The sequence below is a fragment of the Mustela lutreola genome, chromosome 5 (assembly GCF_030435805.1).
Source record: "Mustela lutreola isolate mMusLut2 chromosome 5, mMusLut2.pri, whole genome shotgun sequence".
In the NCBI taxonomy this organism is placed as follows: Eukaryota; Metazoa; Chordata; class Mammalia; order Carnivora; family Mustelidae; genus Mustela; species Mustela lutreola.
Genome location: NC_081294.1, coordinates 69,858,013 through 69,979,908, shown reverse-complemented (window position 1 = coordinate 69,979,908; position 121,896 = coordinate 69,858,013). Strand labels below are relative to the sequence as shown.

The following is a 121,896-nucleotide window of genomic DNA, read 5'->3' as shown; positions in this document are numbered from 1 at the left end:
CTATTTTATCAGTTGTGGAAAGAACTTCACCTTAACCCAATTACCTCAGTCTTCGGCCATGAAATGACAAATGTTATGATAATTTTTTGAAATATTAATATTTTTCCCATTGATTTTTCTACTTCAGAACCAACCTTACTTGGCCCATCTCCTAATACAGCCAAACCTACGGCCCAACGCACAAGGCTCCACACAGTGAGGAGTTTCTAACTGGATGTACTTGGTGAGTATATCCATATTCTTTGTCCTAAGCCAGGGATTCTCAGCTGTGGCACTATGACATTTGGGGCTAGGTAAGTCTTTGTTTGGGGAGGGAAGGGTGCTGTTCTCTGCACCACAGATGGTTAGCAACCCCACCTGCCTCAAGCTGGGACAACCCAAACTGCCTCTAGACACTGGAAGTTTTTCCCGAGGAGCAAACTGTCAGCTACCTCCAAACTTGCTGTCATGTTGGAAATGGTCCATACCTGCCCAATATGGTAGCTACCAGCTTTTAAAAAGGGATGGTTTTGCAGGACATTAATCTTAACTGAAACTATAAGAATGCCAAAAATACCCTCTGAGTGAATTCTAGTTGGCCTGAACTAAGAAAGGAAAAACCAAACCAGGATGGAAAGAAAACATTTATTGAATCAAAATCAATAATTTCTTTTAATATCTACAAGCCAACACTGAATGAACACAATGTACAAAAAACGTATGCTTATATTATAAAAATATGTCAATTTTATCTTCTGGGTGCTGAGCAGAAGTCATTTTAAAACAAAATCAAGGCAAACTTACTTGCTCTCTATAATGAAACTGCTATAATTTAATAACAAAAGTGAAAGCTAATATATACTCACAAAATATCTTTAAAGGCGATAATGCTGCATTGGAAATGCTGAACCCAGTCACCATAGTGAACATTTCTTATTGGCACCAACTTCTGCCTACATCATGGGAAAGCACCTCTTGTAGCAAATGCAGATCACTGACAGAATCCATGGCATTGGTTAAACCTTCATTCAGTTTCCTGTGCACTGAATGTTAGCATGTATTTCAGCAAAGTACTAACAGTCAATCCTATTGCTTTAGATTCAATTTTAAAATGAGACACATGGCCCAAGATTTACAATCCCACTGATGATGTGGGGAACTTGCCACCCTTCACTATCTTCAAGCCTCCCTAAAAAATCTGTGTTTAAGATTACTGTGTTAAAATTTTTTGTCATTTCTTCTTGAATTTATTGGCACCTTCCCTCAGCATATGGTCTTGCACACGGGGTGGCTACTGCAGGTCAGTTACACACTCAAGAGCATACACTTGGGGTCACCACAGAGATATGCTCCAGAACTCAGTGAAGTACTTGGTCCACACAGAAGATCTTGATTAGAAAAAAGAGAAGTAAAACAAAAAACAACAACAACAAAAAAAGCGGGGGGGGGGGGGGGATAAAACAAATCAGGAGTTCAAGACCTAGGAGCAGGGCTCCCTGTACTAGGAATCCTGGAGTTATAGGACATATATAAAAGTTCTACTAATTTTTAAAGTCAAAATAGACTAAAGAGCATCACTATGGACAAGGCCCAGAAAATCCAAGGTCTTCTAAGACCATGGACAAAGCACTATCCATGGCAGGACACAGACTCTGGCTGAGAAGAACGACATGGGTCCTCAGCAAATGCCAGAATGCAGTATACACACCGTAAATTAAACTGCAAATGGCCTTGTTTTATTAGTAAGCATAAATGTTTCCTTGACAGATTCTCTCTGGGACTGACACCTTTGAAGCCTCCAACTGTTGAAATACAAGCACTGAGGAATCCAGCGCCTCACTGCACTGGTCAGTTCTATTCAGAAGCACCGCTTTCCTGGTTTGCCTTATATAAGCTATTTATCCAGTTACCTGGTTCATAAGAACCTGGGGCTAAGATGCAAAGAAAATAATTACTTACCTAATTTCTTAGCTGTCTACATTTTCACCTAAGTCCCATTTGCTGCATAAAATATTAATCCTACTAAATGTAGTTAGTCAGGACTACACTGGACATAGGATTTAAACAACAAGAATACATACACCATACCCTCACAGAGAAGGGGAAGTACTTACAGAAATACCTGAAATACACATCATTTATGAAGAATAAAGATTCTGGAGCCTGAGCAATGGTTTCTCACCAATCTCCTAACAAATCACCATACAGATTTCTTCACTGGCAACAATTCGGCCAAGTCACTCTATTGCTCTGGGTTAACTTCCACTGCCCCAAAACAGGTTTGAATATGGAAAGGCCACTGACACTGCAGTTAGTAGTACCGGCCAGAAGTTAATAGTGGAAACACATAGATCATCATATTAAAATAAGTCAAAACAGAGTGAGTACACATGAGCCTGGATGAGGGCCTCACCACAGCACTCTGACACACAACCACACTCGTTCGCAAATCACAGGTCCTCACTCTCAGAATAAATACATCGAACATTTACAACTGAATGAACACCTTATGAATGCCAGGTTTTAATTATAGAGTAAGCTACAGGTTACCTTTGTGTGTGTGAAACTGATATGACTTGGTGCCACAGCTAACCTCTCTCTAACAGCAGCAGTTACCCTCAGCCCACAGCAGCAAAGAAACACTCATTTCTGGGCTCCCAGACAAAGCAACTTCATAAAGCATGCGGTATCTATTCTGCTCAAGTTTCAAATGAATAAAAATGATCATTGTGCTTATGGATGTCATACCTTCCAAAATATACAGAAACAGTGACTAACAATAGCAGGTCCTACCTTACCAACAAACTCATAAGACAGAGGGCTGGAGATGGAAATAGAAACGTTTAAAATGGGGGGGGGGGATGCAAAATAGTGCTAGCATTCACAAAAAAAGATCATGCTAAGATCAGATCCATAATTGATAAAAATGAAGCCACGATCCAAAGTCCGTGAGTCCAAAGGCATGCATGCCAGCCGAAGGAAATGCAAGGTTCATCTGACAACAGCTTCTTCAGAGCAGAACAAGAACGTCTCACTGGAGAAATCACAACAGGGTGAATAAGATGCCATCACACTTCTTTTTTGTATTTGAAAAGGAATCACAACAACAAATTAAAGAGGAGTGAAAAGAGAAAACACAAATTCACAATGACCTATAAAACCAAAAGAAAAATCCAAATTATTTTTACACTTTAATGTTTAATTTGTAAAGTTTATCATCAAAGATTTCTCAACCATGCAGTCTAAAACATCAAGGTACTTCACTACACAGGACATTCCCCAAAGTATCAATACTCAAAATAGTAATTTCATTCATGTTTAAAGGATACTATCTGTCAAAGGCTCCTCCCCACCTGGCTGTTGGGTCATGAGGGAAAAAACAAGTGAAAACTACTACTCAAAGTGCCTACAACCAGCCCGTGAAACCCTTAGCAGGGTAAAATATTTTGGCCTTTTCCAGCATATGACGCAGATACTCACAGGAGACAGGACTTGGGGCTATCCAGCCTTCGTATCCACAAGCTGCATCTGCACACTGGCAGACATCCCACCCCCGTAGCCCCCCTTCGACTGCATCTGGTTCTGAATGGAGCTAACCTAAAATAAGACAAAAACAGAACCAAATCAAGAACTAGGGACAATGCAACTGATCCTGGTCTCAACGTTTTAGCTAAGCAGTTTTGAGAAGGATCCTTTCTACAGAAAAAAATCTGTTTTTATAGACTTAAATTTCTGATTGCCCTTAGGGAAATGGTGAGGCTACTAAAAACACATTTCAGGCTTCAACTCCCTCTCCCCACTTAGCAGTGATAAAATAACTGTGTTGTGATTCACAATGTACTTGGTAACATTTCAAAAACAGAAGTATATAGAGCAACTCCAGTTCTTAATTTAGACACCTCGTTCACATAGGTGATCATCTCAATTACTGAGAATCGAATAAAAATAAATACAAAGGAAATTAGACCAAAGATAAATTTTCAAAGGTCCCATGTGGTAAAACTTACATAACCGATACAGCCTTAAAGAATCCAAATTTATTCATCTATAGTCATTGTAACCTGGGTTAAGTATCTCTAAAGATCTGTGAAATAGTTAACATGATAATTTCTCCTCCCCACCAAACTGATGGACTGTAGGATACTGAACTGCTGGGTTCTTCTTTTACTTGGTGGAAGCAAAGGCAAATGAACTTAGGCAAGCTGAGAAGTGCCCTTAGTGGACCAAAATTACTCCAATCTTACTTAGTTCATACCAACTCGCAACAAATGGTAAGTACAGAAGAGAATCAGGCTAGATTACCAGAAAAAGGAGCAGTGAGAAGGTGCTGGAGCTACTGACTGAACAGTGCTGAGGCCGAGCAGGGGTGATCTGCTCGAAGGGTCCCTCACCTGTCCATGGTTCCCTTGGGGGACAGCAGAAGGGAACAACATCCATTAATTAATCTACTTATCAAATACTTACTGTGCACATGATAGAAAATATGCTGTGTGAGGTATTTTCAACGTCGATCCTGAGTCCATATATTTAAGCAAAGGAAGTAAGATCTGCCTCCTTTCTGAGCAAGGCAGGTTTAAATTTATTCTAGTAGAAAAGCAAAATATAAAATATATACCTTCTTTAGATCCAGAAGGGTTTCACTGAGAAAAATCTTGGGTGGAACATCTTACTCTAATTATGGCCTTATCTATATTCACATTACTCAAATGACCACTTCAGTTAGAAGTATTAAAAAAAAAAACCAAAAAAACATAAAAAACCCTGAAATCTATAGGCCTATTTATTTTCAGTAACCTTGCTCAGTCTGAGAAGGCTACCAGCATAAGCTATCTGTTCGAAGTCATTTCCTGTTCCTTTCAGGTAACCAATTTTGTGGCATGAACATGTTTCTATACAGGTACCAAAAATTCCCCCACCTAACATGTTACCTTTTCTAGGCATTTCTGGGCTATTTAGAAAAAGTAACATTTTTGTGTTTTTCCATAGTGCATTCATAATGTCATGCTGCTTCTAGGCAAGAAAAAACCTGGTTTTTCTCCAAAAGTCAGTTGTTCAATTTCAAACAATACAATTTGGATTTTCTAATGGATTATTTTTGACTGTGTATATATTGTATTTTAACACAATAACACTCTCTTATTAAAGGAGTCATGGGATCTATTTCTAGTATGAAAGGTAGTCTTGGGAAGAAGAGTGTGTTTAGAGGAAAAGAGACACTCCCCCAAGTGATCTGCCCCTTCAGGAATCCAGTGCCAGGGCTTTCCATTTGCACCGAGCCAAGTACCTCATCCATGCTGCCCAGTTCTTAGTTTGCCTTAAGTTAGTCTATCCTATTTCTGCAGATAAACCACATTTATGGTTTTGTCTCACTCTGTGCAATAATAGTATTGCACAGAAGAAAAGACTTCTCTCACCAAATCAGGTTCATATCAGTGACATCTCTCCACTGATGTCACCTGCAGGAACTCGGGGATTCCATAACATTGACTCTAACACACCCGCTCAAGCAGTAGCCCGGAACCGCGTGTGCGCATCATCACACAGACAGAAAACCTCTTGGAGACACAGTGGGTTCTAACAAGCTCAGACACACTTCATTAAAACATCTAGTCCGTAAGCAGAGCAGGCTGCCTGGACTCCGCAGGTAGGCTAACAGCAGAGGGCTGTCTGGAACCAGCTCTCAGCCGAAGCCGCAGACCCGGATGCCCTACAGGAAGGAGACTGTCCTTAAGCTCTAGCTACGCTGCTGGCAACGAGGGTCCCCCACATCCATGACAGGCTCCTAGTGCAGACAAAACGTCAAAGAGGAATTTTTAAAGAAATCCTGAAATGTGTATAAACAGTATTTAAAAAGTTAAATACCATGAACTAAAAATATCATTCTGGAGTTTTTTAAAAACGTGAGATGGGGAAGAACATTTGTTAAAAAAATAAAATTCATGTATAATAAATTTGAAGCCATTTGCTCGACTTGTATGGGTAATAACCCTATTAACAAAAGCTATAGGTTCTCATTTCATCTTTGCATTTCATGCTGATCCAGGAAACAAAGCTACTGAATTGTATTGTGACAGTAACCTGACACCTCTTACATTTCCACAAAAGCAGTTGAACAAAACAAAGTACTTTTCCTACAGATTTAAAACAAACAAGATATTTCCTTTCAGGAAGCTACACATGTTATCCCTTTGCTCACCTAGTAACTGATGTGACAAACTTCTTTGCTGTATCCAGGATATATGATCTACCTGTTTTAAAAGTCTCTGAGCTCTTATTAAGTCTTTTGTTAATTCTGTCCAGTAAATAAGTATACAATGGATAATTCTATATTTATACAAGCCTTAATGACTTTCTGGTTCTAAACACTTTAGAGGTCATTTAGACATATCAGTTTACTTTACAACTGCGGGTAAGATACTTTGTAGCTTATTACTTTAAGACAAAAAGGACACCCTGACTTGGCAGCGCTTCTCTTACAGAGCACTGTTTTGTTGGCTGAACATTAAGGAGTACACATGTTCAAGTGAGTAAATCTAAAGTATGTTTTGAAATTCACTGAAATCTCTATAAAAGATAGCAAATATATACAAGTATTTACATTAATTATGAATAAATCACAAACATTCTAATATCAAGAAAAGGCTAGTCTTTTATAAGATAAATACAATAAATATGTTTGCAAAAGGCAACTTAATTGAAGAAAGAAGAAATTAAATATTACTAAAAGGAGGGCATTCACATTCCTTTGCAAGGAGTCAGGAGAGCCAAAAGGCTATAACTATCATTGTAAACTCAACTCCTTTTAAGTATTTTTTCAGGAGAAAGGTAGAAATAAAGGCATAGGTTAGCAAGTTAGAGGAGAGATTAATTTCCCACTGCTTATTTTCTTCTTTGCTCATATTACGTACTTATATTCAATATCTACAAATTCAGTGAGTGCTGTATAATCTTAAAGAATGTATGTAGCTGTCATACAGGTGACCTAAGTCTGTGCCCCAACACCCATCTGCATCTTCCACCAATACACTTACTGAATTCATTCCACTGAATAGGTCTCCCGATCCTACATGAGCCGTGTGCACAAAATTTGTTGGCTCTCCAATCATACTTCGGTCAATCCGCCGGCGCCTTTTCTAAAATACAGGAAAGAATGTGTTGAGAAATGCTTTTATTAGCAACATGCTTATTCTGTTGGATCTATTTACTGCGGATGAATGATTTTAATGTCCACAGTACAATTTCCCCAGGACATCAGGATCCCAACATCTTGGGACTATCAGGATTACCTCAAGAGATATATGCGCACGCACACACACAAAATGACTGGTAAAGCAAAACAACAGGTTATCATTTAGAACTTAAAATACATTATTTTGCCTAGCTTTGGCCACTGACTTATTTGTATAATAACTATTTGGGTTTTATTGTTTCAAAAGAGGTAACTGTAAAATTATCACCAGTGACCCTTATGCTTAGCAAAGAATACAGTGTGATTTGAAGAGAACATTGATTTTAACATCACTTTCTAGCTTTCATTAATAAACTGACATTATTTTGATTATTTTTACTTAGATTATACCCCCACAACCATTCCACACTAGAATGAATCAGCTGCTTTGTTTGGAGGAGATGAACAGTCTGTTCACTCTCCTCTGGTCTGAGATGGCTGGGAATGAAACCCTATCCAAACTCAGTCTACTAGGCTGGGGCTTAATGACCCCTCCTAATTTCTGCCAACCACCTCTTACAGGGTACAGAATGCTGCTGTCACAGTAACTTCTGCTACTATCTGTAATCCTTGCCCCACCAATATGCCCATTCTCATTACAGGAAGTTCCTTATCCTACTGTTTCACTGATCATGAGATCTTTCCAGAGACAAAGGTTATCTTAAATCTGTCCCATGTTTTCCATGACCCCTTAGATACTGTGATCTGAGAGGGGACTGCACAGATGGCTCAGTGTCCCAACACCAATGCTGCTACTTCCCTTTGAACAATATACTCCAGAAATTACACTGAGTCTACCTCAACTGAAATGCTGGTAAATCCTAAACACTTACCAAGACAGACCCAAGTAACACCACCTCAGGATTAAAATACAATCTTCTACAAAGCTACAAAAATGGGGAGCTCATATATTAGTTTCAGAAGCCAACACACATTGTTTGGCCACCTTCTAGCTTTACAGATGCCATTTAGAATCCCTTAAGAAGCCCAAGTTTTTCCTCAGAAATACTTACGTTCATGGAGAGAGTGGGCTCTCTCCAAGTTCGCTAGTTTCTCCATCCGGTGCTTCCCATGGCAGGTGGTGTCCCTGTCTATCTGAACACAGGCATTCCTACATATTGGAAAAGTTTTTTTCTATTATGTTTTTATAACATTCCTTGTGTTCATTTGTGCAATTTGTTTCACTCTTAGGTGAACAACAGATTATGTGTGAGAATGTGTGTGTGTGTGTTTGTATAATCTTCCAATTTTCTGTTATTTTTATCTAATGTTTTTATTTCTCTTTATAGTTTTGCTGTACTGAAAACTAACTTTAGTTGATCTTCTTCAGAAATCCACAAATTTTTCTTGCAGACCACAACGTAGAGAGGCCATTCCATGTATTGGAGCTGCAACTGCACTGTGGTCCTTGCAGCATGAAAGCCACTACACACAGTGCACAAACAAAGCAAGGATAGCTCCATTTTAGTGAACATTCACTCACTCATGGGAACGAGGAGCAGATCCCAGCTCTAGAAAAAAAATTTTTTTAAGCAGGAGCTACATCAGACTATTTTTTAATTACAGTTATTTTTTCAGAAGCTCTGCTATGAAATTACATCACTGCAGTACTTTTTCATCTGAGAATTTGTATTACGGGTTTCCATTTTCCCTCTCAAAATGCTTGACTGTATAAATTATAGTCTGTAACAGTAGGAGCAAAATATTCTCAAATACTTCAAGCCCCCTTTTCAAGGGTTGATAAATTCAGTCTTTTGAGGCCCTCCTCCCTCGGATTCTAGAAAAATTTCAGGTTAAGAAGGTGTCAGAAAACCAAGAGAGGATCCAGAACTTTTGTCTATGTTCTTCAATTGTTCTATTTGTCAGCACAAGGCATGGATTTCTTGCTATCTCTATCTTACTCACTGCTACTTCAGGTGCCCTAAATGTATCTCAGACTCCATGCCCCTCAGCACAGACCTGACACCCACAGCATCCTTTGTCTAGGAACACCCATACCAGCAGTGTGCTGGTTCCCCCGGACTCTCAGTTTATCTGTTTCTACCCAGTCCATTCAGTGTACTTCCCCTTCACACTATTCTAAGATAACACTATTCTAAGATATGGCTCATAAATGAGCCATAAGAAGCAAAGCTACCTTCTCTTTTTTAGGAGTAAGGTAAGGAAAGAAGATGCTAATAGCTTTGTGCCTATTTTCTTCTTGGCTATACTGTTACCATCCACTGAATCTGCTTTGTTAAAAAGTTGTATATCCAGGCACATAAATGTATCTTCACCATCAAAAATATAAGAATTGTCTCAATCCCTGGGCCAGACAAATTGTTGGGGTTTCTTGCCCAGTAAGGCCCTTGACTGACAGAAGGACTTCTAGCTTCTTGGCACTCTCCACACAGGAGGAAAGGGTGGATGGCTCCAGTTGAAGAAAAAGGACAGCAGTCAAGTTCCAGGGGCTAATGGCATCTATGGGCCTGCAGACTTTTCCTCCTAAGGCCTTGTGCAACTCACTCACAGGTCAGACAGCTCCACACGGCTCAGCCGGAGGGCCCTCTCATGCAGGTTAAGGGATGGGAACATTTCAGAGAGTAAGATCTACTGGGAGTCTTGACCATCCCTTGACCTATGAACACAGAGGAGAAACTTCTCGGGTTCTAACTTCATAATTTCCTCTGGAATGGTGTGTTCAGGGCTTAGCAAAAGGCTACGCTTAGCTCACATCTCCACACTAAATGATTTATTCTAACAACTGAACTACTAAAGGAAGATGGTGGGAGAGAAATCATCACCAGGCACTTAGGCCACCACCCAACTCCCCAAAAATGTCTCCTCAAAGTAATGAATGGATCAGGTGGTTAATCAAAATCAAAGACTATAACAAACATTCTGAATACTAAGGAAGGACGTTCAACAGAGACTACTCTCATACTAAAAATGAAAGGACAGGTAATTAATTTGTAAATCTGAAAACAGTGAATACATTTTAACTTCAACTTCACTGAGTTAAGAGGTTTTCCCCTTTGATTTTAGAAGATTTCTTTGGGCTATTAATCTGACATCAATTTAAAGTACAGAGGTTAAAGGTTTTGTTGTTGTTTTTAAGATTTATTGGGGGGGGGGCAGTGAGAGAAAACGAACAGGGGAGGGGCAGAGGGAGAAGGAAAAGCAGAAGTCAGATGCTTAACAGACTGAGCCACCCACATGCTCCAGGACAAGTTGGTTTTTAAAGTCCAGTCTACAATATACAGCTGGCAGGAAGGCTGGAGGAGCCAAAGAAGTCATTACAGTAATGTTGGTGGAAAGAGATTATTTGGATTCAATTACAGCAGCTGAGGTGGAAAGAACTAGGTAGATTTAAGAGGCACTCAGTGGGTAAAATCAATAGCATTTAGTTGTTGACTGGATTTGAGAAGTAAGGAGCAGCGTAAGTTAAGAAAGATGCACAGATTTCCCATCTGAGAAGAATGTACACAATTCACAGGGGCAGGTAACACTGGAGAAGGGCCAGGCTTTAGTAAGATGATGAAAGTGCTTAAGATGCACGGACTTTGAGTTATGTCTGAGACATCCAAGTAAAGTTATCAAGAGGGCAAGCTGGATACGTGGATATAGGATTCTGACAAAAGAAATCAAGTCTCACCAGCACAATAAAGAAGGAAAGGGCACCCCACCATCAAGTGGAGAAAAATTAGTGATCAAAGGAGGCTTTAAAAAAAAAAAAAAAAAGCCTGAAAGGGAGGAGGAAAATCTGGTGTGTGTTCTCTTCAAGGTGTCATGGAGGGTTCAGGCAAACACAACTAAAAGCAGGTGAGAGGTCAGATAAAGACTGAAAAGAATGCCTATGGAGGGGTAAGAGTGAAGGACTTCTGAAGAGCCGTACGAGTGTGCAAGAGGCAGGAAATGGAACATCGAACACAACTGAACACAGTCTGGCCATCTATCTGGATAAGGACAAGAAAGAATGGGCTGAGCTGAAAAGAGGACTTAATCTTTCCTTTTAAGATGAGAAAGACTTGGGGCGCCTGGGTGGCTCAGTGGGTTAAAGCCGCTGCCTTCGGCTCAGGTCATGATCCCAGAGTCCTGGGATCGAGTCCCGCATCGGGCTCTCTGCTCAGCGGGGAGCCTGCTTCCTCCTCTCTCTCTGCCTGCCTCTCTGCCTACTTGTGATTTCTCTGTCAAATAAATAAATAAAATCTTAAAAAAAAAAAGATGAGAAAGACTTGATCTGAAGGTTAATTTCTGGTAATATCCAGTGAAAGAGTCTGAAAGTAAAATGACCATCAACATGGTAAATTCCAGGGAGGGTACAAAGGACAGATCTAGACACAGGTTAAGATGTTCTTTGGGTTTGTATTGTTTATTAACCTAGATGCTAAGTATAATTACATATTTCAAAATACAAAAATGTACTATTTTTCAGTCACTACGGACACTTAAATAATAGGACACTTCTGTGGTATGTTGTATTAAGAATACAAGACAGAGAAGATTGAAATCATGGGCAAACAAGGGGAATTCCAGAGTTGGGCCTCTGCAAAGAAAAACAGGAAATGGTGCACTCACTCTGATGCGTATTAACTGTTGTCAGTAGCAGAGTCATCGTTTTTCCTGGAAACACTCTGCTCTTTATAAGGTACTCTATTATAGACTGTCAACCTTCTGAATAATTCTTGCCATCCTTGAAATACTATTATTCTACATAAGATCAAGGATTTTAGTTGGGTTAGGGATAAGATTAGGGAAAATGTCTCTTCATATTTACTCAATGTCAATGATCCCTCAGTAAAGTGGTTTAATCTTACAGATACATCATGAAAATTTCTTTTAAGCTATCATTTTTAAGTAATCTTTATACCCAACAGGGGGCTTGAACTCATGACCCAGAAAGCAAGAGTCGCATGCTCTACCAACAGAGCCTGCCAGGTGCCTCATACTGAAGTATTTTGGGATGAAATGTGATGTCCAGAATTTGCTTAACATTCTCCAACTAGAGGAAGGGTTTGACAGTATAAGAGGATGCCCTCCACTGACAACTCTGAAGCCGTGTCTACGTACATGGGGGGGAGGGGGTCTCTTCCCTCTATTTCTGTGTATATTTGGTAATTTTCTAACAAGTTTTTCAAAATAAGTTTTTTAAGAAGATGTGAGTTCTCTCCTACTTACACCTTTACACAAAAACCTAACAAGTACTGCTTAAAAGTAAAAACTGTGTAATATGAGAATGAATCATCAACACTTCATCTCTTTTCTGATTTCCACCAGAACTGAGTTTTGTCCTCATTCTTTCTGATACAATTCTAACATCATTCCCTACTTCCTGTCTTCCTCCCAAAAGTATTAGAAGATCTATTTTAAGTTTTTGAAAACTACACTGCAGAGCTACCATATAGTATTTGGCTAACAGCTACAATATCAATTTAGTTTGTGCCATTCATTTGCATCACTCATGCACTCCCATCGCATGTTTTTTCTCTGGAAAAAAAAAAAAAATTACAACTGAAAAAAACAGCTTAAGCAGTAAGGCCCAGTGGCAAGGTGTTTGGTGTACTCAGAGCTTCCACAAGGTTTCTCTGCAGTGTTCTCAGCTCTGCCCTCCTGTCAGTTTCAGCCTCAGGCTAGTAGCCAACAGAGTTGCAGCAATCTAAGGCCTTCCATCTGTGTTTACAGACACAGAGAAAAATAGTGCTTTATAAAAAACAAGGCAAATTTCCCCTGAGGTCTCCACAAAACTTCCCCTGGCATCTGAGTTCTAAGCCCTGTCTTGAAACAACCCCTCTCATCCAGAGAATGTCTTCCCTGAGCCAAACTCTTGAACCCAACCAATCACTGCTGAAGGATGGCAGTCTCTGAGGAGCAGCACAGACCTCGTCACGGGTCCCCAAGAGCAAGGGGTCAGCAGCTTCAACTATGGCTCATGTATCACAGAGGAGGGGGAGAACTGATGCTGGGCTTGTAATGATACTATATCCATCTAGGCATCTAGTATGAAACCTAAAAATTACTAGTCAAATATTTATTTAAAAAAACAGGGGCGCCTGGGTGGCTCAGTGGGTTAAGACTCTGCCTTCGGCTCAGGTCATGACCCCAGAGTCCTGGGATCAAGCCCCGCATCAGGCTCTCTGCTCAGCAGGGAGCCTGCTTCCTCCTCTCTCTCTGTGATCTCTGTCAAATAAATAAATTTTAAAAATCTTAAAAACACACATACACACACACACACAAAACGGAAAGGGCACCTGACTGGCTCAGTCTATTAAACGTCAGACTCTTGATTTCAGCTTCAGTCATGAGACCGAGCCCCACAGCAGGCTCGGCGAGCTCAGGGGGGCATGTACTTGAGATTCTTTCCTTCTGTCCTTCCCCACGTGCACACATGCATACACTCTCTAAACTAAATAAATCCTAAAAAAACAAAAAACAAAACAAGAAAACACCCTGGAACATACCATTTGGAGAAAGAATTACTCCGAAATTCTCCTTCCAACAGATTCCTCTTCTTGGGTTTCTCACTTCTTTCTCCTCCTACTTCCATTTCTGTGCTACTGTTTATTTTGTGTGAACCAACATTCCTCTTCGCTCCTGCACATCTTATTAAGGCTAAGCTGATGACTATTAGCCTCTTTTCTACTTTTCTGGGCTTGAGACTATACATTCAACTGCTTATGACAAATCCAGAGGACATGCACGCTTCCTGAGTCCAACACTGAATACATAACCTTCGTGAAGCCCACGCCCTTCTCCAGTCCCTGTTTGGTAAACAACGTTTCTGCCAGTATTTCCAGTCAGGTTGGAGGGCTATCCTTCACTCACTGCGTCTTCTCCCTCACACATGGTCACATCCAATTAGCAAAACATCCTGTGGAGTCAGCCCACTTCCTCTCTCGGTCCCCACATTAGTGTCACAGCCTTATTTCAGGCCCCTGAGCCTCTCCCCTGCCTCCCTACAGGAGCCCCTCACTAACTTGCTTCCAACCTCCTTTCCCCTCCCAAAATGCTTCACCTAAATCTGGACATTCTCAACTACAAAACTCCAGAGCCTATGGGGACCCTGTCTTTCTTGCCAACTTCATCTTTAACTACATTCCTTCAAGCATTCTAAGCTTTCATCTGCTATTTCAGGTTTCCTACATACACTGTGCCCTTCCAGTACTCCTCCTGGAAGAATCTTTCCGACTGCCTTTAATTTCACTAACCCAGTGAAATTAGTCCTGCCTCCCTTACACCCTTGAGTCTGGGGTTATGGCCCCTCAGTATTCCGGGACCACATGTTTACCTACCAAAGTAAACTGGCATCTCACACTCAATTTAAACTGTCCCCTGGATGGGAGATGTGTTCCTATATAGGTTGCCACGTAAAATGTGAATCTACAAGGCCCAGTACATACTGTACAGCAATTCATCAAAAGAACTTTTTATGAATGAATAAATTTATGAAGTAATAGTAATAACAGTGTGGAGCCCAACACAGGGCTTGAACTCATGACCCTGAGATCAAGACTGGAGTTGATATAAAGAGTTGGGACACTCATCTGACTGAGCCACCCACATGCCTCAACAATTCATGTTTTTAAGTCATAATTTTTCAAATGCATTTCTGCAATAATATAAACACTCCCCCCAAAAATAAAATAAATTCACTAACTCCCCCAGATTTCTTGAATATTAACTAAATAGAGCTTCTAGAAAAACAGTGATTACTTTATCACTTAAGTGATCACTTAAAAGTTCAAACTTCCTCTAGGACTTCTGTCTGGGCAATTTAGTGCACAAACACATGCCACTGAGGAGCAATTCAGGGCCAGGGTCCACAGGGTAACAGGAGGCTTTAGGTAAGAGCACAGGTAGGTACTTCTAGAAACGGACACAGTGAATAGAAAATGAATATGCCAGGGTGCCTGGTTGGCTCAAAGAGCATGTGACTTGATCTCGGGGTCTTGAGTTTTAAGCCACATGTTCAGTGTCAAGATCACACACAAAAAAATAAACTTACAAGAAAAATTAATGTGCCTGCCATTTGGGGCAGTGAAAAAAGCTGGTACCTTTAGGCTGTAAGACAGGAATCACACCAGGGCAGCCTAAGTAAATGAACAACTGAAAAAGAAAGATATGCTACTGACTTAACTTGGTGACCTAGACAAAGTATATCCCAGCCTATGTATCTTATCAAATATACCCATGATCCCCAGCAAATATCCACGAGCCCCACACAGTATATTCAATTTGAGGGAAACACAATGATACTCAACTTATGTATGATACTGTGTGAACTAGTAAAGCAAGATAATTCAAAATTTCAATATCATGAAAGAACTTCAGCTACCAACACTGGGACTCCAATGAGTACTTTTTAATTGATTAAGTTTTTCTTTCCAGTTTATCTCTTAACTCAAGCAAAAGACCCTGCAGAATGGAAACTACTCCCTTAAGCAGTAAGGACTGCCCTGAACAGGCAAGACCCTCCTAACAGACTTTAAGACAATGGTCAACTTGACCTTTACTGCCCACCCGGTGCATGAACTCAACCACCTCTGTCTCACATTTTCCTTATGTAAACCTGGAGACATTTTCGGGACTCTGGACAGTCTTTGAGATATTAGTCCACTGTCTTCCCAGTGCTGGGACTCATTGAAATAAATTCCTTTTTACCACCACTCTTCTAGCAGTCTGTGGATTTTGTCAGCAGCAAATGGCCAGACCTGGTCTGCTTGGTACTGCTAGAGCTAGGTGCTCCAGCAGCCCTCCACTCCAGCTACAATGACAGCACCCACTCTTTTTAACGGCACATGTCTGCAAAGCGGTGCTTTCTAGAGTGCTGTGATAAGAACCCAAGTACTGTACAAAAGATAACATGGAACTAGAAGAGAGGGTAGTGGTCTTCATTCTGATTCCATGGTTTGAGGAGTTATGTAATACCTAACACCCACATCCTGTAAGCCACCCTGATTGTATCAGAAGGAAAAAAAGAAATTCATTTTTCTTTTGTTGTATTTTTAAAGTCGACCAAAATGTTAGGACATAGTGTTTATTACGTTGTCTGCACAAAACTAGTTACCAAATCTGTAAAGAATTTCTCTTGGCCTAGAGGTGCCATGAAAAACGTTACTCAAGTGTTAAGGGCACCAAAAACAAACTCTGAGAGCCTCTGAAGGAGGTTTATTTTTTTTGAAATATTGACAGTATGACTAGGCAACAGGCATTTCTAAAGCAAATAGTTACTTTTTTCTATGAGACTACTGACAGTGATTCCCTGGATACATGAGGTGACTTTGAGAGGCCTCCAACTGTCCAATGAGTTCATACAACGGAAAAAAACAGAATAACAAAAGCTATAAAAATGGATTTAACATTCCTTGTAGAAAAGGAAAAGTCGGTCTTCACTCACAAAAAACAGAAACGACTTTTATAGTAGTAATGTACCAACGCTCTCACCCCAAACCTACTCCACTTAGCAACTGGCTATCATTCCTTAAGACCCAGCTCAAACTCAGTCTCATAAGTTGTGGTCACTGATTAATCCATGATCTGAGCATTCAGAGAACAAGGCTCATATTTCGATGACAGCACTTAAAACACCAAAATAGTTTACTTGTAGTTTGATTTTCCTACCATAGTACACATTCTTCTAGGACCATAACATGCCTGACAAAAAATAGAAAATAAATGGCTGCTGTATGATAAATGGCTTATAAAGAAACAATTTCAGCTCAGTTTTCTAAAACCTACTAGTCTTATCCAGTATCCAGACCAAATGTTTTTCAAGGACCTACTTTATATGGAACACGTTTAAAGGGGGAGACGGGTAATGCAAATTCTAGTGGAGTTTAATTTCTGCGCAAAAAATCGCTCATCTGATGGCTTTTTTTCCCCTCTGCCTCACAGTAATGCTGTATTTAGAGCTCAACTGGCATCACTATTTTGGTTTTAGTTGGGTAGAACCTCAATAGCAGTTGTTCTCAAACTTTGTGCACATCAGAATTCTTGGAGAGTTTGTTAAAATGCAGGCTGGAGAGCTCACTTGCAGAATTTTAAATCCAGCAGTGTTGGTTGGGGAAAGGCCAGGAATCTGCTTGTCTAACAACAGTCCAAGTGATGCTGATGGCTCCATGGTTTAGAAACAGTGGCTTTAAAGACTTACAGCTGCATATTTTAAAATGAATAATGGCTAATACTTAAGAGCCATACCACATGTCACACCTATTTCTAAGCACTTTAAACACAAGAACTCAATTGCTAATACCTTGAATAGCAGAGTGTGACATTTTAATATTGCCTTCAAATCTCAGGGCCTCTGGCCAACTCTCACTTAGTGTATCTTGACCTTTGCTCAAGTCTATGAATTATACTCTCACTTGTTCACCTGTTATACTCCCTGAATAAAATATTACAATCTTTGTTTTTTTAATTACTTAGAAAGCCATTAGGTTGAATAAACAACTTGGGGTGCCTGGGTGGCTCAGTGGGTTAAGCCTCTGCCTTTGGCTCAGGTCATGGTTTCAGAGTCCTGGAATTGAGCCCCGCATTGGGCACTTGGCTCAGCAGGGAGCCTGCTTCTCCCCCTCTGTCTCTGCCTGCCTCTCTGTCAAATAAACAAACAAAATCTTTAAAAATAAATAAATAAATAAAAACCACCTGAAACCATAAAACTCCTAGAGAAAAACATAGGGGATAAACTCTTGGAAACTGTGGTCTTAGCAGTAATTTTTTGCATTTGACACCAAAAGGAAAAACAATAAAAAATAAGTGGGACTGCATGAAACCAAAAAGCCTTTGCCCAGCAAAGGAAACTGTCAACAAATTAAATGGCAACCTACGGAATGAAACAAATTATTTGCAAATTATATATAAGGGGCTAATACACAAAATACATAAAGAACTCATACAACAGCCAAAAAACAAACAACCTAGCTAAAAATTGTGTGGAGAATCTCAACAGATACTTCTCTAAACAAGACATACAGATGACCAACAGGTAAATGGGAAGGTACTCAACATTAGGAATTATCAGGGAAATGCAATTCAAACCACAGTAAGGTATTACCTCATGCCTGTTAGAATGTCTACCATCAAAAAGATAAGAAATAGGGTTCCTGGGTAGCTCAGTGGGTTAAAACCTCTGCCTTTGGCTCCAGTCATGATCTCAGGGTCCTGGGATCGAGCCCCACATCAAGCCCCGCATCAGGCTCTCTGCTTAGCAGGGAGCCTGCTTTCTCCTCTCTCTCTGCCTGTGATCTCTGTCAAATAAATAAATAAAATCTTTAAAAAAAAAAAAAAAAAGACAAGAAATAGCACATGTTTGCAGGAATGGAAATAAAAGGAAACCCTAGCACACTGCTGGTGAGAATGTTAACTAGGGTTAGCTCCTATAGAAAACAGTTCAGAGGTTTCTAAAAAATTAAAACTACCATATGATCCCCCAATTCTACTACTGGGTATATATTTGTTGGAAACAATATGACTAGCTCCAAAAGGTATGTGCCTTCATGTTCACTGCAATATATTTATAATAGCCAAAAGGCATGGAAACAACCTAAGCATCCACTGATGATAGAGGGACAGAACACAAAGATGTATTATGCATACACATGAATATTACTCTGCCATTAAAAAGGAAGGAAATCCTACCATTCACAACAACATAGGTGAACCTGGAAGGAAGGCATGCTAAATGAAGTTAAGTTAGAGAAAAACAATTACCTTATGATCTCATATAAGCAATCTTTAAAAAAAAAAAAAAAAAAAACCAAACTTACAGAACCAGAGAACATACCAGTTTTTCAGAGGCAGTCAGATTAGGGCGGGGTAGGGGAAATGGGTAAAAGTGGTCAAAAGATACAAACTGCCAGTTTCTGGAGATGTACTACAGAGCAGCATGGTGGATGACCCAGTGTACAGCACAGTTAATGATCCTGTATTGTGTATTTGATTGTTGCTGAAACAGTAGATGTTAAAAATTCTCATCTCAGGAAACAAACATCTGTGGCTAATATGAGGTGATGGCTATTAGCTGGACTTACCATGGTAATCACTTTGCAATACAGCAGACCCTTGATTAACAGGAGGTTTGAACTGTGCAGGTCCACTTATATGTGGAGATTGTCCGATACATGTAGTATGGTACTATCAATGTATTTTCTCTTCCTAAAGATCTTCTTAATAATATTTTCTTTTTTCCTTATTATAAAGGTACAATATATAATAGAGATAACATACAAAGTATATGTTAATTATTTATGTTATCAGTAAGGCTTCTGATCAACAGTAGACCATTAGCAGTTAAGTCTTAAAGGAGTCAAAAGTCATACATGGATATTCGATTATGTGGGGGATCTGTCTCTACCTCTGCACTGTTAGAGGGTCAACTGCATATATGTACATCAAATCCTTTACACTGTATACCTTAAACAAATATAATGTTATATATCAGTTACATCTCAAAATTGTAGGGGAAGAGAAGAGCCTATCCCTATCTCACAGAGGGAAACAGCTCCAGTGTTCTCTCCTACGAATTACCCCTAACCATTTTAATTCCCTACCTGTGGATCCTAACCAAGTTTTCTACAACACACTTCCAGCATGAGTCATGGTTTTATTTGAATAATGATTTGATAAATCATAAGCATACCAGGATGATTATATAGAGGTCATAAAAACCTATTTACAGGTATCGCTGATGATTTGACCTACCCAATCTACTATCTCCCATCTGTGTCCATGAGCCCTTTCACTGATGAGTCAAACGAACTTTGAAGATAGTATGTAAATATAGTATGTTATACTCTATATTTTTTCTTTTTTTTTTTTTAAGATTTTATTTATTTATTCATGAAAGACAGAGACAGAGAGAGAGAGAGAGAGGCAGAGGGAGAAGCAGGCTCCCCAATAAGCAGGGAGCCCGATGCAGGACGTGATCCCAGGACCCCAAGATTATGACCTGAGCTGAAGACAGATGCTTAACCATCTGAGCCACTCAGGTGCCTATACTCTATTAATAGTAAGGAAAACAAAACAGAGCAAAGTTTTTCCACTAATCAGACATAAAAAAGCAACTCTGGAAAAATAAGCACTGTTATTGTCACTTAAAATATACAAAAATATATGATTCCTCACAAGATTTTATTACCCATTAATCCATCAACATGTATCTAATGAGTTTCAATACACTGCTCAAAATGACACAACACTTAGAAATTTAAGGGAAAGGGGGTGAAAACCATATGAATAAACTGTGTAAGATAACATTGGAAGCCTCGATCTGTTATTATCTTTCATACCAAAATTTATTAAATATGGCACAAAAGTCAAAAGAGCTTACCAGACCTTAGCTTTGCTAAAACCACCAAAGCTATATAACTAGCATTAGATCTTTAGTCTTCTTTTACTTCTTCACTTCAGTTATTCTGTCAATGTAAAATAGTCTCCAAGTTTATTTCAGTATTTAGTAAACAGATACAAGTTTCTGACTGTAAAGCTACAATTTACCAAAAGATAAAGAGTTGTGTTTACAATTTCATACCCTTAGCTCCTACTCTACTGATTGGGTAACTTCTTTTTTTCATATAGTAGCTTAGGGTATTCCAGACTTACAATAATAATTTTTTTATTGTTCTTAAATGATTTAAGGCAATTTTTAACATGTTTACCAGAAATAATAGTAGATATCCAAAGTGACCAAGTGTGATTTATTCTTGTGCATAAATAAATACAAATCTTTATAGTGGACACATGCCATTTCTTTCTGCATATTTTTTGTTCTGGAAACACCAGTCTCCTTCCTTTCCTTTCAGGAAGTCATCTCTTCCCAAACCCAACCATACATTTTGATAGGCTGCCAATGACAACAGTCCACAACCCTGATTCCAAGGGTGTGCATACGACACAAACTGTGCCAGAATTCTTCACTGGGAAGGACTAATGCAAGCAAAAGCCCTTTGCTCCTAATGGTTGTTAAACTGAGATGATGAACCTGAACCTGAGGACAACCATGTTTCCTATGAAGAAAAACACCCACCTCCTGTCAGAAAGTAAGAAGAAGCCAATGTGCCAAGAATCAAGAAAGCGACAGAGGTGGGTCAGAACAGTGCCCCAGGCCCAAGATACAGAAGTTTAAGAAGCCAGATCCAGTTTTCCCATGACTAGTAATATAGCTGATAGAACAACTTATGGAAGTCTGATGAAAATTTTTTTTTTTAAGATTTTATTTATTTATTTGGCAGACAGAGATCAGAAGTAGGCAGAGAGGCAGGCAGAGAGAGAGGAGGAAGCAGGCTCCCCACTGAGCAGAGACCCCGATGTGGGGCTCGATCCCAGGACCCTGGGATCATGACCTGAGCCGAAGGCAGAGGCTTTAACCCACTGAGCCATCCAGGCACCCTGGAAGTCTGATAAAATTATAACCCAAAACCACCCCATTAATAGGTTAAGGTGCAAAGTGAAGAGAAACAAAAAGTGAGACACTGCAGAGACCTTAAAATTAAAAAAAAAAAAAAAAAAAAAAATCTGCCCTGGGCGCCTGGGTGGCTCAGTGGGTTAAAGCCTCTGCCTTAAGCTCAGGTCATGATCCCAGGGTCCTGGGATTGAGCCCCACATCGGGGGGTCTCTGCTCAGTGGGGAGCCTGCTTCCTCCTCTCTCTCTGCCTGCCTCTCTGCCTGTGATCTCTCTCTGTCAAATAAATAAATAAAATCTTTTAAAAAGAAAAAAAAATCTGCCCTCAATAACTAGTAGCCTACTTTAAATTCCATATTCTTATAGTTAGGTCAAAACTTTCAAAAATAGTAAGACTTTTCAGTATACAAGTTATACTATACCTTCTACTCTGGGGCAATAAGTGATAATTCTGTTCCTCTGGTTTCTAGATCTTGGTACACTCACTGGAATGCCAGCAGTAGCCCTCAGGTCAAAGGGCTTATATTAAGGAGACATTTCAATAAAAGATGAGAGCCACACTACCTATCACCCAGCTAGAGTTACAAGCAAGGGATTCTCTCAAAGTACCAAAAGGCAGGATATTTCATGCTAGAAATATTTACCAATGGTGGGTTACTGAAAATGAACTCAAAATCCAATCCTAAGTAGAGACCTCTTTATTTTGCCCTTTAGAGTTTAATAGATAACTAACCTTCCCCCCTTTTCACTATAAATTTTGCAGTTGGTAACAGATGAGAGGTTTGAAGGAGACCTCCAATTTTTTTTTAAAGATTTTATTTATTTGACAGAGATCACAAGTAGGCAGAGAGGCAGGCAGAGAGAGAGAAGGGGGAAGCAGGATCCCTGGTGAGCAGCGAGCCCAATGTGGGGCTTGATCCCAGATCCCGGGATCATGATCCGAGCCAAAGGCAGAGGCTTTAACCCCCTGAGCCACCCAGGCACCCCCCCACCAATTTTTTTTAAAAGACTGTATCTATTCATTTGACAGAGAGAGGCAGTGAGAGAGGGAGCACAAGCAGGAGGAGTGGAAGAGGGAGAAGCAAGCTCCCTGCTGAGCAGGGAGCCCCATGTGGGGCTTGATCCCAGAACCTTGGGATCATGACCTGAGCCAAAGGCAGATGTTTAACGACTGAGCCACCCAGGTGTCCCCCAAAATTTTTTAAAAGCAATCTCTAAGCAAGTTTATAGTGACCTTCCAAGGGTGAAATGGCTAAAAGCAAAACTGACAGAACTAGCTGTTATCTCTCAGTGAGAAACCTGAAGAGAACATGGGAAGTTCTTTTTCTCCTATTTAAAGTTAGTATCTGGATTAAAGTGACACATTGCAAGTATGAAAAACTGAAGCACAAAACAGGTTTAAAAAATAATCTGAAATCTGTTTTCTAAGTACTAATGACAGATTTTTCAGAGCTTTTGAGTATAAAAGCCTTTACAACCCGAGAGATTTCTGCCGCCGCCCCCCAACCACCAATCCACCTGAGACTATTTCTGTACAAGGTACACGCAAGCATGTGTGTAGGCATGCATAGCATAGCTAACTTCAGACTGGCAGAACACCTTGTATATCTTGCACAAAAAACATGATTTAATAAGATGGCCTCCACTGATTTCAGTACAGTGAGACCTGTATTGGACTTCCGACCTCTAAGTATACATAATAAATTCGTGTCGCTTTCACCTACTAAATGTGATAGACAATCTGCTACTGCAGCAGCAGGAAACTCATGTTCCTAGGGAGGTCGTCTTACTCCACGAGGTTCCACAGCTCCTACTAAAGTACATCTGGGAATCTTTGTGTCCTCAAGTCTTTCCTTCTCTACCGTACTGACAGTTGCTCTAAAATAAACATCTTAGTTTCAAAGAAAGTCCTATAATTCCCCCCACACACTATGTGAAACAGAGAAAGATCAACTGTTTATCTTAACTTTTTATAAATATTCTAAATATTGTTCACAAGTGAGCCAAGCAGAGTTCTATAATTAATTTTCTTGTACTATGTATATTGAATTGCTTCTTTTTCTTTGTTTCAATACTGTCCATAAATATCTTATAGTAACAACTGGTTAAACAGCTAAACAGCTAGCCCACACAGTCTGAAATGTTGTTATTTCAGTTCAGGCACATGTTCTTGTATTGTTACTTTGGTAATTTATTCTTGAAGGAATTCTAAAGAGCAGGGCGTGAGGCTGCTTCTTGTGGGTATCCCCTCTGTAGGTAACTAGTTGTGGCTGTGGCTCAGCCAATTCCTACTCTATCAACCACTTTTTATTATCTCTCTTCCATGGTAATTACCTCTTTAACCTTTTTGTCTTTGTGAATTTTATCTTTTCATACCTTTTTGTTTTTTAAATTCCTTTAATGTGGTATAAAGTGGGTTTCAGGAGAAAAGAAATGGAGGAAGTGTGTGTGAGGAAGTCCAACATTCTCATCTTAAGTTAGGCAACTGGATCTCTCTTCCTTGTAACTGCAAACCAAGCCAAAATACTTGGGGCAAGAGACCAACTCTTCAGACTTGAAAGATCCTGTTCATTTCAAATACAATGTACTTAGAAATAATCAATGGAGATAAAAACAAGAAAAGGCAGAAAGAAATATTTTTAAATGAGAGGAACCCACAATTTATCAACTCAACATTCATTATTATAAGAGCACTCTGTAAGCCAGGCACTACACTAAGCACTTTACATAAATTATCTTATTTGACATACTTAACCTATTATCTACTTTAATATATTCAATCCTAGGAGTTGGGATTATTACCCCTATTTTTCCTATCATTATTCCTATTTGCAAATGTTTAATCTCCTCAAGGTCAAAGATTAAGTAAGTACTGGCACTAGAATTCAAACCCTTATCTGAACAACTCTAACCCCCCCAGAAATCCAATATCATAAGAAAAGGAAGGGGGGGAATTTGTTTTTTCATAACTACCCTTAACTTTGGGGTTCCTAAAAATGAGATCAATTTCCCATAGCTGACTACTACTGAAAGCAAATTTCTCTTACGTTCCTTACTAATTTTACCTATTCTTTTTTTTTTAAAGATTTTATTTATTTATTTGACAGACAGAGATCACAAGTAGGCAGAGAGGCAGGCAGAGAGAGAGAGGAGGAAGCAGGCTCCCTGCTGAGCAGAGAGCCCGATAGGGGACTCGATCCCAGGACCCTGAGATCATGACCTGAGCCGAAGGCAGCAGCTTAACACACTGAGCCACCCAGGCACCCTAATTTTACCTATTCTTAAAGTAGTCAAGAATATGGTACCTAGTAATAGCTTTTCTGTGTTAAATGAAAATAAAGTTCTGTTTACTTAATCTATATGCAGAACTCACACAGCTAATACTTTTTCCAGTATTTTAATGCCTTTTGAATATAATATATTCATATATGAGTACATGCAGAAGTACTTATGTATGTTAAGATCCCAGTGAGGAAATTACCCAGGTAGACACTGTAGTAACAAATAAAGCCAAATTCAAAACCATACAAAGAGGGGCAGAAGGAAAAATGCAAAGAAGTAATGAAAATGACAGATATGTATATCATTAAGTTAATATATATGAAAGTATGTGAACTAAGAAGGTCTATAAAAATGGTAGATAATAATTAACATTTGATGGTAAGGAGAGCCTTTTAAAATGTTGAAACTGCTGGCTTCATCTTAACTTATTAAAACTACTGATGTGCATTTGCATACCTTCATAATTCAATTTCATATCCAATACATTATTCATTTCCATTTGGATATAAGTTGGAAACACACACCAAAAAGTAAACCAATCTTAAAATGCAAAGGCTCTACCATTAACTCATTAGTCTTAACTTAGTTTACTAGTTAAGCCAAATCTGCATGTCAGCACAAAAAAGCATTTGACTAGATGTCTATACAAAAATTACTTTCAGTTCACAAATAAAAACAGAAAAATCACAAATAAAACAACACCTTACCTCTAAAACAGAGGAATTTAAGCACAAAATTAGCTTTTCGATGAACTAAAAGAAAGTTCATTGTACAAAAGCAAATGGAGTATTAAGTACCAGAAATGTCTTATCTAAAAAATCAGAAGAATTTTTACTATGTACAAAGGTGCTAAGGGACCTTAGTACCTTTCAGTGTACTCGGGACTTAAAGGAGATAACAGCTGAGATCTTACAATCTGCTGCTAATAAAACTTATCTGTAATATTTTCTACCCACTACAAACAAGTTTTTGTTTAAAGATTTTTGTTTATTTACATGAGAGAAAGTGAGTGAAAGAGAGAAAGAGAGAATGAGAGTTCAGAGAGTCAGAGAAAGAAGCAGCCTTGCCACTGAGCAGAAAACCCAATGCAGGGCTCAATCCAGGACCCCAGGATCATGACCTGAGCTGAAGGCAGACAATTAACTGACTGAGTCACCCAGGAGCCTACAAATAAGTTTAAAGTAGAGAAGGATAAGAAACAATGGTTTTTTTCTATGTGTTTACATCAGTGAGAAACATATTCTTAAGAAGTGCCTCTAAAAATGTTCAATAGGGGCACCGGGGTGGCTCAGTGGGTTAAAGCCTCTGCCTCTGGCTCCGGGTCATGATCCCAGGGTCTTGGGGTAGAGCCCCGCATCGGGCTCTCTGCTCAGCAGGGAGCCTGCTTCCTCCTCTCTCTCTCTCTGCCTGCCTCTCAGTCTACCTGTGATCTCTATCTGTCAAATAAATAAATCTTTAAAAAAATAAAAATAAAAATGTTCAATATACTATAAACCTAAGTATCTATCCCAGATAATTATTACATTACCACTATAGCATGAGGCTCCAGAAAATATTTAAATTCTAATTTCTCCTTAATCATAGAGTACATAAGATTTGTATAAACACTTCATTTTTCTACAATAGTGAATAGTTTGTTACCTGCCTGGTATACTCACTTTTTAAAATTTTTTAAAATAATAAAATTTATGATCCTTAACAGTATTATTTCCTTTCCTGTTTGTATATAATACCAAGACAATGTGAGAATCAGAACCCAATCCACACTAACTCTAGACATATAAAGACTTATTCTTCTTCATTCTTGCTGTTTTCTGGGTTTAAAAAACCCTAAGATTCAGTAAAAGAAAACAAAACTTATGCTGCTATTTTAGAAGGGCCTTTATTTTAGCCATTTTAAAAACTTACCACCTTGGGGCATCTGGGTGACTCAGTCAATTTAGCATCTCCCTTTGGCTCAGGTCATGATCTAGGATGAAGTCCCAAGTCAGGCTTCCTGCTCTGCAGGGAGTCTGTTTCTCCCTCTCCCTCAGCACCTTCCTCCCGCTTATGAGCACACACTCAAGCTCTCTCTTAAATAAATGAAATGATACAGACTTTCACAATACTTACACAAATGACACAAGTTATAACTGAAGACATATTTTCTAAATAAACCTAACAATATCCCAGATGTGGTCAGCTGAGTAGCAAACAACAGACCTTTTAAGAAATGTTTCAGTATTCCTATAAGTAGCTAGTTAATATAAGCTCACATTACTTAACATGACCTCCAAGATAAGGAAGACTTTCTTTATGAACATAAGGATATGGATTTTCTAGCCAGCATAAAGAAAAATAAAAAGGATTATTTGTCATATACATACATACTTTTTAATTATTTGACCACAATGGGCTTTTTCCCCTCCTGGTTCGTACAAAAAATTCTTCCTGACTTTCTTTTCCTTTTAGTAGTATTTTAAAGAGTTATCTAAAAGTATCTTTTTTTTTTTAATATTTTATTCATTTGAGATAGAGTGTGAGAGCATGTAAGTCAGAGAGAGAGCACAAGTGGGGTTGGGGGCACAGATTCTCTTCTGAGCAGGGAGCCTGCTGCAGAGCTGGATCCCAGAATCCTGGGATCATGACCTGAGCCAAAGGCAGATGCTTAACCAACTGAACCATCCAGACACCCCTATCTAAATGTGTCTTTTCTGTACACTTAGAGAAGTGATCTTATCCTAGAATAAAAGTAGAATGTGCTGATGAACAAAAGTGTCAAGAGCTGAATTGGGGAATTCTACTTTAAGAAATCTCTGATCTGTGTATAATTCTGAGGCTCCCAACTGAAGAGTTGAAAAAAGTCAGGTTACTTTTCACTCCCTTACATTAAAATCCAAGAAAACACACCACAGTTAAAACTTCAAAGAGATGCCATTACTTTTCTTCCAGACTGATAAAAACGTAAAAGTCTGTCAATACCATATATTCATGAGGACATGGAACAATGGGACACTCAAAATACTGGTGGAAATGTAAACTGACCACAACAAATTAAAACAATTTGGTCTGGCATGGTAAAAATGACTGCCCTTAGACTTCAAAGCCACTGATTCCTCTCCTACATATATACCCTAAACAAACTCAAATACGTATTCACCAGATAACACACTCACAGAAAGGCACAAGAAGGTTACTGCTAACAACTCAGATTTTCAAAAGGCTGATAGTGGATAAATATATTATGGTATAGTCATATAAGAAAATTTGCAAGAAAAATGAAATTTAGTTACCTGGATGAACATGGACCCATCTCAGAAAGTTAATATTGAATTAAAGAAGAAAACATAAAATTACATCCAGAAGAACCCCATTCATTTCAAATTAGAACAAGTAAACTAAATTACACTGTTTAGGGATACATACATAGATGGTAAAATAATAAAACAGATGTAAGTGATTACTCTAAGACCCAAGGTAGTGTTGCCTCCAACTGTTGGAGTAGGGGTGTATTTGGAAAGCACAATAGGAAGCTTCTAGGATGTAATGCCCCATTTCTTAATTTAGGTAATATTTTCTTCCTAATATTTTTGTTTCATAATTATTATACTGTATGTTTAGATGTAAAATAAACTTTTAAATTATTAATTTTCTGGTGTAAAAGTGTGGTTATGTTAAATAACAGTCATTTACAGGAATAAATACTGACATACTTATGGATAGAATTATATAATACTTGGTAGTGGTGTTCAAAATAATAAAGGCAAAAGTGGATGAAGTAAGATAAACAAAATCACTAAAGAAATGAAATTGTTGGGCGCCTGGGTGGCTCAGTGGGTTACGTTGCTGCCTTCGGCTCAGGTCATGATCTCAGGGTCCTGGGATCGAGTCCCGCATGGGGCTCTCTGCTCAGCAGGGAGCCTGCTTTTCTCTCTCTCTTTCTCTCTCTCTCTGCCTCTCCATCTACTTGTGATCTCTGTCAAAAAAATAAAATCTTAAAAAAAAAAATGAAATTGTTGAAGCTGAAAGATGAGTGCATGGAATTCATAACCTACTGTCTATATTTAATACTTATTACCTTTGCTGTTGTTCTCCCTCTTTTTAAAGATGTATTTAATTAGAGAGAGAGAGCACACAGCAGGGGGAGGGCCAGAGGGAGGAGAGCTCCATGGGACTCAATCCCAGGACCCTGAAATCATGACCTGAACCAAAATCAAGAGTCAGAAGCTTAACCAAATGAGCCACCCCTGCACGTCCCACTGTTACCCCTTTTTAAGTAACAAAAGATGGCAGCAATCATCAATGGCTTGCTAAGAAATAGCTTGCTGACTCTGAGGAATAGAGTAAAAAACTCCAATCTAAACAAAGATCAATTTAAGAAAAGCAATAAGCAAAAATACCTAACATTTACAAACTTATAAAAGCACTGTAACCTCTGAAAAGAATGGCTTTCTACTATCTTCCCCCACTCATCTCCAAACTTGAACTCACATGAATTGCTAGGGGCACTAACTACCAGAGTGTCCTGATTGGTTAAGGGCAAAAACCTTACACTCTATCCTCATGTCAAGAGCCTTTCTAATTTGTCTTTAAGCACATATACACAAATTCAGCTTTCTCCTCAGGATATTAAGTACACAGGGAATACAAACCACCACACCCCAAAGCAGCTGACTCTGAGGAAACACGGTGGTCACTCCTGAGACAGGGCATAAAATAGTCTCAGGAAACAATTTTTTTTTTTTAAAGATTTTATTTATTTATTTGAGAGAGAGAGACAGTGAGAGAGAGCATGAGCGAGGAGGTCAGAGGGAGAAGCAGACTCCCCATGGAGCTGGGAGCCCGATGCGGGACTCGATCCCCGGACTCCGGGATCATGACCTGAGCCTAAGGCAGTAGGTCCAACCAACTGAGCCACCCAGGCGTCCTAGGGAACAATTTTTTTTAAATTTTTATTTATTTCAGAGAGAGAGCATGAGAGGGGAGGTCAGAGGGAGAAGCAGACTCCCCGCCTAGCAGGGAGACCGATGCAGGACTTGATTCCAGGACTCCAGGATCATGACCTGACCTGAAGGCAGTCACCCAACCAACTGAGCCACCCAGGCGCCCCATCAGGAAACATTTTAATCAGTCCTCTGCAATACCTTTCTAAAAAGTAGGGATATTTTTCATGTCTCAACAGATAAGGATAATTGCCTTTTTATTAAGTAATTCATCTATTAAGTGTTTTGAGATTCCTGTGATTATATAACATGATTTTAAATGTACTTAAATCAGAAGCATGTACATTTTTGTTTTCAGAAAAAGGAATGAAGATAACACTTTTACCATACTCACACTGCATATGTGGCATACAGAATGTGCTTCATAAAAAGAGGAACTTCGTTCTAAATGAACATACCACCTGAGGTCACAGAATAAAGCACCTCTGAAGAAGCACCACACTTGAGTAAGTGCTCCTCGACTTTACATAAAGCACCTGAAATCGTACAGCACCCTTAGCTAGTTTCCTCTAGAGCCTTCCACAGAATTGTTAGTTCTCCTCTCAGGCTGCAGTCACGGCTTTGATGCTTGTCAGGATGTCTACAGTCTTCTTTCAATTCCTAAACATCTAGTGACACATGCCATCCTCCTCCCAATTCCTCAACCATTTCCCTTGAAGAAACCTCAAGCACTTGAGAACATCGAACACAATGTTCTTAGTTTTGTTGTGGCCTGTTCAGCATCATCACACACATACAAACATATAACTGTAGGTTAAAACTGTATCAGAACAACAACAACAACAAAAATGGCAGAAAGAAAAGCTACGGAGGGAATAAACAACCTTATTGCAGAACACTCTATAGGCTGATCAAGAATTGCCGGCTGAGTGTGCAGTAAGGGAGTAACTCACCAGCCCTGAGTGTGACAGTATAGTCAGTAAGGGCTCACTCTCAGTCTGGGCTTACAGAAACATTCAAACCACTAGAAAAAGACTATGTTCTGGGGCGCCTGGATGGCTCAGTGGGTTAAAGCCTCTGACTTTGGCTCAGGTAGTGATCTCAGGGTCCTGGGATCGAGCCCACCATCGGGCTCTCTGCTCAGCAGGGAGCCTGCTTCCCCCTCTCTCTCTGCCTACTTACGATCTCTTTGTCAAGTAAATAAATAAAATCTTAAAAAAAAAAAAAAGAGTATGTTCTATTTGATATTTTTGCTCAAAACCATTCAATGATTTCCCATTTCATAAAGAACGGATGCCATAAAATCTTTTCATGGCCTGAAAGACCACACGTGAATAGGCCCTTAGCAACTTCTGTGAACTCATCTCCAAGCACCATCCCCCGTGCTTACAGCCACTTGGCCTTCTCTGATGCTATACACATACACACACTGCTCTCTCTAGTCTGACTAGAATTCATGTGCCTTATTCCCTTACATCCTTGCTTAAATAACACTTCACCAGAGAGGTCTTCACTGTACAACCTTAATACCCCTATTTCTCCTTCTTGATCTTCATTCCCTGCTTTCCTTTTCCAAAGAGCATTTATCATCACTTGACATCACATACACTTATTCATTCACTAAGTTTCTCCTTCACTAGAATGAGAGCCATGATGGCAGAAACAATGTCTGCTTTACTCATTGTTATTTCATCAGTACCCAGCACTGCAGAAATCCTGGAGCATTCGTATATGCACAAACTTAGGATGACTGTGTGTGTATGTCTAAGTAAACTAACACATTTCAGAGACAAACAGCATTACAAAATATCATAAAATAAAATGAAAAGTGGGGGAAGGTTGTAATTAATATTCATTGTTTTTGAGGATACCTTAGAAGTTTATTACCTTGATTGTGGTGATGGTAACACAAGTGTGTACATATGTCCAAATTCATTATATTGTATACATGAATTATTTGCAGTTTTTGGTATACCAATTATGCTTTAATAAAAGTCCATCAGTACTCCAACACGCAACAATAAGTAAAAAGGTAAAAAATCAAAAGGTATCAGAAAGGTAAATCAAAAGGTTATCAGAAAGGTAAAGAATCAAAAAGGTAAATAATCACTACAAACCTATAAAGAGCTGCCTATCTTTTCATTTTTTAAAAAAAGTAAATCGCAAGGCAGCAACCACCCACTTTTAAATTTCTAACTTTAGCTATAATTAGCAACAGCAACTACAGCATTTATAAAATACAGTTAACTTGAGAAGTTTGGATTGCCAAGACTCAAAAAAACTGGGACTCTATTATATTCTGTACTCTGCTGTGCTAAACTGAACGAGTAGGAAGAAAAAGTATGATTCTTATGTCACTTCACAGAAAAATGCATTCTGTTTTCTTCCCATATTGGGTTGTTTCTTTTTCACACATGGAATGCGCAAGAGTAGGGGGTGGCAAAGAACGAGTAGGAGAGCTGGCATTCAACACTTCATTTCGGAAAATACTTTAGAAACCTTTAGAGATGACCAAGCAGCTTTCAAAAAAGGCACTCTTGATAGTGTCTTATAGAACTGCAAGGATATGTTTTTGTAAACTATAAACATATGTAAAATTATTAGTGCATCCTTTAAATGTTTTTCTGATGCCAATAAGCTATGATTCTTGTACTATAATAACCACATGGCCTTTTTGAGTTTTGTGTGATTTTTCTCAGCAGGCCAAAAAGAATAAAAAATCACATGCCCATGGAACATTTATGGAGTATTTCACACAAATATATATTATTCAACAATAACACAGTACTGACACATTATATGTATGCAAAAAACTGAAACTATAAATCCTTCGTGTAGCAGAAAATGTATTTCTAAAGTCTCGTATTTGTAATTCCAAGGCCTTCTGTTCCTGGTGTTTGCACTCCTAATCTATATTTTCCTATTTTAGCTACTAGTGACTATACCTACATCACATACTGCAACAGGACTCACTTTATTATACACATTACAAATACTAGTCCTGAAAAAAATCAATCTTTTCGTTTTGAGTTAACATTTTAATTATAACCCCAGTGGAAAGTTTGACAGTAGAATGTGAGCTCTGAAAATTATTATTACATTGTCTTGAGGAATTAATGACGATAAAATGTCAGTTTTGAGTGATAACAGTAAATTATAAAGAAAAACTTATGGAACTCCTTTTTATTTCCTGATGTACCATGAGTATTCATCATAATTTACTTGATTAAAAATACCCAAACAATGGGGCGCCTGAGTGGCTCAGTTGTTAAGCAGCTGCCTTAGGCTCAGGTCATGATCCCAGGGTCCCGGGATTGAGCCCCACGTCAGGCTCCCTGCTTGGCAGAAAGCCTGCTTCTCCTTCTCCCACTCCTTCTGCTTGTGTTCCCCTCTCACTGTGTCTCTGTCAAATAAATAAATAATCTTTAAAAAAAATAAGAATACCCAAACAGTGGAAAAACACAAAGTAAAAAAAATCAATCTTAAAAAAATAAAGCAATACTGGGGCGCCTGGGTGGCTCAGTTGGTTGAACATCCAACTCTTAGTTTTGGCTCAGGTCATGATCTCAGGATTGTGAGATCCAGACCTGCACTTGGCTCCGTGCTCATGCAGAGTCTGCTTGGGGTTCTCGCTTTCCCTCTTGTCCCCCTGCTCTCCCCTTGCTCTCACGCTCTGTAAAATACATAATACATAAATAAATCTTAAAAAGAAAAAAATTTAAAAATCTTAAAAAAAATACAAAATACTGGTTTCTGGTGTGGCACAAAAAGAGTTTTGTGAGGTTTCACTCCCACCCACACACACAAAAAATGTTGAACGGACTAAAAACCACCAACTCTTCTCAGATCCATTAGAGAACCTAGATCACGGAGAGAATCACTGCTTCCAAAACCAGACACACACAGAAAACCACAATTTATGGGAGCAGAAACTTAAGAAACTTCCAGGTATCCAGGACCAGTGCAGGAAAATGTAAACTGTATCTGATGAATCAGTGGAAGAGGAATGTATATGAATTTAAGGGTTAAAAGCCACGGGGGGAGGGGGGCAGTCTTAGGTTTACCTCCAGGAATTCCACCCTATTCTCAAGAGAAGATGAGAGAAACAGCTCCTTGTGCTTCAGCCAAGAAAAAGGAAATACAGACATTTCTCAGTAAGGCAGGCCATTCTGTTCTTAACAAAGCCAACCCCTGGTACACCTGGGTGGCTCAGTCAGTTAAGCATCTGCCTTCAGCTCAGGTCTTGATCCCAGGGTCCTGGAATCTAGTTCCAGATCAGATTCCCTGCCGGAGGGGCACCTACTTCCCCCTCTTCCACTCCCCTTGCTTATGCACGAGGGCAGGTGCTCTCTCTTTGACAAGTAAATAAAATCTTTAAAAAACAAAACAAAACAAAAGCCAACTCCTCGAGACACACACTTTTAACCAGAGCTAATGGGCTGGGGTTTTACCATGAACTAACCAACTCCTGGGAAGGGAATTATCCAATCCCAGACCCCCACCCCACCCCAGCAGTTTAGCCTTCCATACAGAGAAAGAGAAATATCTAATTCCAGCCCCTTCTAAGGTTTTCAAAACAAAACACTAAAAAGCACTTCCCTGAGTTAACAGCCCAGGGGCACAGACTCACTAAAAAAACCGAAACCCAACCACAACAGCACAAAATGCTTCCCCTTCCCCCACGCCTTATCAACACATCAATAAGGCTTCACATAAAAGGAAGGAATTGAAAGGAGACATCTCAGACCTTTTTTAAGAAGTCTCCAAGCAAAAAAAAAAAGAAGTCTCCAAGCAAACCCAAAGAAAACAAGGCACAAAAACAAGGACACCAGTGGAAATTTTATCCTGACACCTATAGCTTCAGTCATCACAGCCCAGCACTACTACAGATAAACATAAAACCTCATGTTTACCTTAGTTCCTTTACTCAGTGTTACCCTATGTCTGACTTTCAACAAAATTTTACAAGGCATACTGAAACAATATGGCAACAGATTTTTAAAACTCCTTAATTTAAAAACTGTTGAAAATTAAATCCTTGATAGTATCATGGATAACAAATTATACACAATAACTTAAATGTACAGGTAAACATATATTCGCTATATATACCCATATTATGCTTTATTTAGAATCTGTCCCATTTCCTTTCTCCCCTTCCCCCACATCACTGAAAATACTCAATATTAAGCTGGAGACCTCAACCAATGCAATAAGACACCAGGATAAGACATTCACTCATGAGGAAAAAGACTTAAAAAAAAAAAAAAAAGAAGAACCTGTCACCATACAAAGGTATTTTGAAAATATAAACTATTCAGTAAGATGCATGGTTAAGAAAATTAGTGGATAAATATTTTCATTTCCTATATACTATTAAAATTCTCTTAGGAAATGTAATTAAAGAACAGAATTTGATTTACAACAGTAAGAAAAAACCCCAAAACACTTAGAACAAATCTAGTAAGCAATGTGCATAATTTAATGATAAAATTTTTAAGCTTTACTGAAAGAATAGAAAGGGACTATATAAAACATATATATATATATATATATATATATATATGCTTTTTTTTGCTTTGTTTTTAAATATTTTATTTATTTATTAGACAGACAGAGATCACAAGTAGGCAGAGAGACAGGCAGAGAGAGAGGAAGGGAAGCAGGCTCCCCACTGAGCAGAGAGCCTAAAACTAGATCCCAGGACGTGGGGATTGTGACCTGAGCCAAGGCAGAGGCTTTAACCCACTGAGCCACCCAGGTACTCAAAACATTTGCCATGTTTCTCAAAGGGATGGTTCAGAATTTTGAAGACATCAAATCTCACTCATTTGCATCTACATATAACACAATTGTAAAGTAAGCACCTACAGGATTAAAAATACACATTACAAAATACTTCGTATAGAGAGAAAAGATAGAGAAAGACCTGATAAGGAACCACAGAACAACAAGCCAGCTCACAAGACATTACCAATACTGTTGGAAAAGATCCATGAAAGAGATTTCCTTTATGATACAGCAAAAATTTACTTAGTAACTACAGCAGTTAAAACAGTATGGTAGTGGCACAGGTGTAAACACACGTACCAAAAAAATAAAAGACTTCAGGAATGGACCCTTCAAATATATGAAAACATGGTTTTTAGCAAAAGTGACATTCGAAAAAACTCCTAAAAAGATTATTTAATAAACTGTCTTTAGGTAGCTGATTAGCATGAACTAATAGACCCCTGCCTCTCACCACAAAGAACAATCTTCCCTATTCCATGGGCCAAAGAGCCAAATGTGAAAAACAAAATTATAAAAGTTGTAAAAGGGCAAATGGCAGAGTAAGTAGCACAAGGATTCTGCAACAAATGCATTGGCAAGATCTATCTGATACAACTATTTTAGAACTCTGGAGTCTGTTCAAGGCTTGCAGCCTCCAAGGTAAGACCTGGAAAATAAACTACATTTAATTTCAGTCAATTTCAGCTCTAAGTACAGTAGCAGCTACACATCTCCACCCACTCCTAGCTGTTTCCTAGAGCGGCTTAACACACATCTTGTGGAACCAGGATGGGCAAAAATGAACCTCTCCTTCAATTACCTGTGCTTTTCATCATGAAGGAGCAAAGAAGGGCACCTTTGCGCTTCCCCTCTAGTTAATCACTTGCAGGGGATTTAAAAGCCAGCACCCTTTCTCCTCTCCCTCCAACCCCCGACATTTTTCACTTTTTCTCCCTTTGGGAGCCAGACATGAAAGACTAAGACATTCAAAAAACACTGCATACATGAGGAAAATTAGAAAGTGACTGCATATGCCCAGGAACAGGCTCTAAAAATATTTGAGGAGACATCAAGATTACACCTCATTCTTCCATTTATGTTCTTACAAATGTAAATGAGACAATATAAATTCACTTATTCAGCCAGCCAGCCAGCTAACCAACTGGCATGTAAAGCTACATGCTCCAAGATAATAGATTTGCTCCTGAAAATACAAAGTCAATATGGTCAGGACCCCCAAAGAACTAAAAATGTGGTGGTAAAACGGTAGAACAGTTATTTACCATAAAGAAATTCTAGGCTATAATAGAAAAATAAAGTAAGGAGCCAGTGGGAATACATGAGGTAATGGCTAAGTCAGGAAAAAGCTGAAGATCTGACAGAGGTGACATTTGATCTAGGCATCTTAAAAGATGAACAGAAAATTAGAGTTGGAGGGCAAGATTTGGCAACAACAATATGAGTGCACAGGTTAGAAGGCACAAAAGCAGGACATGCACCAAAAATTCACCTAAGACCCATTACTAGCTACAGAACTTTGAGCAAAAACTGTATCTATTCTAGTTGAATAAGGGTAATGGTATCTTCCTCGGATGGTAGCTGAGAGGAAAAAGAAGTGGTAGGTCAAGAATGATGTGAACAATCTGGCTTCCACAACTTTTACCCAATGACTTTCAAGGCTGACTCCACTGTTTTACTTCAAGCTGGGGTTTCAACCTCTCACTGTTCCTCTAGAAGCCGTCTACTTGGTAGAGGAGACAATCTCCTCAGTCATGTATAATGTTTAGCACAGTTCTTGACACACAGTATTTACTCAAAAGTTTTTTCTCTCCCCTTTTTTAACCAGATGTTCAGAGTTCCATGAACTACTTTCTGACACTTCTTAGATCTGCCCTGCAATTACCACCAGGGACCTGACTCCCAGCTTGAGAACCAGTGGTACATTTAATAAGCACCCCACCCAATCTGTACACATATTACTTCATACTTACAGGCTGAGGCTGTTCTGCAATACAGCAGTTGAAACACAACCAGAATTCACTCATGCTTATAGTCCACAGTATAAATGAGCACCAATGAAGTTTTCAAATCTTGGCTCAGGAAACTTCACAAAGCAAGCTCCTTGATATGCTGAATGTCCAATGATGCCCAAAAAATAATTTTATTACTTCTCTGTGTTCTTGTTCCTGGAAGTCAAGTATCTTATACAGTCAATTTAATGAAGAAAGTCAATCTGTTTTCCTTTCTTTCCTTCTTGTTCTACAGAGACTCACTTCTCAACCACCAGGAAGGTACAAAAATTGTTGTCCTGATGCAGGGCGTCTAACAGGTAGTCTAAAAAGAAGGAAAAATAGAAGAAAATAAGTACTTTACTTATCCTTAGATGCTTTTTTTTTTAACTCTGTGACAAAATTAAAAATATTTCCCCAAAAAGTAAGCATTGAAAAAAAAATTTTTAATAAACTGATATCCAATAAAATTTTCTGAATACTCTTGAGTGTCAGGTATTAGGAATACAGCAGTGAAATAAGAAATCCTTGACTTCATAGGGCATCCTATTTTATGACTATAAAATTCTGAATTATTTTAATAACTTTATTTTTTTTAATCACTAACTAGAACACCATGATAGACATACAAAAGTCTGAAATTCCAAGAGAATTTTCATTTTCATACAGGTTTCTTCACCTGAACTTCTGTTCTCAAAGATAACCCAGAAAGTAACTGGTAGAGCAATCTACTCCTCTTAGATAATTAAGTAGCTGTTTAACTCATCAATAACCATAAACAAAAGTAGCAGCCTCTCCAATGACGTTGAAATTGAACATGAAAGATGGACAGGGTCTAATTTTGGCTTCATTTTGTGAATTAAGACATTAGATTCCTGCCACCACCATCACCAGAATCAGTGTCAGTAAAAACAGTTTATATCCCACTGGTAGCCAACCAAGATGAGTCATTCAGAATCATGTCAGGCAATTTTCTATGTGGAGCTGGGCAAAGAGTGAACCTATGCTTTCTTCGTGACGCCAAAGCTGTTGACTTTAAGAAAGACCTTAGCCCAGTAAATTCCAAACTTCATGTAGATGATTGTTCTGAGATAATAATGCTGACAAGCACAGACAAGAGAGGAGAGCAAGTCTAGAAGACATGAACCTCTACTTCTACTCATCCCGAAGACCAGTTTGATCTATGAGCCTGAGCTTTTGTTTTGTGAAGCTGTTTCTCTCTCTTGACCCTGAAGTTACACTGAAATGGATTTCTATCACTGAAGCCTAGTACAATCATCTGGTAAAGATGTCCACTAGACCCCTGGATGTACAGTTCTGAAGCCAATGAAATTCCGCTGGAATTACCAGCAGATCATAAATTAAGACATGAATCCTAAATTCTTTTCCTTTGTAAGACTTAAGCCTATGTTCAAGAAGGAAGAAAATTTATATTCTTGCCATAGTTAAAATTGAGAACCTGGAAGATTTATTTTTAAGCAGGGATGAATATTCCTCATCTCACCCAAACTTCCAAAACAAAGAAATGGCAATGTTGTAACTGACTTTGTCCAATGAACTAGGTAAATACTGTGAAGGTTCAGAAGCTCAAGAGAACATTAGGTTTCATTTACTTCCTTCTTAGGAAGAATCTAAGAAGGAAAGGGTAAAATTCACAATAACAGGAACATTATTTTAGTGTTGCATTGAAGAAGCTTAATTCCTGATCAAAGACCTCAAGCATTAACAAGTCATTGTGCCAACTGTAAAATAAGTCATGAAGATGAAAGAAGTACAACATAGGGAATACAGTCAATAATACGGCAATAACAATGGTGGTGAAACATTGTAACTACATTCCTCTCTTGATGAGCATTTCATAATGTATATAATTGCCAAATTACTATGCTGCAAGCCAGAAACTACTATGTCAACTACACTGTATTATATAAAAAAACTTTTTTTTAATGAAAAAAGATGACATTGTGAAATGGAATTTTTTTTTTTAAGATTTTATTTATTTGACAGAGATCACAAGTAGGCAGAGAGGCAGGCAGAGCGGGGGTGGGGGATGGGGGGTGGGGAGGTGGGGAGGTGGGGGGCTGTGGTGCAGGCTCCCTGCTGAGCAGAGTCTGATGCGGGGGCTCTATCCCAAGACCCTGATACCATGACCTGAACCGAAGGCAGAGGCTTAACCCACTGAACCACATCAAATGAAATCTCTCTTAACCAAGTCTATCTATAAAAACAAACCTTTGTTTGAAACTGAAAAGTCTTTATGTTCATCATTGTTGCAACACACACATGGAAAAACTTCGCATCTTTTGGATTTAAAATCTGGTGTTTAAAAATCTATGTTTTAATTTACTCTAGTTTCTTATCTACATATAAAGGCAGGCAAATTTGCTTTTTACTTGCAAATTATGTTTTCCAGAAAGCATCTTCAAATATTAATTTTGGACGGGGAGGTGTAGATTCTTCTCTTTAAAAATTTTATTTGAGGGCGCCTGGGTGGCTCAGTGGGTTGGGCCGCTGCCTTCGGCTCAGGTCATGATCTCAGGGTCCTGGGATCGAGTCCCGCGTCGGGCTCTCTGCTCGGCAGGGAGCCTGCTTCCTTCCCTTCCTCTCTCTCTGCCTACTTGTGATCTCTCGCTGTCAAATAAATAAATAAAAAAAATCTAAAAAAAAAAAAAAAAAAAAAAAAAAAAAAAAATTTTATTTGAGAGAGAGAGAGAGAGAGTACAGAGGTAGAGGGAAAGTGAGAGTGAGAAGCAGACTCCCCCTGAGAAGAGCCCTATGTTGGACTCAATCTCATGACCTGAGCCGAAGGCAGACGCTTGACCAACTGAGCCACCCAGGCATCAACTTCTTCTCTTTTTAACTAACTGTTCTTTCTGCTTAATACTAAAATAAATAGCTTCCTAATATACAATCTGTAATACTTTATCACTTAACACCCTGCATTTTTCCAAATTCAAACCTCCTTCCCATTTAGAACAAAGTTCTTCATTAACTTGTGAATTTTAAAATATACAATTTCCCACTCACAGGTATCTGGGAAAATGACATTCACAAGACCTCCTCTTCTCTCATATTCAGTTGAAGAATGATTTTTTAAAGTGCAATAATTTGGGGCGCCTGGGTGGCTCAATGGATTAAAGCCTCTGCCTTCGGCTCAGGTCATGATCCCAGGGTCCTGGAATCAAGACCCGAATCGGGCTCTCTGCTTAGCAGGGAGCCTACTTCCCTTCCTCTCTCTCTGCCTGCTTCTCTGCCTACTTCTGATCTCTCAAATAAATAAATAAGATCTTTTAACTAATAAATAAATAAATAAATAAATGTGCAATAATTTGTGCCTCATTTTGGGAAATAAGAGAGACATGATATACAGCTTAAGTTATTTCCACCTAGATAATCAATCTGGTGAAATGTACTTTCAAACCAAGCAGATGTTTGCAACTCCACAGCTCTGTATTTGCTAAGTAAATATATAAATCTAAAAATGTCTCAAATAGGGCGCCTGGGTGGCTCAGTGGGTTAAGCCGCTGCCTTTGGCTCAAGTCATGATCTCAAGGTCCTGGGATCGAGTCCCACATCAGGCTCTCTGCTTAGCAGAGGAGCCTGCTTCCCTCTCTCTCTCTCTGCCTGCCTCTCCGTCTACTTGTGGTTTCTCTCTGTCAAATAAATAAATAAAATCTTAAAAAAAAAAATGTCTCAAATATGCCTTGGAATGTCAAGTCAATACATTTCCATCTTCCTGCTTTTCTAAATGAACTTCCTTGTCAGAATTATTTTTCAAACGTATATAGACTTGAAACATTTATATATGAATAATACTTGAGAGAAGTATTAAATTTATCACAATATCCCTAGTAATATATAAACTTCAATTACTTTCATTTCTTAAGCTGACAGGTGCTTAAAAATCTCCATTCTGAAAACCTTATACTTTTAAAATCTTAAGACAATGAAAGGAGCGTCACTTTGCAATATCAACATCTAAACTTGGCTTAAAACACAGTTAAGCACATCCCACACATATATAAGGGGTCAGACTGCTCTATAGCGCCAGAGGGTTATTTCACAAATGCATAGATTCACAAGACATACAATTTTAGAACAGCTTAAATTAAATTACCTAGCCATTTAGTGATTGGCAGAGATCCCTTGAATTAAAAGCTCAGTCTCCCCACTTTTAAAGAGACTGGCATGAATCCAAAAAAACAAAAACCCACAACCCTGTAGTAGTACTCTCCACCATCAGCTTTCCTCTCCTCATTCTGCACTTTTATCAGTTTTCATCTCTCCAGAGTAAACATTTAGTAATAGAAATGCTGGATCTTATGCTAATTTAATTTTAATTTTGTAAGAAACTGTTCACCCGTTTTCCAAATCCATTGTACCATTCTGCACTTGTGCCAGCAATCTATGAGCATTCCCATTGTTTCACAATTGTCAGTCTTTTCATTATTGGTCATTCAAGTGGTATGAAGTAGTATCTTGCTGCAGTTTTAATTTGCACTTTGATGGTAACTAATGATAGTCTTAAGCTTATTGGCAATTTATCTATCTTCTTTGGTTACATATGTTGAGATCTTCTGCTCATTTTTACTTTAGTTATCTTACTCAGTTGTGTTCTTTATATATTCTAGATAAAGTCCATTGTCCAAAATATGCACTGTGAATATCTTTTCCTGGGCTTTCTTTTTTTAAACATCTTTCGGGGTGCCTGGGTGGCAGTGGTTAAGTGAGAGGTCATGATCTCAGAGTCCTGGGACCTAGCCCCAAAGCCTGCTTCGCCTTCTGCCCTTCCCCCTGCCTGTGTGTTCTCTCTCCTCTCATTCTTTCTCAGATAAAGAAATACAATCTTGGAAAAGAAAAATCTTTCAAAGTGGTGTTTTTTTGTTTTGTTTTGTTTTTAAAGATTTTACTATTTTATTTGACAGATCCCAAGCAGGCAGAGAGGCAGGCAGAAAGAGACGGAAGGAGGCGGCTCCCTGCTGAGTAGAGCCCAATGCGGGGCTCAATCCCACAGATGCTGGTATCATGGACCTGAGCCAAAGGCAGAGGCTTTAACCCACTGAGCCACCCAGGTGCCCCTCAAAGTTTTTTTTTTTAATTTGATAGTCTGGTTTATCAAAATTTTATCTTTTGTAACTTGTGCTTTTTGTGGACTGTCTAGGTTCTCTGCATTTTCATATACATTTAGATTCACTTTGTGTCGATTTCTACAAAAAAGCTTCCTTCACTTCTGATTGGGACTGCATTTATACTAACAACTACATAATGGATAGTTACATTTTAACAATATTGAGTATTCAAATTCATCAACATGACATACCCAATAATTTGTAGTTTTCAGTGTACACACTTTACATGTGTTTTTCATCAGTTTTGGGGGTTTTCCCCCCCCCAAGATTTTATTTGAGAGAGAGAGCAAGAGACAGCGGGTGAACAAGTACAAGCAGGGGGAGGAGCACAGGGAAAGTGACAAGCAGACTCCCTGCTTAGCAAGGAGCTTGATGCTACGAGACTCAACCCCAAGCCCCAGGGATCATGACCTAGGCCGAAAGCAGATGCTTAACCAACTGAGCCACCCAGAACATTAATCACTGATACTGTGTTCATTAGGTAACTTATTCACAGTCTACTCAGGCTTTTTATCCCCTCACATCTTCCTCTACCCCTCTTAATTAAAACTTAAGTATTTAACACTAAACATATACATTATGTTTAGGGGTATCTTTGGCTCAAATGTGCAAGAGTTTGCAATATGAACACAGACGAAAGTACCATTCATGAACACCACTCTCTCATGCCCTACACTCCACATTTCTTCTCCCTCTTGTATGAGAATGAGCCATGTTTTCCTTCCTCTCCTTAACAATGCTTCTCCTTTTCCTTTCCTGTTACTTTTCTTCTTTTCTGCTTTTCATTCTCTCTCTCCCTTTTTCTTTTTCCCATTTCCATTGTATTATTCCCTTTCCTTAAACACTTCTTTAGCATCCTAGATTAGAAGTAACAATTATGTAATAGACTCTCAGTGTATTAGGTGATGGACTGAAATCCTATAGAAATCTCTATTATCATTCTAAACTTTTCTCCTGAGTCCAGGGACACATTTATATACACCTAGGAAAGAACATCTCATTTAGTCTCCTATTTACCTTAAACCTGGTATTTGAAAAACAGAATTCATTGCCCTTTCCTCTATATCTGGTTTTATGTTACCTTTCTTGGTCAGTGGTACCACCACAAACTCTTTACCAAGGAACACACATTTGAGTTCTATCCTACTACTGGCAGTTCTCTGAATAAAACCATACTTGTCCAAAACTTTCTTATGTTTAAACAAATCCTTACCATTATTCAAAAAAATACAAGCACATAGATTTTTAAAATTCAACTAATAAAAAGCCACCAAAAATGGCAAATCTCAAAGAAAGAAGAAAGACAAATCTCTAATCTATCCCTTTTCATCTGTTGGTTGTAGTCATTTTTAACTTATCAACATGTTTCCCTCTGGTACTTATAAATAAGATACTTACTGCTACTTCTTAAATTATTGATTTTTAAATAACTTAAATTTTCTGTTAAAACAGATTATGACAGGTCTTTTTTTTTTTAATCACACCTCCTACCCTCAAACTCCTTGTCACCGTCACCACTAGATTATAATTTTTCAGCGAATCAATATTCAGTGTTTCTGCTATTTTAATTGCCACTGCTAAAACACGTAATATATTAGAATCAGCTATCCCTTCTTGAATCATCTTTTGTTTTCCCTGAGGTTAATAAGTCCTAAGCTTTTTTATTTGCTTAGTTTCTCTGTGTACCTGTATCAGAACTGTAAAATATTTTAATTAGAGCTATAAAAGACCTGTAATTTCCAAATACCTAACCACACATGTAGACATATTGATTAAAAAAAATTTTTTTTTGTTTCTTCACAAAATCTGGCCTCCTGCTTCAAGTCTGACTAGCTGCTCCTTTAAAAAGTTCCCTCAGTTCCTTTCCTATTTCTAGTTATTATGTATTCCTTTTTTCATCCTCCTCGGCTTATTTTGTAAAATCACATATTCCAATAGCTTTTTGTGTGTGAAAATAGTTTATTTACTATACCTTCTAAGTCCAGTAGCTTCTTAAGAAAGAGTACATAAGAAGGAAAATGTTTAAATCCCTGCATTTGACATCTGATTGAGTACACAGTATCAGGTGAAAGATCTTTTCCTCAGGATTTTAGAGGAACTGTTTCATGATCCTCTACCTTCCAGAGTTGCTGCTAGTAAGTCTGGTGACATTTTAATTTGGTTTCTAGGTGAAAAAATTTTCCTTCTCTCAAAGGTTTAACAATTTTCTCTTTACTCAGAATTCTCAAATTTCACATAATTTGGTTTTGTCCTTTTTCACTCAGTGTGTCAAGGACTGAAAGAGTTCCTTCAAAAAGGAGAATGGTGTCCTTGACTTCAGAAAAATGTTAAGTACCTATATCATAGGGTTGCTATGTAAATTAGACAAAACACTTACACTTGGCACATGGAAGTACAGAATGGTGATGATAATCAATGGTTATAGATATTTACTAATTTCTTTGATAACCAATGTTTCTTTTCAACCCTTCCTTTAAAGATGAACTTCCATCTTCATGAAGTACATACTTCAAGAGTTTTTTTTTTCCATAATACATGCTGTTAATAATTATCGACAAGTGGTAACCTTCCACTTCTCTAAAACAGTGAGGGTTTAAATTTCAATTCTAAAACAATTTACTTACAAAGGAATTGCTAAAACAGAAATCTCCCATCTAACCTTTATTCAGAAACATTATTAACACAAATTTCTCTATTGTGCCCTTACTCTTTCATGAGAGCTTAACAGCTAAGAATGAAATTCTTGGTTGACAGTGCTTTTCCTTCAGTCCTTAGCAGTTATTATTCTGACCTCCACTGTTGCTGATGAGAAGAGTTCACTGTTAATCAAACTTGTGGTCCTTTGAACATAAACTTTGGGTTTTTTCCACCTATGGATACTTTAAAAATTGTCTTTCCATTAGACTCCAATTTCATAGACTCTCTAGCTTCAGATACATTTCTATTTATGATTCTTTCACCTGTTTCTCAACTGCTATTTCATTTTCACCATTAATATTTTCTCCCAACTATTGACTTTTAATTCAATAATCAAATTTTTATCTTTTTCCCCCCAAGATTTATTTGACAAAGAGAGACAGAGTGAGAAAGGGAGTACAAGCAGGGGGTGTGCCGAGCAGGGAGCCTGATGTGGGGCTTGATCAAAAGACCCTGGGATCAAGACTTGAGCCGAAGGCAGACGCTCAATGACTCAGGCACCCCTAAGGATACATTCTTATAATAAGCTCTATTTATTCAGGGTTTCTCTCTCTCGTATAAAAGGCCTTGGTATCAGAGATTTAAACTTTCAGAAAGGAATGCTTGTCCATACCTAGTTACTGCCTGAACTCACTGCCAAATCTATTTTGCAAAAGCAAGGTTGAAGGAAGGCAATTAAAAGGCTTGAAGAATGAAAAGTATGTGTAATTCAGGCTTCTTACTCAGCGATGGACTCTCCTATCAATCCCCTGAGAAGGTGAAAGTCAAATGAGCACAAACTGCAGTCATTTTTCTGGGTGTAGAACTAGGTAAGGCAGAGACCAGGGTTTGATACTGTGTTCCAAATTCATCCCAGAGAGAAAAGATCACTGTGATTTATATTTGATCCTTACCTGCTTTGTGATAATTGCCTGAAATTTTTTTGCTAACTTGGTCTTTTCCCTAAATAAACGAGGTATTCTCAGCTGTCAATGATTCTTTGGCTGGGACAAACTTTTACATGATTAATTTGCTAAGACAAGAGAACTCTGGTACTCCTGTGGCACCTGGGTGGCTCAGGGGTTAAGCCTCTGTCTTCCGCTCGGGTCATGATCTCAGGGTCCTGGGATCAAGCCCCACTTCGGGCTCTCTACTCAGTGGGGAGGCTGATTCCCCCTCTCTCTGCCTGCCTCTCTGCCTGCTTGTGATCTCTCTCTCTGTTAAATAAATTAAAAAATCTTAAAGAGAGAGAGAGAGAGAGAACTCTGTCACTCCTTAAAGAGCTCTCTTAGCTGTTTTAAATTCCTCCACCTCAACACCACCATAAATTAACAAAGTGATTAACATTCTACCTTGCACAAAGTAAAAGCTGACTTATGTTATTAGGTTATCAGTTTCCTCTCAAGTCAAACATCAAACAATATCAACAGAAGGTCAAGCATCAGACATAGTACATCATATAAGTTTAAAATGGTTCAAAGATTTTCTTGTTAAAGAAACCAATAATATCTACAGAAAAAAAACTTTCTAAGAATTACGTATGTACATACTATCTTTTAAGTTCCAGAAGGAAGATATGAGCTCAAAAAAAAGCTGTACACATCCCGTTTTACATAAATATTTCACATAATTAGTAAGTTAAAGATCAACAATGACAACACCTGCAAAAAAAGAATTGCCCCCTGCTAGACTTACCAGACTACAATTTATTTACAGCGCTAAACTAATAATTCATTATTATTTTTTCAATAGTTGCTTAGGTTTGTATGTGGTTGTCACTAAGGCTGAATAGGTTCTCATCTTCTTAGGGTAGACAGGGAGGAGAAAAGGAAACTACTGTAGAAAAATATGCTCTATATGTAGTTATACAGAGCTGGACTAGGAAGCCAGGAAAATGTGAATCAAAAAATAAACCATTAGCTTTATTACAAAGAAAAAATAATAAAAATATACCAAATTTAGTAAAAATAAAAGCGACAGGAATCCTTACCAAAAAATAAATAATGTGTAATTGAACTACTGCTTCTGGTACCAAAAAAATAAAATTCATACAAAAAAGCTGGTCTTTCTCACCCTTACCAAAGAGATTTTTTTTTAATTTTTTTTTTAATTTTTTATTTTTTATAAACATATATTTTTTATAAACATATATTTTTATCCCCAGGTCTGTGAATCACCAGGTTTACACACTTCACAGCACTCACCAAATCACATACCCTCCCCAATGTCCATAATCCCACCCCCTTCTCCCCAACCCCCTCCCCCCGGCAACCCTCAGTTTGTTTTGTGAGATTAAGAGTCACTTATGGTTTGTCTCCCTCCCAATCCCATCTTGTTTCATTTATTCTTCTACCCACTTAAGCCTCCATGTTGCATCACCACGTCCTCATATCAGGGAGATCATATGATAGTTGTCTTTCTCTGCTTGACTTATTTCGCTAAGCATGATATGCTCTAGTTCCATCCACGTTGTTGCAAATGGCAAGATTTCATTTCTTTTGATGGCTGCATAGTATTCCATTGTGTATATATACCACATCTTCTTGATCCATTCATCTGTTGATGGACATCTAGGTTCTTTCCATAGTTTGGCTATTGTGGACATTGCTGCTATAAACATTCGGGTGCATGTGTCCCTTTGGATCACTACATTTGTATCTTTAGGGTAAATACCCAATAGTGCAATTGCTGGGTCATAGGGCAGTTCTATTTTCAACATTTTGAGGAACCTCCATGCTGTTTTCCAGAGTGGCTGCACCAGCTTGCATTCCCACCAACAGTGTAGGAGGGTTCCCCTTTCTCCGAATCCTCGCCAGCATCTGTCATTTCCTGACTTGTTGATTTTAGCCATTCTGACTGGTGTGAGGTGATATCTCATTGTGGTTTTGATTTGTATTTCCCTGATGCCGAGTGATATGGAGCACTTTTTCATGTGTCTGTTCGCCATCTGGATGTCTTCTTTGCAGAAATGTCTGTTCATGTCTTCTGCCCATTTCTTGATTGGATTATTTGTTCTTTGGGTGTTGAGTTTGCTAAGTTCTTTATAGATTCTGGACACTAGTCCTTTATCTGATATGTCGTTTGCAAATATCTTCTCCCATTCTGTCAGTTGTCTTTTGATTTTGTTAACTGTTTCCTTTGCTGTGCAAAAGCTTTTGATCTTGATGAAATCCCAGTAGTTCATTTTTTCCCTTGCTTCCCTTGCCTTTTGCGTTACTCCTAGGAAGATGTTGCTGCGGCAGAGGTCGAAGAGGTTGCTGCCCGTGTTCTCCTCAAGGATTTTGATGGATTCCTTTCGTACATTGAGGTCCTTCATCCATTTTGAGTCTATTTTTGTGTGTGGTGTAAGGAAATGGTCCAATTTCATTTTTCTGCATGTGGCTGTCCAATTTTCCCAGCACCATTTATTGAAAAGGCTGTCTTTTTTCCATTGGACATTCTTTCCTGCTTTGTCGAAGATTAGTTGACCATAGAGTTGAGGGTCTATTTCTGGGCTCTCTATTCTGTTCCATTGATCTATGTGTCTGTTTTTGTGCCAGTACCATGCTGTCTTGATGATGACAGCTTTGTAATAGAGCTTGAAGTCCGGAATTGTGATGCCACCAACGTTGGCTTTCTTTTTCAATATCCCTTTGGCTATTCGAGGTCTTTTCTGGTTCCATATAAATTTTAGAATTATTTGTTCCATTTCTTTGAAAAAGATGGATGGTACTTTGATAGGAATTGCATTAAATGTGTAGATTGCTTTAGGTAGCATAGACATTTTCACAATATTTATTCTTCCAATCCAGGAGCATGGAACATTTTTCCATTTCTTTGTGTCTTCCTCAATTTCTTTCATGAGTACTTTATAGTTTTCTGAGTATAGATTCTGTGTCTCTTTGGTTAGGTTTATTCCTAGGTATCTTATGGTTTTGGATGCAATTGTAAATGGGATTGACTCCTTAATATCTCTTTCTTCTGTCTTGCTGTTGGTGTAGAGAAATGCAACTGATTTCTGTGCATTGATTTTATATCCTGACACTTTACTGAATTCCTGTATAAGTTCTAGCAGTTTTGGAGTGGAGTCTTTTGGGTTTTCCACATATAGTATCATATCATCTGCGAAGAGTGATAATTTGACTTCTTCTTTGCCGATTTGGATGCCTTTAATTTCCTTTTGTTGTCTGATTGCTGAGGTTAGGACCTCTAGTACGATGTTGAATAGCAGTGGTGATAATGGACATCCCTGCCGTGTTCCTGACCTTAGCGGAAAAGCTTTCAGTTTTTCTCCATTGAGAATGATATTTGCGGTGGGTTTTTCATAGATGGCTTTGATGATATTGAGGTATGTGCCCTCTATCCCTACACTTTGAAGAGTTTTGATCAGGAAGGGATGTTGTACTTTGTCAAATGCTTTTTCAGCATCTATTGAGAGTATCATATGGTTCTTGTTCTTACTTTTATTGATGTGTTGTATCACATTGACTGATTTGCGGATGTTGAACCAACCTTGCAGCCCTGGAATAAATCCCACTTGGTCGTGGTGAATAATCTTTTTAATGTACTGTTGAATCCGATTGGCTAGTATTTTGTTGAGTATTTTTGCATCTGTGTTCATCAAGGATGCTCGTTCCCTTTGCCATATTGGGGAAATTCTCCCCAATAATTCTCTCCAGTATACCTTCTGCTCCCCTTTCACTTTCTTCTTCTTCTGGAATCCCAATTATTCTAATGTTGTTTCGTCTTATGGTGTCACTTATTTCTCGAATTCTCCCCTCGTGGTCCAGTAGCTGTTTGTCCCTCTTTTGATCAGCTTCTTTATTCTCTGTCATTTGGTCTTCTATATCACTAATTCTTTCTTCTGCTTCATTTATCCTAGCAGTGAGAGCCTCCATTTTTGATTGCACCTCATTAATAGCTTTTTTGATTTCAACTTGGTTAGATTTTAGTTCTTTTATTTCTCCAGAAAGGGCTTTTATATCTCTCGAGAGGGTTTCTCTAATATCTTCCATGCCTTTTTCGAGCCCGGCTAGAACCTTGAGAATTGTCATTCTGAACTCTAGATCTGACATATTACCGATGTCTGTATTGATTAGGTCCCTAGCCTTCGGTACTGCCTCTTGTTCTTTTTTTTGTGGTGAATTTTTACGTCTTGTCATTTTGTCCAGATAAGAGTAAATGAAGGGGCAAGTAAAATACTAAAAGGGTGGCAACAACCCCAGGAAAATATGCTTTAGCCAAATTAGAAGAGATCCAAAATCGTGAGTGGGGAGAAAGGGGATAAAAAGAGGTTCAAAAAGGAAGAAAGAAAAAAGAAAAAAAAAAAAAAAAAAAAGAAATAAAAGAAAAGAAAAGAATTTTTTTAAAAAAAGAAAACACCTAAGAAAAATGTAAAAAATATATATATATATATTAGATAAACTAGTAAAAAATCGTTAAAAAAGAAAAAGGTAACTGTTAAAAAAAAAAAATTTTACCCGAAGGCGAGAAAAAAAAAAAAAAAAAGAAAAAGAAAAAATTAAATTAACTGCAAGACTAAAAAAAATCACAGGAAAAAAGCCATGAGTTCCGTGCTTGGCTTTCTCCTCCTCTGGAATTCTGCTGCTCTCCTTGGTATTGAAACCGCACTCCTTGGTAGGTGAACTTGGTCTCGGCTGGATTTCTTGTTGATCTTCTGGGGGAGGGGCCTGTTGTAGTGATTCTCAAGTGTCTTTGCCCCAGGCGGAATTACACCGCCCTTACCCGGGGCCGGGGTGAGTAATCCGCTCGGGTTTGCTTTCAGGAGCTTTTGTTCCCTGAGCGCTTTCCGGAGAGTTCCAGAGGACGGGAATACAAATGGCGGCCTCCTGGTCTCCGGCCCGGAGGAGCCGAGAGCCCAGGGCCCCACTCCTCAGTGCGCCCTCAGAGAACAGCGCCCAGTTACTCCCGTCTGCCTGACCTCCGGCTGCGCTCCGAGCTCACCGAGCCTGCGACCAGTTCAAGGTAACACCGAGCTGCGAGCTTACTGTCGGCTCTGTCTCTGTAGCCGGCTTTCCCGTTCCAATACCCACAAGCTCTGCGACACTCAGACACCCCCGATCCTTCTGTGACCCTGCGGGACCTGAGGCCACGCTGACCCCGCGTGGGCTTTGCCCCGGTTTAGCCTCTGGAGCGATGTCCCTCAGCGGAACAGACTTTTAAAAGTCCTGATTTTGTGCGCGGTTGCTCCGCCGCTTGCCGGGAGCCGGCCCCTCCCCCCGGGGTCTATCTTCCCGTCGCTTTGGATTCACTTCTCCGCCGGTCCTACCTTTCAGAAAGTGGTTGTTTTTCTGTTTCCAGAATTGCTGTTCTTCTTCTCTTCGATCTGCCGATGGATTTTCAGGTGTTTGCAATCTTTAGATCACCAAAGAGATTTTTTAATCTATAGATCTACAGAACTGTTTCCACAGGCCTTAAAAAAATTCTAGAAAATATCATACTGAAATCCTTTGCTAATTTTACAGAAGCCATGAGAAAAAACAAATTAAATCAATGCCATCAACTGCAAATCAGAACATGGTATCTCGACCCATATTCTCACGAACAGAGAAGCAGTACAATATGCTGCCTGTAGTAATGAGTTTGTATTTTCCCAAAAGAAAAATCACTGAACTCTTTAGTAAAATATATTATAGGCAGACTAAAGATTAGGTTCATTAAAACTTAATGTGTCTGGCATAGTAAAATAATAGAAAAATTTAAGTTGTCAAAGGAGAAAACCTACTGTTATCTTTTAAAAAGCTCTTCTTATGGGGGCACCTGGGTGGTTCACTGGGTTAGGCCACTGCCTTCGGCTCGGGTCATGATCTCGGGGTCCTGGAATCGAGTCCCACATCGGGCTCTCTGCTCAGCTGGGAGCCTGCTTCCCTCTCTCTCTCTCTGCCTGCCTCTCTGTCTACCTGTGATCTCTGTCAAATAAATAAATAAAATCTTAAAAAAAAAAAATTAAAAATAAATAAATAAATAAAGCTCTTATGAACATCCTCGATGCATTTATGTAATAAAACTTTTTGGGACGCCTGGGTGGCTCAGTTGGTTGAGCGGCTGCCTTCGGCTCAGGTCATGATCCCAGCGTCCTGGGATCGAGTCCCACATCGGGCTCCTTGCTTGGCGGGGAGCCTACTTCTCCCTCTCCCTCTGCCTGCCACTCTGTCTGCCTGTGCTTGCTCTCGCTTCTCTCTCTATGACAAATAAATAAATAAAATCTTAAAAAAAAAAAAAAAACTTTAAAAACACGATGAAATAAAAACTCCCAAAAGTTACAGGACATTCCCCCAAATTAATGTACTATTCTCGTTCCTTGCCCACACATGAACTTTACAGGAGTAAGATTATGTTTCACTAAAATCAAGAAAAATTAAGTTAGAATTCACATGAAATGATAAAAAATGTATCTATGTGAGATTCTAGTTAGTGGTTAAAAGCTATTGTCCTTTTGGTTGCTTAGAGAAAAACTAAGGAAAAACACTTCTCTATAACCTTTTATCTTCTAGCCCCAGAATGAATTTTATTTCTAGGAGTGTGTGGGTGGTTCAGCTGGTTAAGCGTCTGTCTTCAGCTCAGGTCATAATCCCAGGGTCCTGGGATCTGGCCTCACATCAGGCTCTCTGCTTGTCGGGAAGCCTGTTTCTCCCTCTCCTACTGCTTGTGTTCTCTCTCTTGCTATGTCTCTGTCAAATCAATAAAATCTTAAAAAAAAAAAAATCTTTCTATAAATAGTGTTGACACTTTACATGTAAAATTATAAAAAAAATTTAGAATAGATTATCTCATAGTATGATAATCTCAAAGATAACAAACAAGTTCAATCTGAGTATAAGACAAAGAATACTTAAACACAAAGTATAAAATACCTGTAATATCATATTACTAATGAAGTATTCCACTGCTTTATTTAAGTGCAGTGTATCAGTGAGAAAATTAAAAAGTACACTCACATTTAGCATCTTTTAAAGTATTTTACTCCAATCGCGTAATCAATAACTCTCTAATACCACCTTTTAACTGGATAACAGAAACAAACTCCAGAAGGTGGGATCAAGAAAGTGTAATATGAAGATCCTGAGCCCACCTTCTCTCAGGGAAACACCAAAATCCATAAAAACATATTTAACAACTATCTTTGACAATTAACTCAAGACTAGCAGAATGGACCATACACACTGATATATTTAAAAAAAAAAAAAAAAAAAAAAAGCCACAGTGAGAGGGTAGAAGAGCCAGACAAGCAGTTTAGTCAGGATCCACACCACAGGCACAATGACCCACAGCAGGAATATCACAACTGGAGAAGCTATCCCTGATAAACGAGGGTCCAAGCCCCACATGATACACCACAGTCCTGGACTCCTGCATTGGAAAGACAGGCACCTACAATGTCTGCCTTTGAACACCAATGGGGCTTACATCCAAGAAAGCCAGAGGGCAGCAGGAAAACAAGATTCTGCTCTTAAAGGGCATGCTTCATCTCAATGGCACAGAGGCAGCTGTGCCTGGGTTACATGTGAAGGAAATCCACTAACGAATTTTAGTAAAAGAGGGGCAGCAATCTGATGGCAAGTGTTCTGGGGAGCAAACTGCTTGTGGGTGTCCCTTTTCTTACCCTCCTCTACTTAGCTGGCCTGTGAGAACAATTTCTGATATTTTCCATTTACTTTGGTAGCACCACTAACCCTGATCCAACACTGTCCTGTGTATTCACCTCACCCAACCCACCCACACAACTTGGGAGTCCTTCCCAAACAGTACCCCTCTGACCCCCACCACAACTGGCCAGTGGCCTTGGCTGGCCCTGAGCCCCTCCTAAACACCCTGCCCTGGGGGACCAGTCCCAAATACTGAAACTCCCATAACCAACACAGCCATACCTCATACAAGTTGTCCAAAAGACCAGTATACCCCAGCTGCTGCAGCATGGCCTTATAGTCAGCCACACTGTGGGCCAACTACATATATCAGTGCACCTACAGCAGTCATGATTTGACCTCTCAGCCAGATAAGACATAGGACCTCCTTGTTTACCATCATGCATGCAGCAGTTAGTGGCTAGACCTCAAGAGACAGACAGACCAGGGGAAAGTCCTGCACACCAGCAAGTCCGCATCAATCATGACCCATCAACAACAAGAGGGGAAATGCAAACCACACTGAGAACATTCCTGGAGCACATGACTCAGGTGACCAGGGGAATTCGTACTACAGGGGCCCACAAAACATCTTTTACATGAAGACATTCCTTACTGACCAGGAGACAGAAATGATCTACTTAATTAACAGAAATAAGCAGAGACTAAAGCAAATGAGGAGGCAGGGGGAGTACGCTCCAAATGAAAGAACAAGACAAAACCTCAGAAAATGACTAGAAAATGAAACAGAGATAAGCAATCTACCAGATAAAGAGCTGAACGTAATTAACCAAAGATGCTAACCAAACTCAAAAAAAGAATGAACACAGTTTAAAAACGTAGAGTCATGGAAAATACTTGGGGGGGAAAAAATCAAAGTGGAAGAATACAATAACTAAAATGTAAAATACACTAGAGGAATCAACAGCAGACTGAATGACGCAGAGGAGCAGATCAGCAGATCAGCAATCTGCTGATGAAAACAGCAAAAAGAGGGGCACCTGGATGGTTAAGCATCTGTCTTTGGCTCAGGTCATGATTCCAGGGTCCTGGGACAGAGCCCCATATCAGGCTGCTTGCTCAGTGGGGAGTCAGCTTCTCCTTCAGCCTTTGACTCTCCTCCCACTCTGGCTCTCTCTCTCAAATAAATAATTTTTTAAAAACCTTTAAAAAATAAACAGCAAAAAAAGAGAAAAAAGGAATCCAAAAAATGAAAATACTTTTTAGGTCAATACTAGGACATCAAGTATACTAATGTTCACATTATAGGGGTTTCTGACCACCACCACAAAGCAAAGAAAAAAATGGAAAAAAACACATGGAGGCTAAACAACATTCTACTACACAACCAACAGGTCAAGAAAAAAAATCAAAGAGGAAATCAAAAAGATGAAGACAAATGAATACTAACACAATGATCCAAAATCTTTGGGACACAGTGAAAACAGCTCTAACAGAGAAATTTATAGCCATACAGGTCTACCTCAAGAAACAATCTCAATCAAACTTTATACCTAAAGCAAATTAAAAAAGAACAAAACCCAAGGTTAGCAGGAGGAAGGAAATTATAAAGATTAGAGCAAAAATACATGAAACTGATACTAAAAATAGGCAAAAATCAATGAAACTAAGAGCTGGTTCTTTGAAAAGATAAACAAAAGTGATAATTCTGTAGACAGACTCATCAAGAAAAGCATACAGAGCTCAAATAAATAAAATCTCAAGAAGGAGAAATGACAACCTATACCACACATAGATTACTATGCGCACAAATGAACCACCAAGAGAAAAAATGGATGAATTCTTAGAAACATACAATCGGCCAAGACTGAGTCAAGGAGTGGCACCTACGTGGTTCAGTCGGTTAGGTGCCTGACTCTTGATTTCAATATGGATCATAATCTTAGGGTCCTGAGATTGAGCCTTGCATCAGGCTCCACACTCAGGAGGCAGTCTGCTTGAGGATTCTCTCCCTCTCTCCCTCTGCCCTCTCCACACTGATGCTTGTGCATGAGCATGCTGTGCTCTCTCTCTCTCTCAAATAAAGGTTTTAAAAAAAAATTTTAAAAAGTCTTCCTCAAGGACAAAATCTAAGCAGACCCATTACTATTAAGAAGACTTAATGAGTAATTAGAGTAATTAATAACTCCCAAGAAACAGAGGTCCGGAACCAGAGAACTTCATAGCTGAATTATAGGAAACATTTTAAAAAGAGTTAATACCTATCCTTCTCAAACTATTCCAAAAAACTGAAAAAGGAACACACTCCAAAACACATTCTATCAGGCCAGAAATAACCTGATACCAAAATGAGACAAAAAACACCACAAAACAAAATTCCTGATGAGCATTGATGTAAAAATCCTCAACAGAACATCAATGAACTGAATTTTCTGATACAAGGATGGTTCAATATCCTCAACTCCATCAACACGTTAAACCACATAAACAAAAAAGGATAAGAATCGTATTATTATCTCTACAGATACAGAAAAAAAATTTTTGACAAAATTCAACCACCATTTATGATTAAAAACTCTCAACAAAGTGGATACAGAAGGAACATACCTGAACTTAATAAAGGCCATATATGACAAACCCACAATTAACATCATACTCAAGGGTAAAAAGCTGAAAGGTCTTCCTCTAAAATTAGAAACAAGACAAAAGTGCCCACTCTCACTACTTTTATTTAACACAGTAATGCAAATTCCTAGCCATAGCAATCAGATGAGAAAAACCAATCAATCAGTGGCATCCAACTAAAAAACTAAGTAAAACTGTCACTACTAGCACATGACATATTATATACAGAAAACCCTAAAGATTCTACCAAAAAAAACCCTACTACGAATACTAAATTTAGCAAAGTTGCAGGTTACAAAATTAATGTACACAAATCTGTTGCATTTCTATGCCCTAATAATGAACTATAAGAGAAATTAAGAAAACAATCCCATTTACAATCACATCAAAAAGAATATGCAGGAGTAAATTTAACCAAGGAGGTAAAAAGACCTGTGCTCTGAAAACTGTAAGACAAAGACAAAAGAAACTGAAGAAGACATTAATGGAAAGCTATTCTGTTCTCATGGATAGCATAAATCAAAACTGTTAAAATGTCCATCTACCCAAAGAAATATATAGATTCAATGCAATCTGTAGCAAAATACCAATGGCATCTTTCACAGAACTAGAAGAAAGAATCTTCAAATTTGTATGGAACAACAAAAGAACCCAAACAGCCAAAGCAGTGTGAAGAAAGAACAAAGCTGGATATATCATGATCCCTGACTTCAAATTATCCTACAGAGCTACAGAAATTAAAACAGTATGGTACTAACACAAAAGGACACGCAGATCAATGGAAGATAATAGAGTCCTGCAGTAAACACACACAGATACATACAGTAAATTAATTTTCAACAAGGGAGGCAAGAATGTAAAATGGGAAAAAGAGTCTCTTAAATAAATGGTATTGAGGAAATGGACAATTACAAAGAATGAAAGTGAACCAGCTTTCCTTTTCCTTTTTAATATTTTTTCTTTCCTTCCTTTCTTTCTTTCCTAAGTAATCTCCAGGGCTCAAACACAACCCTGAGATCGAGAGTCACATGCTACATTAACTGAACCAGAGCCACCCCAGAAAGTGGACCACTTTCTTACACTATATACAAAAATAATCTCAAAATGGATTAACAACTTAAAGGTAAGACTGGAAACCATTAAATTCCTGGAAGAAAACACAGGCAGTAAGCTCTTGGACATCAGTCTGAACAGTATTTTTCTGGATCATCTCACCAAGCAAGGGCAACTAAAGCAAAAATAAACAGGTCTACCTGAAACTAAAGGCTTTGGATGGCAAATGAAACCATAACATAACAAAAGGCAACCTACTCAATAAGAGAAGATACTTGCAAAAGATCTACCCAAAAAGGGGTTAATATTATAAATACAGAAAAAACTCACACAACTCAGTATCCAAAAAAAATCTATTAAAATTCGGCAGATGATCTGAATAGGTATTTCTCCAAAGATATGTAGAGAGCCAACAGGCACATAAACATATGTTCAACATTACTAACCATCAGCAAACTGTAAATCAAAACACAATGAGATCTCACCTCACACCTCATAGAATGGCTAGTATCAAAAACACAAGAAATAAGTTCTGGCCAAGATGTGAAAGAAAGAGAACCCTCATGTGCTGTTTGGTGGGGATACAAAATGGTGCAGCCATTATGATAAAACAGCATAAAGATTCCTCAAAAAATTGGAAATACAAATACCATATAATCCATCAATTCTACGTCACAGTATTCATACCAAGAAAAGGAAAATACTAATTGAGACTAATATATGCCACTATGTTCACTGCAGCATGATTTACAATATCCAAGATATGGAAGCAATCTAAATGTCCACCAAATATGGAAGGATAAAGATAATGTACTCTATATACACACTAGAATATTAGCCATAAAAAAGCATGAAATCTTTACATTTGCAGCAACACAGATGGACTTAGAGAAAAATCCTTAGTAAAGAGTAAGTCAAACTGTTAAGGAAAATACCCTATGACTTCACTTTTATGTAGAATCTAAAAAAAAATCAAATGTATGAATACATGTAACAAAATAGAAACCAGACTCAGATACAGACAACAATCTGGTGTTTGCTAGAGGGATGAGGAATAGGAAATACTTAAAATAAGGGGAAGGGATTAGAAGGCCAAACTATAGGTATACAATGTACAGCGCAGGAAATATAGTTACTAATATTTAGCAACTCTGTATGGGACAGATGGTAGCTAAATTTATCTCTGTGATCACTTCCAAATGTATACAAAATGCTGAATCATGATGTTGTACATAAGAAACTATTACAATATTATGTTAACTACACTTCAATTAAAAAAAAATAAGCATATACTTTTGAATGTACAATTTCACTATAAAGATATGTACATATGTACGTATTCATGCATTTATTTTGACAGATTTTTTATTTTGCATACTTTAATTTCAGAACAAAATAATTTAAAAAATCCACAATATGCATCCAAACCCCTTGGCAGATATTGTTTAGCAATAACCATGTATGAAGCCTAGTAACATAGCAATTATCAACAGAGTAATTAAAAGAGATTTGAACACTTCAAAAAATGTATTACTAACTAGGTTACCTATAATATATATAGTATGCCTAAGCCTAGAGGGTCACCCTCTATTTCATCTGTCTACGGATGATACAATTGACTTTGGGGTTCCATTTAGTTAAGTTCCCCCACCACACCACCAAAACCCTACAGATCTGGTGGTTAAATAAAATCTAAAAGAAATTAACTCTTAGTGTATTATTTCTTATTTCTATTAAATAATAAGTATTTCTTATCTCCAGAAAGTATTACTACTTATTTTTAAGAGTTTAAAAAATAAACCCTGAACAGAAATTGCCTGATGCAGTAGCAACCAACAGGAAAACTTAAGAGCAATTTGGTGCTGCTGGGTGGCTATTTGTACTGAGACTCAAGCCCTCTCCCACTCCTTAAAATTACCTGAACTGACACAAACTAAGATGTGGCTGTTAGTCATTCCCACTACATACTATTAGATTCAGCAAATAATAGTCCCCTAACCCCCCCCCCCAGGGGACAATTACCTTACTAACCACAGTAAAGACACATCTGGATCAAAACACTACTGCAAAATAAAGATGAACACTAAACAACTTACACCATTTGAAGAAGAGTGCCTGACGTGGACAACCCAGAAATGTACACGCAGTAACTATAAAACCAAAGGAAGGAAAGCTCATTAAAACTGGAGCCGGGGCGGGGGGGGGCGGGGGGGTGAGGGGGGGTGGGCAGGGTGCCTGGGTGGCTCAGTGGGTTAAAGCCTCTGCCTTCAGCTCAGGTCATGATCTCAGGGTCCTGGGATCTAGCCCCACATCCGGCTCTCTGCTCATTGGGGAGACTGCTTCCCCCTCTCTCTCTGCCTACTTGTGATCTTTCTCTCTGTGTCAAATAAATAAATAAAATATTTTTTTAAAAAATGATGAGAATAAACCTTTCCAGAACTAAAAGTCAAGATTTAAAAGCTCAAATAAGTTATTAAGGAAAAAACTAATTCCTAGAAAAATTAAGATGATGTAAACTGGCAGTATGTTTAGAAAATACCTAAAGTTTTTACAGGTATTGAGTTAGTGTCAGTTCTGAAAATCCAGAAGTTACTAAAATTAATCCAAAAAAAAAAAAAAAAGGCAAAATCTTTATATGCACAAAAAATGTTTTCTTGCAATACTTCTTATGACAGCAGGGAAAATCCCAGACACAATCTAAATATTGATAATAATTAAATTACCACTTCATAACAGATTTTATACCACTGTCAGAGCATTAAGAGAGAAGACTACGTTTACAAATTTTATCATTTGAGGGCACCTCAAGAGCCCCAAAACCACAAATTTACATTAAAACTACTGTGAGCATTTATTTCTTAAATTACTAAAACTTAAAAAACCTTATTTTTAAAAATCTGACAAACTTGGTACATTGTGTTCTCAATACTTTACCAAATGGGCCGGCAACAATTACTTTTTAGATATACTGCACAGAAATATTAGCTTCCCAGAGTCTGTAGGGTGTTTTTATACTAAAGGACAATATAATGCAGCTACTTTTATTGAGTAAGCAGCTTATGACAGCTTTCTGACTTACTAAATAATAAAATATAGTATGGAAAATTTCAACATCCACTATTGCAAAGAAAGAAATGGTCTTACTTCTACTAAGTGCTTTATATTTTTATCAGTTTTCATTAGCTCAGCTCCACATGAGACCATTGTCTGCCTTGATTTCTGGAATTTTGCCCCAATTCTTCTCTCCTAGTCTGTGTTGCCAGGGTTGCAGCTGCACAACCAATTCTTATTAAAATGTAAGTCTTTGAAATGCATGTCTATGGAAAGGGATATAAAGGATTTCATTATTTTTCTCAAAACCGAGAGTGAGGATTAAACCCCCACCCTTCCCAAGCCATACTATCACTTAGCAGCCTTCTTTACCAACTCACACACCAAATATCATAAATCCAACTGCTCAGTTTAAATGTTTAAATGAAAAATCATAAACTGCACAGTAGTGAAACTTAAAGTCTAGCAAAAATTATTTTCAAATGACTTCTAATACTTACAGTGTAATTTTAGGTTATAGATAGATACTCACACAATGATGCAATACTTTTAAATACCACTACTAAATACTTCTAAAGAATAAATACTAGCAAGATAGAATAGGCGATTCTGTGAGAGTAATGCCAAAAAAATAATTTCAGAAACTTCAAGTCAGGAAAAGAAAACTGCAATTAATTTACTTAAAATAGAAAATATTTTACCAGGCATTAATTTTGTTTTGAGTTCCACATTGGGCTCCCTGCTCTGCAGGGAGTCTGTTCTTCCCTTTCCCTATCCCGACTTGTAATCTCTCTCTCTCTCAAATAAATAATGCCCCTAAAATTTTCCTGGAGAAGGAAAAAAAAAAAAAAACTGGAAGACAATTTATACCCCTTTTCCATTTTTCACTGGGATTTCATGTACTTTTGTTCTCTGGATAAAATCCTCCAAGACTGTTTGACCTTCCTCTTAAAAGACAACTTATGACTGAATTCATCTTGTGAGAAGAGTTAACACAAAACTTTCACTATGAAGGTAAAACTTTTCAATTAAAAGTAAATAGGGGGGGGGGGCACCTGGGTGGCTCAGTGGGTTAAGCCTCTGCATTCAGCTCAGGTAATGATCTCAGAGTCCTAGAATAGAGCCCCACATCAGGCTCTCTGCCCAGCAGGGACCCTGCTTCCCCCTCTCTCTCTGCCTGCCTCTCTATCTACTGTGATTTCTCTCTGTGTCAAATAAATAAATAAAAGCTTTAAAATAGAAATAATAATAATAATAAAAACAAAAGTAAACAAGAGCATCTGATGGCTCAGTCGGTTAAGAGTCTGCCTTCAGGGGCGCGCCTGTGTGGCTCAGTTCGTTAAGCGACTGCCTTCGGCTCAGGTCATGATCCTGGAGTCCTGGGATCGAGTCCCACATTGCGCTCCCTGCTGGGCAGGGAGTCTGCTTCTCCCGCTGATCTCCTCTCGTGCTCGCTCTCTCCCTCCCTCTCAAATAAATAAATAAAATCTTTAAAAAAAAAAAAAAAGAAAGAAAGAAAGAAAAGAAAAGAGTCTGCCTTTAGCTCCGGTCATGATCCTAGGGTCCTGGGATCAAGTCCCACATTGGGCTCCCTGTTCAGCAGGTAGCCACTCTTCCCTCTCCCTCTGCCCCTCTCCCAGCTTGTGCTCTCTCTCAAATACATAAATAAATAAAACTTTTTTAAAAACTGAAATAAACAGAGGTCAAATACTATGTTACAAAGTGAAAATGACAAGTGTTTTTATTAAATCATAGTGTTTATAATGCTGGTACACAGTAGGAATTCTCGTAACACATAGAACCTTCGAATTTCAACTACTGGCAAAATTCTTTGGGAATAAATATAGCCTAGTCTGTTCCTGGGTCATTCAATCATGGTTAAATAGAAGGAAAAAACAGGGGAGGCACTGTAAAGGGTACTAACCCTTTAAAATCTGATTTCACAACACACACCTCAAGTTACAACAACAAAGCATACTGAGAAAAAGTTCTAAAAAGTGGCTACTTGTTGCATTTTAGGTAATCAAACTGAAATCATTAGGTTAAATATACTTGATAAACTTTTTTACGTATACAATAAATATATGATTATAATGCTTGTTAAAAGCATGTATTGAGATCATCCCATATCCATTATGAAGGCTAGTAACCAAAATAAAGAAAGAAAGAAAAAGAAAAAACAGACAATTAGTACTGGTGAGAACATGAATAAATTGGAACTCTTCTGTGTTGTTTGTAAAACCATAAAATGGTGCAACTCCTATGGTAAACAATAGACAATTCCTGAAAAATCTGAAAAATAATACCACCAAATGATCCAGCAATCTCACTTCTGGTTATCTATTTAAAAGAACTGAAGGCAGAGTCACCAAGAATATCTACACGCTTATGTTCAAGGCACTACTATTTATAATAACCGAAAGGTGGAAGGAAGCCAAATGTTCATCAACAAATAAATATATAAGCAAAATGTGATACACACATATAATGCAATACTATTCAGTCTTAAAAAGGCAGGAAATCCTGTCCCATGCTACATGAATGAACTTGAAACACATTATGCTAACTGAAATAAGCCAGCCACAAAAAGACAAATACCATATTCCACTTATATGAGTAATTCCACTTTTATCTGAAGTACTCAAATTCACAGAAACAAAGTATAATGAGAGTACCAGGGGCTGGGAAGAGGAAGTAAACAGAAGTTTTTGTTTAATGGGTTTCAGAGTTCACTTTACAAGATGAAGATCTGTTTACAACAATGTGAGTATATTACTAAACTATACTTTTAAAAATGGTTAAGAAAGTAATTTTTATATGTTTTATATCACAATAAAAAAAAACTTCCTAATGTAACTGGAAGTGAGTCTCACCCTTAGAGATTCTTAGAGATTATGATGAATTGATAAAGATTAAAATTTGGATAAATATGTTTTGTTCCTCAGTACTAAATATTAGTGAGTGTGTGTGTGTGTGTGTCTTTTTGGTAAGCAATATGCCAATATATCACCACGGTATAAAACTCAAAAGATGCAAGAGTAAATTATGAATAATAAATCTCACCATTATCCCTAGCCATCCAATTTTCTTCCAGACAAAGCCACAAGTATTAGCTTCTTGTGTAATCTTTCACAGATGCTCTGCACACATAGAAGAATGCACATATATATTTTTTCCTTTTTAAAATATTTTCATGTGATTGCACACATCATTAGGCACCTTGCTTTTTCACTTAACACTTTATCTTAGAAATCAGGCAGTATCAGGGGCGCCTGGGTGGCTCAGTGGGTTAAGCCTCTGCCTTCAGCTCACATCAGGCTTCACCCCACATTGGGCTCTCTGCTCAGCAGGGAGCCTGCTTCCCCATCTCTCTCTGCCTGCCTCTCTGCCTACTTGTGATCTTTCTGTCTGTCAAATAAATAAATAAAATCTTAAAAAAAAAAAGAAATCAGGCAGTATCAGTAACTTTTAAAAAATTGTCTCCCTCTATTTATAAAGGATGTATTTTATCATGAGTATAATTAGTCTCCAACAGATGTAAAGTTGAGTTATTTCTAATCTTTTATGTCTATAAACATGATGCACAGAATAATACTGTATATTCACACATGTATAGTATGATGGTTTACAGATTTAAATTTTGGTAGGCATTTTAGATTTTCACAAATATTTTCCAAATTTCCTCCTAACAGAATATACCAAACTGCACACCCACTAACAATGTATTAGAGTGTCTGTATTTCCAATCTTTGAAAAAAATTCCTAACTCCAATAAATAAAGAAAAAATGTGTTTCTTCCTCTGAAGGATCTATTTTTTTAATTTTGTACTACTACTTTGCTATAATACAATTTTTTTAAAAAATCCGTTTCTCTGCTGATCTGAAATGCATTTTTTTAAAGATTTTTTTTTAAAGATTTTATTTATTTATTTGACAGAGAGAGATCACAAGTAGGCAGAGAGGCAGGCAGAGAGAGAGGAGGAAGCAGGCTTCCCGCTGAGCAGAGAGCCCGATGCGGGGCTCGATCCCAGGACCCTGAGATCATGACCTGAGCCGAAGGCAGCAGCTTAACCCACTGAGCCACCCCGGCGCCCCTTTTTTAAAGATTTTATTTATTTATTTGACAGACAGAGAGCAACAAGTAGGCAGAGAGGCAGGCAGAGAGAGGAGGAAGCAGGCTCCTTGCTGAGCCAGAGAGCCCCATGCGGGGCTCAATCCCAGGACCCTGGGATCATGGCCTGAGCTGAAGGCAGAGGCTTTAATCCACTGAGACACCCAGGTGCCCCTGAAATGCACTTTTATTGTATTCTGAATTTCCCTATGAATCTGGAACAACTTCTATTCTATACTACTGACCTAGCTCATATACAGAATCACAATGTTTCCACGATTTTATTTTTTTCATCATTATAATTCTATGGGTTTTCTTTTAAAGATTTACTTATTTTAGATAGAGAGTGAGTGAGTAAGAGGACGAGAAGAGGGAGAGAGAATCTCAAGCAGACTCCACACTGCACCTGGAGCTCAACACTAAGCTTGATCCCATGATCAAGAGAACATGACCTGAGCCGAAACCAAGATCCAATAACCAACTGAGCCACCCAGGTGCCTCCATCATTATTGTTTTAGAATACATTTTTTTTTAAAGACTTATTTATTTATTTGACAGAGAGAGAGAGAGATCACAAATAGGCAGAAAGGCAGGCAGAGAGAGAGGAGGAAGCAGGCTCCCCGTTGAGCAGAGAGAGCCTGATGCGGGGCTTGATCTCAGGACCCTGAGATCATCACCTGAGCCAAAGGCAGAGGCTTAACCCACTAAGCCAGCCAGGTGCCCCTGAATACATTTTTAATATATGAAAGAACTACTTCCTTTTCTTTCATAACTTTTCTGGGTATTTTTTGTCTTTTAAATTTTACATTCATCTAGCCTAATTCTTTAAAACCTTTCTGCTATTTTTATTGGCATCATGCTGTATTATAAATTAGAACAGTATTTTTCAGATGCTGAATTCTAATAATGAGTCTCTATCTACGTCTCTTTGAGTCTAAGGTGATTCTACTACAGGTAATCTACTTTTTGAGAAATAAACTATGTGTCCAACTGAAAAACTGTACTGGTTAAGGGACAAGGGGAGCCATTACACAGTGTGGTTGTATCTAGAAGGCTGACTACAGCCTCTATGTTTCATCTCAATACAGATTTGTCATTGTTCATGAAACAAAAGACGTTCCTTCCAGAGGCAGAAACTGTTCTCCAAATCACTTTCTGTGGCTCTAGTGTAGAGAACTATAGTTGAAATAAGTGGTTTAGAATTCTATTCTGTATAAAGAACTTTAAATGAGTAGTTTACTACACGCTTAGAACACCAGGATGAAGTGGGACCCTGAATCTGAGGGAGAAAAATAATTAACAGTGGGAGCCAGAAGGATGTTTGTCCCAATCCCTACTCCCCACTCATTTATAAGACCAGAATTTCACCTGAGTACAAAGAACTGCATAAAACTAGAAACCTATGTGTTCAAGTATATAGATGAAAGGAATGGCTCCCAAGGTCCTATTAAGTGACAGGTAGAACTTCACCCTAAGAAAAACACCCATCCTAACCATAGCCAGCTCAGCTTTGGCAGGCACATCTAGGTCCCAAGGCTCTCTATCAGCCTCAAGTTTCTTTGCCCAGAAATCCATTTGAAATCTATAGTTTTTCACCCTAATAGCACACAGTCATGATTTTTTTTTTTTTTTAAGATTTTACTTATCTATTTGAGAGAGAGACAATGAGAGAGAACATGAGCGAGGAGAAGGTCAGAGAGAGAAGCAGACTCCCCGTGGAGCTGGGAGCCCTATGCGGGACTCGATCCCGGGACTCCGGGATCATGACCTGAGCCGAAGGCAGTTGTCCAACCAACTGAGCCACCCAGGCGTCCCCACAGTCACGATTTTTAACCATATTACTTCGACCGTCCTTGACGGTAATTGTTTCCCTTTGGGTGGATAATATTCTAACTCTGGTAACATATAGAAATTGATACAGAAATGATCAAGTCAAGCAAAACCTACACTATTAATATTTTAGTGCTCTTATGTATCTATAATAATTTATTATGATATTTTATATTCTATTTATTAAGATATTTAAAAGATAAGAAAATCTGATATGCTAAATTTGCAAGTTTAATTTACTGAACATTTAAAAATTATTTAAGTTCTGGGGCACCTGGGTGGCTGAGTTGGTTAAGCGTCCAACTCTTGGTTTCAGCTCAAGTCACTATCTCAGGAGTCCAGGAATCCCAAGTCACGCTTGGCACTCATCATGGAGTTTTTTATGTCCCTCTCCCTCTGCTCCTCCCCCTGTTCTCTCTCTTTTCTCTCTCAAATTAATAAACAAAATCTTTAAAAAAAAAAAAAAAGAAAAGAAAAGAAAAGAAAAAGAAAAAGATTAAAAAGTTTTAGGAAGATTTGTTTACTGGTAAATCTGCCCTGTAAACTGCTTGAAATATATGAGGGAACCAAAGAAATGTAACTCTACCTTAGAATATTTAGGGATGTAATTAGGGATGAAAGTGTTAGCCAACATTTAAAGAGTAAAATTTATTCTTCCCTCTTGGCCATTAAAACCCAATGACAAGGGGTGCCTGGATGGCTTAGTTGGTTGAGCATCAGACTCTTGGTTTTGGCTCAGGTCATAATCTCATGTGTCATGGGGAATAAGCCCTACGTGGGTCTCTGTGCTTAGTGGTGAGCCTTCTTGAAGATTCTCTCCCTCTTCCCCTGCCCCCCACTCACGTGCACTCCTGCTCTCTCTCTCTCTAAAATAAATAAATATTAAAAAACAAACAAAAAATAGTAAGACCACAGCAATCAGACAACAGAAAGAAATAAAAGGCATCCAAATTGGTGAAGAAGTAAAACTTTCACTATTTGCAATTAACATGATACTATATATAGAAAACCTTAAAGGGAGGCCTGGGTGGCTCAGTCAGTTAAGCCTCCGACTCTTGATTTTAGCTCAGGTCCTGATCTCAGGGTTGTGAGATTGAGCCCCCTGTCAGGCTCCTCACTCAGTGGAGTCTGGTTGGGGTTTTCTTTCTCCCTCAGCTCCTCCCCACTCATTTCCCCATGCACATGCACACACTCTCTCACTCTAAAGTGAAATCTTAAAGAAAAGAAAGAAAGAAAGCCCTAAAGACTGCACCAAAAAACAACTAGAACTGATAAATGAATTCAGTAAAGCCACAGGATACAAAACCAATGTACAGAAATCCACAGCATTTCTATACAGTAGTAATGAAGCAGCAGAAAGAGAAATTAAGAAAACAATTCCAGGGAGCCTGCGTAGCTCAGTGGGTTAAAGCCTCTGCCTTCGGCTCAGGTCATAATCCCAGTGTCCTGGAATCGAGCCCCGCGTCAGGCTCTCTGTTCAGTAGGGAGCCTGCTTCCCTTCCTCTCTCTCTCTCTCTCTCTGCTTGCCTCTCTGCCTACTTGTGATCTCTGTCAAAAAAATAAATAAAAATCTTTAATTAAAAAAAAAAGAATACAATCCCAATAACTGCATTGAGAATAAAAAAATAACTAGGAATAAACTTAATCAAAGGTGAAAGACCTGTTCTCTGAAAACTACAGAACACCAATGAAAGAAATTGAAGACAACACAAATAAATGAAAAGACATTCCATGCTTATGGACTGGAAGAAAAAATGCTGTTAAAATGTCTATATTACCTAAAGAAACCTACATATTAATACAATCCCAATCAAGAGAGCAACAGCATTTTTCACAGAACTAGAAGAAAAAAATCCTAAAATTTATATGGAAGCACCAAAGATCCTAAATAGCCAAAGCAATCTTGAAAAATAAAACTGGATGTATCACAATTTCAGACTTCAAGTTATGTTACAAAGCTGAAGAAATTCAAACACTATGGTACTTGTATAAAAACAGACACATAGATCAGTGGAACAGAGTAGAAAGTCCAGAAAGAAATCCATAATTATATGGTCAAATAATCTTCAATAAAGGAGGCAAGAATAAGCAATGGGAAAAAGTCTCTTCGACAAATAGTGCTAGGAAAACTGGACTGCTACAGGCAAAAGAATGAAACTGTACCACTTTCTTATACCATACACAAAAATAAACTCAAAATGGTTTGAGAACCTAAATGAGAAATCCAAAACCATAAAAATCCTACAAGAGAGTACAGGCAGTAATTTCTCCTGACATCAGCCATAAAAACATTGTTTTAGATATGTCCTAAGGAAAAAGAAATAAAAGCAAAAATACACTATTAGGACTACATCAAAATAAAAAGCTTCTGCACAGCAAAGGAAAAAAATCAACAAAATAAAACAAAACCTGCTAAATGGGAGAAGGTGTCTGCAAATGACCTACCCAATAAAGAGTATGTATCCAGAGGCACCTGGGCGGCTCAGTGGGTTAAAGCCTCTGCCTTCGGCTCAGGTCATGATCCCAGGGTCCTGGGATCAAGCCCCGCATCGGGCTCTCTGCTCAGTGGGGAGCCTGCTTCTCTCTCTCTATCTCTCTGCCTACTTGTGATCTCTATTAAATGAATAAATAAAATCTTTAAAAAAAAAAAAATCAGAGAGCATGGGTGGCTCAGTCATTAAGCAACTGCCTTAAGCTTTGGTCATGATCCCAGGGTCCAGGGATCAGCCCCACATCAGGCTCCTTGCTCAGTGGAGTCTCTCTGTCAAACAAATAAATAAAATCTTGGGACTCCTGGGTGGCTCAGTTGGTTAAGCAGCTGCCTTTGGCTCAGGTCATGATCCCAGCGTCCTGGGATCGAGTCCCACATTGGGCTCCTTGCTCCACAGGGAGCCTGCTTCTCCCTCTGACTCTGCCTGCCACTCTGTCTGCCTGTGCTCGCTCTCTCTGACAAATAAATAAATAAAATCTTTAAAAAAAAAAATCAGTATCCAAAATACATAAAGAACTTATACAACTCAACACAAAAATAAATAAAATAATTCAATTTAAAAATGGGCAGAAGACATGAAGAAAGAATTTGACAAAGACGACATACAAATGGCCAACAGACAACATGAAAAGATGTTCAACATCATTCACCATAAGGGAAATGCAAATCAAAACTACAATGAGATTTTACCTTACACCTGTCAGAATGGCTAAAATAAAAAAGACAAGAAATAGTAAGTGTAGACCAGAATGTGGAGAAAAAGGAACCTTCGTGCACTGTTAGCTGGACTGCAAACTGGTACAGCCACTATGAAAGACAACAAGGAGATTCTTCAGAAAATTAAAAATAGGGGCGCCTGGGTGGCTCAGTGGGTTAAGCCGCTGCCTTCGGCTCAGGTCATGATCTCAGGGTCCTGGGATCGAGTCCCGCATCGGGCTCTCTGCTCAGCGGGGAGCCTGCTTCCTCCTCTCTCTCTCTGCCTGCCTCTCTGCCTACTTGTGATCTCCCTCTGTCAAATAAATAAATAAAATCTTTAAAAACAAAAAACAAAAAAAAGAAAAGAAAATTAAAAATAGGAGTACCCTATGATCCAGTAATCACACTATTGGTTATTTAGTCAAAATATACAATACCACTAATTCAAAGGAAAATATACACCCCTATTTTACTGCAGCATTATTTACAACAGCTAAACTATGGAAGCAGCCCAAGTGTCCAACAATAGGTGAATGGATAAAGAGGTAGTGTGTGTGTATATACAATGGAGTATTACTCAGCCATAAAAGAGTAAAATTTTTCCATTTTTAATGCCATGGATGGAGCTAGAGAGTATAATACTAAACAAAATAAGCCAGTCAGAGAAAAACAAATACCTTACGATCTCACTCATGTGTGTAATTTAAGAAACAAATGAGCAAAGGGAAAAAAAAAGAGAGAGAGAAACAAACCAATAAATAATACACTATGAACTAGAGATGACAAACAGGGTTACCAGGGGGAGGTTGGGGGTGAAATAAGTAAAGAGGATTAAGAATACACTTATCTTAATGAGCACTGAGTGATGTATGGAAGTGCTGATCACTATACTGTACACCTGAAACTAAAACAACAATGTATGTTAACTACATTGTAATTAAAATAAATTAAAATACCCAATGACAATACACATAGCACTCAACTTGTGGTCAGTTCTATGGGTCAAACCATTTTTAAAGAAAACTACAGAAAAAGATGACCATGGGAATATGGTCTTGAGTGGAAAATGTCTATATCCATCCTAAGATCAACACATTTCCTTTAATTAGTAACGTTTCCTCTATGTATTTTTCAGCGAACATGTACATTAAAACCATTTACAAATATCACATGCTAACAATAAATGAAAATAGGTTTCTTGCATGTGACTACTTTCCAAAGAAGAAATGGCTTCCTTTATAAAAGTGTGTGTGTCTTATATCCACATAGCCCAAAACATGCAGAGCATTTTCTGATGCTGGTCAGAAAAACACTTGGTAATCAAAACCACAAAAGGCCTGCCTTTATGATTTCTTCATGGAAATCATAGCCTTTACAGTGAGAACATAGAGCAACAGCTACAATAAATTCCAGCTGCTGTGGTAAGGATGATTATACTATGGTTAGCTGCTGAATGGGCCCAACACTGAGCCCCAATTCTATTTACTTAAGCAAAGCACAGCCCCCTCAAAATAACATTATTTCCAGATACTTAAACCCTGGATCATTCGCCAAAGTAACTAGGAATTTAACATCAGTTTCATTCCCTTAAATTGTAACACTATTATCAAATGTTTCAAAAGTATTTTCTAGCTACAGATAGAGACAGATATTTTGGATCATACTGACAAAACTAAAGAGCTAATATTCCACTCCCTAAAAAACTCCAAAAGTACTTCACAGATAATTACTAGTTTAACAGGAGAAACTCTGAACCATTCAGGAGCAATATCCAAATGGGGGAACCCCATTCTACCTCCTTTTTCTTTATATGCACATTTCCTCACGCTCTCACATTTGGTAAATGAATTATTCCTCACGTGTGTGTACATGTGTTTGTGTGTGTGACAGAGAATAGAGAGAGAGAAATACCTAAACCCACCAGAGAGCTTCTAAAGACTGGCACCCAGAGCAAGATGCTATCAAGTCAGCAAAACTGGCAAATTTGAAATCAGCCACACGACCATGAAAACAAGAAACTACAACAATAATAAATATGTACTTTCTGGGGTTTTTCCATCTCTAAAATTGATATAATATTTTCCTATCATTAGCCAAAACACAGGCTTATAAAGATGCCTCACTAATCAGATAATTAAATCAGATAATTAAGCCAGATAATAAAAAGGTAAAAACTAACTTATTCAACATATTCACTACATGTTATATACATGTAAAATATTCACTACATACTATCCCCCCACAAAACTTTTTTAAATACATAGACAAATATAACTCAGCAAATTATACAGAATAAAAAACAGATTTTTAAATGTATAAAAATGATTATACCAAAGATTTAAAAGATGTATGTACAGACTATGAGAGATTAAAAATGAAGTGCAGTATGGGGTGCCTGAGTGGCTCAGTTGGTTAAGTTTCTGCCTTCGGCTGAGGTCATGATCTCAGGGTCCAGGGATTCAGCCCCACATCAAGCTCTCAGCTCAGCGAGGAGTCTCCTTCTCCCTCTTCATCTGCGCCCCCCCCCAACTCATGCACGTGCGCACTGTCTCTCTCTCTCTCTCTCATAAATTAAATCTTGAAAAAGAAAAATGAAGTGTAGTATAAGCAGGTACAGGTAACAGCAAATTTTAGTTTATAGCAATTCTGATACAGCAACAATTAAGACTTTAAAATCTGGCTTACAAACATGTCCAAATAGGATTTTTAATAGCTTTTTTTTTTTAAGATTTTATTTATTTATTTGAGATCATGACCTGAGCTGAAGGCAGACCCTTCACTGACTGAGCCACCCTGGCACTCCAGATTTTTAAAAACTATTAAGATAACAGAAGTACTTCAATCCCTTTCATATTTTATTTATAAAGAATACTAACATCTGGCTTCATGCTCAGGGGTGAAATAGTATCAACGTTCCAATTAATGGTTAAGCATTTAGTGAAATGATAGGTGCATTAAATTAACCAGACAACAAGCTCACTGTAATCACAATGTCCCACAAGTTCTAGCCATTGTAACTAGTAAGTGAACTAATATGATATAATATTTGAAAAGGATAAGCAAAATTTAAAATTACGTTTAGTTACAAACAGACTATATTCCCAGAAAAGCTAAGTGAATCAATTCCAGGACTATTAAAAATACTAAGTATATTTGTTAGGCTGGCTGAATAAACTTAACAAAGAATAATCATCTTACTCATGTTAACAATAAACAGATGAATTTAAGCAGTACAGCACCATGAAGAAGCAGGGCAACACAGGTTAAGCACATGCATATCAGAAACAAACTGATGCAGAGTATAATCTCAACTCTATTACTTCATAGCTACATAAACCTCCATGAAATCACCTAACGCCTCTAAGTTTTCTCAAGTACAAAAATGAGTGCTTGTCAATGTTGGCCGTGGAGGTTGACACCATGGGCACAGGGTAGAGGGGCAAGTTAGCCACTCTAGCCCACCGCTACAGGTGGTGGGAGCGCTAGTTTAGGGAAAGGGGTATACATGGGGAGAGAGGGTTGGGCAGCCCCCTACGCACTATTTAATTTTTTCCAGTGCTGCAGCGGCAACTCCTCAGTGCAGAGAGACCTCATTCCCAGAGTGACAATAGCCACTGCCTAACCTAGCAAGAGGAACACCCATTCCTGAGCAGCCCCCACCTGTGCAGGAGGAGCAACCATGGAAAGAAATTTGCCTCCACTGGCCCAGGCATGAAACCAAACACCATGGCCACTACCTTTCTAGTTTTCCTGAAGGAGCAGCTCAACAGAGAAGTCATTTCCTTAGAGATCAACAGATGTGCCAAACACTGGTATAAAGGAACCTGGAGTTCTGACACTGTCCATCTCAACAACGATGTCATCAGGACAGCATCAGCACAAGGGACCTTCTATTCACCAGCACAGACATCTCTCCATGAAACATCACCAGATAACTCAAGAAGTTCAACACATATGGATTCTTATTCCAAGAGTAAATACCAGGAAACAAAGAGTTTTCACAACAGCTAGAATTTGAGTAAGACAGACAACAGACCATAGCATTCATACATAGGTCAACTAATAACCATTTGGTGAGAAACTCAAGAGCTGAAGGACAAACACTGGTTCAGCCATCAGTAGCCAATCAGGCCATGAGAAGGGTTAGTTCAGCTCCATCTAGAGCAGTCTTTCTTTTGTTATCAGGAGGCATGTCTCCTTCAAAGGGGTTACAGAAAAATTCTCTGGAGAGTAGATTTGGCTGTCAGTGAGTGACTCCCGACCACTGAACCCCAGTGCATATTCCTTCACCCCACTACTTGTTTAGCAGACAACCTCTCCATACTCTGCATACAGACGCTCTTCCCCAGTAGTTGTCCATTGGGCTGGATCAATAACCCCAGCAGACATCCAATCCAAAGAGACCAACCTTTCAGTACCAAACCATCACCAAAGTAGGATCCCCACTGATCCTGATGGGAGGCACAGACTCAAGTAGCTTCCCATCCCAAGGCCAAGTGGGCTCTTTGTACCCCAAACACTCAGGGATGACCACTGCACCACAACACCTGTGACATTCACTGTAAAGGGCAGTTTATGACACGGAACAACTTGGACAGCAGCAGTATGCCATTTATGAAGAGTATGGCTCCACACTGGCTAGACAGCCTGAAAGGCTTACAGTTCCTATTCTAGTAAGTACAACCAGCTTAGGAAAGACCCTAGTCTCCCAACCTGCTCATCACTCCTATATACAAGGGGAAGACCTGTTACAGCTCAATGTTATCAGAGACCCAACCTCGGAACCGTGAACTCCAAAGATCACAGGCAGCACTGTATCACACAGGTACAGTAGGTGTTGGAAACGTGCAAAGGATGTCCAGTCAGCAGAGCACCCTTATATACCAAAGAAATAATTACTCTCTGAACACAACAGCTACCTGCATGGAACCCTACGAGCCAATAAAGCACTGAGTGCAGCAGTTGACATTTTAGCACACTTCAGCATGCAACAGCACATGTGGTGCTGGCACAAGATCCCCATCAATAGACAATATTCAGAAAGACTCCAGGGAGTTTGCCAGGCATGACCCCAAGCTACCTGAAGTCATTCACATGCTGCAGCACCCCTCCCATCAGGTGAGGCAAATGCAGCCACCTACCTGCAGCACCTGTGCTTTGGCAACAACAAAAGACAGATGGAGGTGTATAGGTAAGGAAGAATCAAGCATCTGGTAGACTTTTTGGACAAAGTTCAGAGGAAATGCTGTGGTGCCCTCGGAAACCTTGTGTCTGCCAAGTCTACAAATAAAAATAAAATAAACTGGCAATAAAAAATATTGGTGGGGGTAAGATACCTGCTTTGTTCCAACTGATGAGACAAATCTACTGATGCAGAAGTACAGGAATTTGTTACAGGAGTTCTTTGGAATTTATTTCCATGTGATGTTATAAAGACAACAATCAATCAAGGTGCTCTCTTGGCCTTAATAAACACTGTGAATGTTCCAGTTATTCTGGATGGAATAGCTCTTTTCCATTTTGATGATCACAAAATTAAATTTCAGACTTTACTTGTTCTGTCTAATATGACAGGTTGCCAGCTCCACAGGGGAGGAAGTGAAGAAGCAATGTGACCTTGTGAGGTGCTAGTAAACTCACTTTTGTATGGGATCCACACAAGTGTGAGCACATATGGTTACAACACCAAGATTGTGGTGTCCTGCATTTGCACCCCCATGGAACCTGTGCAATGGCCCTCAGGCCCAGCTGCTGGGCCTGAATTAACTGGATGCCTTACCAGGAAAAGACTCTCCCAGCAAGGACTTGGATCCCGGATGTCAGGGGAAAAAGAAAAAGAGAAGGACACAAGAGGATCAGTGGGATGGAGTTGGTCATATCCCAAGACCGCCAAAGTCCTCCAACGGGTTTAAGATGCTACTGGACTCTTCTACCAGAAAGTTGCACACCAGCTACCTTGAAAGGCTCTACTGAACTCTCCAGAGCTTCCCTGCTGGAAACTAGTTTGCAGAGTACATCCAGGTGACCATCCACTATGAGAGCACATAATGATAGATGCTCCATCTGAAGTAACTGCTTTGAGGGATATGGTGCTAGATGTTTGGAATAAGAAGCTCACAGCATGAGAGAACTGGCCAACCACCTTCCCAGTAGCAATGGCCCTCATGTACTGTCTGATGAGACCAAACAAGACAACTGCTGTGCTCTGCATGAGATTACCAGCAAAAACATGGAGAACAACAAAGTCCTAGCCAACTCAGGGGAGATAGAGAAGGTAGTAAACATAACCAAGAGCAGAGAAGACAGATCATTGCTGAAAGCGGTGAAGAAAGCAGCCCAGGTCTTGAATACATTATGGCATCAGGACCTCCAAAGCATTTCTAAAAAGAATGGGTGCAATCAGAACTATTTTGTTATACCTTTATTTCATGTTAGAGTGAGACCAATTCAATTCGCATCCTTCTTTGTCTACCACTGATTAACAAAGGTCACCCATCAGCAGCATTTCCTCCTCACCAGCCTAGTTAAGAATCAGAAACTCTTGCTCTGAACACGACAGGACCCAGTCACCTATGTGGTATTATAATAGCCAAAAGAAAACCAAGCATAAAGGCCTGTACTCTGGCTCCAGCAAATTTTCACCTACTTACACGAATTCTTATTCTTCACCAGCAAGAAAACAGAAAGCTACTGCACCAACAGCTGTATTGTAGTCAAAATGATTCCAACAGAAAGAACCCTGACATACAAAGATGTATTTGCAGTTTCCTCATAACTACAAAGATCCTTATTCTGATGACTGAATTTACTTCCCAGCTATTACTAATTATTCAACATAGTATGGACTGAAATTAACCATAAGTTATATAGACTTTTATTCCACTAAATGACCTTCTTATACAGTAGAACAGCACCCTGGGTTCCCAGATTAGTGGATTGTAGCATCAAAATGCTCAGTAAAAGAATTCTATCTAATCCTGTTTTGAATGAGAAGAAAAGCCTGTCTTGCTGATTTGTGGATGAAATGTGCAAGTATGGAATATATGAATGAAAAGCATTTCTTTTTCTTTTTTGAAGACTTATCAGTGAAGTAAGGAAACCTTTGGGAGAGAAGATTTTGACTTTCTAAGCTCTACTTAGGTGTCAGAAGTAATCACTTGTAGATTCTGTAGTCAGGTAAGGTGCACACAATGCAATGAAGAAGTTAAAGAAATGGGTGAAATGAGATAGGAGATGTATAGGTGAAATCATAAGAAAGGGGATTGTTCAAATGTGAAGAAAGTTATATTTTGATAAACTGAACAGAAAAAGAAATGGAATGCATATCCCTCATGTTTTATGGCTATTACTAAAAAAACTGTTAAATATTTAAGATAATATTGAAAGTACACAGAGTATGTCATTTAGCAATTCGACTCATGTAAGGCATTATTTGTATTTATTAATAACAGAAACCACCTTGTCCCTTCCTTAAGTAAAAAAGAGATATTAATACAATGTGTGCACTATATTAACCTTTCTAAAATTAGAAGAATTCTGAAACCCCCTGTATATTTGGCCTCAAGATTCTGAATAAGGCAAACAAACAAACAAAAATTGAATAAAGGATTGAGAACTGTACCTTTTTCTAATGATTTATTAGGAAAAAATGAATAATAATTTATATAAAAAATAATGGTAATATATATATATTTTTAAAAGATTGCCAATTCCACAATTTGTTTCAGCAGCTTCAAAGGTAGGAAGGGTTCAGCAGGAGTCTCCAACAAAGAGCTAGTCTTAAGAAATGATGGATACTCCTTTTCTTCCACAACCCTAACCTTGTTTAGTAAGAGATTATTAATCTCTGATAATAATCCTACTAGTATTTAGGACACCGTGTCAGTCTATTCCAATTAACAATAAACTGCTTAGCAATGGCATGGACTAAGTATGTATTCACCACCTTAACTCTTCTGCTTAATACTTGAATCCTTGTAATCAATCAATGAACAGTCTTATCTGCCATCTATACACCTGATAATGGACTGCATTATCAGACTTATCTAATTCACAAGTTTTATTAAGTCCTTGAGTTATCATTATATAGTTTAGAATGGGTGCTAATAAAAGATCTATCAGTTAAGATGTTTTCATACACATAAAACATAAAATCCAAAGCACAGGGACTCCTGGGTGGCTCAGTTGTTTGGACGACTGCTTTCGGCTCAGGTCATGATCCTGGAGTCCCGGGATCAAGTCCCGCATCGGGCTCCCAGCTCCATGGGGAGTCTGCTTCTCCCTCTGACCTTCTCCTCGCTCATGCTCTTTCACTGCCTCTCTCTCAAATAAATAAAATCTTAAAAAAAAAAAAAAATCCAAAGCACACTGGATTAAACTGGAACCTAATGGCTCACATAAAATAAATAAAGTCTAGGGGTATACTATCTTCAGGGAGGACTCAATCTAGTGGTCAGAGCATAGTTTTTCTCTGTTCTACTCCTTCAGTGTTTACTTCTTATTTAACTGGTTTCCTTTTATGGCCAGAAGGTAGCTGCCAGGAGTTTAATGACAGTACATTTTGATTTCTGTTGAAATACAGCCCCCCCCCCCAAAACAAACAAACAAACAAAACAGTGCCTTTATCCCAGCATTCCTAGCAAATATCCTAAGATCATTCTGATTCATCTAGCTTAGATCACATGTCTGCTGTGATTGCCTGGGGTCAAGGCACATGTTCCATTCTGACAAACTCTTCATAACATTTATGAAATAAAGCACATTAGAGCTGACCTTAGTGATTTCAACTTCTAGTATTACTGAATGGTATTACTGAATTAAAATTGATAGGTTAAGCACATCATACACCTTTCACTCCCTCTTAAAAAGTTATTCCCCCAAATTTTAACAACAACCCATCAAGGAAAAAAAAAATCAACTCTTCCCTAAGTGAAAATCATATTTTCAAGGATTCAAAATGTATTACAAAATTACCCACAGGCTTTATGATTTTCCTTTTTAATACAACAGAAACCAAGACTATGTATTTTCTCAGAGCAAAAGAGGTTTACATTCAACTTTTTCAAGATTACAACATTAGAATTTAAATAAAGATTGCAGAGTATATGGGTACCTTGAGTTAGGAAAAAAAGTGGTTTTATTTCATAGAGCTATAAAAAATAAGTAAATAATCCATCCTGTAACTCAAGACTCCTCTTACAAGGTACTAGATTCACCACAAAACCTACCTCCACACACAGACACACAACTAGGTCCTAAGAACAGAGCAGAGATGTACAGCATAGAGAGCCTTTTTGTAAATGTGCATTTCAAAGCCAAATACTAATTATTTCCAAATTACTATTTCATACTTTTTAACATCCCTTATTTCTATAATTAGCAGAGAAAATAGAACATAAACTATTCAGTTTTTATAACAGAGAGTGAAATGTATTTCACTGAAAGCCAGAACTCAAATATATAGGAAAAGCTCTGAGACTTACAATAAAATTGAAAAAAAAAAAAAAAAACAAAAGGCAAAATACAACCACCATTTTCTTAAGAGTAGAACTAACCACTTGAATATGTGTTATACAATAATCATCTTAAAAGCCAAGCTTTATTTATAATCCCAAGGAGAAACAGTGTGGTCAAAGAAGAGGATGTGAATTAAAAGGAAATCACTGTAGGTGCACCTGGGTGGCTTAGTCAGTTGGTTTTGGCTCACGTCATGAGCAGGGACTCTACTTAAGAGTCTCTTTCTCTCTCTCTGAAATAAATAAAAATTTCGATGGATGGATGAATAGATGGATGGAAGGAAAGAAGGAAAGAAGGAAGGAAGGAAAACCTCTGTACTTGTTCAATTCTGTAGACTGGTCTTTCAAATACTCATTTGTTCAAACAATTCAATTCAGTAAATAAGCTCTGATGGCTTTATTAAGAAGACAGTACTGGTGTTAGACAAAGGAGGGATATAAACACAGTCCTTAACTTCAAAAATGTTTACAATGTGCCTCAAAAGCAACATACACAAAGGAGCATCACTGGACAGCACAGAACATAATCAAGGAGAAATAAATGCTTGAGACACTAAAGACAATGGGTAATCAGAAAGAGGAGAAATCAAATGAGAGGATTTCTACAGCAAGTAACAGAAAACCTACAGGGAAACTGCTTAACATTAAGGAAATGTATTATCTCAGCTAACAAGGAATGCACAGTGAGGGTGATTTTACATGTGTTAAGCACAGTCCAGTTCTACTTCTCCGCTGTTCTCCTGCCTCTACCTACCTTGATATCAGGGCAACACTTTCAGGCTAGTAGCAAAACGGCCACAGCAGTTCTAGATGTCACATCCAGATAAAACCACTACGGAGAAGAGGGATCAACGCTTTCCTTCTTTCTCTCAAAATCAAGGAAACCTTTCCTAGAATCCTCTTACAGATTTCCCTTCTATTACTCAGTGGCCAAAACTGGATCTATTCCTAAAATGATTTCAAAGGCAAGAACGCCTATCATTAACCAAGATTTAAGTAGATGCTGATAATTATCATGACCATCGTTTTAGTGTTAGCTGAATATTTTAAGAAGACAGGCCTTGGGGGCACCTGGGTGGCTCAGTGGTTTGGGCTGCTGCCTTTGGCTCGGGTCATGATCTCAGGGTCCTGGGATCGAGCCCCGCATCGAGCTCTCTGCTCCGCGGGAAGCCTGCTACTCTCTCTCTCTCTCTCTCTCTCTCTCTGCCTACTTGTAATCTCTGTCTGTCAAATAAATAAATAAAATCTTTAAAAAAAAAAAAAAAAGAAGACAGGCCTTGGAAGATGGTATAATTAGGAAAAGAAATAAAAGAGAAAAATACAATGGCAAAGGAAAGGATGTGCATAACTGAATAAAAAAGTCAAACTGCAATCATACACTAAATACATTATTAGGCACAAGGAACTTTCCTAAACTGCCCTGTTGTCATTCTCTGTAATAAAAAATTAACTTACTATTCAACAGTGAGTAAATGCTAAGAATGGAGGAGGAGGAGTTCTCTTTTTATGATAGGATTTAGTTAATTTTCAGTAGGGACAGTCAGACTCACCACTCCTGGTCAATGGAGTCACCCATTTAGCTATCTGTGGGTTGAGAACTTTCCATATTATGCATACAGATGACTGTAGACTCACTATCAATAGAAGTTGTTCCTTGAAGGTTTCTTCTCATTTGGGTTCCAGGTTTCAGTCAAACGTCCACAAACTTCACAACCAACCCTGTGTGCAAATGAAAGCATGCAATCAGGAGGCAAAAAAAGCTACAGGGAACAATTCCCTCCTCCCCCATCTATAACTAACTGATTCATAAGGAAACTGAACTTAAATACCGGATTCAATAAGCACCATGTTCAAACTAAGCAACTTGCATTTCAAAAGCTGTAGTGTGATTATTACACAGTTATCACCCTTTCACATCATACATATTATTGTGTCTACAGTGTACCAGGTAAAACTCTTAGCAAAAGTTGCTCACTAGATAGAATCCAACACACATTTGTGTGGTGGATTCAAATAAGGCTGACCTACACATAGTATATTAAAGGACAGCTGCCTACATTTATAAATCAGAAAACAACTCTACATGAAAATTAAGATTTCTGACCTCTCTTGGAAAAAAAAAAAAAATCGGAAGATCTAGCAATAATGGGCCCACATTCCCACATGGTAACTAACAATCTGGTGGAGCTGATGAGCAGCTAATCCTTTGGATGGGTCACAGGCTTTGCATTTGCCTGCAGATGTCATCACTCTCTTGCAACACAACTCAATTATCTGTCTTGATCCTGCTGGCATCTGACTTTGCAAATTCTCCTAGATTTCTAAAATAGCTCACAGGGAACATATTTTACTGTCAAAGCCAAGCATGTTTTTCTGCCTTGACAATACAATATAGTATAGGGCTAATAACTACATTCACTTTGGAGTCAGCAGGCCCCAGGTTTGAGTTCTAATTCTGAATATAACTTAGCTGTATGACCTCAGGCATATTTTTAACCTAAGATATATTTCTTCTTCTACAAGCCTCCTAATAAACACATATAAGCACTTAACACAGCCAACAAACAACTGACCTAAAATCTACCATGTCCAAGCTGAATTTACAATCCCAAATTCAGGGCTTCCTCAGTCTTCTGCATCCTGGTAAGCTGCAATGTGATTCATGCACATAAGCCTCAAACCTCAAAGTCCTAATCATATAATTTCTTTCATTCTCCCAAAACTAGTACCACGGTACTTGATTCTCTAAAATATGGAATTCGAATGAATTTTCAGAATCCCATAAAAAATAATAATTCCTCCTTCAGAATCAATTACTTTCCTAAAATCACCTACAAATACAAACTAAGTAATGATACTCTGAAGTTTCAAGGTTGCATATCATGAGGAATACTAATAATTCATTTTAAGAAAATGAAGACGGCAGGTGCCTGGCTGGCTCAGTAGGTAGAGCACGCAACTGTTGATCTCAGAGTTGTAGGTTCAGGTCCCATGTTGGGTACAGAGATTACTTAAAAAAATGGGGTGCCTGGGTGGCTCAGTCAGTTAAGTATCTGACAATTTTAGTTCAGGGCATGATCTCTGGGTGAGATCAAGTCCCACGTGGGGCTCTCTGCTCAGGGGAATCTGCTTGAGATTCTTTCCCTCGGCCCCTCCACCTGTGCATACTCTCTCTCAAAGAAATTACCTTTAAAAAAAAAAAAAATGAAGACAAAATACTGGGGGTAATACCTATCATTCCTTGCAAGATACTGGCCCCATTACATTTTGTAAGCTTACATGTTTCTTCCAAGCTAAACTAACAATGAACTAGGATGCTACGTTTCATCTGAAAACAAAATTAAGAAAAGAGATAGTTAGAATTTTAAAAATCAACCGTTTCTATAGAACTATTCAAATAACAATCAGAAAACCCACTTTTGGGGGCACCTGCGTGGCTCAGTGGGTTAAGTCTCTGCCTTTGGTTCAGGTCATGATCTCAGAGTCCTGGGATCAAGCCCCGCATAGGGCTCTCTGCTCAGCGGGGAGCCTGCTTCCCTCTCTCTCCGCCTGCCTCTCCGCCTACTTGTGATCTCTCTGTCAAATGAATAAATAAAATCTTTCTTTTTTTTTTTTTAAGATTTTTATTTATTCATTTGACAGAGAGATCACAAGTAGGTGGAGAGGCAGGCAGAGAGAGAGAAGGAAGCAGGCTCATTTTAAGTTTTAAAACAAATTGCATATTAATAACTGGTAGCAAAACTGATTAATATGAAAGGCAAGACCCTTTCAATGTATTAACTATGAATATCATGGCCATTATCTTTCTTTCTGGAAAATAATTCCACTGAATAGTGTATTATCTCAATGCTAAAGATCAAAACCATAATTACCAATCACAAAGAAAGCATATACCAAAAACTGCACTCTAGCTAACCTCATATAATTTGGCATGCGCAAAAAGAAAATTTAGTGGATTTCATTACTACTCATTCACATGCAGTCTACAAAGTAACCCAGGCTTTCATTACATCTGGTAGGAATCAGACAAAAAAAAAATTTTTTCCCTGTCAACCAAAAACATTTTAATATAGGAATTTTATTAGCATTCATCTCAGTATCACTACTACAATGTATTTCACATTCTTCTTAGAATTGATGAAGAAAATATGAAATCAGATCCATTTAATTGTTAACTGCTGGCATGGCTTGGTGCTTTTTACACCTTATTAAATGGCACCTCTACCCCCATCTACCTGTTATTTATACTGATAACAGCAAATTACATTACTTCTTGTGGTGAATTTAAGCACTAAATTTTATTTTAGATAATATCAAAAGTGTGTAAGCCCATCTCTATCCAGAGATATCTATTCTCCAAGCTACCAGTCTCAGTTCCATGACACTGCTATGAAAGAAGGGCTTCATCTTTAGAGAAATGAGTTAACAGTGCTACCTTATAATACTGTTAGGGCAGTCACAGAGAAAAAATATGCTAGTTCTGCATCAGCACAAATGACACAACTAGAATGAATGAGCAGAGGCTCTATTTTCCACATATTAGAATATCTTTCTAAGCCACTGTTGCCTCAAAGGGGATGTCCTGCCTGGAACACCTATCATCAGCAGTGAGGATATTACTGGCAGTGACTTGAAAATAACATATAGCTGATCTAGACCAACTTTATGATTCCTTGCAACCCTCAAATGCTTTTCTGAATTTAAAAATAAAAATTCATTTTTAAGTCCCCAAACCCACTACAATTCAAAAGTCTTAGGTTTAAGCCGGTCAAATTACAAGAAGCTAAAGACCTAAGTCTTACAGTAACATTTCTGTTTGGTTTCCACTTTTCCTCAAAGTATAATGGCTTCAATTATCAGACCTTGACCCTATTAAATTATTCTGATACTGAAAGAAAAATATGTACTATGTATGTGTTCCATCTTCTTGCTCATTTAATTTCAAATGCTAATTCTTTCTTTCTTCCCAAAGAAATATGGACCTGGCAAAAATAATAAAGATCTATGAGAAACCTAGTTCAATTTCTTCATTTTACACATTCAGAAAGGTAAAGAAATTTGCCCTAAAATTCTTAACTAATCAGTACACTATAATACCTATTAAGTACTGCAATAAATCACTACCATTTATTTCCTCCTTAAGTACACTGTAAAGAAAGGCATATAACCATTCAGTTACACAATTTAAGTGAAAAGTTATCTGGGCAATAGTATCATAGGCAGTGGGGATACAATTAAAGACTCAAGACATTTTGCTTCTTGGTACTGTTCACTGGTGCTGTTAACATTCCTAGACCCTACAAGTATAGGATGTGGTAGGTTTACAGAAATGGATAGAAGCGATGGTATATACACGAGTAGCTGTGAATTAGGCAAAACTTTTAAACAGGGAGAATGAATGTATTTCTAACTACCAAAATTTCAAAACTAATGGAAAAGGCTGCATATGCCTTCATAAAAAAAAAAACAGAAAAGGAGGGATGAGGTAATAAAGATGGACTACCAGTGGGAACGCAAAGTTATACAACCACTTTGGAAATGTTGTAGAAACTTTCTTTATAGGTATACACACACTTTACCAGGCACCAAAACAAACCACTCCCAAGAGAAATGAAAACAGGTCCATACAAAGAATGCAGACTAGAGGAGGCAGTAGAGGATAGCAATTAAGAAAATGGGCCCTGGGGGCGCCTGGGTGGCTCAGTGGGTAGGCCTCTGCCTTCCACTCCAGCCATGATCTTGGTGTCCTGGGATAGAGCCCTGCATCAGCTCTCCGCTTAGCGGGAAGCCTGTCCCTCCCCCCCCCCCCCCCCGCCTGCCTCTCTGCCTACTTGTGATCTCTGTCAAATAAATAAATAAAATCTTTAAAAAAAAAAAAAAGAAAAGAAAAAGAAAACTGGCCCTGGAGTCAAACTGTCAGAGTTTGAATTCTGGCTCTGCCACTTACTAAATGTGTTGAGTTTAGACAAGTTACTCACCATGCCTCAATCTCCTAAACTATAAAAAGGAAGTAATTCATAAGGCTACTGTGAGGTTTAAATTATGTTAATACATGTAAAATGCCTCAAATGTAGCCTGGCACAAAGTAAGCCTTCAGATAAATGGCAATCAGAAGGGGAATGGGATTTAATACATGATGTAACATGACAAAAGTAATTATTCTGAGCCAAATTAAAGGGCATTTTAAAATACAGATGCACACCCACAGCCAGTGCTGTATAATGTAGTGTTTAAGAGTTTACTTGGATTTTGTTTATGTCACTTCACTGTTTCCAAAGCTGACTGCCATGGAGAACTATAGGTAAACTTCCCTGAGATTTGGTTTTATCAACTATAAAGAAACAACAGCTACTCACCTCAGAGGATTATTTTAAGAATGTAATTAAGATGTATAAAGTGCTTGCTTAGTACAATGCTTGACACACAGTAGCTAAAAAATGACAGTATTTTATTATACTATATTGAATTAAGCACATTATAACTATAGTGACCATTTGTTATTTGCTAATGATAGCCCCAGTTTATGCAAGTTTTCACAATGTGATTACTCAGAAGTCATTCCCCTACCTCAGTATGTCCCAGTTTAGATAAAACTTGTTCTCAATATGTCCTGGTTTTAGATGATAAATTATACGGTTGCCCTAATTTGTAACTGAAATACTTTCAGGATTTTCCATCTATTTAGTTCTTCTCAAATGTTCTCCTATCTCTCTCTTTTAAGATTTTATTTATTTATTTGACAGACAGATCACAAGTAGGCAGAGAAGGAGGCAGAGAGAGAGATGGGGAAGCAGGCTCCCTGCTGAGCCCGACATAGGGCTCAATCCTAGGACCCTGGGATCATGACCTGAACTGAAGACAGAGGCTTTAACCCACTGAGTCACCCAGGTGCCCCTCTTATCTCTTTTTAATGGCATTACCTCTTTGCTCTCCAACTCACCATACCCATTTTGCATGCACACTGGCAGACACACACACACACAGAGTCTGTGGCCCTCGCTCTCCTTATCTCTTTATCCAGGTGCTTGGTAACCTCCAGGCCTCTTTGTTGCCCTATACTCCGCAACAATGTCATATTTTTTCCAAGCCTAATCTTTCTCAAATTCCTATCTGTTCCTTCAGTCTGAATTCCAGAAAAAAAACCTACTGACCTAGAAATATCACCACCACCAGTATGTTACCGTCTTTAGGAATATCTACATTTTTTTTTAAAGATTTTATTTATTTATTTGTAAGAGAGAGAGAGTGAGAGCGAGCACAGACAGACAGAGTGGAAGGCAGAGTCAGAGGGAGAAGCAGGCTCCCTGCGGAGCAAGGAGCCCGATGTGGGACTCGATCCCAGGACGCTGGGATCATGACCTGAGCCGAAGGCAGCTGCTTAACCAACTGAGCCACCCAGGCGTCCCTAGGAATATCTACATTTTAACAGGTTAACGACTTGAGAAACAATGCCTTACCCCAAAGTAGAGAACCTCTAGTAACATGAATTTCAGACACTGAAAACTGACTAAGGTAGATATTTTAGGAACTATTTTGCATTTCTCCAATCAAAGGATTGGGTGGGTTTCTACTAAATAAATTGGAGCAGCCCTGATTTCTTTCTTTTTGCTGGTTCCCAAATACTCCAATCAGAAACACCAAAGGTGTTTAGCTCAAGTATAATAAGGTCACAGTTCTTTAAGAGTTTCAGTCTGTGCCTTTCTCTTTCACTGTACAAATGCTCTTCTAAGTTATCTTAGCTCACTCTCCCGAGTTCAATTACCATATGTATACTGATGACCGCCAAACCTACTTTCCCAGCAAAGCTCTATCCAAGGTTCTCCAGCCTAGATGTCTTTCAGTACAACCTCAAATAACCAAAGGCATCTAGTACACCTCACCCCCATGTGCTACTCTGTCTCAAGCTTAACTGAACCCCACTTCTTCCCCAGCACTCCTCTATCCCAATCCCATTCATACGATTTTTTTTAAGGTTTTATTTATTCAACGGAGAGAGAGAGCGAGCACAAGCAAGGAGAGCTGCAGAGAAGGAGAAGCAGGCTCTCTGCTGAGCAGGAAGCCCAATGTGGGGCTTGATCCCAGGACCCTGGGATTATGACCTGAGCAGAAGGAAGACATTTAACCAATTGGACCATCCAGGTGACCCCGCACCAATTCAAATGATTTTCATTAAATTCTCCCACCTACCCAGTTTCACAAACCAAATCCTTGACTCCTACCTTTCCATCACTCCCAGCTATAGCCAAACAACAATGGAATTCCCTGAACTATTTTTCCAGTCTGTTTCTTTCCAACCTAAGAATCACTGGTCAAGGTCTGAGCGCCACCATTATATCTAAAAAATACCATTATAGCTGTTAACCCATCTCCAAGCACATCTCAGCCCCTCCAATTCATTGGCATTTGGGACAGAATGATCCTTCTAAAATGAATGGCTGGTAGTGTTTATTTTTTACTTAAAACTGCCATTAATGGGGGCGCCTGGGTGGCTCAGTAGGTTAAAGCCTCTGCCTTCAGCTCTGGTCATGATCCCAGGGTCCCGGGATGGAGTCCCGCGTCCGGCTCTCTGCTCGGCAGGGAGCCTGCTTCCTCCTCTTGCTCTCCCTCTCTCTGCCTGCCTCTCTGCCTACTTGTGATCTCTGTCTGTCAAATAAATAAATAAAATATTTTTTTTAAAAACTGCCATTAATGATTCACTATTATCCTCAGGAACAGTTCAGTTAATACAATTTCTAAGGGTCTTTATGACGTAGTCCCCAGTTTTCCCTTTAACATCATTTACTTCCTCTTCCACTCAATGCCCCATAACTGTGCCATCCAACTGTTTTCAATGAAACACCAGGTTCTCTCTGTTTTGACTACAGGCCAACACACTTGCCTTCCATCTCTTGCCTGGCATACCCTTCAGAACTTGGTATGGCCATCACTTCCTTCAGGAAGCTTTCTTCAACCCCCAAATCTGTATCAGGTGCTCCTACAGTGTATCAGGTACCTTCCCTTTAGGGCACTTATACTAAAGAAGTTATCAATCCTGCTTATACCTCCACATCATGAAAAGGAACTTGGGTCTGTAATTTCAGATTCACAAGTTCACGAATATGGCATCCTGTTTTGGGTACTGTATCTTAAGAGACATTTTTGTTAGCCAGAACACATCCAGAAAAAGAAAAACAAAGCTGGAGGCATCGCAATCCCAGATTTTAAGATATATTACTATGTTGTAGTAATCAAAATAGTATGGTACTGATACCAACACTGACACACACAGACCAATGGAAAAGAATACAGAGCCCAGAAACAAACCCCCACCTATATGGTCAATTAATCTATGAGAAAAGAAGCAAGAATATACAATGCGGGAACGATGGCCTCTTCAATAAATGATGCTGGGAAAATGTGACGGCTATGTGTTAAAAAAATGAAAGTGAACCACCTTCTTACACTATACCCAAAGTAAACTCAAAATGGATTAAAGCAATGAATTCATAAAAATCCTAAAAGAGAACACAAGCAGTAGTTTCTCTGACATCAGCCCTAACAACATTTTTTAAGATACGTTTCCTCAGGCAATGGAAACAAAAGCAAAAATAAACTACTGGGACTTCATCAAAATAAAAAGCTTTTGCACAGCAAAGGAAACCATCAACAAAACAAAAAGACCAACTACTGAATGGGTGAAGATATTCACACACTCTCCAAAAAAAAAAAAAAGAGAGAGAGCGAGATTGTGCCATTTACAACAACATGGATGGACCCAGGGGATATTATGCTAAATAAAAATAAATCAGATTGCAAAAGACAGACACCATATGATTTCACTCATGTGGAATATATAAAAACAAATGAGTAAACAAACAAAAAGCAGAATTAGACCTAGAAATACAGAGAACAAACTGATGGTTGTTGTCAGAGGGGAGGCAAGGTAATTGGGGCGGGGGTAGGTCAAGCTGGTGAAGAGGAGTGGGTGATACAGGGATACAGTCATGGTATGAGTAAGTCACAGAAATAAAAGCATAGCATTTAGAATATAGCCAATGATATTGTAATAGTATCACATGGTAACAGACAGTAGCTAAAGTTGTGTTCAGTACACCATAACACATAAAGAAGGTGAACCACTTTGCTGTACATGTCAAACCAGTGTTAATGCTGTACGTCAACTATACTCAAATTTTTTTAAAAATTAAAAATTAGAAAAGGAATATATCCAGAGAAGAGCTGAATGGTGAGGAGTCTGAAAAAGATGTCAGGTACGAGTTAAGGGAACTAGAGATTTAGCTCAGCAAAAAACAGAGATAGGACAGCCTTCAAATATGTGTAGGCCAAAGCATACAGCATAAGAGGAAGCACGACTGTGGGTTATCAAAGACGATGGAACCAAAGCTATTATGCATAAGTTTCAGAAAGGCAATTTTTTATTTAAAAAAAGAACCATATTAAGTATAACTGCCCGCCAAAAGATACTGACTGGACTAGATAGAGAAGTGGTGAATTCATACTCCCTAAATTTTTTTAAAAAATAAGGAATACTAAAAAGATCCCTACATTTGATGGGTATTAAGGAGAGCACTTGTTCAGATGAGCACTGGGTGTGATATGTAAGTCATTAGTCACTAAATTCTACTCTTGAAACCAGTATTACACTATATGTTAACTAAAATTTAAATAAAAACTTAAAACAAAAAAACAAAACAAAACACTGTAGAACATAAAGAATAACATGGAGGACATTAGGAAAAGGAAAGGAAAGTGAATTGGGGGAAATGGAGAAAGGGAGACAACCATGAGAGATTGTGGACTCTGAGAAACAAACAGGGTTTTAGAGGGGAGGGGCCTGGGGGTCTGGGTGAGCCTGGTGATAGGTATTATGGAATACTGGGTGTCGTACAAAAACAATGAATTTTGGAACAATGAAAAATTTTTAAAAATAAATAAAAAATTAAAGAAAAGATGCCCACGTTTGAGAGAACATCAAACTAAGCAATTACTGACAGACCAAATAAATTCTAACATTCTGAATTTGTAAAATTTATATAAACTAGTAAATTTTATACAAAATTTATAAAAAAAACACGAGTTTATAGAAGTATTTTAACTATGACTTGGTGGCAGCTGAATTAAAATACATTACCATAGCCTACCCTATTAAGAACATAATGTCTTGGGGCGCTTGGGTGGCTCAGTGGGTTGGGCCTCTGCCTTCGGCTCAGGTCTTAATCCTGGGGTCCTGGGATGGAGCCCCACATCGGGCTCTCTGCTCAGCGGGGAGCCTGCTTCCCTTCCTCTCCCTCTGCCTGCCTCTCTGCCTACTTGTGATCTCTGTCAGATAAATAAATAAAACCTTAAAAAAAAAATGAACATAATGTCTTAAGGGGCGTCTGGGTGACTCAGTGGATTAAAGCCTCTGCCTTCGGCTCAGGTCATGATCCCAGGGTCCTGGGATTGAGCCCTGCATCAGTCTCTCTGCTCCCTGGACCCCACCTGCCTCTCTGTCAAATAAATCTGTCAAATAAATAAAATCTTAAAAAAAAAAAAAAAGAACATAATGTCTTAAGATATAAGATTTAACTGTATCACAAAGAAATCAGAGGAATCACTCATTATTTAAAAAGCTGAATACAGGGGCGCCTGGGTGGCTCAGTGGGTTAAAGACTCTGCCTTCGGCTCACCTCTTAATCCCAGGGCCCTGGGATCGAGCCCCGCATGGGGCTCTCTGCTCAGCGGGGAGCCTGCTTCCTCCTCTCTCTCTGCCTACTTGTGATCTCTGTCTGTCAAATAAATAAATAAAATCTTTAAAAAAAATTTTTAAGTAAATAAGTTGAATACATATTTTTCCTCTATTAATGAACATTTCAGAGAGGAAAAAAAAGCACATTAAGTAAGACAGCAAATAAGGAGAGTTTTCTTTTTTTATTTGATCCTGAGGGGGTGGGGGGAGAGAATCTAAATGAAAATTGGTCAGTTTATTCAGACAGAATGCTTATTTCTCAAAGGATAAAAAGGTATCAAAAAGGCTTAAGGAATAATCTTTAAAGAGACTTTGTAGACTACCAAATACTTGGCTTTTGATTTATACAGGAGGAAGAGAGAAAGGGGAGAAAGAATTTTTAAAGTTTTCCTAATGTTTTATAGAATTCAATGGTCATGGAAGGGGGCTCAATACTCTGTCCTGTCTGCTGCCATATTTAGTTGTAACTTCAGGTCACACTGATCTGGAAAAAGCCATTTTTACATGAGTGAGAACAAACATGCAAGAAAATAAGAGGTCTTTATCTTCATGGTATAACTTTATTAACAAGTAAGAAGCCTGAATTAGTCATTCAGTGTCATCTCTAACTCTCTACTATTTACAATCCCCATACTTGTACTTTACAATACTAAGAGAAAAAATATTCCATTCTCATTAAAACATAACTTTTCTTTTAAGATTTTAATTATTTGACAGACAGAGATCACAAGTAGGCAGGGAGGCAGGCAGAGAGAGAGGAGGAAGCAGGCTCCCCGCTGAGCAGAGAGCCCCATGCGGGGCTCGATCCCAGGGCCCTGGGATTGAGAGGTGAGCCGAAGGCAGAGTCTTTAACCCACTGAGCCACCCAGGCGCCCCTGTATTCAGCTTTTTAAATAATGAGTGATTCCTCTGATTTCTTTGTGATACAGTTAAATCTTATATCTTAAGACATTATGTTCTTTTTTTTTTTTTTTTTAAGATTTTATTTATTTATTTGACAGAAAGGCAGGTGGGGGCCGGGGAGCAGAGAGACCGATGCAGGGCTCAATCCCAGGACTCTGGGATCATGACCTGAGCCAAAGGCGGAGGCTTTAATCCACTGAGCCACCCAGGCACCCCAAAACATAACTTTTAATAAATAGACTTCACTCTTAAGTTTGATTTGATTCAGAGATGAGATCTTTTCTCCTTACAGAGTCTTTTAAAATAAATTTAAATAAATAAATTTAAAAATAAACTTGTGAAACATTATCTTTTCATACAACTTTACAAAACACTTTTGTATATATGGAAGGCTGTAACAGTAAAGAGACAAGCCTCTATTTGGGGTTGAATTGTATCCATTTCCCTCCACTGCCCCCCTCCCAAGAAATGATATGTTCAAGTCCTAACCCCCACTCCCTCTGAATATGACCTTATGTGGAAATAGGGCTGTTGCAGATGTAATCAGTTAAAGTGAAGTCATACTGTAGTAGGGTGGGCCCCTAATCCACTATAATGGGCACCTTTATAAGAAAGCAGCCTTGGGAAGATAAAAACAGGGAGAATGCTATGGGATGAGGAAGACAGAGATTGTGGAGTTATGTAGCCGCAAGCTCGGAATGCCAAAGACTGCCTGAAAACCACCAGAAACTAGGAAGAGGCAAGGAAGGATTCCCCTACAGGTTTCTGAGGGAGCATGGGCCTGATGATGCCTTAAATTTTGGATTTCTAGGCTCCAGAATGAGGAGACAGCAAATTTCAGTTGATGGTACCTCACTGTGGCAGGCCAAGGAAATGAATACCTTCCATTTGAATGGAAGAGAAAAAAAAGAAAAAAGAAAAGAAACAAACATCACATGAATCTAAATGTTACCATCGTGAGTGCTACAATCCATCATCCAATGAAAACAGTGTTGGCATCGCTTTGCAACTGTAACTGCCAACAACAAGGTCTCCAGCTCAATACAATTTTGAGTCCATGTTTCTATTAACTATCAATTTATTCACTATCTAGGCTAGACTGCTATCTAGGCCAGTGGGTATTATAAATACCCATATTTTTTTCCATCACTTTCTAATTAGGCAAACAGTCCTTGCATTCTTTACATGTTATTTACTCATTTTGACTAAGTAATATGAATACAAAATAAATGCGATGTGAATTTTTTTCAATGAATTCAAAGTTTTTTGGTTTGGGGTTCTTTTCAGTATTTTTTTATTTTAAATTCGGTATAGTTAACATACAATGTTTTATTAGTTTTATGTGTATAATATAATGACTCAACAATTCTATACATAATTGGCTGCTTTCCACTGTAAGTCCCCTATACCTATTTTATCCACTCCCTCACTTACTTCCCCTCTGGTAAACATCAGTTTGTTCTCCAGAGTTAATTGTCTGGTTTTTGGTTTGTCTCTTTTATTTGCTTTTCTTAAATTCAACATGAGTGAAATCATACAGTATTTGTCTTTGTCCGACTAACTTATTTCACTTAGCATAATACTCTAGCTCCATCCACATTGCTGCAAACGGCAAGACTTCATTCTTCTTTATGGCTGAGTAATATTCCATTGGGTATACACACCACATCACTTTTACCATTCATCTATCCACAGACACTTGGGTGGAATTTGAACTATTACATCCTCAGTCTGTCTACCAATCACCCTGTTCTCCCAAAATAAGCACTATTAACATTTTCTTATGTATCTTTCCAATGATATTCCATATATTTATAAAATTACATATATAAAATATACAAATTTTTGTGGTAGGCATAATGGTAGCATACTCCATTTACCATTCCATACCTAATTTTTTTTTAAAGATTTTATTTATTTGACAGAGATTACAAGTAGACAGAGAGGCAGGCAGAGAGAGGAAAGGAAGCAGGCTCCCCGCCGAACAGAGAGCCCGATGTGGGGCTCGATCCCAGGACCCTGGGATCATGACCTGAGCCGAAGGCCAAGGCTTTAACCCACTGAGCCACCCAGGCGCCCCTCATACCTAATTTTTATTACTTCCTATATCTGAAATGATTCTTACAGGTATGACTTTTTTTTTTTTTTAAGATTTATTTGAGAGAGCAAGCAAGTGGACGCACATGCACACCACACACATGAGTGGGGGTGAGTATTCCACTATATAGATGTATCATAATATACTTAACTAATCCTCTGTAGATGGATATTTAGGCTGCTGCCAATATTTATCTTTATCATAAATGATGCCCTAACAGACGTCTTTTTATAGTCTTGTCACTGAGCCTTTCTTTTGCCATCCTATTTATAACTGCAATCACCTGTTCCCTACCTTGACAGTCCCTACCTTGATCCCATGTTTTATTTTTCCTCGTGGCACTTCAAGTTATCTGGCATTCTATGTATCTCATTCATTCACTGCTTGTCTTCACCAACTAGAAAATAAGCTCCATGAAGACAAAAATTTTAATTTGCAACGAACTACTACCTAAGTTCCTGGTACACAGCTAGTGTTAAGTATTTACTGAATAACTCAATGTTTTTAAAAAATTCCACAAAAGAAAACCATACATGATAATGAAAAGGGACAACATATCTTCCCTTTAAGGCAAAATAAGTAAAAGTTCCCGAACTGATCAGTAATTTGTCCTTTTTGTCCTGTATTAATTAGCTATATTGTGTGAAATGAGATTGCTACATTTAATTTGATCTATATTTTGATATATGCTGTGAATGCAGTAATGTCTCCATTTATCTCAGCCTATTTGCCCAAACATAGGGCTAATATTGAGATCTTTCTGAATATTAAAGGACAAGTCTCTGCATCTTTTATGTAGTGGCCCTCCCACAATAACAGCAACCATTAACATGAAATTTCTTCTACCAGCTGTATATTTTCAATCACCAAAAGAGTGACTCAGTGTGGTATTATTTCTGGTAAATGCAGAGGGTGCTGAAATCTCAACTTATTTTGAGAAAGTCAATATATATTTAATTTGTCCCAACTGCCTTTCTAAGGGCTTAAGATGTGGTAAACTGCGTCATTCTCTTGCACAGCACTCAGCACGCATTTCAATTAGGCCCTGGCACACAAGGGCCTCAAAATAGCCCCTGACAAATTGCTCACTGGGAGGGAGTGAAGAGGGGATATACTTTATAGAAAAGATAAAGAACAGGGGTGCCTAGGTGGCTCAGTCAGTTAAGTGTCTGCCTTTGGCTCAGGTCATGATCCTGGGGTCCTAGGTTCAAACCCCACCCTAGGCTCCCTGATCAGTGGAGAGCCTGCTTCTCCCTCTCCAGTTTCCCCTGCCTCTGCTCTCTTTGTCAAATCAATAAAATCCTTCAAAAAAGAAAAAAAAGTTCTCATTTTTATATTAAAATTTAACAAATCTAAATAATATGCTATAAAAATATCTTTGTTCAACCATTCAGATTTCCAATTAACAACTATACATACTATTACTCAGGATGAAGATCTCCATCTTAAAACAGTTTAGTAATCAATACAGATAGTCCCTGACTTAAGGATTTTTCACCTTTACCATGGTGAGAAAACTACATACACTCAATAAAAACAGTACTTCATAATAAGTTCCAAATTGTGTTATTTTCTTGGGATAGTGATATAGAGCACAATATTTTCTTATGATGCTGGGCCGCAACGGTGAGCCACAGCTCCCAGTCAGCCATACTATCTTGAAGGTAAATGACAGATAAACTTACAACCATTCCGTTTTTCATTTTCGGCATTCAATAAATTACATGAGATATTCCACACTTTACTGACCAACTGTAGGCTACTGCAAGTGTTTGGAGAACATGTAAGGTAATAGGCTAATGGTTGATGTTTGGTAGATGCATCAAATGACTTCGAGGTTCTGGATAGTCTCAACTTACGATATAACCCCATTCTAAGTTGAGGAAGATCTATACGTTTTTCCAAGAAAACACAAAAGCCAATTTCCCTAACAATTTCAATTCTACCCACTCCTGTGTATGTACAACCTGTCTGTTACCAAGAGCCAAATAAGCTCTAAACTTAGCAAAGGAATCATCAGGAAGGTTTATGGGTACTAGGTCATGTTTATTACAACACAACTTTGAAAGGTTTCTCTAAGCTTAAAAGCAAGAGGGAAAATATATAAAATTTGCAAGATAACTTAGATATAAATGAGAATCTTGAACTTTTACATGTATTTTTAAAATTGTATTTCTGAAACAGGTAAGATTCTGTATTTTTAAAAAAATTATGGTCCACAAACAATAAATCTGAGGTTTACTTTTTTTTTTCTTTTTTAAGAGGGGGGCAGAGAGAGAGAGAAAGACTCTTAAGTAGGCTCTGCGACCAGCATGGAGCCCAATGCAGTTTAATCTCATAACTCTCAGTTCATGACTGGCACCAAATTCAAGAGTGGGATGCTCAACCAACAGAGCCACCCAGGCTCCCCAGATTTACTTTTCTAATGACAGAAAGTACAGTAGTCTTCCCCTTATTCCTGGTTTTAGTTACCCACCTTCAACCACAGTCACAAGGACATGATCCTCCTATTGAAATATAATCAGGTCAAGAGTTGCCTAACATTACCTTACAATGCCTGTGCAGATCACCTCACTTCAACTCATCACAGAGGCATTTTTTTCATCTCACGTCATCACAAGAAGGATGACTATAGTACAGTGAGATGTATCAAGATAGGGGTGCCTGGCTGGCTCACTCGGAAGAGCATGTGACTCTTGATCTTGAGGTGGTGAGTTCAAACCCCACACTGGATATAGAAGATTACTTTAAAAAAATCAATGAAAGGGGGCACCTGAGTGGCTAGTTGGTTAAAGGATCTAACTCTTGGTTTTGGCTCAGGTCATGCTCTCAGGGTCATGGGATCCAGCCCAGTTTCTGGCTGCATGCTCAGTATGGAGTCCTGCTTATCCCTCTCCCGCTGCTCCTCCCCCTGCTGTATTTATTTCAATAAATAAACTCTTTAAAAAAAAAAAAAAAGAGTTTATTTATTTGACACAAAAAGAGAGATAGAGAGAGCCCAAGCAGCGGGAGCGTCAGGCAGGCAGAGAGAGAAGCAGGCTCCCCACAGAGCAAGGAGCCTGATGTGGAACTCCGATCCCAGGACCCCGGGGTCATGACCTGAGCTGAAGGCAGACACCTAACCACCTGAGCCACCCAGGCACCCCTCAATAAATAAAATCTTTAAAATAAATAAATGAACTTAAAAAAAAAAAAAAAAGCTATTCTGAAAGAACCCACATTCGCATAAATTTATTCAAACAAAAAATTACAGTAAACTGTTAAAACTGTTCTATTATTAGATGCTGCTATCAATTTCTTACTGTGCCTGATATATCAACTCTATCATTGATATTTATGTATTAAAAAATATATAACAGAGGTATAGTAACAGAGGGCTCACTACTATCCATGATTTCAGACATCTACTTGGGTCTTAGAAATACGTACACCATAGATAATGGGGATTACTATATGCTGGATGGCTTGTGAAGGTTTCCCCATATCCAACTTTTTATACTGACTCATGTTTTCTTCCAGTATTTCTAAAGTTTTCTTTTATATACTCAACTCTGGAAAATCAAGAACTTATCATGGTATAAACTGTAAGGTAGATAATCAGTTTATTTTTTTTCCAATTTCTGTACTGGCAATCACATTCATGAGGTTCTGATCTATGATCAAAGGGCTATAGAGTACTATGAAAGCCACAATGGAAAAAAAAAAAAAAAAGAAAGAAAACCACAATGATTTCATCACAAAGGTCAGTTTTGCTGTTAGTCAAAACAAAGCTTTTCAAGGCAAAATTAAAAAGGAGGAAGGTAATATACTTAAAAGGATAAATAAACAACACCAATTAAAGCAGAAGATAAGCTATTCCCTTCACTCAAGGATCTTCAACCCAGCGTAAGGTCTGATACTTTCCAGGTACTACAGAGGACAGGTCTGGACAGTTGTAAGGAAATTCATTTCCAGATCTCCAACTTCCTTCTATGCTTTTTTCTGAAACTGGTAAGCCCTGGAGCACCGGGCTATCTCAGTCAGTGGAGCTTGCAACTCTTGGTCTAGGGATTGTAGTTTTGCAAGTCCCATGTTGGGCATAAAAATTACTTTAAAAAAAGAGCTTTAAAGTTTTGGGTTTTTTTTTTTAAGAATTTTATTTATTTATCTGAGAGAGACAGAGACAGAGAACGAGTTGGGTGAAGAGCAAAGGGAGAAGCAGACTCCCCCACTGAGCAGGGAATCTGATGTGGGACTCCACCCTGGGATTTCCAGATCATGACCTGAGCTGAAGGCAGACACTTAACGGACTGAGCCACCTCGTCACTCCTACTTTAAATGTTTTTTAATTAAATAAAATTGATGTGTCAAGGCATCATTCATTCTCTTCCTCCACCTTCCCTTTCACAGTAACACTTCCATCTTGTAGGAGAAAGCCACATTTCTTAACTCATCTCAAACCTTAACATGGTACTGATTTTTAACAAGTCTCCCATGCACCAAAGGCATAACTGGCAGAGATGGAGTCTCATTTAAGCAAAGCAAGAAATATTCAAAGAAATTCACAGCAAGACTCGTTACCTAATCAATCTATGTTAGAATCTGGTAGTGAAAATAGTTGTCCAGTGGTTGTTCAGTGCAGGTGTTATTTCTATTAGCACTGCAAATGTCAGGCCACTTTTGACAAGAAAAACATATATAATCTGGCTTGACAGTGAGGGCTAACAAATTTTACAGCAGTTCTTTCCAATAAAGTAAGCAAAACAAATAGGGTAAAAGTGTCTGGCAGCATATTCTTTAAAATCAAAGACAACATAAAATATTTCAGAAATTACATCTTTGATAATTTCATAAATTTGAAGTTTTAATGTCAGTTTTAAAATTTATGAAGTACAAAGTTTTTCAAAAAACTTTTAAAGGTACATATATAAGAAAGTTCAAAGATAACATTAACTTGTAGACATAGAATAACAGTGCTCTAGAACTAACTACAACAGCAACAGAATACTACCAGCTCTTTAAAAATAATTAAATTAGAAAATAGCTGGGAGGAAAAAAATGGAGACCAACCCTTCAATTTCAGTACCCAAAAATGCTTATATAAAATCTAATTTCATGTTCCCTACAAGCAGTCAACAGCCATCTCTAAAGCAGACTTAGGGGGCACCTGGGTGACTCTGTCACTTGAGTACTCAACTCTTGTTTTTGGCTCAGCTTGAGATTTTCCCTCTCCTCTCCACCCCCCCATCTTGTTCATGAAGGCACTCACTCTCTAAATGAGTAAATAAAAAAAAAAATTTTTAAGATTTTATTTATTTATTTATTTGACAGACAGAGATCACAAATAGGCAGAGAGGCAGGCAGAGAGACAGGGGAAACAGGCTTCCCACCAAGCAGAGATCCTGATGTGGGGCCCGATCCCAGGACCCTGACCTGAGCCCAAGGCAGAGGCTCAACCCACTGAGCCACCCAGGTGCCCCCAGTAAATAAAATTTTTAAAAAATAAATAAAGCTGAGTCAAGTTTCCAGGTGAACTTAATACTTTCTCTTGCAAACATCAGATGCCAACTGAAGCTATATAACAACTTATTCTCAAATACTTAATATTGGGGCACCTGGGTGGCTCAGTGGGTTAAAGCCTCTGACTTCCACTTAGGTCATGATCCTAGGGTGTTGGGATTGAGCCCCACGTCGGGCTCTCCACTTGGCTGGGAGCCTGCTTTCCCCCCACCCCCACCGCCTCTCTGCTTACTTGTGATCTCTGTCTGTCCAATAAATAAATAAAATCTTAAAAAAAAAAACTTAATATTGAAGAACCTAAGACATAGCATTTGAAAGTTATTTAGTAAAAGGCTTTGTAATGATATGCTCACCATACTCAAACTACTGAACACAGAATATGGGAGGTATAAATATTCTATGAGGAAAAAGAAATTTCTTTAAAACACTATCATGGCCTCTGGGTGACTCAGCTGTTAAGCATTTGACTCTTAATTTCGGCTCCGGTCATCTACCTATTTCATTTGAGAGAAAAAGCACATGCATGTGCACACAAGAGGGAGGGGGCACACAGACAGAGAAGCAGACTCCCCACTGAGTGAGGAGAGCCCTATGCAGGGCTCAATCTTAGGACCCTGAAATCACTGACCTGAACCAAAGTCTGACTCTTAACCAACTGAGCCAACCAGATAGATGCCACAATAAATTAAAAAAAAAAAAAAAAAAAAAGGCTCAGTATCAAGAAATCATACATGTTTTCATTCTAAATCATAAAGGGAAAAGCTTTTACTAGCTCCCATATTCTTTTTAAAGATTACTACAGCTTCTCCTAAATTGATAAAGTAATAAACTGAGGTAGCATGAACAATTTTTATAAAAAGACGTTTACGTATTATTAGAGGACACCTGGGTGGCTTAGTCAGTTAAGCCTCTGCCCTCAACTCAGATCATTATGTTCCTGAAGTTGAGTTCCCACACTGGGCTCCCTGCTCCATGGAAAGCCTGCTTGTCCCCGTCTGCCTGCCCCTTCCCCTGCTTCTGTGCATGCATGCACATACTCTCCCAGACAAATAAAATTCTTAAAAAAATAAATTACATGTTAATTCAATCCTAGAAAAACAAGCAATAAGGGGAAAATTTAAAGATTTGTTGTTGTTGTTGTTGTTCATTTATTTTAGAAAGAGAGAGGGTGACAGAGAGCATGAGCAGGGGGAGGGGCAACAGGAGAGGGAGAGAGAATGATCTGAAGTGTACTCCCTGCTTAGCTTGGAGCCTGGTGTAGTGCTCAACCTCGTGACGCTGAGATCATGATCTGAGCTGAAATCAACAGTTGAACTACCCAGGCATCCAAAAAAAACATAGTATTTTGCAGTTATATTCTTTGAAAATATTTCACCTATTCATCTATTCAACCCATAGGTAAACACAGTATGAAAGAACTTTCCAGAAACACCTGAGTTTTTCCAAATGGAAATATTACAATAGACATGCTACTTTAAGAAAGTAACAGAATGGTAACGGCTCACGTTACAGGAAAAGAAAAATCAAGTCTAAGGTGGATTTCTTTCATCCTACCATCTTCAAAATACACTGCATGTAAAGACATACAGCCTTATCACCAAAAAAAAGGAAGGCTTCCGTTGAATGTTAGGTTACTCAAGTAGCACTTGGCATTCATTCTTTCCTACTACTCCTTCCATACACACCTTCCTGTATCTCAGGTACAGGAAAGCTAAAACAAAATAAAACCAATAAACTACACTTCCCAGACTTCAAGTTATAGTTTGTATTCAGAATGTAAATCAGTTTCTACCAGTAAGAAGTCCTCTTTTGAGATTTGGGAAGCAAAAGTGAAGGAAAGAAAATTACGAAGTTATCCTTCCACTTCTGATTTAAATGGTAAGCAATGACACAACAAAATCAACGTGATTAGAAGCAATTACAGTAACTTTAGTCACCAGATGCCAGCAAGAAGCAGTCACATCACATATTCAGCATTCCTTTGATGGGTCCCCAGTTTTACCTTCCTGACCTTTCAGCTATGGCCTCATGCTCTCAAACATAATCCAGTGATGGTTCTCTGACTCCAACTCTTCCCCACTATCCAATGATTTTTTTAAAAGTATCATATTCCCTGTATAATATCTACCTGAAAATCCCAGAGAACTGTTTGTATCTTGCAAAGAACTCTCACAGATAGACTATGGTTAAGTTTAAAATGTACATGGCTGGGATGCCTAGGTGACTCAGTCAGTCAAGCACCTGACTCTTGATTTCAGCTCAGGTCATGCTCTCAAGGGTTGTGAGATCCTGCCCTGGGACTGGTTCTGCATTCAGGGGGAGTCAGCTTGACATTCTCTCTCTCTCCTGCTCAAGTGATATTGACTGCCATAAAAGCACATTTCAGAGTTGACAGCTGGCTTTTTTTAGTCTTTCAACTGCGGCATAAAGTATTTCTTTTAGCATTAGTCCAAAATGACTTTATGTAAAATATAAGACAACTGTTAGGGCAACATACAAAAGTAACATTCTAACACTGAATGATCCTGTCTGAAGGAATTTATCAGTAATACACAATGGGGAGTCCGCTTCTATCTCTCCCTCCCCCTCTGCCTCACCCCCTGCTTATTCCTCTCTTATAAATAAATCTTTTTTTTTTTAAGATTTTATTTATTTATTTGACAGAGATTACAAGTATGCAGAGAGGCAGGCAGAGAGAGGAAGAAGCAGGCTCCCTGCTGAGCAGAGCAGAGAAGAGAGCTCGATGCGGGGCTCGATCCCAGGACCCCGAGATCATGACTTGAGCTGAAAGCAGAGGCTTTAACCCACTGAGCCACCCAGGTGTCCCTTCTTATAAATAAATCTTAAAAAAAAAAAAATCCACACAAAAAGCTGCTTATGAATATTCATAGGAGTATTATTCGTAATAGCCAAAATATGGAAACAACCCAAATACCCATTAATGGATGAATGGATAAATGAAATGTGGTATATCCATACAACTGTAACATTCATCCACAAGGGAGAATCAAGTGCTGATACATGCTACAACATAGATGAATCCTGAAACATCATGTTAGGTGAAAAAGGCCACTCACAAAAACACACTATATGGGGTGCCTGGGTGGCTTAATGGGTTAAGCCTCTGCCTTCGGCTCAGGTCATGATCTCAGGGTCCTGGGATCGAGCCCTGCATCGGGCTCTCTGCTCGGTAGGGAGCCTGCTTCCTCCTCTCTCTCTGCCTGCCTCTCTGCCTACTTGTGATCTCTGTCAAATAAATAAAAATAAAAATATTTAAAACACACACACACACAGTATGATCCTTTATATAAAATGTCCAAAGGAAGCAAATCCAAAGAGACAGAAAACAGATTAGTGGTTGCCAGGAGCTGGCAGAAATGGAGGAATGGGGAATAACTGCTAATTTCTTTTTGGGGTGATGAAAATATTCTAAAATTAGACAGTACTGATGATTGCACAACACTGACTTACATGCTTTAAAAGGTAAAATACGTTATGTGAATAACAACCCTAACACCAATCCCTAGGTGCAGAACACACCAACACCAAGCAATTCTCCAACACTACCTGGGTGTCCTATAATTCAGCTCAATCCTGACATACCTAGAGACAGCACCAGGTCCCAGGCATGCCAAAGGCTCAGTCCTACAAGACTTCCCAGCCCTTCCGAAGCCAATCATAACATAAGTCCAGACTGTTACCTGTGATTCTAAAGTTCCCATGACCCCCTTCCTCAGGTTTGATTAATATGCCAGGGCAGGGGCACCTGGGTGGCTCAGTGGGTTAAGCCTCTGCCTTCAGCTCGGGTCAGGATCCCAGGGTCCTGGGATCAAGCCCCGCATCGGGCTCTCTGCTCAGCGGGGAGCCTGCTTCCCCCTCTCTCTCCGCCTGCCTCTCTGCCTACTTGTGATCTCTGTGAAATAAATAAATAAAATCTTTAAAAAATAAAAAAAATAAAAAAGGAAATATGCCAGAGCACTTTAAACAAGTCTGAGAAACATTTCAGTCATGAGATTACCAGTTTATTATGAAAGGATGTCATTCTGAAAGGCCAAATGGAAGAGATACACAGGGAAAGGAAAGGGATCTGTAGCTTCCTTGCTCTCCGAGCACATCACTCTCCGGAGCGCCTCCCTGTGTTAACCACGGAGGTGTTATCCTACCCCATCCTCTGGATTTTATGGAGGCTTCATTACACAGTCATGATCGATTAAATCATTAGTGTCTGGCAATTCAAACTCCAGCACCTGGCCCCTCTCCAGGTCAGAGAAGTGGGACTTGAAGTCCCAATAATCAATTCACAGTTGGTTCCCCTGGCAACCAGAAGCCATCTGTATGTGCTTCCCAAAAGTCACCTCAGGAACATAACAAAATACACCTCTCTTAGGAAATCCAAGGGTTTTAGGAGCTCTGCACCAAGAAAAGGGAAGACTAAATAGGTTATATCTTATTGTAACTCACAGTATCACACCTATTATCTCGATAAAGCTGCCATAGGGTTTAAAAAAAAAAGAACCTCCTCCCTCAAAAAAAGCCTGAGGATTATTTTCTTAGGCTATAGCCTCAGAGACAAAAATACCAGTCTCTGGGCACCTGGGTGACTCAGCTGGTTAAGCAACTGCCTTCAGCTCAGGTCACAATCCCAGAGTCCTGGAATCAAGTCCCGCTTTGGACTCCTGGCTCCACGGGGAGTCTGCTTCTCCCTCTGACCTTCTCGCCTCTCATGTTCTTTCTCACTGTCTCTCTCTCAAATAAATAAATAAAATCTTAAAAAAAAAAAAAAAAAAAAAGCCAGTCTTTGATATATGTCAAAATGCTTTTGAGGGGCGCCTGGGTGGCTCAGTGGGTTAAGCCGCTGCCTTCGGCTCAGGTCATGATCTCAGGGTCCTGGGATCGAGTCCCGCATCGGGCTCTCTGCTCAGCAGGGAGCCTGCTTCCTCCTTCTCTCTCTCTCTGCCTGCCTCTCAGTGTACTTGTAATTTCTCTCTGTCAAATAAATAAATAAAATCTTTAAAAAAAAAAAATGCTTTTGAAAAAAAAAAAAATAATAATAATGGGTTCTACAAATGCATACTCCCTCCAGCAATAAATTTAGTACCTTTGTCACTGTACTCAGGTAAATCAGCACCGTTTCTTAAATCCTAAATCTGGTAAGAGAAACTTACTCTTATTAAAATTGAACACTTTTTCCCACATTTTAGTCACTTTTTTTCTCTGCAAAGGGTAAGTTCTCAGCCTTTAAAATACACATCTGTGGGGAGGCTGGCTGGCTCAGTCGGAAGAGTAGGCAACTATTGATCTCAGGGTTGTAAGTTTGAACTCCATGTTGGGTGTAAAGATTACTTAAAAATAAAATAAACAAACAGACTTCTTTATGCATACAACCGTTATACCATAAACCAAAATTACTTTCTTACCATTTTGACCAGCAATAATGAACTTAGTCTCACTCTGTTCTACTTCAGCTTTTAACTTTAAAACTTTCCCTGAAAGTTTTTAAAATAGTCTCAAGAGGGGCACTTGGGTGGCTCAGTCTATTAAGCATCTGCGTTTGGCTCAAGTCAAGATCCCAGAGTCATGGGATCAAGCCCCACATCGGATTCTCTGCTCATCGAGAAGCCTGCTTCTCCCTCTCCCACTCCCCTTGGGTTGCGTTCTCTCTCTCCCTGTTCCTCTCTCTGTCAAATAAATAAATTAAATTAAATAGCCTCAAGAATCACTCCCCTAAAATAGGCAGATTAAAAGGACACTCAATATGAGTTCACCTGGGTTACTTGAATTTCCAGTTTCCTGACTGCAATTCACTTTAAAGTAAAATATCCAGTTGACTCTGGAGACTTTTTTTTTTTAACATTTTATTTTTTTATTTGACAGAGAGAGAGACAGAGAAAGAGGGAACACAGGCCAGGGAGCCTGAGAGGGAGAAGCAGGCCTACCGCAAGCACGGAGCCCCTCGAGGGGCTTAATCCCAGGACTCTGGGATCATGACCTGAGCTGATGCTTAAGGACTAACCCATCCGGTCGCCCCTGGAGATGTTTTAAAATAATATGAAGTGGGGCGCCTGGGTGGCTCAGTGCGTGAAAGCCTCTGCCTTCGGCTTAGGTCATGGTCTCAGGGTCCTGGGGAGCTCCGCATCGGGCTCTCTGCTCAGCAGGGAGCCTGCTTCCCTCACTCTCTCTGCCTGCCTCTCTGCCTACTTGTGATCTCTCTCTGTCAAATAAATAAATAAAATCTTTTAAAAAGTTAAAAAAATAAAAAGAGATACAGAGTACAGAGCTTGTGAGCAAGCAGTTTATAAAAAATAAAAAGACACGGTTAAAAAAATAAATAAAAACAAGGTAAGCTAATGAACATAACTGTGATAAAGAAAAAGTCATTTAAATTATACAACCCCTGGGCACCTGGGTGGCTCAGTTGTTAAGCATCTGCCCTTAGCTCAGGTCATGATCTCAGGGTCCTGAGGTCAAGCCCTTCTTCAGGCTCCCCAGTCAGTAGGGAGTCTGCTTCTCCCTCTCCCACTCCCCCTGCTTGTGTTCCCTCTCTCGCTGTTTTTCTCTGTCAAATAAGAAAAAAAAATCTTTAAAATTATTCAGTCTTTAAAGGACTCTTCATTAGCTTTAAAGAACTACTTTTAGTCCAAAACAGCTACTTGATAAGATTAGGACTGATTTACAAAGCATGGAATATACCAATATATCTGAGGGACTCTTCCACAAGGATTTGCACATACATGAAACAAAATCAAACATTAATACAATAATTCTTTTTAATACAAGAATTCTTAAACTAAAACTTTTTTTCCCAAGAACTTCCTCATTCTTCATTCTGATATATTAAAAAGGATAGCAATATCTAATAAAATTGTCCCAAACCAGATAAAAGCCTTGAATAAAACATATTTTTCTTCTAAAATTATTTTAATATTAAGGCATCACTAGGACTTGGGGCAGACCAAAAAATAGGAACTTATCTACAGCCCCTTATTTTACCCTAGAGCTATTATTAAAATAAGTCTACTGTACACAGAATCACGTACTGTTTTCCTTTGCTGGTATAACACAATCAAGCTATTGTGCAAAGGTAAAAGAGCTCTTAAGAAAAAATTACTGCTCAAGTAATTTTTGAGTTGAGGTGACTTACCACAATTCTACTCTCCCTAAACACCATTGTTTTTAATCACAACTTTACTTACAGCTTTACCCACTGTCAAACAAAATTTTCACTTTCCAAAGAGATTTTTTTCAAACTGAAGTAATAAAAGTAATGCTTTTATGATCACAGTATTTGCTAAATTGTGTACTAAGATCTTATTTCAGTTTTTAAAAAATGTTGAGGGGTCGCCTGGGTGCATCAGTCGTTAAGCATCTGCCTTCAGCTCAGGTCATGATCCCAGGGTCCTGGGATGGAGCCCTGCACTAGGCTCCTTGCTCAGCGGGAAGCCTGCTTCTCCTCCCACTCTTCCTGCTTGTGTTCCCTCTCTCGCTGTCTCTCTCTGTCAAATAAATAAATACAATCTGTCAGTGAATCAACAAAGTTCAATTTTTAAATTAATTTCCTCAAGAAATTTTAAAATAAATTTCCTCAGGTGCCTATAAGAAAATAATCTCTTTATAGAACTTGGGGGGGAGGGGAGATAAGGGTGAAAAATGGCATGGAATGTCCAGGTGATCGTGGAAGAGACAATAGCAAAAACCTACTAAACCTGAGAAATAAGACCACATCATTTCATTGATTTAGAGATACGGTTCCATAGGGAAAAAATCAGAGTAGCAGGAAGTAAATCATCAGAGACATCAGGTAAGCACTTAGAGGAAAATGGGCGGAAGAAGAAAACAAACCAGGAAAAAAATGAAAAACTGAACTCAGGTATATTTATGTAAATCATTCTGAAAAGCAAATTTTAAAATAAAAGTTATCTAATAATCTAGGACCAAACCAATCCGCTCCACTTCCTTCACCAGGAAAAGAACACCTTACAATGGGTTTAGCAACTCAGTAGGAAAACCAAAAACACCTTCAAAGGCATATCAAGATCTTTTATGCCTGTGTTGGAGCAACCAGTCAAAATAAGGTGTTCAGTTAAGCAATTAACATACACACAAATAACCAGTTTTTACACAATAAAAGAATCTACAAACCATCATCAGATGTGAAGGGAATGCAACTTTGAAAAACAAAAAAGGGACAGCACTAATGTAAGTCACTGAACTGACTTCACAGACCACAAGGAAGAAATTATCTTTAAACCAAAATAACTAATTCTGCTACATTAAACGATAAGAAAAAATGTTCATCAATAGTCAAGCATTTTTATCCATAAAAACAGCAATTTCATATGGTTCCATCCAGTGGTCTGATGATAAATATTTAACAACTACCTCTCTGGAAAAAAGACCCTGACTTACAGCTTTTGTAGATCTCCATGTCATAAATGTCCTACCATAGCCAGTTTCAGGCTGCCAACACAGTGTTACTGAACATGGAGCTGGAGAGATGCAAAAGACCAGCTCACCAGTTCCAACACACCAATAGTTTTTCTACCCAGTACTCTCAACTAAGATTCATCAGAGCAGTTCCTAAATTTTTTCATACTTTCCTTAAATCAGGCTTTTACTTGAATGATCCCATTTCCTACTCCCCTAGGCTAGGAGGCATACATTTCTGACACTTTAAGACATCAATACACTAAAATTCATTCACAAAAAAGAATAAATTTTAAAAAAGAATAAATGAGATTACTACCTTATTTTATTCATTCAACTTTTTTACTAAACACTTATCTAGTGTTATGTATTGTTCTGAGCATTGTTACAGCAAGGAACAAGAAAAAGGAGATCCTTGCTCTCATAGGCTTATGATCTACTTTAGGACACAATTAAATTAAAAATATATTATTTGGGGGCACCTGGGTGGCCCAGTAGGTTAAGCCTCTGCCTTCAGTTCAGGTCATGGTCTCAGGGTCGTGGGATGGTGCCCCACATCAGGCTCTCTACTCGGCGGGCAGCCTGCTTCCTTCTCGGTCTCTGCCTACCTCTCTGCCTGCTTGTGATCTCTCTGTCAAATAAATAAATAAAATCTTTAAAAATACATATTACATCTATATATATATATATATATATATATATATATATATATAAATTTAAGGTCTGACAAATGCTATAAAGAAAGTGTAACAGTGATGGGAGGGTGCTATTTTAAACTGAGTGGGGAGGAAATTAGGTGATACTTAAGCTGAGATCTTAAAGATAAGAGGCTACCCTTGCAAAGATCTGGGAACCATCATTTCAAACAGAGGAAACAACTAGTATAAAAACCATAATCAACAAGCAAGACCTGTTTGAGAAATTAATTTGTGGCTAAAGGCAGTGAGCAAACGTAAGCCACTCTGAAAGGCTGTAAGGTCCATATTATATAGACAGAGTGTGAGTGAGTTTGTATTTTCTGGGAGAGTACAGTTTGTATTTTATTCTGAGTAGACTGGGAAGAGTAGTGTGGTTAATCTGTTAAATGAATAAATGCATGCATACTTTCACAACCCCCTAAGACACTTGGTTGACAGCCTATTACTTATATTCACTTTTCTCAATATGATTATTTTGGTTACTTCACAATCCACCTAGAACTTTATGAAGTTAAAGCAGGCCATCGCAGGCCTCAAACTATGAATATACCTGAAATAAATTTAGAGGTTTAACTACTTACTAGTTCAGAAATAGGGATTTTTTCTTCAGAGAGAGAGAGAGAAAGAAAATGAGTGTACGCAAGAGATGGGGGAGAGGGGCAGATGGGGAAGGTGGAGAAATCTTAATCAGATTCCATGCTCAGCACAGAGCCCACCACCCAGTGCAAAGCCCCATGCAGGGCTCTCTCTCACCACCTGAGATAATGACCTCAATCAAAATCAAGAGAAATATGCTTAACAGTCTGAGCCACCCAGGTGTCCCAGAAATAAGGATCTTATTAATCCAATATGGGTATTTCATATGTGAAATGGTAACATGAATTCAGATAGACCAAAGTCAAATTCTAATGAAGATTACATAATTACCCTAAAAATAGAACAATTAACTCAAAACCGTAGGGAAACACTTGTTAGTTTGTCATCCAAAATTATTTTACAAGATTTGTATATAAACTTTAAAAAATGTCATGTTTCGGGGCACCTGGATGGCTCAGTGGGTTAAAGCCACTGAGTTCAGGACATGATCCCAGGGTCCTGGGATTGAGCCCCGCATCAGGCTCTCTGCTCAGCAGGGAGCCTGCTTCCTCCTCTCTCTGCCTGCCTCTCTGCCTACTTGTAATCTCTGTCTGCCAAATAAGTAAATAAAATCTTTAAAAAAAAAGATTTTAATAAAAAAATTAAAAGTCATGTTTTAATATGCAAATTTTTATATTTTAATTCCCTATTTAATATAAGAAAAATATATCTGACTTACAGATATCACTGCTTAGGAGTTAAAGTAAAATATAAAGCATACACAAGTTTATATTACATCTGCATATTATAAGAACAAACGATACATACCAAAACATACATACCCATACCTCTATGACCATGAAAATTAAGTCCGCATTGTGGCCACATGAAATTATGGACACATGACTTGTCCCATCAGACAAGTCAATCAAGACAAATTACTGTATATTACATAAAAATAGGAAAATGCGGGCACCTGGGTGGCTCAGTGGGTTAAGCCACTGCCTTCGGCTCAGGTCATGATCTCAGGGTCCTGGGATCGAGTCCCGCATCGGGCTATCTGCTCAGCAGGGAGCCTGCTTCCTCCTCTCTCTCTCTCTCTGCCTGCCTCCCTGCCTACTTGTGATCTCTCTCTCTGCCAAATAAATAAATAAATAAAATCTTTAAAAAAAAAAAAAAAGGAAAATGTTTAGATTGGTTTTTGGAGAATAATTTATGCTTAATGCATAAAAAATTATTCATTCAGGAACTTCTAAGCCACCTCTTTTAACAATTTCTTTAAATGATTTTTTAAAGATTTAACCATTTGCAAGAACAGTGTGAGCACGCATGCACGCGGGCGCGCGCACACACACACACACACACACACACACACACACACACACGGGAGTTGGGGGAGGGGGGCAGAGGCATAAGGAGAGGGAGAAGCAGGCTTCCTGCTGAGCAGGGAGCCCACCAGGCACTCAACTCCAGAATCCGGGGATGATGACCCAAGCCAAAGGCAAATACTTAACCAACTGTGCCACCCAAGCACCCCTAAAAGATTTTTTTCAATCAACAGGAAATTAGACTTATAACTTAGAAAAAAAAGAGTTTAAAAATAAATTTTAGGGGCACCTGCCGGGCTCAGTCAGTGGAGCGTGTTATTCTTGGTCTCAGGGTTGTAGATTTGAGCCCGTTTTGGTGCAGGGATTGCTTAAAAATAAAATCTCTAAAATTAATTAATTTTTAAAAGGGTTTACAAAATCTTGTCTCAGCATAATGAAAGACTGAAAGTTTGCATTATCATCAATTTCCCCCACACTCCTTTTTCTACCTAAATATTAAATTACAATTTTAAAAATGCATTTATATGCATTCAAGTATTTTTCATTTATAAGCACAAGTATGCTTATAAATACCACTCAATAAAATTGTGCACATTAATGTAGCTAGCTGCTAGCTTACCACAGAACTACAATAAAACTACTTATAGGCCCCACCTTTTCCGAGGGGGTGGTAAACATGCTGTGCAATACAGAGAGAACACAGCATACTAATAAATTTGTGTATGCTGAAAATCTCTCTCTAAAGCTATGACACCTCTGTTTGGGCTCTCTATAAAACAATTAAGAAATACTAAGAATATCCTCAGATAAAGTCGGATAACAGCAACTTACATTTTTTTTAACAAAAGGAGTTTGGCAATAGAAAACCAACCAAGTTTTGGATCCCAAACTCACTTGAACCAATATCCCTGATAAAAGAAAGGTGTAATATAGCCCAACTTCAAGAGCCCAAGTCCATGTAAATTACCAACCCTCAGAATTCTAGAAATAAGGGCACCTGGGCAGCTCAGTCATTAACTGTCAGCCTTCAGCTCAGGTCATGAATCCCAGGATCCTGGGATGGATCCCCACCTTGGGCTTCCTGTTCATCGAGAAGCCTGCTTCTCTCTCTCCAGCTTCCCCTGCTTGTGCGCATGCTCTCTCGCACTCGCACTCTCTTTCTCTGTCAAACAAATAAATAAAATCTTAAAAAAAAAAAAAAAAGAATTCAAGAAAGCCCAAAAGAAGTACGGAGCAAGCCAAAGATAGTTTAAGTATTGTCACCCTACTTCCAAATCAGCCTTTTCTTTTTATTGCATTTACTTTACCTCTCTGTTGCTTTCCTACCTCCTCTGTCCATAATCATTTCCCACTGTTTTCACTTTCTATACACAAAAATTAATCTAACATACTTTTTCTCCTTGTATCTAAAAGTCTTTACTTAATTCTTCTAGGACTACATGGTTTTAAGTGAAATACTTTTAGTCAAAATACTTTTGGTTAGGGGCGCCTGGGTGGCTCAGTGGGTTAAGCCACTGCCTTCGGCTCAGGTCATGATCTCAGGGTCCTGGGATCGAACCCCGCATTGGGCTCTCTGCTCAGCAGGGAACCTGCTTCCCTTCCTCTCTCTCTGCCTGCCTCTCTGCCTACTTGTGATCTCTATCGGATAAATAAAATCTTTAAAAAAAATACTTTTGGTTATACAAACATGCATAAAAGCTGTCTTCAAAGACATGAATAACAAGATAAGCAGTCACTCATTTAGCAAATGTAAATGCCCATCATGGGCATGTCTCTGTTAAAAATACTGGATATTCTGCAGTGAATAAAAGAAAGCTCTTTCCCTAAGGATACTAAAGCAAAACTGTGCTTGACAGGTTCAAGAAAGCTCAAGAACACCCATATGCCTGGCATGGAATAAACCAAGGAGAAAGTAATAGGACATATCATCAGAGAGGTAGGAGGCACAGATGATGGAGGGCCTTGGAGGCCCTGTTGTATTCTGGCTTTTGCTCTCAGGAAAGCCACTGAAGGATTCTGATCATCAAAGTAACATAATTAAACTTCATTTCAAAAGGATCACCCTGGATACTGTCCTGAGAACAAAAAAGAGCAGAAGCATCAAAGAGACCAGGAAAGAGACTGCTAAAATAAAATAGGCAAGAGATGATGGTTGCTTAGAAAAGAGTGTCATGAGTGGTCTTATGATAGATTTTAAAGTAAATACAGGACATACTTTCATGATACGTTATTTTGAATTAGATGTGGGGGTGTGAGAAAGTGAAATCAACAATGTCTACAAGGGGGCGCCTGGGTGGCTCAGTTGGTTAAGTGACTGCCTTTGGCTCAGGTTCATCACCCTGGAATCCCAGGATCAAGTTCTGCATCAGGCTCTCAGCTCAGCAGGGAGTCCACTTTTCCCTCTGACTCTTCCTCACCCCCGCCCCGCCTCGTGCACGCTCTCTCATTCTCTCTCAAATAAATAAAATCTTAAAAAAAAAGAAAAAAGTGTCTACAAGGTTTCAGTCACAAAAAACTAAAAGATGGGATTGACACCTCTAAGATGAGGGAGATGGGATAAGAACAATAATTGGGGTAGGAGAGAAAGAAAGATGAAAAGTTCAGTTTTGACTTATGAAATATGGGATACCTAATTAGGAATGTCGACTCAAAAGTTGGGTACACATGTGTGGAGGTCAGGAAAGAGATCCAAGCTGAAGAGAACATTTTTAGTTTGAAATATATGGTAATTCTAGCTAGAGAATAGGATGAGATTACAAAGGACTACATATAAATATAGAAGAGACTTAAACATAGAGCTCTGGGACACTGCCTATTTTTTAAAAGTTGGGGCTACAAAAAAGAATCAGAAAAACAAACTAAAAATAAGTAATAGTGTCCCAGAAGCAAAGAAAAAAAAAGTTTCAAAGAGAAGAAAATTATCAACCATGACAAATGCTGCTGCTGCTACATCAAGAGGATTAGGACTGAAAACTGACTAGGGAATATATCACTAAGGAGGTCATTAGTAACCTCAATAAGAGTAGTTAGGGTGATGGGGCGCCTGGGTGGCTCAGTGGGTTAAAGCCTCTGCCTTCAGCTCAGGTCATGATCCCAGGGTCCTGGGATAGAGCCCCGCATCGGGCTCTATGCTCAGCAGGGAGCCTGCTTCCTCCTCTCTCTCTCTGCCTGCCTCTCTGCCTACTTGTGATCTCTGTCTGTCAAATAAACAAATAAAATCTTAAAAAAAAAAAAAAAAGTCGTTAGAGTGAAAAAGAAAAGAAGATAAAAGAAAAAGAAAAAAAAAACTGAATGTAATGGATCCAAAAGAGATAAAGAGGACTGATGGCCATAAATAAGAAAAATGTGGTGTTGGGGGAGGTTTGTTTGTTTTAAAGATGGGAGATAGTTCAGCATATCTCTACACAGACAGGAATGATCAAGTAGAAATGGCAAACAGGGATGACGCAGCTCACTGGCAGGCAGGAGCCTGGGATGAATACTGAGGCAATGTAATGTCCTTGACCAGAGAAAGGCAAGATGAATGAAACCCCTGTTCATGGCTTAAGAGAAAATGCAGGGGGCACCTAGGTGGCTCAGTTGGTTGAGCATTTGCCTTCAGCCCAGGTCATGATCTCAGAGTCCAGGGATCGAGCCCCACGTCGGGTTCCCTGGTCATTGGGGAGCCTGCTTCTCCCTCTCTCTCTGCCTCCCACTCCCCCTGCTTGTGCTCACTGTCTCTTTCTCTCTGTGTCAAATAAGTAAATAAAAATCTTTAAAAAAAAAAATGCAGGAAGTGTGGGTATAAATGCAAAAAGAGATTAAAAAGTTTCTTCTGATTGCTTTCATTTTTAATATACAGGAAGCAAAGACATCAGCTGAAAATGCAAAGAAGTGAGAGAGTTTCAGGAGAGATATAAAATAGTCACTTAGGGGAGTGGGAGAGTGATTCAATCAACAAATGTACTAAGATTACAGTAATGGGGCACCTAGCTGACTTGGGCCGTGGAATGTGTGACTCCTGATCTCAGGCTTCTGAGCTGGAGAGCCATGTTGGGTGTAGGGATTACTTTTAAAAATTAAATATTTAAGATTACAGAACTGTAGGAGCATGAAGAACTCTCCTGAATTTACAGGGAGATGAGGTGATTATTGGTGTTTTTTTCCCTCAAGTCACACTCAAATGCCATGTACAGGCTAGACTAGATGGAGAAGTGGTGGGGGGCAGATTGCTAGACGAGTACAGTAAAGAAGTGCGACAGAGAACTGAGGGTGTACAAAAGTAAAATCTGTAACAGAGGACCACAGATTCAAAGCATGGATATGGAGAAAGGAGGCTTGGGACAGTACATTAGCAACATGCTATAGGTCCCAGAAGTCCTGTTTAAGTGGGAATAGTTAACAGAAAGAAATGGAAAGGTACAATGTTGAGATCTGAGTGGAATGCACGGAACTGCATATTATGAAATAATCTTAGTAAAGAGCAGGTCCAGTTAAAAAGTAGTCTTCACAGAACTACTGTGAAGACTAAAGCAAAACCTCTCCTTAGGCACAGTGAGCCTGCAGATGAGAGAAACTGGAAGATGAAGGGATAGTAATGGAAGAATTATATCACAAGAATTGTAGCTGGAAGGTTCCCAGCCATGGAATCCCCAAGAAAACCATTTCCAGCACTTCTGGAGAAAGTCCACTTTGAACAACCTGCCTGATTCAGAAGGCACCAATGCCAGAGCACAAGAAGATGAGCCACATTAAAAACATACCACCACCACCACCCCCAATTCTCTCTCCCCACTGAGTTAGACCCTGGGCAGCTGAATGGACAGCACAGTGATGCTAGTAAAATAAAAGACACCTACTAGGACTCTTGCTCCAAAGCAGACTTCTAGGACTCAAGAAGTTCTGAGCCATAAAGAGAAGTTCTGAATTATGTAAGAGTTTTAACACTGATTATACTGAACTGTACCTTGTAATGACTAAAGTAAAACTATCATTGACAAGTAAGAACAAGAATTCCTAAACGCTCATCCAGAGGCAGGGAAATATTTACAGCGACAGTTTGAAGGTACAGGAAGAAAGTTGTTTTCTCCTTAAGTTTTAAGTCCCATCCACTGCACCTACCAGTTCCACAAATACCCTTGGGTTCTCACCATATGTAAGTACAAAATATATACAATTCTGAATATACAAAAAATTCAGTTTTGCTTTATTAAGCAAAAAGTGGAAGTATATTATTAAGCTACATGGAACAAAATGATTTTATGTGTTACTAAAAGATGCTTACAATAATCCAATCAAAGATTTAACAAATTTTAGCATGAATTTCTAATGGCGTAAAATATAAAATAAAAATTTAAGGGCACCTGGGTGGCTCAGTCATTAAGCGTCTGCCTTCCACTCAGGTCATGATCCCAGGGTCCTGGTACCGAGGCCGGCATCAGGCTCCCTGCTCGGAGGAAAGCCTGCTTCTCCCTCTCCCATTCCCCTGCTTGAGTTCCCTCTCTCGCTGTGTCTCTGTCAAATAAATAAATAAAATCTTAAAAAAAAAAAATTTCAGTGCTCATCATTTAGTCATTTTCAAAGATACTTAAATTTAACATGCAGTTATCTAATGCTTTCTAGGAAAAAGAGAGAGTTTGTTTTACTGTAATCCATTTTGACTAAAATACATTTGCAGGTATTTTATGGTGTCATGATAAAGATAGCTTATTACCAAGTCTTTTGGCTTTCAGTTCAGAAACTCCCTTTGGATGGATTCCCATAACTCTTTCAGCTAAATCCTGCCCTGTTATTTGTTTGTATTATAGAAAAGTTCCAGTATTCTTAAGCTTTGAGGTAAGGCAGCAGTATGCATGAAGTTAATTATTAACAAGCTAAATTTCAAGTTTTTCCACACAGTATGGGGAAAAAATCAGGATAAATTCCCTCACCCAACTAATAAGTAAGAATTAAGGATAAGTACACATTTCACTCAGTTCTTCTCAAGAATGTACAGAGAATCCATAATGTTCCTCTCAAAAACATCACTAACAATTTTCAGTACAATGCTAAAATATTTCATGGGGACTGAGATTAAGAACACTATAACAGATGAAAACCAATACACATTTCCAGTTGTGAGGGAAAAAAAAAACTTAAGACATGTTAACAAAAGTACCCCAGACTCATCCAAAAGCAGACGAAAACCTAAACACTTCCAGAAAGTGACACCTGAGATATAAAAAAATTTAATAGTAACCTGTCCTAGAGAATAAATGTGACAAATTACTTACAAAGCATTTTGGAAATGTTTTTATACACATGCTAATTGATATTTTAATGACCTATACAAAAATTAGCACAGCTGCAATGTTTTTATGGGCATCATTCTTAAATCACTTTATTAATTACATACGATAAAGGAAACACTTTGCAAAGCATTCTGAAGGGTCTTAAAAAAACGAACAAACTCCCTACTCCCATCCTGTCGCACACACACATACCCTGAGGAAGAAAGCATCATTTCAAATCTGCAACAATTATAAAATGGGATGATCCTGGAATTTATTTAGACTCAAAACATTATAAACTATTCTGAGATAGAAATAATACTATGGGGGCGCCTGGGTTAAAGTGGGTTAAAGCCTTTGCCTCTGGCTCAGGTCATGATCTCAGGGTCTTGGGATCGAGCCCCGCATCAGGCTCTCTGCTCAGCGGGGAGCCTGCCTCTCTGCCTGCTTGTGATCCCTGTCAAATAAAAAAATTTAAAAATTTTTTAAATTTTTTAAAAAAGAAATAATACTATGAAAATATAGTATTTTTTAAAGGTACAAAAACATAATCATGGGTTTGATTTTTTTTAAGATTTATTTATTTGACAGAGACAGAGCAAGGCAGCACAAGCAGGGGGAGTGGTGGAGGAAGAGGGAGAAGCAGGCTCCCCGCTGAGCAGGCGCAGGGCTCAATCCTATGATCCTGCTATTACAACCTGGGCCAAAGGCAGATGCTTAACCTACCAAATCACCCAGGTTTCCCATGGGTTTTTATTTCTTGAAAAAATTTTAGTATTTCTCTATACTGTTGACTGTCAGGAGCTCTGATGATGAAGTTCTTAACCAAATACAATACACCAAGCATTTTATTCAACGTATCACACCTTGCTTACACTTTCTTCAACATCACTATTATCACCTACTACACTAGGTTTCTCATCAGCACCAGACTATCAACAGTATATTGTCAAAGTAACTCTTCCTACAATAAATGTACATTAAAAAAATAATAAAACAAAACCCTCTACCACTAAAATTTGAGATTACTTTCCACATTACTCCCAGGCACAACCACAAAAAACAAACAGCCAACATAAAAACCTGAAAGTACATATTATCTTCAATAATGTATAAGGTGTTAACAAGTCAATCTACCTAAACTGAAATGCCATCTATGAAAAAATTTATTAATCTACATTATTTTGTAATACTCAAAAAAATGACACTGGGACACATCAATTTGGCCTTTGGATAGGCCAAATAAAAAAAGCACTTTAAAAAAAAAAAAGTCCCATGGGGCGCCTGGGTGGCTCAGTTGGTTAAGCGACTGCCTTCAGCTCAGGTCATGATCCTGGGATCGAGTCCCACATCGGGCTCCCAGTTCCACAGGGAGTCTGCTTCTCCCTCTGACCTTCTCCTCACTCATGCTCTCTCTCGCTGTCTCTCTCTCTCACATAAATAAATTAAATTAAAATTTTTTTTTAAAATCCTATATATTTAAGACAAATGCACACAATGCAACCTTATGTTCAGAATAAATACTACAAACAGCATTCTCCTTTTAGTAAGCAGTTCCATCACAGTCGCAATACTAGGGGGAAAGTCCAAATATGGAACCACAAATTCTCACTAGTAGTCCTTCCCTTTTCACCATGATTAAGTCAATACTGTATTTATCTGTAAATAGCGACTAAAAAGTCAAAATAAAACTTCCAAATAGGTGCTTTATTTAAAACATTTCTTGTAGAAAAGTAATCCACTGTTTCTCCTTGGAGAATTTAAAAAATAGAAAATACTGTATAGCAAAGATTATTTACAGAAAACAACCAGAAGTACATTACTCTTCTATAAACACACTGTACCAAAATCATCCACTATGGAAGGAAGGGAAAAAATTAGTTTGTTAAACCTTTTCCTCCCTTCATTTTAAAATGTAGACTGATTTTATTAAACTGACAATAAGAAAATGCAAACCAATAATCTCAACCCTATGAAGTTACTTATTAACCTTTAAATAGCCTGTTAGGGATCCATACTTCCTGCACTCCACTTGCCAGCTTTCCTGTAAGTAGGCAGTAGGGGTGTAAGACAGTCCTTACTGGCAACATCGATAATAAGAACTTCACGCTCAGGTTAAAGCGATAATTGTGGGGTTTGTTTGCTTCTAGAAACTCAGCAACCAACACAGGTGCCAGTACATAATGGGTACTTAATGAACACCCGCTGAATAAACGGTAGGGTTTAATTAGTGTAACATTAGTTTTCTTTTCCCCCTAACTTTAGAGAGCCTCTGGCTCAAAAAGCAACTTAAGACCATGCCACCATGCCCCGCCAAAAGCACATAAACTTATCTATTCATAATGAAATAGACTTTGGGTGTCTCAAAAGAACAAAGTACAATCCAAACACCTCTTCTTTAATTTCTGTTCTTTCAAAAGAAAATCAGAAATAACCCTTGTCTTTTTAATACTTATTTTTTAAATAACAGAAAATGTCTACCGACTTTAACCCCAAATGAAAAATTTCACATTCCAACTACACTTCCTACACTTGTAACATTGATAATAACTGATCATCAACACTACATGTATGGTGGGTAAAAATTTTTAAAAACAGCATATAAACAGAAACTGCATGTTGTTTCCCAACTTTTTTTCCCCCTTGAGTCAAGAGGGTTTGTGCCTAAATTTTTAAAAGCTGTGAAATCAGTTTTCACGTTTCAAGATTCGTTCATTCATTCAAATATTTTACTGAGCACCTACTATAAGCCAGACGCTTTAAACAAAATGTCAGTTCTGTAAACTGAACATCAGCACCAAATTCCCCTACAAAAGTTTATCATTTGAAATAACAGCAACTACAGAGAAATTCCAATGTTGTTTCAAGTACACATGAAATCGGCCCACCGGGGCTTTTCGGCGATAAATGGGGCATCAGACAGCCGCTACCTACCACACCCGTTACCAAAAATCACAACTGAAGCGGCAAAGGAAGGACAACCTGTACGAGTAACACGAGCTCCTCCGTGTAGGTGGTCAGGCAGGGCTTTCTCTCCGGGGCCCAAAGAGAAGCGAGGCGAGACCCGCGGGCGGAACGCACCGCCCCCCGCAGGAAAGAGCTCCGGCTCCGCAGGCAGGGGTGCCCGCCCCACCCCCGAACTCACACCTGGAGGACCCCGGCCCTCTCCGCCGGCCCTCTGCCCCTCCCCTCCCGACTCCCAGACCTGCAAAGTTGGGGGGAGGGGGTCTTTTCATTTCCATTTTACATCAGGCTGGCGGTTGGCTCCCTCAGCCGCCCGCCTGTCGTCAATTTTGAACTGAGCATGTAACCATTTCTCAGAAGGAATGGAAGAAAAAACCAAAGGCAGGGTCCGCAGCAAGACCTCGCCCAGACCTGAAAATGGAGCCGCAGGCTCAGCCCACAGCCCGCAGCGCGCGGGGGGCAGGGCCGGGCCGCGCTCCCCACCGAGCCCTCGGCGGCGGGAGTTCGAGGCTGCGGGCCCCCGCCCAGGAGGCCACGAGGGCGAGGTGTGGGGGCCGGTGCACGACCCGGGCCGGCGGGGTACTCACCGTCGCCTTTGTCTGGACCGCCGGCTCCAGCCGCAGCCGCTCTCGGTGCCGGCTCCGCGGCTCCTGCCACCCCCACGCCCGCAGCTGCGCTCCCCAGCGCGCTGGCCGCTTCCTGGCCCCTCCCTCCCCGCCCAGGCTCGCGCGCGGGCGGAGCGAGAGGCGGCGCGCGCCCGGAGAGCCGCGCGAGGACTGCGCCGCCGCGCCGGCCCCACCCCCTGCCCCGCCTGGGCGTCGGACTGAGCCAGCTCCCCCGCGACGCGCAGCTCCCTGCAGCTGCGCGGGCTAGGAAGCCCCTTCCTAAGCGAGAGGAGGGCCGAGAGCTGGGGCTGGAGCCCGCGCGGGAAAGGACGCGTCGGAAGATGGCGACCGGGGCTGGGTGGGAGCGCACGACAGCCCCTCCTCGCCCTCCGCCCGGCGGCTGGCAACGGCGGCTCGCGCTCCCACCCCGAACCGCGCGGAGGGGCGGTGCCTGCGCTCCTAGCGGGACCGCGGACGCTCCCAGGCTGGCCAGGCTAGGCGCGGAGTCCGGGCACCACTTGTCAGTTGGAATTGTTGGAAACATGCCCTGAAATCCTCGGACCACCGCTTTTTATTAATGTAAACGTCAGAATCGTTGAATCTGTCCTAACTGGCTTTCACGGCCTAGAAGTTCCACCTGACATTTGAAAAGTGTGAAATTACTTGTCTCCTGGAATCTGAGCCTTCTTTAGCTGTGTTTTGTATCACCCAGAAATCAGTAACACCTAAGAGTGCCCATCCAGCTGCCAGCCTTCCACCAAACGCCTACATTAAGTTTTCAGGCCTACAACACTTGGAATATGATGTAGTAATATATACGTCTTCTTCATCTGGATTGATTATATTAGTGCAATATTAGTTTTCTTTCTCCCCTAAGTTTCTAATTGTCCCTTGCTCAAAAAGCGGTTCAAGACCTAGCCACGGTCCTTCTAGCTAGCTGCTCATAAACAAATACTTTGTGGAGACCTTGGCTCCCTTTCTTCACGGATCTTCAACTCCACCCTGTCAGGCAAGACCGTTGTACTCTCAGAACAAATCAGAATCAGGCCAATCAGTGCATTACTTCCGTCTTCTCTGACGTGGATCATACTTAAATGGCCTACTTCAGTTGCTAGCTAAATGGTCTCTCTGCCCACCATTAACTCTATTGTCTGCAACTCTTATTCTGCAATCTTTACTTAAACACATTCTCCTGTAAACATGCAAAAGCATATGAATTTTTTTCTACAAGTGTGGTATTAATCTTTCAAAATTACTTTACAAAATTTAGTACCAGTTATTTCTTACACATAGGAGAGATGGTGTATGGCGTCAGAGTCTGGGGTTCAAACTCTGCTACATAATTAGCTGGGTGACCCTGAATAAGATTCTTAATCCTTGTAAATGTGTCTTTTCTTCTAACTTAATGGGACCATATCAACACTTACCTCCAAGAATTGTGAGAAATTCAAACTCAACCAAAATCCTTAGCCTTGGGCCTTGCTCATGCTAAGTGCT

General features: G+C 38.9%; 1 protein-coding gene and 1 pseudogene across 5 annotated transcripts; one reads left to right on the top strand and one right to left on the bottom strand.

Moving 5' to 3' along the window:
* Positions 1-610: 610 nt before the first annotated feature.
* CDC42SE2 (CDC42 small effector 2) lies at positions 611-120,513 on the bottom strand. Of its 5 annotated transcripts, none has more exons than XM_059174488.1 (6): positions 120,382-120,513; positions 80,879-81,047; positions 37,549-37,891; positions 7,011-7,112; positions 3,460-3,576; positions 611-3,131 (listed from the first exon to the last, which is right to left on the bottom strand). In XM_059174488.1, the coding sequence occupies exons 3-5, from the start codon at positions 37,600-37,602 to the stop codon at positions 3,478-3,480; spliced, it is 255 nt and encodes an 84-aa protein (XP_059030471.1). In that variant the 5' UTR covers positions 37,603-37,891; positions 80,879-81,047; positions 120,382-120,513; the 3' UTR covers positions 611-3,131; positions 3,460-3,477. The 5 variants fall into 5 exon arrangements, 3 of the variants coding, with proteins under 3 accessions (XP_059030471.1, XP_059030472.1, XP_059030473.1); XM_059174489.1 differs by having other exon boundaries at positions 611-3,055; XM_059174490.1 differs by having other exon boundaries at positions 611-3,013.
* Positions 73,768-75,725, top strand: LOC131831139 (plakophilin-4-like; annotated as a pseudogene).
* Positions 120,514-121,896: the final 1,383 nt, after the last annotated feature.

Excerpts from the sequence above, each read along its gene's own strand:
- CDC42SE2 (XM_059174488.1), bottom strand. The coding sequence starts at position 37,602 with ATGAGTGAATTCTGGTTGTGTTTCAACTGCTGTATTGCAGAACAGCCT. Across the intron at positions 7,113-37,548 it reads TTGCAGAACAGCCTCAGCCT|AAAAGGCGCCGGCGGATTGA; the intron begins GTAAGTATGAAG and ends CCTGTATTTTAG. Across the intron at positions 3,577-7,010 it reads TATTCAGTGGAATGAATTCA|GTTAGCTCCATTCAGAACCA; the intron begins GTAAGTGTATTG and ends GTCTTATTTTAG.